This window comes from Thermobia domestica, chromosome 5 (assembly GCF_964235325.1).
Source record: "Thermobia domestica chromosome 5, izTheDome1.hap1.1, whole genome shotgun sequence".
Taxonomy (NCBI): Eukaryota; Metazoa; Arthropoda; class Insecta; order Zygentoma; family Lepismatidae; genus Thermobia; species Thermobia domestica.
Window position 1 is genome coordinate 62,401,455 of NC_137458.1, and position 144,179 is coordinate 62,545,633.

The 144,179-nt window shown below is 36.0% G+C and overlaps 1 protein-coding gene across 1 annotated transcript; it reads right to left on the reverse strand.

The window, feature by feature from the left end:
- Window positions 1-7,780: 7,780 nt before the first annotated feature.
- On the reverse strand, window positions 7,781-74,479 carry LOC145684654 (uncharacterized). Its single transcript, XM_081757045.1, has 10 exons — window positions 74,341-74,479; window positions 60,712-60,751; window positions 54,822-54,917; window positions 51,397-51,516; window positions 44,834-44,896; window positions 38,834-38,896; window positions 34,355-34,396; window positions 27,271-27,342; window positions 21,831-21,961; window positions 7,781-7,997 (listed from the first exon to the last, which is right to left on the reverse strand). Exons 2-9 carry the CDS (start codon window positions 60,733-60,735, stop codon window positions 21,863-21,865), a joined length of 579 nt encoding a protein of 192 aa, XP_081613171.1. The 5' UTR covers window positions 60,736-60,751; window positions 74,341-74,479; the 3' UTR covers window positions 7,781-7,997; window positions 21,831-21,862.
- Between the last annotated feature and the right edge of the window lie 69,700 nt (window positions 74,480-144,179).

Here is a 144,179-nt window from a genome sequence, read left to right on the forward strand (position 1 = left end):
GGGCTTTGGGAACCTTTATTAAGATTTTATTTAATAAAATCTTTAGTACAGCTGTTCTAACTTGGCGGTTAAATGAAAGGGACAAAAACTGAAAATAAACTATTGCAAAATAATTGGAATACTGGTATACTTAGAAAGAAAAAAAAGGAAATCCGAATAAAATTCACGAACATAAGCTCATAAATAGAAAAAATAGAATCAATTACCCTTCACACATTATATGCGAGAGCACTACCATTGAATCATCATATTTCATATTCATATTTATAATAATGTACAAATGTAATACGTTATTATTGCTCTGCTGATATTATCTTAAAATTTCATTTATTCCCCACTGATGTGGCGGAATATTGTGCTAAGTTTTGAATATTTTGTCTCTCCACAGCCGGAAAAGCTTTCAAGTTTTCTCGTCAGATGTCACAAGTGCTTGTGTATTACACAAACTTGGATCGAGTGTCTTTCCGCTGCTGCCCTCTCTTATCGACAATTCGAAGTTTTTGAAACTTGGAAAAATACTCTTTAGTAGAGATACCTGGAAATTACAAATACTGATAATAATAATACTTTAATTATAGTGCAAAGAACAAAAATCCACTAAACACAGTACTTGGTCGAAATCAGAAATGAGTAGAGGGGAAAAAATTGGCTTACTTGTTACAGATTTGAATCAATCATAATCTTCAACTTAACCGCTTCTTTTCATCATGTAAATATATGGAAATATAATTATCATAAAATTATTTGTTAATTTCCTAAGATTTTCTTTCAAGTATAGTTTCTTACCAATCTATTAATAACACAGCTAGTATGCGTACTAACTATGTCACTTCTTGTCCCCATATTAGACATTTTCCAACAAAATAACTTTTGAACTATATAATTGTTCGTCAGTATATTTTTTTCGAAGGTTTTTTTAGATAGTTGATAATATAGTACGCGTTTGGGATTTAGTTAGTAAAGTTTGAAAAAATATTGCCAATTGTCTGTAATTGTAAGCAGTAAAATCATATCTGTTTTCTCATTTTATTAATCTCTTCTGCATTTCCCTAGTATTTGAGAATGAACTTCAGTTACAGAGTCCCATACCGGGCATGCATGTTAATAGAAAACCTACAAGATCTAATCGAAAAGTACAGTGATTTTAGTTGTAGTGCCGTCTATCGATTTTGTTTGCATTTCAACTAGTAATTCCGGTAACTTAAACCTTTGGTACAGTCAGTGTTAAGTTTGAACGAGTTGTGACATGTTAGTTGGCTTCCAGAGGCAGAGGAGTGAGGACGTATTAAGAGTGTCTGTCGCGCGCTAACATAAAGTTTTGTTTGACGCTGCAAAAATACCGAAGAAGCTTACTAAATGTTATAAGTCAGTGTACGGTGATGAAGGAGTGTCATTGAGGACTGTTTACAAGTGGTGTGAGCGATTCAAAAGAGGCAAGAAATCAATTGAAAACGAACAACGATCGAAATGTCCTATGACGTCAAAAACCGATGGAAACATGCAAAAAGTGGCACAAATGATTTGTTGAAACAGGCGAATGTCTATTCGAGAGCTTTCTGAAAACTAAACATCTCGTATGGGCCCGTGGAAACATTTTAACCGCCAATTAAATAGGCAAATGGCTTCCTTCTTCGCCATGAAAACCCGCCGTACCAACCCTTGCTTTTGATCGAAAAAAAAAATTGTGTCGCTGTGCTTTCTAGATATAGCACCATGCAACGTCTGATCTTTTTTTTAAAAAAAAATAAACTGTGCGTAAAGGAAAAAAAAAACGTTTTGACAAAATTCCTGACATTGAGAAGGCCACAAGAGAGCAGCTGAATACCCTTCCAAAAGAAGCCTTCCAGAAATGGTTATAGTCATGGATTTAAAGTTGGGATAAGTTCATTGTTAGCTAAAGACAGTACTTTGAAGAAGATTAAATCAAATTCCATGTAAGCTTATTACTCTGCTTCTAATAAAATTATTCACCATATTGATCACATTCACTGTATTGATTGCCTATTTGATCACACCTCGTAAAAGCTTCGTGACAACACTAGTTACTACGTTTTCATCAAACAAGAGCTTTTACTCAAACACTATTATTACTACTACTACTATAAAGATAACCAAGAAAGTTCTGTGGCTTTTTTCACCCATCACCTTCGAACATCGATATGTCACCTAAGATGTAATTGAAAGATCAAAAATAGTTCCTATTAGCATGGACGACCTTATGTCAAGGTTCTGGAAGGCCATGGGTTCCACCGAGGTAGAACTTGCTGGGCCGAGAAGCGAAGAAGGTATCAAGTGCATTTTGCAACTTTAATACTGCAGTGGTCGCGCGTTCTACTATTGTAGAACAGGTGTTTTATTTTTAGAATCCTGAGCAATTGGCAACACGCTCGACCTTAAGCGGTTATGTATCTTTCTCCGAAAACCTTCTGTACATTCGAGTCAATTTTCAGCGCTCGTTCTTACACCTGCTCAGATTTGTTCCATGATTTTATAAGTGTTCTACTATTGTAAATCGTGCGACTATTGGCGTACAAGTTTGTTTCGTATTAGTGATTTATTTCGTTTTACATTTTCACGTTATTTTTGTCGAATACGTGTCTGTAATATATGAAATGTCAATGTATGACAGAGAACAAGTGCGTCTTTAGTTAGTAGAGGCAGAAAGTGACTGTGAAAGTACATTTGGGATTGAAGACATGTAGGAGTTCGAGGAAGATTTTGATGAGGAAAAAGTTGAGTGCAGTGATACCGAAGATGTACGGGCAATATACCGGAAGAAGAAGAAGAAAATGTTCCAGTACAAGCCAGTATTGAAGTCATGGATCTTGCTGCACCACCTTCTCTCGATACTCGTGCGTTTTATATCTGTAGAGAGAAGAACGTAGAACCTTTTCGCTGATATGTAGATCACATAATGCCAAAAAACCCACGAACTCGCAATTTCAATACAGGGGCGTCATTTAGGGGGCAGGGAGGGGCATTTGCCCCCTCCACTGCGTTTGAGATGTAAATAGATTCTATCAATAGAATAGTAGTAAATCAGTGAAAAACACGAAATTTTACTTACATCCAGGGATCTTGCCCCCCCCCCCCCCAAAGTAAAATCTGAAATGACGCTCCTATTTCAATATAATACCAGCTTTTCATAGGTTTGGCCCACAAGGCATCTTTTTAATGCCTAATTGATAATGAATTGAGGAAAAAATGTAGCTGGTGTTAATGCTCTTAATCTATTTAGAGCAAATAAGAATAATGAGAATGTCAGACGAAAGAATTTCCCCCAGGATCTAGGTTTTGATCTAGGTTTATAAAACCAACAATAAGCCAACGTTTAGCCGTGGAATCCTTGCCAAACGAGCTTCGACGTAGAGGAAGACTTCTGGTTGGCTTCAATGAAGGTGTTCCATTACCACAAGACGGAGATTCTGGGTTTGGAAAATGTGTCCTTTGTTGCCATTCTCGCAACAAGTCAACAAGTAAGCTCTTTCGGAAAATGTCAGAGATTTGTGTGCCCAGACCAACGAAAAGCGTGTGTGACGATTGCTTGGAGTAGGCAGTCATTCAAAAAGAGTACATCAAATCATTCTACCTGTACGACGTATAATATAAAAAATTTATGCTGTTATATGAACACTTATACCGAAACACTTGCTCGATTTTCAGTTCAACCTTGTCATATATTAGATACGATATACCAAATGTTTATTTCTGTCAATGTTCTTGTATTAATCAAACAAAATGATTTTAAAATATTTTAAAACGTGTATAATACTATAACTAACATACCCAAGATCGAATATCGCTAAAAATCATATCGCTATAGAAAAATACTGATGTTCTACAATAATAGAACGCGCGACCACTCACGTAAAGGTGGAGGGCGCGATCAACGCAGTGTTAATAGGGATTTGAACTTGCGTCCTCTAAGGTGATTATCCAAGAAATGGAGCAGGTGATAATCGGACAGTGTAATGTACGGGGAGTATCCCGGATGCAATACTGTTTCCCATCCAAAGCGTAGAATGGTATCCCGTGTCATTCTAGCCACGTGGGGCTTAGCATTGTCCTGTAACAAGCGGACGCCTTTGCAACTCAGAAGTGCTGGCTCCAGAGTTTTGATTTTTTTCTGGAAGGCCATGGATTCCACCGCGGTAGAACTTGATGGGCCAAGAAGCGAAGAAGGTATCAAGTGCATTTTGCAACTTTAATAGGGATTTGAACTTGCGTCCTCTAAGGTGATTATCCAAGGAATGGAGCAGGGGATAATCGGACAGTGTAATGTACGGGGAGTATCCCGGATGCAATAGTGTTTCCCATCCAAAGCGTAGAATGGTATCCCGTGTCATTCTAGCCACGTGGGGCTTAGCATTGTCCTGTAACAAGCGGAGCCCTTTGCAACTCAGAAGTGCTGGCTCCAGAGTTTTGATTTTTTTCTGGAAGGCCATGGATTCCACCGCGATAGAACTTAATGGGCCAAGAAGCGAAGAAGGTATCAAGTGCATTTTGCAACTCAACTTGATATGTCACTCAGAAGTGCTGGCTCACCTGATGACATTACAAGTTGCATTGATGCTCTGACCAGTTGGTATCAGTTCCCGATACACGATGCCGCGAGCAGTCCACCAAACACATAGGAAGACCTTCTTCTGGTATAGTGTTGGTTTCGGCTGTGTTGGAACCGGTTCATGGGATGCTAACCAATGATGATAGCGCCGCGGAGCTCCGTACAAAACCCACTTCTTATCACATGTCAACACTGTGTCCAGAAACAGCTCCTTCGTCAGACTAGACAGCATGAAACACAGCTGTCCGCTCGCTTTGCCTTCGGGCCCGGAGTCAAATAATGTGGGACACATAGACCCAACTTGTAGTGCTTCCCAAGTTGATGGAAGTGCTGCCGAATGGTTTCTCCACTCAAACTGAATTGTAGCTCCAGTTCCTCCTGAACTGGATCCAAACTGAATTGTGGTACATGTATGGCCACTGTTCGCCTCAATTGCTGCCTCAAGATCTTCATTTTTTTTACACGTGATTGTCTTCCGGCACGTGGTGTGTCTTCGAGTATTTCGTCACAGTCCTTAAACGTGTTAAACCACCGCTGCACTTTTCTCGTAGTCACGACACCCTCACCAAAGGCCTGGCATATCTTCCGCCCTGCTGCAGCGGCGTTTGACCCCAGGTTGAACTCGTATATCATACACGCCCTTATGACGCTCTGTGGAGGTCCCATGTTCACTCTGTCCTTACGCAAGTTCACGGTGTAACTGAACTTCCACAACCAGGTAGTATGTTGGATATACCCACACCAACAACTGACCTTCGCCTTATCTCCAATCGCATTCAACTCACAGTGTGACCGCCAATTGAATGCAGACCTCCACAAAAGAGACAGAAGTTTCTTGGTTACCTTCATACTACTACTACTACTACTAGCAGTAATAATAATAATAATAATAATAATAATAATAATAATAATAATAATAATAATAATAATAATAATAATAATACATTTTTGTTTAGTGTCCTTTTCAGCACCGAGGCTGTGTGAGACATGGACCTATATCTTATCTTGAGATTCAAAACTCATGAGAGCTCCCTCGTGGCTATGGTTAATATATACATATCTTTGGCGGGGGGAGACGTGATTCGATTCCCGGCCAGAGCTCATGTGGTTTTTCTCCCACGTTACGTTGTGGATCCATTTCTCATTTAGCCTCTGTGCTGAAAATAAACGCTAAAACTCTAGCTCATCCATCCATCCAAACCACATGACCTCCCACCGGGAATTGAACAGGGGTTTATCGTAAGTACATTAACTATATTGCCAGGGTCTCTAATAATAATAATAATGCAGGGAAACTGAACAAATTTAAATATACTATCTGTTCAATCATCTCAATTACTTATGATGGATTTTTCCGTATCTGAACTGCAAAGTGTAACTTAAAGGTGATGATGAGTGACCATCAGTGCGTGATTGAATTACTACAGGGCAACATTTCATTTCGTCTATATTTTCAGAAATGGTAATACTCGTACAGTTAACTCTGATGGCTAGGGTTCTCACCTTTCTAAATGTTTGGTAATTTCAATTAGCTGTGGGGGAAGGAGTATCAAACACTATTCTTTTTCCATAATAATGCTATAAAAGCTTTTCTAGTGGGGAATGAATCACTTTTATCTAACCGATAAAGGAAAGTTAGACAGATTATGTAGGACCTATATCATAGTTGAATCTCAGAAGCCTTATGCTTGCTGAGTACTACAGGCAATGGCGCCCATGTTGTGGTTTCCAAAGGGGGGGGGGGGGCAAGTATAAGCGACGTTTCAAAAATAGTTTCAAATTTTCCTGTAAATAATGCAAAAAAATCTATTGGATTGTCGATATTCTGAAGTACAATTTCCTCTAGGGGGCGAGGGCCCCACCTTGCCCCCCTGATGAGCAACCTTGACTACAGGATAAAATCATGATTTATCCTATTTTAAAATAATTAAATTGAAATAAACAGTTTTTACCCTTTGAACACGGAGGGCGAAATCTTTTGGATGGTGTTCAGCACGGGTGCGTTTTTACAAGTATTTTGGTGCTAACGAGGCAATACATATATTTATTGATAAAAAACACAGTTTTTAAGTACCGGTTTTACAATTTTACCTATACTATTGATACATTTAAGCATTTTTGAACAGTTTTTGAGGAGAAAATTGTGTTTGTAAAGTGTGCTCCGCGTGTCCAAAAAGCTTTAATTCTTAAACCTCGGCATACATTTCGAAAACAAAGTTATGTCACATTCTGCGAACACATTTGGAACATACTTTGAGAAACTGTATCTAAAAGGGGGTGAATATAGTCATCTGGGGTGTTCAGAGAGAGTCGGTGATATGTGAAGTGACCTACTGTGTCCAAAAGTCGTTTCCAAATATAGTGAACATTTTTTGACTAACCCTTAGGAAACCGGGATACGCTTATTACATTTTTATTTTTACTAACAGTAATGGAAATTATGATAATACTTTAAATTTCTATGTAGTACTTAAATATTAAGTAGCATTGAGTATTGTTGCTATAGTTCACAATCTGCCTCAAACTTGAGTTTAATTCATTATTGAAGATTTCAAGCTAAAAGTAAAATGTGTTTTATAAAGTCTAGCGATATTCTAGCCGTTGTTGTACTTTTAACAACCATTTTTCTTTAAAATTTGATTTCAAAGTATCATATCTTTCAGCAGCGACACTATACAAGATGTAGACCTATTCTTAACATGAGATTCGAACTACATGGCCTGCCTCCAGGACTCGAACTCGGGACTCCCTCATCAATGACGCGTACGTTATGCAGATAGCAACGAGAGAACTAATAACTAAACAAATATTTCGTACGATGTGTAATTTTAAACTTACAAGAATCAATGAAATGAAAAAAGAAATCTGTAAGTTTTACATCAATAGTTGTGCCCGCTAGGCTATAGGAGACCATGATGATGAGAATGAATGTAATGGTGGAATGCAGACAGTGGTAGAGACGGGAGAAGCCTAAGAAAACCTATGTTCACGATGTTTGTTCACCACAAAGCTCACTTGGTGCGAGCTGGAATCGAATCAAGGACTACATGCACCAGAGGTGAATGCTCTGCAAGAATCAAGTATAAAAACTCAAACAGTCTAAGCTGTATTTAGTGATCTACATTGATATTAATTACTCTTGCACCATTCAAGAGTAGCTATAGCATTAGTTTACATATTTAAGGAAGTTATAATATAACAAACAAACAAACAACATTGCACAGACAATTCATTTATTAATGGATGCACATATACACAATTAGACAATACAAAAACATAAGTAGTGAATTAGTGGGCGTAATAAATTACGTAAAGTACAATTGTATTATTAGTTTCCTAACGACGTATTTAATAATAATGATAATAAAAATAAAATTGTTTTTTGTTGACAATTCTTCTTTTCCAATCCCTAAGCTCATGGAGTTCTCTCAAACTGAAATATAAAAAGTGTACATTAATTAATTAATTTGAGATTATGGTATACTCAATTTGTAATCTATATACCTAGGTATAAATAAAAGGAGTTCTGACTGGCTGATTTATCAACGCCTACACTAAACTGCTTTGAAGCTAGAAACTTGGAATTTAGACGGGGGATAGCATTTCTGACGCAAGGTAGGATTTTTGGAAACTCGACGTGAAAAAGGGAGTACGTGAGTTTCAGTTATTATAATAAGATGTTCTATATTTCTAAATCCTTTAAGGTTAGAAATATAAAATGTGGTTTTCAAACTTTTCAGTTAAAGTGATTAAAAACGCTGGTATTTCAGCGTTTCTAGATATATGTCCTATAAGAGAAGAAAAGAAAGGAAAGGAAAAGCTGGCAGGCTTTGCAATTTTTATAATACAATACCCATATCTCGGAATTCCTTAAGAAGACATGAAATACCTAATTAAATTTATAATTTAAATTAATTAAAAATGTACTTCAGCAGTTTTGTATATTTGTGTACGTGTATTTCAAACGGGGGTAGAATGATTAGCATGTGTACGATTTACTGAAAATATGGCGCTTGTAGCAGAATTTGAAGAGAAAATCAACAAGATGTTAGAAACTTGAGGAAGGGTTGTGAAGAATATGAGATGAAGATAAATGTTAGAAAGACAAAAGTCATGGTGATTAAAACGAAGGGGTAGTTGTCAAATATAGAAGTAGAAGGGGAGAAAGTAGAACAGGTGACTAGTTTTCAATATCTGGGTAGTATTATTAGTGATGATATGAAGTGTGAATGTGAAATAAAAGCAAGGATAAGAATTGCGAAGAAAGTCTTTAGGAGGAAGAAAATTCAATTTTGCGGCACCTTGAACAAAGAATTGAGAAAAAGATTCATAAAATGCTTTGTATAGAGTATTGTGCTGTATGGGTCACAAATATGAACATTACAAAAAATGATGATAAAAGATTTCGAAATGTGGTTGTGGAGAAGAATGGAGATAATTAGCTGGGTTGAGAGGGAAACGAATGAGAGGGCGTTAAAAATGGTGATGGAGAAAAGAACATTTTTAGCTATTATTGACAAGAGGAATAGGAACTATCATGTGAACTGTACGGTATGGTGGCAGGAAGGATAGAGAGAAGCGAAGGAGACTACAATTAACGGACGATACCAAAATAGAAAAATCATAGGGGCCGCGGTGGCTCAGTAGTAGAGCGTTCACCTCTAGTGCATGGGGTCCCGGGTTCAATCCCAGCTCCCGCCAAATGAACTTTATGGTAGACAAACACCGTGTGCGTGGGTTTCCTCGGGGTTCTTCCGTTTCCTCCCACTTTCTTCATTTCATTCATTTCATTCATTCCTCACCGTCTCCTTTAGGCTAGCCGGCATAAGCGTGGGATGTAAAACTCAAGGATTTCATTTCAGAAAAATCATGTGTGAAGATGAAGTTAGTGGAAGACCGTGGGGCATAGATCATTCTCAGCTGCAGCAAGTGACTTGTCAGTAATGTCTGAATACCTATGATGATGATGATGATGATGATGTCCTTGATGGGGAAAAAAAGAGATGAAAACAGAAAGGGTAGGGCTTGCAAGTTTTATAACATGTTGATATCTGCTTATTCTTTTATAGTCAGGAGGCAGAATCTGGAAAAGTCTCCAAAATAAGAAATTGGATCATTCCGAGAGAGTAAAAGCAACCGGTGGTCTTAAACCATCAAGTCCACTATCCTGATCATTTCTACACCGCCGGTCGCTTGATACGAGCGGAAGTTCCCCCCGGACACCCCTCCCCCCTCTACTGAAGCTAAACAATGAGCATTTCTAATAAAAGGCCATATCTTCAAAACAAATCAAGATATTATTAAATTCTTTTTCCGGTTTTATCTGTAAAGTTTGCTTTACGATTTTGTCTATTCATACTTTGCATAGACCCAACGATTTTTTTCGAAAATTTAACATGAACATTAAAAACTGACATATTTTCATCTTAATATTTTCTTTTTTGCTCTGTATCTCTCCAAAGAGTTGAGATATGGAAAGAATATCCCTAATCAAAATTTGTAGGGTATTAAATTATCTTTCCAACGGTACCAATATTGTTAGATTTACTTCCAGAATTAGCCCTACAGCGAGGTAAGTTTGAAGGCAAGTACGCTTTGAGTCGAATGCTGATTCTCCGAATGGCACCACTGAATTTCAGCTCACGTCAGTGAATGAAGATTTTGTTTCCGAGATAAAAAGTGATTCTTTTCCAATATTTGGAGAACAATTCTCATCCTTCTCCCTTTCGCTCTCCTGCACTGTTATGATCATTTCTAGATCTCCGGTCACTTGATACGACCGTGCGTTAAGGATCACACAATTTTGAGATAAGTAAAGATGTCTTTTATAGTGTTAAAATCCATTTACAGTTGATATTCAGGATAATTTCGATTTTTCAACTCTATTTGTGTGCAGCATTTCCACCGGTCGTTGAAAATAATTCCTTACTTCTTTAACTAAAATATTTATCTTACCATAATGAAAAAGCAGGAATATATATATAATGTAAGAACACATGTAAAGATGTCTTAAGTGAGATGGGCAAACACCACTTGCAGGTGATATGTATTACAGGGTAATTGATAACATCGTTGTACAGCGAGCCACGGAAATTCTTGGGGCATAAAATGCGTGAGATAGGCAACCCAACTGACGCTTGCTCCAAGATTAATTACGCCTGGTAGTAGCTAGCACAGCAGCGTGAAAGTTGCCCCCAACTGTTAAAAGCACAAATTGTAAAGAGTGTTTCCGTGTAGAAGTGGAGCGAAACGCTGGCTAACGAAATGACAAAAGGGAGTCTTTGGATACTTGTACTCACAGTACTTTTTGTTTGTATGATACACACGTAGAACTATACACAGCCACTTGAAAAAAATACACAGATATTAGCAGCGCTGATGAAAAGATAACAGTCGGGGGACTCAGTTAATCTTATAATTAACTCAAATGAGGATTATGTAAATAAGTTTACTTAGCTCAAATAACTATACATATCCGCGTATCAAATAATATACGGACAGATTATTAGGTATGTATCGTAGGTTATTTTTGTAACTAACTCAAAGCTTTGCGCTGAGTTTTAAAACTATTAACAGTAGCCCTACCTTCAAATCACTTAAAAGTATGGATGGATCATTTGGGGGAAAGAACTCAACCCTCAATGAACATTTTGGGGGTTTAACAGTGCGTGAGATCCTAAGTTTCGGCGCTACTGATGCATATGTAATACTATTTCGAAAAAACAAATTGTTTATTTCACTTTTCGTTAAATAATTTCTGAAAATGGTAACTATTGTTGAATTATTTGGAAATGTTAAAAATGCAAAATTCGATAACACTTAAATGAGTTGGAGAACTTATCCGTACTAAAGTAGTCCTATTTCCTGTTAGCTTGCAAATATAACTGAGGGTTCATGATTTGTATAATAATTATGAAATTTTACACATTAAGACACAAAGAGAAAAGGAGAGAATATAGCTTCAATAAACAACAACTTATAAATGCATGAAATTAACAGATAATATCAAATATAGAACCATTGAGAAAATTAACTCTGTAGCTCGTTTTCTACATTCATTTTCCTTCCTTTATTATCAGGATTACATCATCATTGAGTTTCTCCACTGCAGATTATCTTTCATTTAGCAGCATCCAACTGGAGCTCAGCCTTGTAAATGAAATATTTTAAAAAGTGTAAACAGCGAAGACGAGAATGGAACACGGATTGTCGGATTACGGTACTACATCGCTAACCACCCATCTAAAGCGTTACTTCTTCCAGCTCGCCTAAATAAAGAGCCTTTTCTGTTCGCTCAAAACAGTAGTTTCTTAATCGTCAGATTGATTGGCAAAACACAGCAATATGTAATTGAGGACTCGGAGAGCATTATATCACTGTATTCACTAAATTATCAATATTACAGATTTTTAAAAAACAAACTACAAAACTTCTTTATTTTGAATCAAATACGGCATGTGTATTATACTCGTAAAAAAACTGATGACAAATCAATTGCTCCGTAGTAATCGTGGTTAAGTGGTCAAGGCGCTCGACCAGTAATATGAAGGTAGTCGAATCGAATCGGATCCACGAATGACCAGTACTTTTTTCGTGGCGGTTGATCGGCGATGACACACGTTTTATTTTCTTCTGACATTTGAATACTCAGATGTTTCAATACTTGAATTATCAAATCTTCAGGAATAATAATAGTAATAATAATAATAATAATTATTATTATTATTATCTCATAGAAGGTTAAAAGTTAGGAGCTTATTATAGCTCATGGCATAACATACAACCAAAAATTTAACATTTGACAAGAACGTTTGGGTTTTGTTTAGTGTTGCTCACGAGAAGAGGAATTTCTAAAACCGTTTCTGAAACAAAACAAACAAAATTCAGACGAGAGTTAACATTTTACATTCAAGACGGGACAAGGCTAACTCAAATTATTGTCTCGCTTTGGAGATGGAAATCGAGACGAGACAGAAAGTATCGTAAACATTTATCGATTTATCTCGATTCTCGAAATAGTGCATGACCATTCTTTAAGTAACAATTGTTTTGTAGACTGAATCTCATATATGCTATTTTGTTACTTTGTATTTTGGAGCTCATTGAATTTATTATGGTCTGTGTAGGCATTTTGTAGCAAAGCTTTTATAATTACTTCTGCATATCCTAAAATTTATTTTATTATATGCCTTAATGTTCAGTGATATTCAGTTATTTTTATTACAGTTATTTTCCTCAAAACTTACAGTAGAATACTTTCTACATGAATCTATAGTAGAACGCTTTCGTTTAAAATTTTCGTAGTTGCAGAGGTGTGTCCTGGAGATCCAGACACCCTCCCGAAATCCCGACTTATCTGTAAGTTTTGCCTAATTTTAAGGCAACTTTAAAAATTTAAATACCATTATTATTATTATTATTATTATTATTATTATTATTATTATTATTATTATTATTATTATTATTATTATTATTATAACTGAAAATTTAAGACCTTAATATTATGTCCTATTGCAATGTAAATAAGCATACTGAAGTTGATAGGAAAAGAAAAAGAAAGGATAAGAGATAGTTTCGAGGGTTTAGCGTCCGCAAGGAAACGAGGGGGGTGAAAGAAGGTGTCAGCTCTTGGACAATATTAATATCGAAACTTCGGATACCTAGACAGAAATTAAGTAGGATTTGTCTTCACCACGATACACAGTAGCATGCTTTCTTTCGATAAGAGACTTTGGATTATGTATTCGTTATATTGATATTTTAACAAAATATATATACCAATATAAAAAAGAATAGTTCTTATTTACAAATTTTGGTTGAACGGATATATGGAACGTGTTGGAAATGGCAAACGAAAATATTATTATTTCTAGCAGTAGGAGTAATAGTGGAAGACGTTTGGAATAATTGCTCGGAAACAATATCGTTTCAAACACATTTATGACTCATACTAGGCCCTAAGCATGACCCTTAGGTGTTGTATTCATGAATTGTTTGCTAACACGTTACGTTTTCACGAATCAAGGTTCTAGACAGACATGTGACGTCATTTTGCTAGTATTTCTCCTGTGAAGAAAGCCGTCTCCACTCTAACTTTTAAGAACGAAAGAAATTGAATATTTTTCACTTTAATACACATCAGGATGAATATTGGAGTTGATAAAAACAGCTTACCTCAACGGGAATCGAACCCGGGACCCCTGAATTACGAAACGAATGCTCACACCTCGACGCTAAGCCTGCTCTGTTAAGTAAAAGTCAAAAAACACTCGTTTATGAAGGAAATTGTACACGTTTACGATAACGACGAAACACACTGATTTCTGTCATGATAAAATACTATAGTCGAGAGAGTTCAAATTTAAATTAAAAAACAAAAATAGACATAAAATGCCTCAGACCACTTTGTTTTCTGATTCACCCAAAGTATCTCCGTAACGTGTCTTTATTATACGTACTATTAGTAATACTAGTTTTACAGTTATTTCCAGTAACTTTGAACGACAGGGACACAAACACAGATACATCGAGGACATATACAATTTCAAAGGATCTCCCACCGGGAATTCAACACGGGATCGCGAGCACTGAACTATCTGAGGCAGTGATGGCGTGGGTCAATGAAAACTTGACCCACCATCCACCATGACACACTATGACGCCTCAACAACCGTGACCCACTCTGACACACAAACCACCATGACCCATTCGGAGCCACCATCCAACATGACTCACTGGGACGCACCACCTACCGACCCGCTCCACCCCACCACCTACCAAAACACATCGTTAATAACGCTGACACATGATACACAGCCTCTTCTCTATTGACTAAAGAGTTTATACTTGTAATAAAACCAGATTGTGAAATTCTAACTTATCGGAGTTTGAATTTTTACGGTCACTCGCTCAAGCACCGGTCTGTTACAATAACGGTGGATCTGACCTTTACGATATAAAATGGTAAAGTATTCGTCATGGGCCAAATTTCGATGATTTTCAATTAAATTATCATGGTATAATTATTTCCTTGTTGAATACCGATACTTTTTAGTGGAAAAGCGCATGAAATTTGGAAGTCCCAAATCAAGGTGAGTAGACCAACATACAGTCCAAACTTAAAATTTTCGTGTAATTAAGCGTACATTACAAATCTTATGTATATTTTTCTCACAAATTTATTGCTTGATTGCCCTGTACCCTAACCGCTCCATATAATAAACCTAAGCTTCAGCAATTATTATAGTAGAAAGCGCATAGTTTCTGTTTCTCAACTTGTTTGTGAAATTGTTTCTCAACTAATATCGATCGTTTTCGGTTATTTTTACAAACCAACCCACTACCAATTTTGCATAAATAGAAAGTACCGCCCACCCTCATAAAGAAGAATTTTAAACAATGCTATGAGACGTTGTGGTTATTTTCAACAAGGAGTTAATATACTGAATTTCAGCTCCGTAAGTTTAACGGCTTGTAAAATACTGAATGTTTTTTCGCAAAAATTCGGATCCCACCACCCCCTTAAGATATTATTATAATGAAAGTGGTATGATAACATCCATGTTTGGATTAAGGCCTAACTATATACCAAACATAATTTTATTTGACTTTGCAATTTGCCCGTGATAATCAGGCCTATATAGTTACATCCATTTTTATATAATAATTTATATATTATAGTGATTCAAAAATGTATTGTTTCCAGTAGGAGATCCTCTAAAAACTCACCCTCTGTGTCTTGAAAGCCAATTAGTAGTATAAGGCCTACTGCTATTATTGCAATTACAAATATCAATGTCCAAAAATGCCTGAAGTTCTTTTTTCACTTAGAGATACTCATCTCAGGTAAGTAAACAGAAGCAAATGAAAAAGGAAGGGTAATGGAGGCCTTGAAAGTAAAATGTAGACAAATTCACCAGTGTTCAGAAGCATATTTTTAAAGGACTCTCGACCCTATCAATAGAAGCTAAATACGCGGTTCTAATTAGTTGAAGTATCCGTTTCTCGCCATCTACCTTAAATATAGTAGAAATGAACCACCTACTATTGTCGGTCTTCGTGGCCGAGACTGCTAGCACAACTGGTTAGTAATTATAATTACTTTTGGCGTGGGTTCAAACCCGGCTCAGAGGAACATTTTTAATTCTTATATTTTATTTTTTATTACGTTTCCATAACACTTTTTCCATTAAAATATGATAAATAATACTCAGAAAAGTGATTTACTTACGTTACGCGTGCAGTCTTGCTACACGAATCCATAGTATAGGTAGTAGTAGTAGTAACAACGGATCGGAAGACCCGCAGGGCTCATTGTGTTTTAGCTTGACTGCCATGATATTAATTTAACTTCCACTGCTTCTTCAATTTTCTTCTTTAATTCCAACAAAGTGACAATTTTCTTCAATTACTATAAAACACAATACATACACCAGAAGGTATGGACTATCGCAAACTGCAACCAATCAGAAACGTGTATTAAGTTCCTATGGCTAGGGTGGAGGGTAAAGAGAATATACTGTTCAGAAGATACTGTCTGCAATGCAGTAAGTAGAGTGGGTCGGTATATCAGAGTGAGTCGGTGGGTCGCAGTGGCTCATGGTGGGTGGTGGGTCGGAGTTCGTCACATGCTGTTGACACGTTATCCACTGATCCACTCAGAAAACTCGACCCACTGACCCACGACCCGCTTCAACTCTGATATGAGGGTGGAGTACTTGGTTCGTTCCCAAGGCAAGTAAGCTTGAAGTGGACAACATCGTGCTCGTCGGTTTTCTCGGGACACTCAGATTTCCTTCCATAATTCACTTGCTTTAATTATGGTCTCCCTTAACCTAACAGGCATAATAGTGGGACATTAAACGCAAAGATCACGAAATATCAAAAGTCCTAATAACAGTATGTCAGAAGTGTCTAAAAGACATGATGAGTTGCAACGAAAGTTTGTGTAGGGGCAATACGCAAAAAGGAAACGAATATTTCTTTTCTTTCATTTTCTGCGGTAAAACTGTTTTAAAGTGCAAAAAACACCACCCAAAATTTTGAAAGTTAACGCCCTAAAGGAAAGAAGAAGTGGACTGAAGTCAATGTAATTGTGCACAGATATTGTATACGTAAAATGATGGAATATGTGTTTCATATTTTCCTAAAAAAAGAGTTGGGTGGGGCACAGTCCCTTCCAAACCTTTGATTACGAATTATCAAAAATGCTAATAAATATACGTCAGAATTGCCTAAAGGATATCTAGATTTGCAACGAAATTTTGTTTAATGACAAATGCAAATAGTAAGCAAACATGTGTTTTAGTTTGTGTGGACAGGCAGATTTGGGACAGAAAGAAGTAAATATTATCGTAGAAGTGCAGGAAGGAGTAGATCGAAGCGAATGAAATTGTACGTAGATATTGTATATGTAAAATAAGGCAATTCCTGTTTCCCAATTGTCCCTATCCGATTTGCTTCAAATTTGGCACATCAAAAGTAAACAGAAAATAAATCGACACGTGTTTTGTTTATATGGCAATTGCTCGTTTGTCTGTCTTTTTGTACCACGCTAGAGTGGGCAATGTTTAGTCTTTGAACTTGAACTTTTGAGGATAGAAAGAGGACACACTGGAAATTCACTGTATTGATTCTAACTTTTAGGTCATCTATCTATTGGTAACATTTCGCTATTTTAATACTAGCAGTTCCCTACCTATGGCGTATTTTATAGTATTTCAGAAGGCGCCTTTGTCTCTTACAATGTTTTTGCACATAAACAGAAACACGTTTCGATTTCTGTTTACTCTTAGTGTGCCAAAGTTGAAGCAAATCAGATGGGGACAATTGAGAAACACGAATTGCCTTATTTTACATATACAACATCTACACACAATTTCAATGGCTTCTATCCACTCCTTCCCGTACTTCGTTTCTTTTTGCATTATTGTCCCTACACAAAGTTTCGTTGCAACTTTTCATGACCTTTAGGGACTTCTGACATGCCGTTATTAGCAATTATGATATTTCGTGATGAAAGGCTTTCCGGAATCCGTGCCCACCCAACATTTTTTCCAGGAAAATATGAAAGACATATTCCCTCATTTCGGGTCTAGAATATCTGTGTACAATTTCGTTCGCTTCGGTCCACGTTTTGATTTTCGTCCACGTCCACGTTACTTAGGAAGTATGATTTTTTTTTTAAAATATACATTCCAATGCTTTCTTCCTAAGTAACTTACTGTAAATAACTCAGTGGTATTTCCTAAGTAACTTAAGATCTGGTAATATGCATGATGAGAATATAGCACGTGCAGAAGAATTTGTGGTGATTCCCTACACCGAGTCACAAAAAATTCTTGTTCAATGCTGTCTGTGCTGATGTGATCGGTCACAGAAATCCAGATCAACTTCCACCAACGAAGGATGCTCTAATGCTCCATATCAAACGAGCACACCTTCAAACAATACATTTGGCGACACGCGAGCGACTCGAATATTGACTTCCTTCAACCCGAACATTTTGGTTGGCAAATTACGAATGGAAAATTGGTGCCCACTCAGGAAAATAGTCCACTCAGGAATCTATGCCTACAAGTTGACCAGAATTAAAGTCTCGTACATATAAACATATGTGCTACTCAAACAATTTCAAGTGTGTGTGAGCTTCAGTAGCAGTACAGCATGAAAACCTGTAGCTGTAATGGGACAAGTGTTATAACTCACTTACAAATACTTATGTACCAGAAAATGAATCATATAATGCGGATTCAAAAGACTAAATAAATATGTAATTTTGCAAATATTTTGCGTAGATTTGATATGATAATGTAGAATATTATTATAGTTCTGCTTGTTTACAATAATTAATAAGTATTTAATCAAGTTCGATATAATATTCTCATAAATTACATGCAAATATAGTCATTGAGGTTTCTGCAAAAACATTTTTCAAGTGATCATTGAAAGAATACAGGCCCATTTGTGATTTTAGAAATACTTTTCAGGTGTACAACGATGTTATCAATCACTCTGTAGTATATATCACCTGTAAGTTGTGTTTGCTCATCTCATCTTTACATATGTTCTTACATTATATATTTTTTCTGCCTTTTCATTATGGTAAGATAAATATTTCAGTTAAAGAAATAAGGAATTATTTTCAACGATCGGTAGAAATGCTGCACACAAATACAGTTGAAAAATCGAAATTATCCTGAATATCAACTGTAAATGGATTTTAACACTATAAAAAACATATTTACTTATCTCAAAATTGTGTGATCCTTAACGCACGGTCGTATCAAGTGACCAGAGATCTAGAAATGATCATGACAGTGCAGGAGATCTCAAGGGAGAAGAATGAGAATTGTTCTTCAAATATGGGAAAAGAATCAGTTTCTATCTCGGAAACAAAACCTTCATTCACTGACGTGAGCTGAAATTCAGTGATGCCATTCGGAGCATCAGCATTCGAATCAAAGTGCATTTGCCTTCTAACTTACCTCTCTGTAGGCCTACTTCAGGAAGTAAACCTAACAATATTGGTACCGTTGGAAAGATAATTTAATGCTCTAGAAATTTTGATCAGGGATGTTCTTGCCATATCTCAACTCATTGGAGCGATACAGAGCAAAAACGAAAATATAAAGGTCAAAATATGTCAGTTTTTAATGTTCGTGTTAAACTTTCCAAAAAAAATCATTGGGTCTATCCAAAGTATGAATAGAGAAAATGGTAAAGCAAACTTGACAGATAAAACCGGAAAAAGAAATTCATTAATATCTTGATTCATTTTGGAGATGTAGCCTTTTATTAGAAATGCTCATTTTTTAGCTTCAGTAGAGGGGGTTGGGGATGTACGGGGAGAACTTCCGCTCGTATCAAGCGACGGGCGGTCTAGAAATGATCCGGGTAGTGGATTTGATGACTTAGGACCACCGGTTCCTTTTACTTTCTCGGGTTGAACGAAACCTAATAAACACGTGTTTTGACTATTAACTATTAGATAGAGACATGTAATTTGGTATTTGAACTTTCGATTAAAGTAAATATAAATACGTTTTTCAGCGGTTTTAGGTGACTTAGAATAAAAAAAGCATGGGATTTTTCACTAAGTGCCTATACGAGATTTCGAATTTCATATAGGCCTTCGAGTTGAGAAGAATTATATAGGACAAGTCAAAATGATGGACCCGATTTTAGAATGTATTATGTAAAATATAACTAATATATGTTATTATGAGACTTGTGTTAAGAAAGATGAACTATCAAAGTTTGCTTCTAACATATCACAAGTGTTCTTCTCGCGCAACACAGCATACATGAAGCCAGCCAAACCTTTTGTAGTATGCATGGTGTGGTCAATATCTGCAATTCATTTCATGTTCAGGGTCGCGGTGGCTCAGTGGTAGAGCGTTCACCTCTGGTGCTTGGGGTCTCGGGTTCGATCCCAGCCCCCGCCAAGTGAACTTTGTGGTGGACAAACACCGTGTGCGTGGGTTTTCTCGGGGTTCTCCCGTTTCCTCCCACTTTCTTCATTCCACCATTTCATTCATTACTCATCATCACCGTCTTTAGTCTAACCGGCATAATCGTGGGACGTAAAGCTCAAGGATTTCATGTTCACTGTTCATTTTTAGGATAGAAAGTGGAAACACTGCGTGGAAACAAAACTTTGAAAGTAAACCCTTCGAAGCACATCTCTCACAACAAACATAGATTTATTACATTTCACAGAGTAAATTTCTGAAATCGGGTGAATCATTTTGACTTACCCTGTATACAGATAGGTATAAATTAACCAATGAAATTACTCAAGAACAATTGAAGCGATTAGAGGTGGTAGGTAACAAATTGTACATTTCGGGAAAAATTGATTTTTTCACACCTACGTCTGTTAATACACCCTTGATCGTTTCCAAATCACTGGGACAAGGACTCACTAAATGATGCGTTATGTAGCATGACTAACATATAACACGTGCATGAACCGACAGGATTCAACGTTTCGAAAAATGTAAAATAATACCTTTATCCTCTAAGTGCTTCAATCCAGTTTTTCGAGTGGTGGCTATATTCTGATGATTGATAAATTCATTTAAAGTTAAGAAGCATACGTCATGAAGCATTCTTAAATTGCTTTCTATGATTGTGCAAATATCAAAATGACAGTTTGTACAATTAACATAAGAAATACTTTCTCCATATATGAACTCTATTATGTTTACTAGCGCTTCAGTTCAACACCTGCATCAATCTCGCAGAGGAATAATTGACAGTCTCGGTTATGACACGATTCGCTCGCGATCAAAAGTGCATACTGCTGAAATCGTGCCGAATTTGACGACGAAGCTTATTTGACCGTCCTGACAATCACTCTGTCATTCGGACACTACAGAATTATGAATCATCCTGCAACTGTTTTTAGGAAGCGTGACTGGCGCACATGGTGCGTCGTGGAGCTGTTCATTACATTTTACTATACTTCCATCCATTCCACATCCGGCTAATGTGGGGTCAATCTGATGTATTCTTCTTGGTGTTGCTCATGTTATGTCCAGCAATACATAGACCCCATCCGCGCTCTTCATTTATGAAACTTTTCTGTTTTAGAAAAATCGAGATCGTCCTTCTTTATTCTTCATAATTAATAGGTGACACGGTGTCTCAGTGGTAGAGCACTTCCCTCTGGTGTATGAGGTCCCTGGTTCGATCCCGGTCAAGTAAATTTGTATTGGACAACATCGTGTTCGTCGGTTTTCTCGGGTTTCCCACTACATTCTCATTCTAAATAATTCTTCCATCACCATTCACTTGCCTAAATCATCGTCTCCCTTAGCCTAAAGAGTATAATTGTGGAAAATTAAACTAAAAGATTTCATTTTTCATACATAACAACTTACATTAAGCACATCTATAACTTTCAAACAGGGTTAATGTAATTTCAAATTTAGAAGATTCGAATAATTTTGCACATTTAGAGGTATGTGTGACATTTTACTAGATGGTGATGGAAATTAGCTCTTGATATTAAATATGACAATGTCACGAACGATGTGTCTAACTATAATAATAATAATAATAATAATAATAATAATAATAATAATAATAATAATAATAATAATAATAATAATAAACACTCATTTTTTACACTTCAATTAATGATAAGCTGAAAAGTTATTAACGCTAAGCTTTGTTTTATATACATAGTACAAATAGACATCTACGAAACTCTTGTAATTACATTGAAGGTATTTTCTGACAGTATAAATAAAGAAGTTACCTTGAATAATTTATACAGGAAATAAAATCAATCTATTTGGCAATTACTTCATTATTATTATCTCTTGTTCCTTCGTCTCCCTGTCCCTCTTCTGCTAGTATCTCCTCAATGTGCTGTAAATTGCCAAAATACTGGAAAATAAAAGTAATTTCATTAATTAATTGGACAAATTAATTTACAAAACGGAAAATTAAGACACACGTTTTCTCTAACCCAACTAAATGTTTAGTCTTTTACAGTGGTGCTTTCCAGCCGGTTTGCTAGAACCGGTTGTTAAAATATTTAGAGTTAGCAGAACCGTTTGTTATACCGAGGCATAATAGTAAATTTTGCCCTGTTATACCCAGGAACAGTAAATTTTAGTTCAACTATATTTGTCTTTAGAAATATTACAGCTACAGGATTAAACAAATTATCTCTCAGAACAAGGTATGAGCTTTTATTATTTCTTAACCTTAAATGCTCAGATATCAAGAATGAGAACTGACTCACATTAAACGAATTGTCTCTCAGAACAAGGTATGAGCTTTTATTATTTCTTAATCTTAAATGCTCAGATATCAAGAATGAGAACTGACTCACATTAAACGAATTGTCTCTCAGAACAAGGAATGAGCTTTTATTATTTCTTAACCTTAAATGCTCAGATATCAAGAATGAGAACTGACTCACATGCGTGTAGGGGTGACGGTTATCTATATGTGAAACGCATACATACCATTATCAGCAATTGTCGATCCATTGATTACGTGTTGTTTGCCACGGTATTGTTCTCTCTGGCTTATCTTATATCACAATCGTGAAGATTTATATAAAATCGACTCATAAACTAAGGGTTGCCAGATGACCATATTATAACAATGAAATCTATTATATTTATAAACAGAATACATACAATACAAACTGTCCCAAGCACGTTATTGGGTTACTCCGCTATCGGCAGTTAACGCCACAGTTAAATTTATTCAAGGTGAGTTCAAGCACTCGAGATAATAATTTGTTTACTTCTCCACATCCATTTTCAAAATTGATATAGCGTACAATTTGTTTGTGTTCGACTTTGTAGCCAACATTAAACCTAGCCACATCATCAGGACCATCCATAAGGGCGGTAGCAATTCCGACAAATGGGATGGGGACACGAACCTTCCAAAGGGGGCGATATATATATATATATATATATATATATATATATATATATATATATATATATATATATATATATATATATATATATATATATATATATATATATATATATATATATATATAATATTTCATAACCTTTCTAGAGCCGAAATTAAACAAAATTAGATTTAAAGATATGTATTTAGCCATCTTTTAAATAAATTTTGTGAGAGGAGGGAAATTTAGTCTATTGGTAATACAAAAATTTAGTGACTTTTCTGTTGTTACTTGGCTAGTTTCAAGCCCATACAAAGAGCTCCCTAGTAGCTAAGCGGTTAGCGTACGCGCGTTTGGCGTGGGAAATTCGGGTTCGATTCTCAGCGAGAGCTCATGTAGTTCGGGTTCCACGATGCTGAACGGGACTCTGAAACTGAAAATCAAGTCAATCCCACAGAGATTATTAAAATACAAGGGTCGACTATCCCTCCATAGCCTTTCTGAAACAAAATGGAATGTGCGCGAATTGGAGTGGGTTTGAGTAAAGCATCCTATTCTGCAGCAGATTATGAGGCCTGGGAGTACAGCTTAAGATGGTTTCCGATTCACGTGAGTTTCCACCGGTAGTCGAACCCGGGTCTCTCGCACCAAAGGCGCGTACATTATTCACATAGTCACAAGGTAGCCCTGTGTACGATTTGAGACAATAAAACCTATGACAGAAGTAAACGGACAGATTACGTTTCTCCAAGTTGGAACTTTAATTCTCTCGGACGTTTGAGGTAAAATTTAGACCATGTAAATGTAAGAAGTTGAATCTCGCAATCGAAAGATAACTCATTTAATACTGAACCACTCCCAGAAGAAACCAAAAAAGAACAATTTAAAATATTTGCTTTTTGATGTAATTGTACACCAGATCGTATCTCAGGTGGATTCTCGGTGTTCAGAAATAAAATATTTGCTTAACTTTTCAAGCAATTCTCAGAGTAAACACTTTGGACGACAGTGACGCAATCAATAAATTAATTACAATTTATTCTGATGACTTTATCCCTCGGGACGCCACAATGTCCCGTATTTACATTGGGTACAAAAAACTTTTCAATCGCTGAAATTTTCTAATTTATATTATTTGCTAAGCTATGTGATTATATTGGAACATGTCTAATTACTAAGCAACATTATTACGACGTTTGCGATGTTGGATGTTATGGCTGCACTGTTTCCCCTCCCAGGTCTCCCCACTACAAGACTTTCACTCCGCAGATGACAGTGCAAGGGACTGAAAGCCTTATGAACAAATGTAACCTATTTTTGCTCTTGAGCTCTTTCGCGGTTAAACTATTAGCGTACGCGCCTTTGGCGTGGGAGACCCGGATTGTATTCCCGGCGGGAGCTCATGTGGTTCAGATTCCACGTTAGTCAGTAGGTCCACGTCTCATATAGCCTCGCTGCTGAAAGGGACGTTAAACTCAAAATCAACTCAACTCAAATTATTTTGCTCTCTGTTTTGCGCGGTGGAAGATTGAGGCGCTGTCATCAATACAGTGCAATGTTTCCCTGATTTGACTAGACAATAATTAACAATAATCCTTTAAGTGAAGCATACCTATAGTTTATCCATAACCAGCTTAGTACCTGCCATCACGGAATTAAGCAAATTGAAAGGAAATGCAAAAACAAGCGTTATAAATGTCAATGATGTATTGCAAGGCATGCTTAAAGCTATGTCTAAAAGAAAAGAGGGACAGTTTTTATCATTTAATGTAGAATCCGTTCTTAAAAGGAATTAAATTACGCAACAAGACAAAATTAACTTCAAAAATGAAGTTAATGAATTTTATGAAACTTGCATTGAATATCTAAGGAAATGGAGTGTATTGTTCTCTACTTTTTCAATATCAAATGGATGCTATTGAACATTCTCAGTTGAAGATAGTGTTGCTTACTTCAAAGATAAAAGTATTGAAATAAATGATTCTTTGCTTTTCGATTAAGTGGCTTCATTGAAGGATTTTGTTAGTAATAATATAAAGGACTGGAAAAAAGGAAGATAAAAAAACACTCCAGTACCATAAGAAGTGGGTTTGTTTTTTCAAACCCATACTAGCACTCTGAATTTTTAAAGATATTCCAATATGTGTTTGCGATCCGTGCTCATAATTGCAATACTGAAAGAATATTTTTGCTGATGAACATTCAATGGACAGATGAAAGAAACAGGATAGTAGTGGATTCTGCAATTCTTCAAGTACAGTTTCAAAATGGACTCTTGTAACTTTTATAGCATTGTAAACTTATTAGAAAAGAAGGAAGTTTTAAAGATGACTAGGACAACAGCTAGGTATTCTCATGAATCTAGCTCATAAAATGAACTCATATTTTGCATTACATTATTCTCATGAACATACCTCATGTTCTTCATTTTAATAATTGATAAATGTTCCATGTATTTTTAGTAGTGTTTTCAAATATTACATTATTTTATATTTTCATTTTTTGTTAGCTGCTGATAGTTAGTTATTATTTAATTAATTCCACAAACTTTTCAACAGGTTTTAAAACGAAAAAGTGTAAATTTGCCCCATTTTTGTGACAGATACAAAGAGAAAGAGAGAACAGATAAGCTAAAAAATATATTTATGGGAGCAATCCATCCAAAAATAAAAGGTGTCCCATTTTTTCTAGTTGACAATTTGGTCACCCTATCCTACGCACTTTAAAAAAAAAATATCTTTTCATAATTCGTCAGAGCACCGCCTCGTCTTTCAGTTGATTAAAGAAGGAAGTGTTGTGCAAACCATTTAACATTTTCCTACTTAAATCTGTACAATTCTTTATAGTTGAAAAGATAAGGGTCCCTTCTAAGTCTTTACGTCTTCTTTCGGGAATCACCATAAACTCGGATATTTCGCTTTTAACATATTTTGCTGAGTAAGCTGAGCAAGATACTGAGGAACCTCAAAAAATCTTAGGTACTTGCTCCAAAAAATGAGCATTTGCTCGGCTTTATTTGTACCAAATGTAGAGCAGTTGCTCACCAGCCAAGTACAACGAGCATTTGCTCACAAGTACCTTGAGTAGAATCATTTTTATTTATACAAAACAGCATTTTCTCCGAATTTGTGAGTTTTAAGCACTTGCTCACTTTTATTTATATGGCCCATTGTCTGCAGCTTCCGAAGTCCGTTAAATCGAGGTCCGTAAAATCGGCGGATAGAGGATATTTGGCAATAGTTTTGATATAGGCGTAAATTAGACAAAATTGCTTTCTGTCTATGAGAATAAATCATTAGTATTCTCTACAAGACAAGAAATGTATCGTCTCGTCTCGAAAGCAAGATGTACAATTTTAAATTTGAGACGTGAAAAATTTGACAAGTCTCGTGGAGAACATTAGATCATTCAAGTCTTAGTTCTCAAACAATATTTTAGTGTTACCTAATGCACGGTATAAAACAATAAATTGATGAAGTGATAGTGCGAACACAATGAAGAGTAAATTATCTATGTTTCTAAAGATGCGTAAGTCATTATCAATGTACATCAGTAATAAATAGAGGGAACGGTGGCTCCAGGGACGGATCCAGGGGGGGGGGCGATCGGGGCGATCTCCCTCCCCCCGAAGAAGAAACTTCCTTATTTTATATATATAAATAAAACCCATACCAAAGTTTGGAGCTCTTAAAAGTAGCAGCATGACAACCCACCGCCCCTCCCAGAAGTCGGTCCTGGATCCGCCCCTGAGTGGCTCACAGATAGAGCGTTTACCACTGGTGCGTGGGGTTTCTGATTCGATCCCCAGCCAAGTAAGTTTGTGGTGTACAACACCGTGTTCGTGGGTTTCCTCAGGATACTCTAATTTCCTCGCACCTTCTCACTCCACCAATTTTTCCATTGTTATTCACTTGCTTTAATCATCATCTCTCTTGGCTTAAAAGGGCGTAATTGTGGGATGTTAAACTGAAATATTTCATTTCATTTTTCCAATAGTAAATATGACGTAAGTGTTATGTCACACCCTTCTTGGACCTCTTGTGACTCGGAAGGATCTTGATAACTTCTAGATTAAATTAAGAAAGAAATCATGGCATAAATTTTGTATATACATAAACTTACAGAATGAGACGAGACGATTAAAGCTTTCCGGGAATCGAGACGAGAAATAATTCGTCGTGAATCTTAAAATACGAGAACTGTACGAAAAGATTTACTATCTCGAGGCCAATACTAGAAATCATACAGAATTTATATATTTAAAAGTTCTTGACAAATAAAGAAAAATAATAATTTAATTATTCCTGTAACTTACTTCACTGAAAGTTTTCTCCATAATACGAGTTTTCTCCTCAAGAAGAATCAAGAACAATTTGTAATTTATAATCTGAAATTTAAAAACAAATGATTTAGTATAAATAAAGTGTAAATTTATACATAACTGAAACAAAACATATACGTTAATTTGCATCCCCTAATCTCTAATACTAAAACTGATAATGTCTTTTTCTATAATCCCCGAATGAGGTAAAAAGGCTTCTAACTTACCTGGATTACTTTAACCATACTACTTTCTTTAAACTTTTTTGGTTTTACTGTTATGATAAATCTTCGAGAAAGAATGACTATATTTTCCGTATAGATAAAGAACTAATCTCCTCATCTCATAACATGATAGTCTGATTAATAATATTTTAATATCAACAATACTATGTGAAAGGCTAATAGATCATTCTTCTGCTGAATATTTTTTTTTTTTTTTAATGGCTGGTGCTTTGTTTAAATCCATCAATGTGGTCGTCGAATGACTCACATAAAATTTAAGCATTTAAAAAAAAGGCTATTTAAAAATCATAGTGTGCGTAAAGTATGCGGATTTTTTTATGGCTACCAATCAATATCATAGCCAGTTGTTGAATTAGATACAATCTCTAGTAGACAGCAGTAATGCTAACCTGAAACGTTATAACATTCCATCTCGTGAATTATCCAGAAATTCCCATTTTGCTATTGAATTTCCCACAATGTACAAAATATTTTTTTTTCAAATTTTTGAATATATGGAGAATGAAATTAGCGTATATCAGTCATTTTCTTCAATATACAAGTGAATTATCCAAAACTCCCGATTCTCTACCTTTATCAAACACCTTATGAACACATTTTTAAAATTTACAATTGAAATTGCTGATGAAAATAAGTACACTTTGTTATAAGTTCAGTACTTCCAACATACATTTGTGTTATGATCTTTCACTGAACGTAATAAAACTAGATGAACTTCATTCTTCAGTCATATTGTATGGATCGTTTCGGAAGTTGGATTTTTTTCGTTCTGTCTTCTTCCATTAATTCTGTTCTTTCTTTCATTTCCTTTTTCTTTAAATACCAAACTACAATTAATTGTATTTTATAGTAACAAAATTTGACAATTAGCCTTATTTTCACGTTTATTGAAGAACCTCTGTCTATTCGCGCCGTCCGTAGATAATTTTGTTGGCGTCAGTGGAATAACTATATGAAAAATCCGATAAATTTGCTATTTTTTTTACTAAAATACTTTTTATCCCATTTCAAGAAATATTTGTCGAAAAATCCCACAATATGGGATTTTCCCCATGGGTTGGCATCACTGGTGCACAGTGAAAAGTATCACGAACTAGAGGTTTCAATTTCGTCCGGTAAATATGAACCACTAAATGATATTCGCTGTCATCTATCGGCAAGATTTGAAACTTCTACTACCTTCGCAAAAAAGCAAAATTCAAAAATTAACTTGTGTTCAAGAGTTATCGTGTGCACTAACTGACAAGCATAAGTCGCCGTTATACGTTAAGTCATTTATAAATTGACTCCATTAACAAACTGGACAGAGATAACCACTCTAGCTATCTATTACAGAAAACAAAATCCAAAAATTTTGTTTTGTTCAAGAGTTATCATGTACACTAACGGACAAACATAAATCACGGTTGCTTATGAAGATAGGGAAGATAGGGGAATAATGATTCCAGGTGTAAGATGGCCACCTCGGTATATAACGGTGTTCCTCTGGTGACAGAGAGCTGGTACTGCTGCACAAGTCATAGTTAGTGTGGCGCGAAGTGTTGAGAAGGGAGACGTCGCAACCTGCAATTGCGTGTGAAATGAGCGGAGAAAACAATTTTCATGGTACGTCGATATAAGGTATGTAGTGAATATTCTACCTGTTGCTGAAAAATTAATTACGTGAATAAAACGTGTTACACACATAGATAGTGAGTAAGATTTGGTCATCAAACAATCATGCATGATTTCCTTGTGGAAGAGGCGGATAGCAAATAAAAGGGCTTTTGAAAATTATATCTGGGATTGGGGCAAAATGGTTCCTTAAAATTGTTCAGGGGACCAAAAAACCCCGTGACAAATTGAGCAGAGTACCATATTACCCCTTGAATAGTACGAGTTTACGTCATCTTGAAAATACAGAAAAGAACAATGAAGTGAGCGATATGAAATCGAGTAATCCACCTCACAAACGAGTGAAGCGTACGAAGCTGTGGCGAAAATAGAATCAAGTAGTGACGAAGATGGCAATGACGTGATATGTATATTGTATTGTGACACATCACGCAATCAAAGGGTGATGAGGGGGGGGGGGAATTCGTTGTGATCGTTGTTTAGGATAGGCACACGACGAGTGTGCCGGAACAGGTGCGGAGGATGAAGTATGTCTGTGACTTTGTGGTTGACATAGTGCTTCATTGATGATAGACAGTATTATCCGAAAGAACTGCTGTACACATTTCTGTAGACCATTTAATTGTAAAACTAAAGTTTCACGCAGTTTTGAGACTAGTTCTCTAACACGTCAGTGTGTTACGAGACAAGGATCAGTGTGTTAAGAGATAGCCTACTGTGTGTATCGATAGTTGGGCAGTCCGTGCTATTGTGGCGACGTACGTCACTCCTCTTGAGATTGCTACATGAACAACAAGATGTCGTGGCATTCGGTAACTTGTGCATGAGACTTGAAAAACATACGGTTTTGACATTTTCCTGTGTTGAGCTCGTTTAAGGTATTCTGATTTTGTTTCGTCTTCCATTGATATTCTTCCAATCTGAAAACGCGCGTGCCACTCAAGCTTGTCGTTCATATAGGAATTGCAAAAGGGGTAACGCATACAGTCACAATAGCACGGAATGTACAACTATCGATACACGCGGTATCTATCTCTTAACACATTGGCGTTATGAAGGTCAGTGCTGCTGTGACCAAGCGTGTGTCCTCTTTCTGCCATCTGTTGGCATGTTAGAACGTAGTCTCGAAATTTTTTGATAGCTCCTCTATTCCACTTTGTAATTTCTCTTTCATTTAGTTTTATTTTCGTTTTCATAGTTTTCTGCTCGTTATTTTATATAAGGTCAACAAATTGTTTCATTAACATTTTCAATGAATAGGGAAACTAACATTTCCTTATCGAAACAGAACATAATTTTGGTTAATATGTATATGCTCCAAGAATGGGGCCATTTTAAGCAGGGGGTGGAGTGAAACTGTCATTCACAATAGGCTTATTTATAACTTGTTTGGTAAAACTTTCACGCCTTACACCTATTAACATTTGTAGGAGAAAGAATAAAGAATATTGCAAAATCATCGACTTTCCATGCATAGGAACGCTACTAATTCAATTTTAACCTTAAGGTGCCCATCATGCCCGCACCTCCCCTACTAACGGATTGACTCCATTCACGATCTCAGCCGAGACAATTGCTCTAGCTATCTATTGTAGAAATAACTCAAAAGTGTCTTCCGTTTAAGAATCATTGTGAGGAGTAAAGGACGGAGGGACGTACTGAAATTACAAAATTTAAAGTCATACTTGCGTGATCCTTACAAATATTAAAGTTTCGCTTGCGTGATCGTACGGTTACTATATTCGTACGTTCGGCAAAGAGTTATCTTTTGTTAAGGAATATTGTATACCAATACTCCTTATATGTGCACTGTGAGCCCACCTGTCTGGGGAACAAAACATCTTAAGAACTACGTGATGGATCACCATCAAGTTTTTCCAGAATGTAGAGGTTGAAAAACAAATAATCGAGTTTGATTATGGTTTTCGTAGATACATTAGAATGAAGATCTAAAGTTTTAACTGAAAATCCAATCGGAAAACGACTATTAGGAAGACCTAGACGCAAATGAGAGGGCAATATTAAGATGGATCTCGCAAAAAAAAGAAAGAAAAAGAAAAAAGAAAATAGGAATACAAAGTTGAAATTGGTTCCAATTCGCTAAGAACAGAAGTCAATGGAGAGCTTTTGTGAACGGGCACTGAACCTTAGGGTTCTATAAGTCATGCAGTTAGTTATGAGAGTAGAGACGGAATATATCCTTGGAACGCTTAAATAATCTCAGCAAACCACTTCTCACTACCTGTTACTGTTTTTCACCCTATAACAATCAATGAAAAAGCTTGAAATGATTGATATATGCTACTTAGGATTTGAACAGATGGTTAAGACAGAAGATGGTATCTATGAATAAGTTGCTAAATCGATTTTTGAAAACTCTTCTCGTTATTGGTAACTTCCTCTACCCCCCATACCTTGGAATTTCGAAATAAAACTTATGTCAATCGTTTGTACTACGTTTGCACCGGAATGTACGGCAAAAAATTTCGTTTGTACCACTTTCGGTACAAAGTGGTTGCTGCCGTTTCCACAGCTCTCCTTGGAATTTCGAAATAAAACGTATGTGCATCGTTGGTAGTACGTTTGTACTGGAATGCATCGCAAAAAAAATTGTTTGTACCACTTCCGGTAAATATGAGTTTTCATGTGGTGGTCTGTGGAAACGGCAGGACCCCTCCTTGGAATTTCTTTAAAATGATTCGACAATCCCCCGCTTTAAAACATTTATATCTTTCTACCGGAAGTTTTCCCAAACGATTTTTTTTTTTTTTTTTTGGCGATACATTTCAGTACAAAGGTACTACAAACGATTGGCATACGTTTTATTTCGAAATTTCAATGTGTGGGTGGGTTGGGGGAAAGAATGCCGATTTCACATACCACCATTTTAAATCTCTTATATCTTTGTAGCGGAAGTGGTACAAACTGAAATTTTGCGGTACATTCCGGTACGAACGTAGTACAAGCGATTGACATACATTTTATTTCGAAATCCCAAAGTGGTTGCCGGCAAAACGTACCTTCTCGTTATATCTTATGCTTTTTCATTCTTTGTAGATGAATATTGGAACCGAAAGGTGTGTGAATTTCTATCACTTCCTGTTTTAGTAAAGAGTGAAGAATGGAGACGAAATCCATTTCCTGAGCGCTTAATCGATTCTACGAAATCATTTATCACTGCCTCTATTAACGTTTTTGCTCTATCGTAATTAAACGTTATAACTGAAAATGGTAATTTCTGTTACTTTCTGTTTGAGTACCTTCATCAACAAGCTCTATTCCAAACTTTCTATCTTCTATTTTCTGGTATAAAAACTGATTGGAATCCATCAAGTAGATCATTGAGATTTTTGTATCCCGGACGGGACGAACACGCAACAAGATAGAACAATTATATATACATAATGGAGTTTTGGTTAAACCAAATTCCTCAATAAATATACAACAATGACAATCTAGTAGCATTTAAGTAATATTCATATTCTTACCTGTGAACATTTGTTCTATATCAATCATGTGTCCTCCTTCTTGTTTTATATGTCTAAGATAGGCTAATTAGGCCTGAATATTTGAAAGTAACTATGAAATCTGTATTTTGTTAAAAAAAAATCGAACCAGAACCGACAGCCCTACCTTGCAAAATGAGTTTGGTTTACAAAGTTAAAGAAAATATTTTCATCCATATTACAAGGTAACCAAAAAAACTCTTGTTGTTCTAGAGCAGTTATAAATAAAAACAATACAGTGTACGGTACGTACCTTGAGGTTTCGAAGTAATATTCATCAGCATCCAACATCTTTTGTCAACGTTCCTCCAGTTGTATATACAATACCCTGATGATAAAACTTGGGGGTTGTGGATGCAAAGAAGTCCGTGAGTGTGTTCCTCAGGTCTTCCTTATTTGTGAAGGATCTCCCACGGAGGTGGTTGTCGAGAAAATAAAACAGATGATAAGCTAATGGCGCAAGGTCCGATAAATATGGTGCATGACAGTGTCTCCCAGCCAAATTGCTGAAGGGTATCCCGGGTTCTGTTTGTTACATGTGACTTGGCATTGTCGTGCAGGAACAGCACATCTTAATGCCAGCTCCTTCCGCCGCAATGCACGGTGCACCCGTGGCAGCTGTTATGAGTATATGTCTGCAGTGATGGTCTGACCACGTGGAAGGAGTTCATAATTCACCATTTGCAGATAATTCAATCATACAGAGAGGATAACCTTTCGTGGGTGAAGAAGTGGTCTTGAGGTGTGAGAAACAGGATCAAGTAGTGACAACCAATGTCTGGTACGCATGGGAATGTCATAGAGGACGCACTTTTCGTCACCAATGAATAAACGATCAGAGATGAGTGTGTTCAGGTACAGCGTGAGTAAGGACAAACAGGCTGTCTCTCTTGTCCCTTGTTGGCTGCCAACAATGGATGCAGTACCCACTTGCTTAACTTGTATGACTTCCCTATTCCATGCATATGCAGCCTGATTCTTTGAGCGGAAACATGGGACCTTCCTGCAAGTTCATCACACGTTAGACCATTGTACTCTTCGATAGCTGCTTTCAGGGCCTTGTCGTCCAATACATTTGGTCGTCCACTACGAGGTTCATCCAAAGAGCTCACATCTCCCGAACGTAATTTCTTGAACCAATGCCTGGCGTTGCGTTTATTCAAGGCCTTCTCCTCAAATGCCTGGCACATGCAACGACGTGATGAGGCAACCAACAGGGCCACTTTAAGGTCATACAACAAACACATGCGAAAAAGCTACTTCTATACCTCTTTTTCTCTTCGACAATGGATGAGCTATGAATGCTCTATGTGCGAAACGTACCGCTATTACTGAAGGCCGATGGTCAAACTGACTACTGATCGATTGGCAGGCACGTGCGTCATTTCGGTTTCTCTCTGTGAGCTCATGGTTAATGGGACGTCAAAAATGACAAAAACATTTTTTGGTTACATTGTATAATGATCAATTACACTTTTCGTGTTATGGATGAAGGTTTTTCTTAGAAAGGAAATAAATTATACACTTTTAGTTTCGAGCTTGATGAAACTTACTCGCGGACCGTCATTTCGACACTGAAATAAAATGTCCACAAATTAGTGAACACGGTGTTGAAAACTATTACTTCTAACAAGCGCCAAATAAGTGGCGTTAGTTCAAAAATATGTACATAAATAAATATATTACACTTTGGAAGCGACCGAGATTACTTACTTTTTTCTTCAAAGACATCACATCACTATTACGTATTTTTGCCTGAAAAAATTAAAAGCCTAGAATTAGAATGTACGTATTTAGATTCATTAGTAGTATATACTTGAATTAACAATATTTCGTGAGAATATTAGTAGGTATATCTTAAAAACTATTAAGCTGATATAGATTTCTCAATGTTTTTTGAACAAATTTCCTCTGGAACAGACACATTTCGTTATTTACTGGATTTGTGACATTTCTTTCAGCATTGAAAACCATAGTCCATTAGACGTGGAATCTATAGTTCAAATTGGTTTTGAACCGTATTACACTTTCGACAGGAATCAAACACACTTTGTATCAACGAAAATGGGAACACTTTCGGTATACATATGTAACGATTATCAATATAATGATAATGTAGTGTTTTACCCCAACATGTATCAAGTTGCAACCCTAGGTTCGATGTCATTTACAGATATTACATTGATTTTTAAACATTTCTTTGAGAATACTAGACATAACATACTTAAAATTTTTACTTCATGGTCTTTAAAAATATATACTTCATGGTCATATTTTAAAAATAATTTTTAAAGCTTTCTTACTACAAATATACAATGTAATTTGTTATTTATCTATTTATTTATTTATTTGTCAGTCTTATATCTGAGATGTTAATCCATCGAGAATAATAACTTTATTACAAAAGTTATTCTTCAATTTGCTAGGAAAAACTAATTTGAACAATACTTAAGATAGGAGTGGATTTTTATTCTTGATAAATTTAGGTCCTTGTGATCTTTGTTAAGCCCGCATTTGTTTCGATTATTGTCATTTCACATCATTCCTTACTCTCATTCAAGTTTTGTTTATAGGCTTTAAGATGTAGTTTCAGTTTACCATGGTCTGTCCGTAAAATAATTAGAATAAATCCAGGAATATACGTTTATAGCAAATGAAAGTACAGATTACTAAAACTCTTCAAAATGGATTCCTTGTGCATCGACACACCGTTCCCAGTGCCTGTTCAATTCGCCCTCCTCTTCTTGGAAAGTGCCGATAGGAATCTCGTCCAGGGACCTCGTCACGGTCTTTTCGACGTTATCCAGCGTTCTAAAATGGTTGCCTTTCAAGTCCGGCGAGGTCAAATTGGGGCTGTAGGGCAGCTGCGACTGCGTTTCCACCTTGTGCTTGTCCATGTACTCATCACGAGGAAGGCAATGTGGAACGGTGCGTTCTCGTGGTACAGCCTCCAGTTGGCAAAGATCTTTCTTACGTGTTGCACTCTTTCCCGCAGCCTTTTGAGAACTTCTACATAAACCTTACTGTTCACCGTTTGTCCCTGGAAATTCTTTGTGTATAACACCTGACCCTGGGTATCGCCTTCACTCGGAGTTGCTCATCCTTGCTTTTTCCTGGTGCTGGGCGCTCTTCATGCGGCACTCTGTACTTTGTCTTTTTTACTCGGGGTTGTAGTCAAAGACCCACGACCCCTCACCAGTAACCACCTATCTAAAAAAATTAGGGTAGCTTTCACAGCGGTCCAACAGTTCACGCGATATTGTCACGTGAGCTGCCTTCTGATGTTCCGAATGCACTTTGGCGACTATCTTGACACACATCTTTCCCATGGCTAAACCTTCTGTAAGAATGCGATGCACTGTGGGTTTCGGAATATTGTTCTCTTCTAGTTACAGTTTGACACTCAGGTGTCGATCGGAATTGATTTTGTCTCTCACGTGTTGCAACATTATCGTCGCACTGTATCATTGACGGACGTCCAGAGCTTTCCACCGTAGTGAACCTCCTCTCTGTCCATCCGAAACATCATTTGTCAGAAAAAAACATTCCTTTGTATATACATTGCTTCATCTCCGTAACCATCTTTGAACATGATCATGGTCTTCGAACCCATTTTTCCGTGCGTAACTCAAAATTTGGTCACACATCGTTGCTCCATTGAACGTGACATCGTAAAGTTTTGATATGAAGTTGCACAGGGATTCAATCTAGAAGCAATCTTCACACTGTAACGGCGTGCAGGCAACTGACGTGATTCGCATTGCTTTCTCCATCACCTTTCCCGCCATAAATCGACCCAGTCAGCTGTCCACGTTGGCGGCCGGGAACACATCATTCTACTTATTTTTGGGACAGATCATGTACGTACCAGAAAAATCGATGCAAATAGGTTTCCAAATGAAGAAATAAAAGATACGACTTCATAAAATGAATAAATATACATATTAAACTCGCTTTCCAGGTCGATTAAATTTATTTCTCGTTTATTTTTATATCTTCTTATTCTTTTTCTAGAAATTTTCTTGGCACCGATTTTTACGGCCACCAGAAGGAAACAACCATAGAGTTAATGTATTGTTGTAACAAATCTTTGAATTCACTGTTTAATTTGAATAGATTTGAGGGATAAATCGACCAATTCTTCTCTTCTTTCTTTTTCTTTATTGAATTAATTACTGTTACTTACACCCTACATGCAGTACATGTATAAGTAAAGCGTGGGTAAAGAAGTTTTTGGGTAAAGAAAATACAAGCAACAATAAATACAACTAGCAAACCCGCACGTCCTGCGCAAGTGCAGGACACTATTGTTGACTAAATAATTGAATTTTTATGTATTAATCTTCCCTCCAACTTCCCTCCCTTAGGTTCTACCGTCAAAGTGAAAATATTTTTAAAAGACTTTCCACGCTCGAACGTCAACTATGTTTAAAATTTGATTGAGATTGGTCGTTTGGTTAAAGAATTATTACGTTGTATTTATTTTTTTAAATAATTCCCCTCCTTCACTAAGTTCTACCGTCAAAGTGAATAGCTAAAAACACTCCCAGGCCAGAACTGCATCTACGTCAAAAATTTGATCGAGATTGGTCGGGTGGTTCAAGAGATTACAAGTCACAAACCTAGTCACTTTCAATTTGGATATGAAGCTTTTTGGTCACAGACGCTATTAATATATAGAGCTCCCATTTAAGAGAGTATTTTGTACATATACAGTAGATGAGTAAAAGCAAGATCTTCCAGTAAAATAAACACATGCATTGTCAAAATTTTAAACGACACAAAAAATCGTTTAAAAAATCTCGTAAACTACATAAGTTTCAAGTATATCATTTTGTTCATTTCATTGTCATCCACACCCGTATCCACGGGGGGTCTAGACGGGTCGCCCCCGAGGACTCTGCTTTGACAGGTATTCAAATAATACAGAGTGAAGATGAGCGGTAGTACAAACTAGAAATAGTATTTCTTGCTTTTTAAAGCGGTATCGCATCGTAGGTTGGCACACAAAATCAAAGGTATGCAAACGAAAAAATTGGATCGCAACATGCACTCCATAGACTTTCCTGCATAAGAAAAGGATTCTGTGTTGATATCACACTCACATGTTTGTGGTAATTCTCCGCTCGAAAATATTATGTTTCTTTTTAGGTTTCTCTTTGGTTCTCACTAACACATACCAACTCACTATGATTTAAATACTCTATTACTTGGTACTAGCTGTACGCAAAATTGACGACAAAGAAATAATGTGCACTTCGACAATGGTCTTTTGAAATGCAAAACCTTAGGTTAGTTTCTGGAAATTAGATAACTAGCGAAAAATAGGCAACTTTAGCAGCATCGTCCTTTTCTGTCCTCTGTTGTTTGAAGCTCTGGCAAGTAATTCATAAATGATACACTCGTTCATAACTATGTGGGCCGCGGTGGCTTAGTGGTAGAGCGTTCAGATCTGGTGTATGGGGTCATTGGTTCGATCCCAACTCGCACCAAATGAGCTTTGTAGTAGACAAACACCATGTACGTGGGTTTTTCTCGGAGTTATCTCGTTTCTTCCCACCTCCTTCATTCCACATTTCACTCATTTTTCATCATCGTCTCCTTCAGCCAAGCCAGCAAACCATGGAACGCAAAACTTAAGGATTTCATTTCACTTCACTTCGTACATAATTATTTCATAGTGTTGATCCAGAAATATTTTGCTACTACCCCTTGTTTTCCATTGCGATAGTGAAAGGAAAGTTTTATTTGATTTACAACTTTTAGAAAATGAAAAATTGAACTTGATCCTCGTCTCATTTGAAGACAATAGGAATTAGAAAATTAACATTTGTGCGAATTAAGTTATTGTGCTTTTTGCCATAAAAATGAAGGCACTTCATGAGCTACGCAATGCTACCTCTCCATTTCTTGACAATATTGCGGATTAAGCAAACGAAACTCCATATGTATGTTTAGAGCTCAAAAAATACGCCAGTAGTTCCTAATAATAATGTTAATAGTTCTTATTGGAACAAATTTTTCATTTACTTATGTACTGTGTATATAAAAAGAATATTGTTACATAGCAGATTCTATTTATTGTCGTTTGCCTTCTCTTATGGTGGCACAATAGGTACAATTAACAGTGGCCACGTACTTCAGACACATTCATATAATACTTGTAAATAACAACAATTAAAATTAAAATACCTTTTCAATGAAGAGCCCCATTTCATTTTTCAGCTTTTCAAGCTCTTCTGAGTCAAGAAGATGCTGAAATAGTAAAAACAAATACATTATAGGAGTACTCGTACACACAGTCATACCCACATACAATATTTTCAGGTGTGCTCATTATGTACTGATCATATGCATAATACATCTATTTTCTAAAGTCAATACCTACAATTGAAGAGTTAGCTCCAAAAAGGCATATACAGATCAAAAAAGTCTTTTTCCGCAACTTTTACGATAGTACAGTTTTATGACTTATTATTGCCGTGTGTTTTAAAGTTGGACAAGTTAAAGAAACTTTTGCCACACAACACATATGGTATAAGAAATATTTTACTCACTTTTCATTTTCGTTGCTAATCTTATTGTTCAAATTTTTCCGAACAATGGAATCTTCTTGAAATGTGGTGCGCTTTTCTTTAATAGTGACTTTATTATATGTCAATTTTGCACTTCATTATTTTCTTTCTGTATTATCAGGATGGATACTGGAGTTTTTGTATTATCAGGATGGGCAGAGCATAGACCACGCTGGCTGTACATTTCCTCCCACATATTGGAAAGGCAATTTGTTCAAACAAATGTTACTACCAGATTCAAATATTCGAACATTTCACAGTCTTTTTAAATTCGACATATGGCGAATCTTTTTAAATATCCTCCATGGAAAGGACATGCACCTATATGATCCCTTATTAGGGCTAACTCCTCAATTGAATGAAACACATGCTTCTCAGACAAGTAAATGTTTTAATGTATTACCTAACCAACAACTTACTTTTGCTACGCTCTGAGTGGGGTACAGCTCCTGTAAAATGATTCTACAGTACATAGTGTTAACATTTTGCTACATATACAAGGAGTGCTTCCAAGCTGTAAAACACGATTCCAAAATCTGAAATCTAGATTTAATAGACCACTTCAATGTCTGATTTTTTCCAGAGTGAAAGCTGATAATGATCAAAAATAACTAACTTACGTCATAGTAAATGTTTGAGAATGGTAAAATTCCTGACTGTCGTAAAATTTTCAGATCTAATCATGTAAGCAACTAATAATAAAGTATAGTAATGTATCAATATTATCTAGGTGATTCAAAAGATTTATTACTAAATGTTATAAATATATCAGTGATGCCAAGTTCGTGATGCCAAACACATGACAAACTAACTTGGTTACTGTCTACCTTTTTCTTGTATACTAGTAACCTTTCTTTTTCTTGCGTGTATTTGATTTGGAATTCAAAACTCTCTCTTAGCCTGGCATGTGGGAGCATCAATTAACTTTTAGAGCATTTGTTGTTGGGCAATGAGCTGTTAAAAAATGTTGGTAAGTAACAATTACTAAAAAGCAAGAAGTTGCAAATACATACGTATATTAATATATACAAAAAAACTTGAAACAAAACAAAATGTAAACATTAACAATAACTAAACTAACACATAAATAGGATAATAAAATAATAAGTGCATTTAGATAAATAAGAGTAAAGAGGTGCAGTGAAAGCATCAAGGCATGTTGTAATGGACGACATTCATGCTCATGATAATGAATGCAGTGCACATCACATCACAAGACAATGAAATAAGTTAGTGAGACGGATGCTGGTTAGTTTTCTGTCTTGGGACGGCTCAAGACTGATGAAAAACGTTGGGAAGCCCTTATTAGTGTTGTGGGAGACAGTGCTATGATGGTAAAAGATTAGGAATATCATGATGAATGAGCTGTCGTCGGAAAAATCTTGCATGACGATGATCGTCTTGACGTTTTCGAGAATAAATGGAAATGAGGACGCTGAGTGAAGTATAACAGTATCGGAAATTTGGTCTTCCTCCAAGTCTATGAACATGGTCTCGAGAAACATATCTTTATATGAATGAAGACAGTTAACTAATATTTTTGCCGTAAGAGAGCAATGTGTTGGACAAGCGGAGGAAAATCAATCTTATTATAAAGATCATCATTGGGGTATGGTAGTCTTATGCGAAATGCAAGTCTGATAGCATGACGTTCGAGAATTTCTAATCTATTGTAAAACTTCTGCGGAGCAGAGCACCACGCTATATGACCGAAAGTGGGGACACTGCGCATAAAGGCTTTGTAAGTATTCAGTAACAATTTAGAGTTTAAACTCCAGTTTTGACCCACAAGTCGTTGTAAAAGCTGTAATCGATTCTTTGCTTTCCCATCAAGTTTCTGGAGTTGGGCTGTCCACCACAATTTATTATCAAAAACAATACCTAAATAGGTAACAGTTTTAGTCGGCTGTAGAAGATGATCACCGCACGTATCCGTAGCAAATTTGGATTACGATGAACCTTACTTTGTCGGTTAGGCGGTAAAATTGCTAGCGTCTGTGTGTTTATCTTCGTTAACAGTGAGTCTCAATTTATCACACCATTGAAGAAATGTTGTAATTGTAGCCTGTAAGTGGACATTTATTTTCTGGATTACCAAGTATGAGAAAAATGGTATCATTCGCATATTGGAACAAATATGTATTAGGTGCTGGAGATGGTAAATCCGATGCATAGAGGATGTAAAGAAGTGGTGATAAGCTTGAACCCTGTTGTACGCGGTTGAGTGGGAATATCGGATGTGATAATGTACCATTGATGTTCACATGTGCAAAACGATTCAGTATAAACGAGTATATAACTCGAAGGTAAGTAAGAGGAATTCCGAGTTTCAATAGTTTATAAAATAAGCCGTAATGCCAAATGCGGTCAAACGCCTTATCGAGGTCCATGAGTACGAGGCAAGACGGTAATGCTTTGTTATAATGATAATGTTATAATGATCGAAATCCTGTTTGATGAGAAGGTAGAAGGTTATGCTCGCTAAGGTATGGATGGAGACGACGTACCAGGATTTTTTTCAAATAGTTTATCCAAAGTAGAAGTTAATTGTATGGGTCAATATGAAGTCACGAAGTGAGGTGGTTTGTTAGGTTTTAAGAACATACAGGCCTTAGATACCTTCCAGTCCTGCGAATAATAGGCAGTGCATAAACGTATGTATTGTTGCTAAGAAGAGAAAAACTGCAGTGAGCATTCTTTAAGAATTCTGTAAGACATACTATCGAAACCAGGAGCAGTATTGCGTTTGTGTTTGAGGGCTCCGCGTATTTCATCAGGAGTAATCGCCTGAGTCAAAGGACTGGTGTTATCTAACTCAAGCAATATCGAAGGCTGAAGTAAGTTGCTAATTGCCGGTTCAGATATTCGTGGACTTAAGCGATGTATGGAAACAGGCGGTGTAAAGACTGCTTGCAAATGAGATGTAAAAGCGTCAGTTTTTGCCTGATCTGTTTGCAAAGATGATCGTCCTGTACAAGAGTGTATGTGGTACTAACTTTCTGCTCAGTTAATAGGTTAAATTTTTCCAGTACCTTGTATGATGTGTTTCAGTGTTCAGCTTGTTGCATGTTTTACTCCAGCTAAGCCGTTTATGGGCAACAATGTAGCTGTGAACTGTGCGTTGCTAACGACGCATCTGAGCCAAATATTCTGGATTTAGTGTCTTTTCATATTCACGGATTTTCGTACAAGTGAAAGATATTCAGATGGCAACATTTTTTACCATGGTAGGTAGAGATATTTTTATTAACACTTTCAACAAGAGCAGTAGTAAAGCTCTGAACGGCATTGTTGAGATCAGTGTCAACTGATCCATTGCTATACTGATATCAGTCCGATACTGTTCCCAGTTAGCTTTATCGTACAAGAATAGAGTTCTTTCGAATGATGGAGGCGAAGGTTGGCGTACATGGTTGATTTAACTTTTATGGGTAGATAATCACTATCAATCCAAAAGAGATACAGTGTCTTTAGCAACTAATGTAGGTGTACTAATAAGAATATCAGGGGTAGTTAGGCTACTGGGCCTGGTATGCCTGGATAGGTTATATATATGGCCATGTAAACCGAGAGATGTATAATCAAAGAACTGAGGTTTATCTCTGTCGGAGCGGCTGTGGATATTGACATCCGCCAAGATTAGAAGATTGTGATACTGGGAAAACAAATAACGAAAGAATCCTAGCGGATTTATATACCCGGAAAGGACATAGATCGTAGCAACAGTTAGCGCCAAGTTTGAAAAATAGATCATCGTCACTAAGTGCTCGGACAATGGAACATTTATTGGTACAGAGTGACATGTATAAGAAAATTCATTGTGGATTGGAATTGCTACACTGCCTTGTGCTCTGGCGTTGGTATCTGGGTAATCATGCTGTACAAACTGATACCTAGGAAAATGTACGGTATATGCTGGTTTAAGCGTTGTCTCGTTTAAAGCGAATATATCGACTGTTTCTTCTAAAAGTAGTTGTTCAAATAGTATTTTATGTTGAGATAACTTTCAAATATTCATAAAAAGGATGGCAAGACCCATACTGAGACAGAAAAGGTTCGGTTTAAACTGCAGTATCACGTGGTGTAATATGAAAGTGAACAAATGGACCAGAATATGTGGCATACAGATTAACTTGAAATATAACAGAGGCCGCCGCAATAACGTTGTCAAGAATGAGCTGACCTTGAAATGGAAAAATATTTTGGAAAATAAGAGTGATATATCTCAGGACGTTTTCCACGGTGATGGGTGGAGCAATAGATTGCAAGAATGGTACTGAAACATCCGTCGTACGAAGCGGAACTGTCATTTCTGGTTGATTTGGATCATGTGCCAGCTTAGACTTGCATTTGTAACTGTAAGTAGGGTGCGAAGTACTGGAACATGTGGAACAATGTGGTTGCTTTCCCGTATTAGAGCACTCCTTGGTTCCATGTTGTCCTGCACAATACCCACATTTGGGAACATTTTGACATTTTGACGTAACGTGCGCATTGTAAGTTTGACACTTCTCGCATCTAACTGGGAGAGATGCGGTAGTACGGGGTGCCTCAACCCGGTGTCGTTGTTTGAAGATGTAATCTCCGTCTTGCAACAAGGTATCAATAGAAGTTTGGGACGTGGTTAAGACACGAACCATGAATGTAGCACCAGTGTTATTTTTAATGCGAATACATTTCGTTACGTCAATGCCTTCTGCCTTTAGTTCCTCGAGAACTTCATCGTCCGTTATTTCCGGTAAACACCTCGAATAACAACAGACATCATTGGTGTGCGAGGTGGTGGTGGATTCTGCTTTACCTTATCAATCAGATTCGAAAGCTTGGCATTTTTACAAAATATTTCATAACTGGCTTTGTTACGGAGTGTTATGCCGAATTTCTCGTCATCTGACTTTATGATAACACCATTCTTGGTGAAAACAATTTGGTATCATCATCAAGGTATTTCATGATCTGATTAAAAATGTGACGACTATTGCTGTATTTGGCGTCATAATTGGTCAATAGTAATGAATAAATCTTCGGACGGGTCGGTGGTGCAACATAGATAGGAGATGTTACCGAAGTAGACGGTGTAGGCTCTGGCGGATTTGTAGTGAACTGTATTTCTTCCGTACGTTCAGGTGGTTTCTGTATATAAGTAGGTGAACGGGATCGAGAGCGTTTATCTACAGATTCAGCACTACTTTCAGACAACGGTCGACCGCGCCGATTCTTACGAGGATCCCTTCCTGTATCTTCCGAGGGATTGCAGGTGGGGGCACAACTATCCCAGGTAACTGATGCATGATCCAAATGGATCAAAGCAATGAAAACAAGATATTCAGAAGTGGGTAGTATACAGGCGAAGAGCACCCCGTTCGGATAGGTGTTACTAAAGACAAAGGAGTTGGTCAGAGTATGACTGCAAACAATGACCTTCAAAATCTAAGATAAAACCCTCCATAAGATGAGGACCTTCTGTCAATCTCCTAAGTAGAGTATCTGTACTGATCTCCCAAGTGTGTGTGCAATACTTGATCACTGCATAGTACAGTAACTAACTACAAGAGGAGTTAGGTTCGAAGGAAGATGCTGAAAGTAAATATAGTACTGCAGTATTTTAATTGCTTACCATATATATTCTTGCTATGAGAGCTTCCACTTTTTCTCGTTTTCTTCTTTGCAATCTTCGACTCTACAACGAGAGAATAGTTTATTTCGAATGTTCGATAAATAATAAAACTCAAAATAAGTTGTTTCGACGCATCTAAAATATTCTCCATTGCAATCAAGCTTACTATCACATTTCCTCTGATTATGTTTTTAATTAACGAAAGACTGTTAACCAGGGGTGCCCACAAGGGGGGGCTATGACGCAAACTGCGTCATTGAAATATTTGGGGGGGTTAAAAATCTATATAAATATGTTTGAGAGGGTGTAAAAATTAACCGAAAAGATTTTTTCATGGAAGAACACCTACGGATAGGCAATTGAGGGGGGGTGCGTCATGGACATGAGGGGGGGTGGGCACCACTGTGTTAACAAATCATGTATACCTACTTTGCTGCAGCTGGGAAGTTAACTATATATCTGTATTCAATATCTAACTCAAACCACATATGAACGGGTTAAAGTTACAGTGATGTAAGCCAGTTTTCAAAAAGAAAAACTTAGAAACCAGTTCTAAACGAATCAATTTGTTAACTGAAAACGTAAGTTAGTGCTTTATTCAACTGTAAACAGATGGCAGTGGAGGTTCTGATGATAAACAGCTAATGTATTAACGAATTTATTAGGTACAATACAATTTGCGTTAGTTTCTGGGAAACAAAATAAAGGTGTCTTACACCACTGCAAACTTTACCCCGTCCATATAATCCGGCAGTCACAAACAATTAGCTGTATATTTGAATAATCATCATAATTATTCTATCATTGGCAAATCTCTTGTAGCAACTGAGAGGTTTCCGTGCACCACGCTATTCAGTTGACCTCTTCGTCTTAACGTGGGAATTTTCTGTTCTAATACTCTCTCCAGCCTCTTTCGCCCTCCTCATTTCTTTTCAGTACCTTCTAGTACGCCCGGCATTATGCATTTCCTTTTCATCCAATATCCGAAATAGTTTCTCTTCCTCTTTTCTTAAATTACATCTACCTAGATAAAATTGTTCTTTTTTCTCTCACTATTTTTAACACGTTCTCATTCGTTTTCTGTTCCACCTTGTCCACACATTCACATTTTGAAAGCCTTTGTCCTTTTTTTGTTTCTGCCCATAGAGTACTATAATACTCCAAACAGAACAACAACCTTTTTCTTAATCTTTGTTTATTCGAGGACGCACAAAATAGTTTTCTTACATGGACACTTCTACCATTTTTCAATAAAAGTAACTTTACATATAGAACAGCGGTATCATTAATCTGTAAAATGCCTTCCTATCAGTTGACTTGCTAACTTTTGATCTTTGGTAGAAGCAGAATTTGTTTTTATGGTTGCATTCTTATTCCAATGCGGCTTAGAATTTCATCAAGCCTCTTTCAATTGGATAGTTGAGGAAACCTGAGAGTAAAGGCAGACAAAGTCCGCTGCTAACTTCACTACCATGATAAAAACTTTTACTCCACGTGCCGTTATTATTCCATAGTCCGACCCCCCTTTTTTTTAACATCTTATTTTAAAACGGTGTCTCATAAAGAACACAACATTTGAAATGGTCCTGTCTGTTTTAGTAAGTTGGCAACACTTAACGTTACACGATTTTCATTTGTTGTCTTCGTGGTTAGTATTCGTGAAGCGCCGAATAACGTATGATCGCTGTCTGTTTTCTTTAAGGATAGGAATTGAGCGATTCACGACGAAACAGTGTGTTGTCACAATGATCGACATATTTGTCCCTCCTGAAGCGCGCCATTCTCATCCGTACAGAAAACAGATGATGATTATGTGTTGTTCGGCGGTCCATGATTACTAACCACGAAGACAACAGATACAAATTATGTAACGTTCACTGCTGCCAACTTACTAGAATAGAAATGGTGAGTATTTCAAAAGTTGCGTTATTTATGGAACACCCTTTACGCTGGTTGGGCATACGAGAATGCAACATTGGGAGATCCGTACGTCCGTAACTGTATCAGACAACTTTCGAACAAAAACAAATATACGAATTATGCCTTTTCTTCCAATAGATAGCTAATGCTACTATTTCACCCAAATTCGTAAACCCGTCTAACATTTCAGCAGTAACAGTGATGTTAACGGTGGTTATCCACATCGCATTCTCTACTATTGAAATAAAGGTGTATAATTGTAGATTGATTGAAGTTACACATCTCGCCGTTAGATGGCCGCATATTCTGCTACAGTTCAGGACTAAATTGAAACAAAATGGTTTCCTCCCACTCTTACTGTCTTAACAAACAGAGCTTATTAATTATTTGTTAACTGAGAATTCATAAAACTCTAGTTTAGCGTCTTGCTAGATAGGGACTTCGCCCCTGAAACCCACGAATTTGCTCGGTTTACGTATTCGCTCAGCTCTCATACGGTTCAGTTTTGCTTCCGTTCTTCACACGCCGATAATACGTTTATGGCATTAAACTTTGAGAAAAATTTTAATTCCCTTTTCTCCCTTAGAATACGCATTTCAATCCAAGTAAAATGGTAAGAATCCTTATTGGCCCAAGAGTTAATTGTGTTTAAAAATCTCATTTGAAATTGTGTTTAAAAATCTAATTTGAAATCTCACCCTTCCTTTAGCCTCAAGATAAGACTGACAACTTCGAAAACCCTCCTTTTTTGTATAATTCAGAAAAGATAGGAATTGCACTTCTTCCCTCTTTAAAAGGGGAATTTTGGAAACGCTGTGGCATATTCCCACTAGTTTTAAATACTAAGTTCCATATCCCTAACATGTCTATAATATTAAAGGATTTCTTGGAGTTGCCATCTTTTTACAACAATTGCACCCATCACCTTTTTTGTTACCGTCTTTTCCTTCCCTTATGATGAAAACAAAAAAAAAACTATTAAACTTGTCTTTAGTTATTTCAAGTGTAGTGCTCTCAGCGGGTCAGGTCGGGTCGGGTTCAAGACCGACCCGACCCGTCCCGTGACCCGAATTGACTGACATGACCCGACCCGACCAGTGATCCGACCCGATTGACCCGACCCGGCAACCCGACCCGATCCGACCCGTTTGAGAGCAGTACGTCACGACACTGGGTGAACGCCAAAATGCACTCCCATTGGCAATTAAACCCGGACCACGTGTATCGAAGTCTTACACGTTAACCACTAGCTAGATCAATCGGAGGATTTGTATATGCATCTTAGGGAATACCGGTATTTGGCACTTTTGAGGTTTGGTTATTTCTTTTTATAACTGATAACAATATCCGACGTGGAAGAAATTTATTTTTTTTCTTGCTTTAGTTCTATGTGATGAAATTTTTCTTCAAGGTCAGTGTTCTCACCAACGTTCGGAAGCCAGGGGGTCTTCTCGGAATGCAGTAGCAAGAGTCTCCTGGCGGGGACAAAAGGAAATCGTTTAACTACAATGATAAGGGTTGAGGAAACGGGAGAACAACTGTGATTTTTTCCAACCCTTCAACTTTCATTCCAAAATAGGTTCTTATGATTCCGGAACCCGCGCTACTTTGATTTTTCTTTCTCGATCATTAAAACGTATTTTACAGTATATATAGTTGCACGTAAGAATATACATAATATGCATTTTTTAATTTAAAATTTAAAAATACAGTATGATAATTAATTATAAAGTACTAATTTAATTTCATCACTTTCAGCCCACCAAATGAAATTCAAACAATTCGCACCCTGGGTCTTGGTCATCAATACTGTGTCTTATTCTTTGTCTTGCACAGTCAAGTCTTGGTCCTGCATTTCGTAGTCTTGGTGGTCTTTCATGCTATACAAGAGCCAAGAATGCTCGCCTCATCGATACAAATGAAGACCAAGTGTGATTTTGATTATGGTCTTTCATACTATACGTAAAGCAAGAAAATACGCTCATCGCTACTTGGTGATCACCAAAACAAGACCAACAGCAAGATTACTATGCACTTCGCCTTGCATATCCAATCTTTATCTTGTTCTTGTATAGATGTTCTTGAGCTTGGTGAAATGAAATGAAATATTCAGTTTAAGGTACCTCGATTCTGCACCGAGGCTAAGGGAGATGGTAACCAGCAGAAATGAATGAAACAGTGGAATGAAGAAAGTGGGAGGAAACAGAAGAAACCCGAGAAAACCCACTAAACGTTTCTCCACTACAAAGCCCACTTAGCACAAGCTGGGATCGAACCATGGACACCACGCACCAGAGATGAATTCTCTACCACTGAGCCACCGCGGCCCCTCTTGGGCTTGGTCTTCCATATCCAATCTTTCCTAAACTCAATTGACCAAAGTGAACTGACCCGACTGACCCGACCCGAAACCCGACCCGAGCTGACCCGATCCGTTTGAGAGCACTATTCAAGTAAAAAGTATAAATATCAAACTTTATATCCCTAATCTTAAGGTATTTCCAGATGACCATCTTGTTTTGACAATTGCAACCTCTTACCTTGGACACGTTTATTAACTATTTTATCCCCCGATTTCTTTTTTTTTTCTTCGCCTTTTTCCTTCCCTCTTAGAGGAAATATTAGAAAACGCTGTAGGCATGTCTTTAATTATTTAAAATCAAAAGTCTTCGTACCAAATTTCATGTCTCTAAGTTTAACAGATTTTGAAAAAATGCATTCCTACTCTTTTTTTCTACCCGGCTTTTTCCTTCCCTTCTATGGGAAATATCAAAAAAGCACTGAAACATGAATTTGATTTAAACTACTTGTTGAGCAAAACAATAGGTTTGTTGCAAAAATTACTATGAGTTAGATTCAGATTCATAGTGTCTGATGAAGCCAAATGGATAGTTAGCGAGACTGTTACACGATAATAATTTTTACACTACACATATTATTTTGCTCAACGAGTAGTTTAATTAAAATTTACATATACTAAAAGTAAAACTTGAACAATGGAAAACACAGAAACATGCTTCTTATTATTATAAATGAAAAATTTACATATCACGTTTTATGTCTCTAACCTCAACGAATTTCGAAATATGCAATCCAATGATCCAAATATAACAATTGTAACCTCACCATTTCTTATTCTCGCCATTTTTCTTCCCGCTTGTTTCCTTAGCTTCTAGGGGATTTTTTAAATGGTAAAAAGCAGTATCTAGTTATTTTAAATCAGAAGTCCAAATACCGAATTTCATATCTCTAACGTTAAGAGATTCCAAGATATGGACATGTTATTAGAATAATTGTAATTCGTACGCCCTCATTCTTTCCTTCTAGGTCAAATATTAAACACTGAAATACGTATCTAATTATTTTAAATGAGAAGTTTATATACCAAACTTCATGTCTCTAAACTTCAGAGATTCCGAGATATGGTCATTACCACCCCTTTTTCTCCGCCTTCTGCGTCAAATTTCGAAAAATTCTTCCTTAGTTGGACTTTACATCACAAATTCTATATCCTGTTCAAATTTAAGTTTCTGACTTTTGTGGTTTCACCTGAGTGTTGATCAATCTGTCAGTCAGGACTTCCTTTTTAATATACAGAAAAAAAAAGAAAAAAAGTAATGTTCGTTCCCACTAACTTCTAGATCGCTACACCGCATTTTGATATTTTGGCACACTAGTGAACTCTGGTCTAACTTAGGCTTTAGGCACGGGGGATCAAAAGGTAACTAGTGACTTATAAAAATATGTTTGATTGCTAACACTTTCTAAACCGATTCTCGGATTATGTTAATTTTTGGTAAAAGAGCCGACCCTGGCCAAACTCAGGTTTGTAGAAAATTTTTGACAAGGAGTGGGAGAAAGGATAAGGGTGACATGTAAAAATAATCGTTAACAACTGATATTAGTGTCTAATTCATACTTTTTGGGGAAGCTGAGACGAATAGTGACTCCTGAAGGCGTTGAAATCCACATTGATTCCCCAAGAATATCCTAAGAAGGGGAAAAGTTCAAATGCTTTCCATAAACGTATCTTTTCCGTGCGAAGAACGGACATTTCAACTACTTATACATTAATTTTATCTTAAAACTGCACAAGAAATAATCCTTTCACATGAATATTTTACATTTCTCATAAAACTACACTAGAACTAATCCTTTTACATGAATACTTTAAATTTCTCATAAAACTACACTAGAACTAATCCTTTTACATTAATACTTTAAATTTCTCATAAAACTACACTAGAACTAATCCTTTTACATGAATACTTTAAATTTCTCATAAAACTGCACTAGAACTAATCCTTTTATATGAATACTTTCTAAGATTTTTTTAAACATCCCACGTTTATACATCGAGGCTAAAAGAGATGGTGATAATGACAATGAACAAAGTTGTATAATGACAAAAGAAAACAGAGGAACCCCAAGAAAACCCATGTACACATGTTTCTCAACAGAAAATTCACTCGGTGCGAGCTGGAATTGAACCAGGAAGGTCACTTAATAGAAGTGAGCGATTTACCATTGAGGCACAGCGGCCCTCACTAAATTGTTTTGCGCAAACTAAAATGGTATTCCAAAAAACCTCTCCTTTCCTCTACTAATTTTTCATAGGTTTGATTTAAAGAGACTATTCTTACCTTGAAATATGTGGAGAAAAGACTGAACGTAACCAGGGACACTACAAAAACTTCAAATCCTTTGCAGTTGGCGTTATACCATTGAGACCACTCTTGCAGATACGAGGACAATTTCTGTTTCTGGTTAGAAAACGACAAATAATAAGAAGAATGAGCAGATTTTCGTATTTCAAATGTCCAGATTTTTAATTCACTGAAATTGTGTATTTAACAAACAAGTAGCTGTGTCAAGAGTACACCACGTGAAGGATTTTGGTTTGTATGACATGATAGTTTCACAATTACTATTGAAACCGGAAGTGCTTGCAGACTTCTATCAATTCTGGTTTCTGTAGAGAGAGAATATATTCTTAAAACGCTTAATTAATTGCAGGAAACCGGAAACAGGAAATACTTGTTATATGACTTCTGGTTTAAATAACGAGTTAAGATTGAATATGGTGCATATTTGTTGGACGCTAAATTGATTCTAGGAAACCGTTTCTCGCTATATCTTTTATCGTTTTCTGCTCTATATTGAACCTTGCAAACCGGAAGTTGTAATGGATTTCTATCACTTCCGGTTTGAATATCAAAATTATCAACGAATTTGATTAATAACTTTTGACCTTTTAACCTGGCAACAGTGTATGTTGGTCCATCAAGTACTTCCTAAGATTTTAAATTTTGTCTCCCGAACAAACTGACATACGCGGATAGATTGATAACTGAAATATATAAACTAATTTTCTTAAACTAATGTCCTTAAAAGGTAGCAATTAAGTTCCTTTTTTTTATTTGTCCTAATTGAATAGTCAGTTTTAAGAAGGAAATAAAGACTAAAAAGTGCCAAAATGATTATTTGCGCTCTCTACATCATTACTACATGTCTAATCTTTGCTCTACACATGAGTGATACGTAATACATTGTAATATCGGTAGAGTAAAGTTACACGGGTTTTCCCTTACTATTGTTATTATAAAAAACGTTATACAGTTTGCAGTTTATATAAAAGATTACAAATTCTCTAATCTCTAATCTCTACAATTCTCTAAACACTTCTTTCTTCTATAATTGGACCTCCTGGCTGTTAAGTATGACCCGCCTGTTGGAGCTGGGTCTAAAAGAACTTCTTACCCGTTGCAGCTCAGAGATAAGGTTAGAGGAGTCTCTCCATCCCAATGCAGCCTGGAGAGATAGGTACGATATGACCAATTAACGGCTGATGTCTTCTGACTCGAATTGTAAGTTTATAAAGCCAGTCTTTGGAAGCGGAGCCTCTGGAGGGGTTGAAGGGGCCTCGTATCTCTTCGTGTTCCATCTGTAACGGCACTCGCCAGCTACTTGCTAGTGCTTCTGCCGAAGCACGTGGTTTTGTTACTAATATGAGGCTGGCTTGTTGCAATAGCTCTTAAGTTCCAGTGCAAACTTTAAGGCCATTAAATGGAAAATATATCACTTATTCAATTCCCTTCGATTTCTTAACATTTTGATTTTTGGACTTATTCTCTTTGTAAACCTGACGATTTAATTTAATATTTTTCTTAAGACGACTTCAATAATGAAATACAATAGTTAAAACATACGTTAGGTTATAAGAAGCCAAATTCCAAATTGTTATCTATAATAGTAAACGCTTACTTTGAAACTTTTTTTTTTTTTTTTTTTTACGAAAGTGTACATTTATTTTTAATATACTAGAATTTCGTTTAGAAAAATTATTTGTTGCGCACTATCATTTGGTCCTTTGTACACTATATGTAAATTAAAATTGCGCTTAATTAATGGCTCCAATTGTTTTTCGTTTAGCATTTTTCTACTTTATGCACCAGCCAACATGCTTTTATATAAATAGTATTAATGTTCAAATCTAAGTATAGCTATGGTTATTCTCCTAATAATGAACTGCAAGTCCCGTTCGTGTTCAAAATGTTATTAATGTCTATTTTGAATTACTTACATTTATAGAATACAGTTTATGTTGCAGTTAAGTCGTTGATAGTTTTAAATTACCAAATTCCCTGCGCGTTAGTAACATGTATTAGCCTCAGGCATTCAAGTAATGGTACAAGCAGTAACATCATTACTGAGACATTTATCGATTATTACGGGATTAATTTTTACTTCATCTTTGATATCTCTCTGCTCTTATCAACGAATTTTCTATCACAAGAAAACCAAAACAATTACAAGTAACCAATCTTGCAGAAATAAATACAATTATCTTTAACAAATTTTGAGAGTTTTTCGCATGTCGATTACGACGGCCATTTTCCTAACTTTCTTTCAGGCTGATTCACACATATGGTGCCGTACCCATGTTGTTCTCCTGCCATACTCCGCCTGTGCCACAGCCATCACACATATCATGCCGTACTTCTGCTGCTTTCTACACCATTTATCAAAGTAGACTGTAAGGAGGAAGACGCTGGTAAACTTCGTGTCACTTCGTGTGCTCCAAAGAAAGACGAAAGATCGAGGCCGGGTTTTCTTCAAGGCGCCCTGTAAGGGCACGGCATGCAAACGGCACAGGCATGACTCGTCATGTGTGAATTAAGAAAAAAAAAAGACAGCCCCACGAATTTTCAGTGTCAAAGTCTTCAACGAAACTTTGTGTTCCACATGGCACAATCGGGACACGGCATAGAAACGACACACTATTTGTGAATTAACCAGAAGAAAACTATGCAAGATAAAGAAACGCAAATTAGTCAAATCTCTTCATTGGAGATCGCATATCCTCCAAGCCAAAAGACAGACTCTGTCGTTCAATCATTGCACATTCCCTATACCAAAAGACAAGGCTCTGCTGTTCAATCATTGTGGATTAGGAAAGTGAAATCTTATTCAGTACAACCGATTTTGTTCAAAAAATAGCAAGTGGTCATAATGACTTGAGTGGTGAGTGTATATACCCAGTGAGTAAATAAGATATTTTTAACCAGGAGGAAAACTTTCTCCGGCTGTAATGTCATTGTATACACAAAATTCCTTGAACACTACCGGTTCCAGTTCCAGTTCGATGTTGTTATTGCATAAATAATGGTAAAGAACAATCCCATAATAATGCCCTTGGTTATTTTGCTACGTTATAAGGATCAAAGCGCCAAAAACGAAATAAATAAATATGTACACACCAATATTTAAGATTTTTGAGTTGTAGTCATATTAAAGCCTAAATATCTTTTTTCACACACACAAAAAAAATTCCCTGCATTCTTTCTTCAATATTTTTTTAAAGACCCAGAGTTTAAATTTTAACATCCGAGAGAAGTGATAGTTTCTTCCAGCTAATGGACCAGCTTCATCAGCAAATTAATTTCTGACTCAATAAATCCACCATAAACTATACAGGTGACATTTATTCCGAACTACATAAATTGGACACGTACTTTTTTTTATTACTTTCAACAAACATAATTTAAAGTATGATGCTGTTACTTACCAATTCATACAAACATATTCCCCAAACGCAAAATGAAGGCTTTGGTTTCTCTTTTAGGCCGACAGATATGCATATCCAACTGAAGAGAGAGGTGATCTGGAATTTAAACATATTAAATACGTAAAAGGAATGATATCTTACCTTCGACATTGTAATAGTTTTCTATTACATAGTTTAGATAAGTTAATACTTACATAAAAGTTTACAGGTTGAAATCTGAAACTGAAGTAGGGTAACTGTCCCAATAATTGACAGTATAAGAACAGTGTTTGACAAAATGCAAGTGTCTTCACCCTTTAAATGAGCCTGGCTTACTGATCTCTCGTAGAGATACGAAGGCATCCTTCCTTCATCTATATAGACCATCATAAAAATAATAGACTAATAATTATTATTTTTTACAATATGTATACGAAAAGTTGATCATTGTACCAGTAATTGACACCAAGATTTGTGAGATTCACCAGTAATTGACACCTTGTGACCCAGTAATTGACATCTCCTAATATCTTATTCTAATGAACCATATAATTTTCTACCAACTTATCAAGCTGACTTATAAGTTTCCACCTGGATAAACATGTTTATTTCTTTCGCTAATATAGCTATTATAGTACTATTTTGCACTGTCCATCGATTTTCTGTTTTCTTTGGAGAACTACTACTTAGAGGCAAATATTAACAGTGGTGTGGGATTAACAACACTGCAAAGGAAGAAAAGGTGGCAGCATTTGCTTGTACCTAGTCCCGCAGTCTTGTAGCGTCAGAAAAAAGACGACAGTGTCAATTACTGGTACTCTGTCAATTATTGGGACAGTTACCATAGTACAAATGCTGATAAGTTTTTATATAGTGCACCTTACGGTTGATTGATTGGTTGATTTTGAGCCTAAAGTCCCTTTTTAGGAGCGAGGCTATATGAGACAGGACCTACTTATTACCGTGGCATCCGAACCACATGAGCTCACGCCGAGAATTGAACCCGGGTCTCCCACGCCACTTGAAAATTTCATTATTGAGGCGGTAGTGTATCTGGGGCAGTGATGCCCAAATTAGGAATTTTTGCTTTCCGGTATCCGGAAAGTAAAATTGGAAAAATTCCGTAATTCGGAAAAAATCTGGATTTCGGAAAAATTCCGATTCGGAGGAAATGTGATGTCGGAAAAATTCCAGAATTTGGGAAAATCTGGGATTTAAATATCCGATTTCAGAAAAAATCCGGATTTTTCCAAATTCCGGTATTTTTCCGAAATCTGGAAAGTGAAATTTCCAATTTCGGAAAATAAATTTTCCGGAGTTCGGATTGCGGAAAATTTTTCATTCCTAGTATGTGTGTATGTGGGGGGTGGGGGTCTGCTGGCAAAGTGGTAGTGTTGTCCAAACTCTACTCTGAGAAATCTACTTTACTACTCTGTCCGATACACACACCAGTTGAACCAGCATAGTTAATCAGTGCTGTTCGACGCTCAATCGTGAATTCCATACTTTGATAATGCTGTCATACTGCTATTCATTCGAGGTAACCTGATAGACAATCAAAACAAAACTCTACTTCTGTCCACTTCTTTTGCCATTGCAGAAGAGGAAAATGAGTCGCTAACACTGCCAGAAACATTTTAAAAATACAGTATCGTGTAAAATTTGAAATTTTACTCCAATTTGGTTGCATTTGATGTTAAGAATGCATTGCTGTTCCTTTCAAACACTATGAAACACTGCTACTAACAATTATCATTTTTAATATTTTTAAAAGAAGTATTGATTATTATCTATATGAACAAAAGGTTTGATTTTGTTTTTTTTTTTAAATTGAATTTCTAGAAATGAGAACACATTCGTTATAAAGTTAATGTCCATGATTTCCTCATTTACGAGTCGGGAATTGTGAATCAAACTATCTCTATTCAAATTGCACCTTTTCTTCTTTACCTTTTTTCTTTTTAATGTAAGAATATCTGTTCATAACTGGGCCAGACGAGACAATTGTTCTTTTTCCTATCAAGTTGCAATGTTGTTTTAGTGCTCCGATATACAGCCTGTTTCAAAACAACATCGACAACGTTTGGGAGGTAATTCCTGACACCAAGATAAGATAAAAAGTATAGACCAACCTGGGTGCACTAATGGTTCCTTTCGGAGTTATAGGCTGCCGAAAACATGTAAAAAAATAAATATAAATGTTCATAGCTCCAATACTATGGGACCTACCATAGTCGGATCAAGACTTCACTTAGGAACTAGTATGTGCCCTATCCAAAAATCCATGCTTCAGAATCCTACGGTATTTCTGCAGCAACTTTTATAGAGGTAGTTGGTGAGTACTTCAAGTTATATGCCCGTAGCCAAACTCTCTCTGCATAAGTTGCTGCATGAGTACCTTAGGATTCTGAAACATGGATTTTTACATAGTGCACATATTAGTTCCTAAGTGAAGTCTTGACCCAACTACGGGAGGTCCCATAGCTTTAGAGCTATAGACCTTTAAAATTCAATTTTTTTATGTTTTCGGCAGTCTATAACTCCGAAAGGAAGCATTTGTGCACCCAGGTTGGTTTATTCTTTTTGTCTTATCTTGATGTTAGGAATCGCCTCCCAAACGTTGTCGGTGTGGTTTTGAAACACCCTGTATTTCCCACACAAATTGAATTTGCTCTTGGAATATGGAATTAATGTATGAGTACAGTAGTACCCATTCAATTCCCATTGCTGTGATCACTTGCAGTTTCACCATGATTTTACACCGACTACCAAGAAACCGACTATAGTTCATTTTAATTTACTGTTATACTAAAATATGTGTTTTTTATATCACAAGTAAATATTCTCACCTAATAATCGGGGGTCTAGACATGGTTTATGTATTCGTAAACTACTAACTGAGGTTAGTAAAAATACGAAATCTAAGCAACAGAAATCAAATGGTATAGGAGTAAGAAGAATCTAAGTCTAACATATTAATTTATAAAAATTTTACTTACATATCAGTCCCGAACTTCTACAAACGTTTCTTGCTGGTCGAGTAGATACCGTGTGTGCCTTTCATGCATGTGGTTTCAGGTTCGATTCACGATGGGGAACAACAAAAAATTAATTTCACATTTTCACTTTTTTTTAAAAAAAAAATCGTCCGTCCCCTTTAGCTTCAACGTTATAACTATCGGGTGTTTGACTAAAAGATTTCATTTCTCTCGAACTTTTACTATATAAAATGTTTATGTACAGAGTTTATATAACATTTATATACATAGTGAATCTAAAAGATGTACACAAACTCCGGGAGGTGATCCGTGACATCAAAAGAAGACAAAAAAATGTCCTCTTGTATATTGTTGAACTCCGCGTAGTGTAAGAATGGCATTGGTGCCAATTTGAAATCGAAAATCGAATCGTGACAATTGAAACGGAACAGAAAGATGTGCACATTACTTCGGGAGATGATTCGTGACATCAAAAAGAGGCAAAACGTTCTGTTGCATATTGTCGAATTACGCGTCGTATACGAGTGACAGTTGTGTCAACTTGGAAACGAAACGATGTTTTGTCACGATTGGAGTTCATATTTTGTCTTCTTTTGATGTCACGAATCATTTCCCGGAGTTTGTGCACATCTTTGAGGTTCACCCTATATATTCTTTCGAATAATGTTAGCTTTATATCCTTCACACTCTTATATCCTTTGATGTCTGCCCGTTAGATTTTGTATTTTTACTAACTTCGGTTAGTACTTGACGACCATATACACCATGTATAGCCCCCGATTATTGCGTGAGAACGTTTACTTTTTAGTAATACTGATAATTGTAATGAAATGTTAAAAAACATGTAGAACTATGATGCAAATCATAATTAATTCTTTAGATATATTTACATACATTCTATATTTCCTTGTTCTGTGTTAAGGTGGAAAATGGGACGCCAAAATTCACGTTCATCACACCATGTGCTTGAGCGTAAAGGGGAGAAATTTTGTTTATATCTCCTATCAGCTTATCAGGTATAAATCATATGCATCATGCCTAAGTCATATCCAAAACGGACTCTAGCGAAGCAGACACAATCGGAGTTCGTGAATTAAGGCATAGATAGCGTTTCAGAATCAATCAGTGCAGCGTCCTATGGTCACTCGGTCCCGTGTGTTGCACTCAACCATCCACAATGCCGCGTACAGAAAATTACGTCACACGGCGTTAATACGCTCTTAAAACTGACCATGTCATGCAACGGAAAAGTAATTGCAAAAAGCTGTATGAGTTCTATCTGCTGGGAGGACGATGCATGTTTTTAGTCATATATAGCGATGATTACATATTATTGTCTATCGAAACATTCGAGCAGTTAGTTACAGAAATGTCGATCCAAAAGGACGAAACGATTTCTTTCGTCAGCACTGGCGCAAATTCCGGGGGGGATGGGTGACGGGAACATGTCCCCTCCAATCTTGAAACTGGGTGGACTGTCCCCCCCCCAATAATCCGATTTGAAATGTAATTTTTGGGAAAAAATGTGATGATTTGTGTCCGATTGCCACAAAGGAAAGTGAGATAAAATTGATGTTCCCCCAGAATAAGCCTCAAATCTGTTAGCCTCCCAGTGTTGAAGATAACTCTGCTCCCTGATCCTCCACAGGATTGTTTTTCAACTTTACAAATATTTTGAGCCTTGCTTAACAAAAATAAATAAATAAAAAAATTTTAAAAAATTTTAAAAATGGAAACGGTATTACTTGTCCTCCCCAATGTTGAATACAGATTTGCGCCGCTGTCCGACAGCGCACCGAAAGTTATCCACTCGGTCTCATGGCTAAATTTTGTTGAAAGGGGGAGTTTAAGCGTACGTATCACAAATTATGAGAACGATCGAATAATGCTGTGAATTATCAGGAACTTGTTTTGACGAGAATCCCAAAACATCAAAACAAATGTGTGGGAAACAACAAAATCCCCGCACTGTACAGAACGGTCATCAACTGGGTAGAACTGCATGAAGACAAGAAATACGAAATCATCACTGGAATTTTACAAACGGAAGCAAGCAATAATCACTGCTAGGGTCTACTAGCTAAATGGACTACTCTGTTTTTGACTCCTGAAGCGCTGCGTGTTTCTTTCGTAGGGTTGCATACTTTCCGGCCTTTATAAAGCGCCCCACAAGAGGACGAATAAAATACCCCTTGAACACTTGCAAAGAAGGTTTATCCAGTAGATTGTGCGCTGTCGAACAATTATCAAGAATTAAATCATTGACATGTATAGTTTATTGTGATACAAGTTGTTCAAGTACCACATGTAATCTTCTTAACCACTTTTGAGTAACTTCCTACAAAATGTAATAACTATCTGTTGTATGGTGATTGACAGTATATCTGTCATTGTAACACACACTATAGTTCGATTTTTATAGCGAGCGAACAAACGACAATTGCCCGTTGGCTATACTCACATTAACAAAGCTCGTCACAAACTGTCTTCACACATGATTAGCACCTACTTGCCTGCACACAATCGGTGAAGTGTTACCAGTTCGCGAACTTTCGGAACACCCCTTAAATAAGAATTAATAAATTATTTTTTTCGGCCAATAAAAATAAATTATTTCATTCACAGAACCCATTTATTAAAGAAAGCAGAATTTCAGTCAAAGTTACACAGCTGTGTTTTTCTTCTGCTGTGAGGCACCGGTAATATTTCGAGGTCATTATTCTTGAGGTACTACAATTTTACTTAGAAAAGAACTGAGTAATTATGAGTTCATGACAAAGATTTCACAGGACTACTATGAAACTTATGTGTAATGTGAAACTTTTGTGACTACCTATATTATATAAAAAGAGCTTATGCTTGACAGAAAAAATATTACCTACAAGTTTTAAAACTACATATGTAATGCTTACCGTATTCCATAAATAAATTAACATTTTGATTAAACAGCACCTGAAAAACGAAAGAAGACGTGTATCAGTAATTAAGAAATTTGCTATATTTAACTTTTTTTTTTTTTTACGTGGATTACATAATCCTGCAAAACAATTATGACTAGTGGATAGCCTCAGAAACGTCATCGAATATGTGTTTCAATATGCGTGTATGTATCTATGTATGTATAAGTGAGTTTCATTTCACAGTGTGAAACTACGGTGGACTTAAAAGCTATGCGAATTTAATATTGAAACAGATCTATACAGTGGCTAATCTACCTCGGGGACGGAGGGCGTAGGCCCCCTAGTTTTTTTGAGTAACAAAAATAATTGAAACTATTATTTATTCATTTTGAAAGTTTATAGAAAACCCATGATATATCTATCATTGTCTGGGTTCTTGTTGGACCCCCAGGTTTTACCTTTTAGATCCGCCTCTGGGATCTTTATCTTCTGACTGCAATAGATGTATAGTGAGAGATGAAATCTGTTAGGTAGCAAATTTCTAGCACTTCCGGTATTAGTAGAGCGGTACGGGAGAAGATGGGATCTTTTGTTAAGACGCTGAACTTGTTGCAAAAATAAAGAAGAGGAAAACCGTTTGTCGATATCTGATGCCATGTTTGTTCTATAACGTTAACTGCTAAAACCAGAAAAGGATGATTTCTCCCACTTCTGGTTTAAATAGGGAGTTAACTGAGAACTTGAAGCCTATTCCTTGGACGTTGAATCAGTTCCATAAAATCTCTCCTTAGTATCTATTTACCTCCCTATTTTTGCTCAATGGAGGTCAATACTGATACCAGACGTGGAAGTAAAATTTTTTATCACTTCCGGTTTTAGTAGACTAGTACGAGTAGAATGGTATATTTTCCAGAGACGCAAAATTAATTCTAAAAAATCGCTTAACGCTACGTGTTAAAGTGTTTGGTCTGTGGGGATCAACGTTAAAACTGGATATAGTTGATTCCTACCGTTTCCGGCTTGAACAGACGACTAATAGAGGAGATGAACCCTATTCTTGGAACTCTAAATAGATTCCAAAATATCGCTTCTCGTTATCTCTTGACGTTTCTGCTTTTCTGGAAATCAATATTAGAAACCGGAAGCACTGATAAATTTCAATCAATTCCGGTTTTAGTAAACTTTCGGGCAGAAAGAGTATATTTTCTTGAGACGCTAAATTAATTCCAAAGGAACCTATTGCCTCTATCTGTTACTATTTTTCTTGCATGGTGATCAACATTGAAACCGGAAGCTTTACAGTGCTGATTTTAATACAGAAATACCGTTGTAGATGATATATATTTTGAGAGGCTGAATCGATTCCGGAAACCGATTCTTGATATCTCTTACTGCTTTTGGTCTTTGTAAATCAATATTGAAACCGGAAGTACTGACAAATTTCAACCACTTCAGGGTTTTGGGTATTGTTACTGGTGAATCGATTCTCAAAAGTGCTTGCCGTTATATATTACCATTTTTATTCTACGTTGATGAAATGGGAAGTGGTTGATTACCATCACTTCCAGTTTGAACAGAGGGTTAACAAAGAAGATGGAAGCTATTATTAGGACTCTGAATCGATTCTAAGAAACTCTTCTCAATATGTGTTTTTCTAAGAAGATTAACATTAAACTAGAAGTTTGTAGTAAAATTTTTAACAACTTTCGTTTTGGTAGAATATTAAGGTATTAGAGGAGAGTTATGGCTTTTAGAGACGCTGAATTGATTCCACAAAACCACTTGTCTGTATCTGTAAGATTTCTGACATTTCTGTATAGCAATGTTTGGATCTAATAAGAGTTCATAATACTTCTCCCAACCTAATTTCTTTCGAAAAAAAAAAAACTACCGTTTATAAAAGTATTGGTAACAATCTCATATCCAGCGTGATTTCTTAGAGGAAACAGTAAGAATTACTGTGAGGAAGAGACAGCCATATGAGGCGCCTAGTACCAAAAGCCACCAAACTAGTTAAAATATGAGACTTCGTACGCGTGTAGAGGAAGCTTCACTTTACGTTTTGTGAGATTACTCGAAACTAAGCGAAATAGATGTGACGGATTTTGATACTAGGCGCCTCATAGAGAAGAAATACAAAGCTGTTTCTTTAAGGTAACTTCGGTAAACAATGCAACGTATTCCTATGGTACTCAGGTGGTTTTATTTCAAGAACCATAAAATTTACGCACGGGAGACAGTGAACTCTTCCCTATAATGTAGTGGAGAAACAGAAGTATTACATACAACAAGAACAACAACACTGTACCAAAAATTGAGTGAATACGAGAAGAAGACGTTATAACCAGACATGTCGGGAAATAACATCGCTATACGTTCTTAATCACAGAGAAAAGGTGTTAATGTCTTAACTAAGTACATTTTCTAATGGAAATTAAACAGTATGATATCTGGTTCGATATTACACAATATTGGGAACACACGACTGAGACTACAACTCGTATCAGAATTTCAAACATTGGAACATAACTGTGTGTCACGTTCAGCACTATTTGTTAGAGTTAGATAACACTGCATAATTGATATCAGACAATGTGCACAAACCACAATAAAGAATGGTTCCTGATTTACAACTTTCGCGAAACCACGATTTACATTCAATACGCTGAATTCAAATGTTATGGTTTCTGAGATGACAGTAATATCTCCAACAGTTCCCGCAAAGCAATTTTCTTCTCCTTTCGTGATTTGCGCTTCTCCGTGCGTGAAAAAGTGGAAGGGCTAGTTGTTGCATACATGGCATATTTTACCCATTCTTGTTTGACATTGGGGGACAACCACCGATAAATCTACTCCTAGATAGGTGTCAGCAGCAGTTTTGGATAGAGTTGTGTAAAAGCCCCAATGCTGGGTGGCAAAAATTGTGAATAAGGACGGAGGCGTCCATTAAGCCCCACGCTTGGGAGTTAAAAATTGTAAATAGAGGGGGTGAGCCTCAGGCTTTATACCGCTTAAGCAAGTAAGCGTTTTTTTTTATTACTGCCATTTTAGTTTGTGGGTTAGCGAGAGTATACACATTTTTGTTAGTTTTAGAGAGGATTAACCAGGGTTTAGAGTACATTAGTAATATTTTTTTTGAAATTTCGGCTAAAGCATTAGATTTTGGAAATACATGTGCTAGCACTAGCTGTTTTATATTATATTGTACTAAAGTATGATGAGCATCGAAGTATTTTTTTTTGGCTGCTGTATTTTTTTTTAAGTTTTTGTGTGCTACTTTCACGAAGTAATTTTTATTTATTGGCCGTTTAACTTTGGGTATTTTATATATTTTGGCAACGTTAGCAGTGGACGAAACTTTTAGATGCAGCTCATAAGCTGAAAACCCTGTACTAAGATGTTTAGCACTATTTAAGCATTTTTTTATTTTACTTAAATGTTTTGGCCAATAATGTTGATTGTTATGGCAATACTTTTTTAACATCCTGGTTGTACTTTTTATTACTGTCTCTGCAGGTTTCGCTTGAGGGTAATAGGCAGTAGACATGTAATGTTTCAGTCCTAAGGCCTGAATTTTTTTTTTTACTGGTTACTATAGAATTGAGAACCGTGGTTTGTTAATAGAATTTTAGCTTGTGGACACAGTTTGAGAAACTGTTTTAACTTCTGTAAGGCTGTGTGTGTGGTTGCGCGACGACATGCGAAAAGACCAATTAATTTGGAGAAAATGTTAACAAATATAAGGATGTATTGGACACCACCAATACCTCGCACTAGTGGTTTACAGAAATCTGCGGCGATGAACACCCCAGGCTTTTTAGGAATAATAGAGTTTAGTGGCCCACACATGTAGGTGTGTGGGGCAGTAGCCTTTTGACAAATGACACATGATCCGCAGTATTTCCTTATTTGCTCTTTTATTTTTGGCCAAGTGTATGTTTTGACGAGCTGTGGTATCAGCTTTGAAGCGGATAGATGCCCACTTTTATTGTGGTGGTACTGCAGAAGTGGTCGAACCAAAACTTTTGGTATACAAATTTTTACACCATTTTTATTTTTTTTACATAATTTTTCACTAAACAATATATATTTGTGATGCTGACTTTTTATTTTTTTTGACGTTTTGGCACTCTGTGTTGCCTTTTTCAGAGGACCGTAAAAGGCATCTGACGATTGCAGTTTTGGCAACACTGCAATTAACTTCCGAAGTTCACACGGAACTTCCTCTAACAAGGACATTAATGTCTCGCGTAACACAGGCTTATTGTTAAAATTTGTCACGTTATTAGACTGTGCTGGGTAGCGTGAATGATAATTTGCTTTATTGTTTTTTGATTGAACAAATTTGAATGAAAAATTTAAATTCGCGAGCCCTAAGGCCCAACGTGTGATACGTTGATTTGTTAATTGACAATGTAAAATGAACTTCAATGATAAGTGATTGCTGTGAACTCTAAATTTTCTTTTTATCAAATAATATTTGAATTTAGCGACACCCTCTACTAAGCTCAAAAGTTCCTTCTCAGTAATTGAGTACGCCCTCTGCGCACTATTGAATACTTTTGAAGACATTCCAATGATCCTATTTTCACCATTGTCGTCTATTTGATATAGGATATTATTACAACTCCTATCACTGGCATCCACTTCTAAAATGAATTTTTTATTAGGAAGTGGTTTTTTTAAAACGATTTTTTCTTGAAAAATTTCTTTTATTTTTACCAAGGCATTATCATGCACTTTTTCCCATTTAAATTTTGTATTCTTCTTCAGAAGATCAAAAAGTGGAATTAGTACCTCAGAATAACGATTACTGAAGGGACGATAATGTTGGAGGAAACCTATTAACTGTTTAATTTTTTTTACCGTCTTTGGAGGTTTAAAATTTACTATTTTTTTTATTTTTTTCCTGTCTTTTTTGATTCCTTTAGCAGACAACTTGAAACCTAAAAGTTTGACATGTGTGCGTGCAAAAACACATTTTTTTAATCTGAGCGTTATTTTGCCAGTTTTCAGCCTAGTGAAAACTTGGTTTAGATGGTTTAAATGCTGTGTAAAATTGTATGAGCCTACCGCTAGGTCATCGACGTATGTTTGACAAAAGCTTTTTACATTATCTCCTAGTACTAAATCAAGTGCCCTTATACAGGAAGACAGAGACGTCTTTGTTTTAAATGGTAGTTTGACGAAGCAATATGAAATGCCTTCGTGCACAAATCCTAGATACTTTTGAAATTTTTCTTATACACGTACTTGAAAGAAAAAATTGACTGCATTGAAAACAGAAAAAATATTTTTGTTGCTCAACTCTTGTAAAACATCAATGGCGGGGATTGGTTGGTCTGTTTTTGCCAAAGTGACCCGCGAAAGAGGGCGCCCGTTGATACAAAGGCGTAACTTCCCATTCTTCTTTGGTACTACTACTAGTGAATTGCTATAAGGCGTGGCAGCCTTTTTTACTATTTTCCATGCTAGAAAACGATTAATTTTATTCCTGACCTGATTTTGATAACAATGTGCAAACGGGAACATTTTCGAATGAATTGGTTTTGTGTCAGTTAGATGTATTTCATGTTTATAACCTTTAATGCAACCGGGTCTCTCATTAAACAGCTGTTTATGTCTTATGAGGAGGGAGGTGAGTTTTGCTCTTTGAGAATCAGTGAGATTAGTGTAGCCATTTACGTGCTCTTTTATATCACGCTTACTTGCGCGCGTTTGAAAATTTTTCCACTTTTTTGGTGAAAATACGGTTCTGGCCAATTCTGTGGGCGTCGGGTATCCTCTAACCTGCGACTTTACGGGTGGGTTGCTTTTAATTAGCCTATTCTTCCCTATTTCCGTCCCCATTTTATGATTGCCAACTTGTCTACTTCTTACAAGTGAATAACCGTTACTTGGATCTCCGCCTTCGAGATCATTAAAACTAAAAATCTCCTTAATATTTTTTAGCACTAGATTTTCATTTGATATTTCGACGTCTTTGAAACTTACATTTACTTCTACTGGTTTTTTCAAACTGAACACCCCTCTCCCATAGTCTAACACAGCGTCAGTCTCAGCAAAGAACTGAGAACCAAGAATCAACTTTCTATTTAACCCTTGCACTACTAATGACACAGTTTTAAACTCTTTTCCATTGATTGTTACTTGTAATAAAATTTGACCAAGAATCTTAGCCACACTACTTTCGAATGCAGATGTTACTTTCATATTATTTGTTTTAAGGAATGCAGGTTTGGGGTTACTATTTTGTATTGTTTGCCACAATTCACTACTGATTGCGTTGATATTTGAACCTGAGTCCAACAAACCAAGTACCGGCTGAGCGAACACGATAACTTTAATTTTAGGTAAAGTTATCTCATTATTTTTAACAACTAGGTCATTACTAGTGTTTAATAAATTATTAAAAATAGCATTTGCCTGATTATATTCTGTTTGATTTAACAGTATTATGTTACCATTTCTTAATTTTAATTTTAATTTTTCACTATTTGTATCAAAATTTACTAAATTTTCCTTAAAATGATTTTTCTCAATAATTTCCTGGCACTGATTACAATTCTCACTAGCATTTGTATTTACTTCCTTGACCAATGTCTCATTTTCATCTATATCACTACTCGAAATTTTCAGCACACATTTAGTTACATTATTCGACCTCATTGGGGTGTAATCGCTATCCTGAGATTCCACGCTAATGGGATTCCAAATGTGTGCCGAATGTCCTCAGTTACGAGAAACATTCAGGACACGCCCATTGTTGTTGGACTGTACTTGTTTCGAAGTACTTGCCCGAGTCTCGTCTCGTGTATTGTACACTTCAAGAACTTGTATTTGTTCGTCTCTACTATTTCTCATTTGATGGTTAGGCCTATTTTTATTTCCTCTGTTGCTACCTCTTGTACCTCGGTACGAACTAGTTCCATTCCCCCTGAACCGATTCTGTTGGGATTTATTACGAGGATTACTACTAGGCTCTCTATTTTCATTAGATCGTTTTAGCCTGCCCCTACTATTTTTAGTATACGGCCCCTGCTGTGCCCTGTTACGTCTTGTGTTACGTTTGAAGTTCCCCCCTGCTGATTGATTGTTTTTTGTCACTTTAATCATATTTATGTTTCTACGTTGCTGGTGATTACCGTTTTCCCTGTGCGTTAACTGTACTTCATTCACTAACGCGAGAAGCTCTGAGATGCTTTGTGGTTTAGCACTAATTAAACACCTACAGATTCACTGAGGAAGCTGTCTTGGTAGTAATTTTAAAAGATTTTGTTCGGACAAGGGAGGGTCCAAAATAGCATTTTTCTGCAGCTGAGTGAGAAGGTACTCACTCGGCTGTCTGAAAATTCTAGGGTTATAATGACTCATTAGCAGGGTTGCACGCAAGGACGCTAAACGATCGGAGCTTAAGTAGTTTTTTTTAAATTCCTTTATAAAACTAGTATAGTTGGTGATTTTGTGTTGCATTACTTTGTACCATTGTAGACTGATTTCTCTTAACGAGCGGGTTAAGAAGCTCAGTTTATGTTTTGGCGCTACTCCAGTTAGCTTGAAATAATTATCTAAATTTATTAGATAATTATGGGTAGCTGATTTGTTCTTATTTTCATTGTATGTTGGTAGTTTTAGGTTTCTGTGCAAAAACGAGTTCATTGCAGTGGCAAGTTGGGCAGCTTTGCCACTACTTTGAACTGTGTGAACGCTTCCGTGTCCTCCCACACGCGATGTTGATGGCACAGGTTCCCTACTATTACTCGACAACAGTACAGGCGGGGCTATCAAATAGCTCGTGCTGGGACCACTGTTGACAACTACTCTTTCCTCTGTTTGTTGTGTCTCGTTCTCGCTAGAACGAGACGACAACCCGTCTCGTGCAGTTAGTAGTGTTTCTATTTCTAGTCGTGAACTTTGTTTTACTTTTTGTATCTCACGAGACATTTCATCTCGGAGATCCTTGATTTTGTTTCCCAGCTGTGCTGTGGATTTAGATCTCAGTGCAAATTCACTTTGCACTGTCTGAAGTTCAGCTCTAATTTTGGCCTGACTGCCTACAATGTTATCTATACTTCGATCGACTCTCTCCATTTGCAAGTGCATGTTTTTTATTGCCTGATTTATGTTCGTTTGTTTGGTAGAGAGGTCGCCTATCTTATTACCGAGGTTTTTCGATCGATTTTCGACATTGTTGATTTGAACTGTCAGTGAACTTTGAGCATCTTTCACTGACTGTTCAACTTTTCGGATTTTACTACTACAGGATGCAATTGAGACTTTATTAGACTGTACCCTGTTGCTAACTTGTTTTAATGAAGCCTGTATCCTTTGACTTGTACACACGAGCTGTGTCTGCAGCTCCAAGTTGGAGGTGTCAAGTCTCCTATTTACTGACGCAATTGATTCGTTCAATTGCTCAAATTTTCTATTATTTTTTGCTACAAATGAATCTATTTTCCCTACTAGAGACTTTTTAAGTTTTTTGCTATTTGATTGTATACTAGCACTTGACTGCTCAATTTTAGCCGTAATAGTATCTAGAAATCCACTTAGTAGCCTCGATAAGTTAGAAGTCGTTACGAATTGAGCTCCGGACTGCCCACTTTCGGTCTTTATGACTTGACTTCCGGTAGGTACTACTTTACTTTCCCTGTGTGTTGCCTTAGCTGTGTTTTCCTGGACAGGTTGGCCACACTGTCCTTCAGCTGGGTCACTGTTTTTTCTCTCTGTGACGTCACCGTAACGTACGTGACTGTCACCGGTTCCTGAACCTACTATATTTTCAGTGGTTCTTTCAACGCTTGTTTCACTGCGCATATTATCTATGTTATTTTTAATCTCTATGCTATTGACGGTAACATGATTACTAATTATATTTTTATTCAGCTTAATACGCTGAGCGTACACGTTAGATTTAAATTCCTCTTCCATCTTACGCGTCTGAGCTCTCGTTACCGGCATTTAATTAAAAACAAAACAAACTCTAAGTTGCCTAATGGTTATTATACACAAAATCTTTCCCCCCTAATTTTATGCAAATACGCATGACACAAAATTTTTACTCATAATACACACTTTTTAAGAACAAATATAACACACTGTAACAAGGTTTTTGGATACTATGGGGACTATGTTTCAAACTATCACGCGGCATAAGAGATAATAAATAAAAAAATGAAAAGTTACTGCTCTACCCTTGTACTTCTGTTGGTGTATCAAGGTAGGTACCCTTTTTTGGCTTACGCTACTAGCGTATGCTTAGCCCCACGCTGGGCGCCAAAAATTGTAAAAGCCCCAATGCTGGGTGGCAAAAATTGTGAATAAGGACGGAGGCGTCCATCAAGCCCCACGCTTGGGAGTTAAAAATTGTAAATAGAGGGGGTGAGCCTCAGGCTTGGGTGCCAAAAGTAATATGACCTTTTAAGCACAGGTGTGCTGACATTTGCATATGATATGAAGTGTTTAGCATGTAAATTTGTTTGAGGCTTTGTAGAGAGAAGAGGAAGGCGTACCAGTGATGGTGAGGTGTTTTTTTTTTTACATTTGACAGCAGTCTTACGTTACACCTGAGAAGACTGTCTGTCCTCGTGGGTTTTATGAACTATGAACTGTTTGGTTGCGGTAGAGACTGAGTTAAAAAAAAAAAAATGTTGAGACTTTTAAAAAAAAAAACAAAAATTTAATTTTGATAGAATAATCAAAATTGCCCCTATGTAGATTTATGCTATTTTTAAAATTAAACAGAAAATTTTAATTTTGAGATCTACATAGGTTTTATAGTTTATGTTTTTTTACCCTGATTGTACGCTCTCGAAGCGACTTATGGGCTATAGAAATAGTAGCGACTCATGTAACATTGAGCTTGAGTTTAATGATTACTAACAGAATACATTAATAAGGAGTATTATTAGCAGTAAGTTAAATGAAGTTGCCGAACGAAGTTTACCTGAAAAGAACAGAAGTTATAAAACATTTTAGATATTTTTGTATTTACCAGGCAGCAATTAAATCTTTAGGATTTATACGGGAATTGTAGTATGCAACAGACGTATAAGTAAATTTTTATAACTATTTAATAGATTCTTGGCGGAATTGAATTTGAAATATTTACACTCGATTTTACAAACAACACTTGTGCACGAAAAAAAAAAATGATATTCATTTTAGTGGCTAATATGTATTACTTATACCAATAGTTTTAGTTTACGCGTGATTTAGTTTGTAGTTGTTACAGATACGTTTTGCCTGAGTCCAGTTTTTACTGTTGTCTGGATCCTCCCATTTGCACGCATTTTTTTGTATATGCGTGACGTAATTTTATTTTACATATTACGGTTTTTGATGAGCAGTTTTGAAGATTACGTTGTTTTTGTTGATTTTTGTATTGATATTTTTTTGTTATTAGTTGAGAGTTACTGTTATTATTATTACAGTAAAGGTGACATAGGCTCGTTACGCCTTACTGTATTTGGTGTTCTGTGGTGCAAAAAGTTTTATTATTTAACTTTAACAGGTTAAAAAAAAAATTGTTTGTGGTGCACTAATTTGCGATGCACAGGTTAAAAAAAAAAATAAATGTTTTGGCTGATGACATATTTTTTAACATATTTGTGTATTAAACACAAAACAACCTGGTTGGAAGTTTGCTCATTGTAAATGTGAGCCACACGGTGAGTTTACCAACATTTGTTACTAATTTTTTTATAATACGTACATGTTTTTTGATAATAGTTGGTCTTGGTGTACAACGAAACACCTTTAACTATATATACGTATATGTAACTATAGCAAGTTACTTAAAAAAAAAAAAGAAAAAAACACTTTCGATGGGGTCATATAGAGAAGATACTTCCCCTTTTTGCTATCTAAGCACTATATGATACATGTCATAGTAGTTGCTATTACACTAGCAAAGACATGATAAACTAATGTTACTAAATGAAATGTTTTATTCACTAAGAACTCAAACGAAGTAAAGTCTCACTTAGCGACGTGAAGTGTCTCCTGACGGTAATCGAAGTGTGTCGTGACCTCTGCTGCGATCCTAGTTATTAGGCTTGCTGGAACTTGAAAAACCTAGACTCACCTTCAGTCTACCGGTTTTTTTATGGTCAACGTTCTCTCTCTCTTTTGGTGACAACCGAAATTTCTAAATAGGTTACCACTGTTATGCCCTAATATTACATTTATATACAATTTTTGGTGAGTTTTACATACTTTACACGATTTTTTGATTTTTTTTGAATATTTTGATATATAACACAACACATGTTATGTACCGGAAGACTATTTAAACAATTAGAAAAATAAAACATATTAGAAAAAATACATGTTCCCCCTTCCATCAAGAATTCACGTGACAGGTAGTGATATCTATACACAAACACAGTTTGCAGCGGGGTGTAATCTCAATACAAACTTTTACTGAATTTTACTCATTCCTGCTTATTGAACAAATATGCTGCAAAATTAAACCTTAGATTAATAATATTATACAATTTACTATATACCTACATTATAATACATGACTGTCATTACCTTAGGGGTGGTTAATTAATATATATGTCTTTTGGATACATTGGTGGGCAGAAAACCCCTTCCATTTTTGCAGACGAACATCGCTCAACGAGTTTAAACAACTGCCTGTAAATAGTATTGTTAAAACGTACTGAAAGAGTACGTGATACTGTTGGACATGTGACCTACCGTGTTAAATAATCATAATTTATAAACGGGTGCATCTAAGAACCTTTTAAATTTGAATAAACTTAAATTTTTGAAAACCAAATTACAATTTTAAAAACATATTACTCCGCGTTGAAGCTGGCGATAGCTTTGTTTTTACCGGCCTAGAGCCGTAGCGGGCAGGGCGGGTAAGGTGACAAAATACGTTATTAGGAGAGTTTATTGCACCTTATTGTTTTTAAAAAACAACACTGCTGTGTGACTCGTATACAATAGCCATGTACACGACTGAACGGCGCTATATTGGAGAGTAGCCAACCCATTTTTTATTTACTAGTCCTTGACATATAGTTGTAGTCCAGCATACAATTATTTTTGAATAGTCTAAAATTTAGTCTGGAAACTCATAGTAAGCTGGAAACAGTTGTACCATTTTAGTTGCTGTTTGTGTGTGTTTCGCTGGAGGCTATGAGTTTGCTGAACTTTAGTTTGAAAATTTTGAAATGCTCTTCCAGAAAAAAAAAAAAACTTTGTACTTGAAGTTTTTACATTTCTTTCCATGAAAATGATATGAATTCTTTACGAAGCATTTACATTTTGTTGGCTTTTAACATCTAATTATGCATGATTAAATATTTAAATGAATTGATATAAAGTATATGTGGTTACATATTTACATATAATTTCCATTTTGATATGCAAAGATTTTGATATGACATTTGCATATCAAAATTTAAATAACGTACGCACTAGGTTTTTACAGTTGGACAATGTTCAGGGAAATGGGTTGTGTGTCTGCAGGTGTTGCTGCGGGTTGTGTCTGCTTCGAAATATCCCTTGGAACAAAGGCAACGAGATCATTGCGTAGGTGCTACTTGGTGGAGGACCATCATCAAATTCTTTCTTTCCTTATTGCTCTTCTATAAAATCATTGTGGGAATCCAATTTAAGCCCGATGCATTGGCACACAACTATACTCACAGTTTTGCCTTTTCTCTTCTGTGTGGTATTATATTCGTTTCCTGCTTTGCTATGAGACTTTTTTGGTTATTGTTGTACTTTAATTGCAATATAGTTTCAGCTGCATTGAAATAAGGTCTGGGTTGTCACATAAGTTCTGAGTATCAAGTATATTCTCTAGTAGAATATAAGTCATTCACAGCTGTCTTGTTGAATCGCATCAGTCTTTTATAGCTTATTGTTTCTGCCTTTTTGAAGACGATATTCAGGTGTCTTATTATAATTGCATAAGCTGAGTCTTTTTCAGCTCTAGAATTGCCAAATGCATTACATTGGTTATGGAGTCCTCTTGACATACTCTACACGTAGACATGCATGTTAACGTGTGAGCGGAAGCACATAAGACCCTGCTGAGAATCAAACTTAGGGTATCCCCCAATGAAATCGAGAACTAACCATTTTGTCATGAATGTGCTCTAGATACAAGCTTGAAAATAGTATTGACCACATCAGGAGAGACTAAAATCAAGGTAATTTGATCACAAGACCTAAAAGATTATATCCGCTTCGCCCTGTTAGTTTACAGCCCTTAATTCTATACAAAAGAACTAATTGTTATTTTTATTGACTTGAGAACTGAATTATCACTGGTTTGCTCCAAATTTACCACTATATATTATAAGAAAATAAAGTAGAATTAACACTCCAAAATGAAACAAAGCTGTGCTTAAACAAGTAATAGTGGAAATTGAAGTACGGAAGCGCTTAATGTATTCAAGGGAACAGAGACAAAATACTTTTCTTTTGCACGTGTTCAATCGTGCAGTATTATGTAGTCATGCTTAATGAAAATACATTTATATGTATTGGTGTACATAATGAGTATGGGTGTCCATACATTTTTTTCTTCTACAGGAAACAGAGAAGTCCAACCTATAAATTCTATAAATGTTTGATATCAAGATTCTATAAGAAAAAATAAATGTAATCACTCACCACAACCTGGACCAATTGCACTTAAATAATCTTGTTACACTGTGAAGGAACTGCAACTAAAATTAATACTAATTTTTTGTAACTATTATTATTTTTTGTTTTATTCGATCCCCTATTATAGAATAATACTTTCAAAACTTTAACAAATTATTCTATTGCTTAGGAACAGCAAGAATGAGATTTGTTTATGAAATACCTTCTACATTTATCTTTTTATTTTATTTTATTTTATTTATTTGAGGAAAATGTCCCAAAAATTGTGTATTTCGTTGAAGATGATAATAAACGAAATAGTGGAATGAAGAAAGTACGAAAACGTAATATATACAGGTTCATACTTATATGATTGTGCGCCCCTGTGCTCTAAATAAGTTGCTGCCCCCCACACAAACTTATGTCTCAAACAAGGGAACAAGCCGTAATTTTGCAAACATACCAGCTCTTGTTGAGTAGCAGTTTAGGTATTACAAGTTACGTACAAAAATTACAACGTAATTTTAAATGGCCAAACTCTCTCAGTGATGATTATGATGTGGTGTTCTACCCGAAGATTAGCTGTTTGACTCGAAGGTCCCTATGGTTGTTTTCCATTACCTTCCATGGGATGATGATGACGTGCTAAGGACGGTACCTACAGCTTAACTTGGGACTCGAACCACTTGTGTCCATCGGGAATCGAACCCGGGACCCTTTGATTACAAGGCTACGAGCTTAATCACTCATCCATTGGAGACACATTCTCTCAATAGTGGCATGTAATTTATTCATGTAGATTTTAATTTATATTCCGGGGAAAATGCGTTCTACTAGTTCTTAATCAAACGTTATGTCATTTTTATATTTCAAATTTCACTTGAATTATGATTAAATTTCTTAAATATTTACTTTTACCACTATAATGGTAAAATATGAAATTAAAAAAGATACTAGGCAGTGCTTTTGACATTATTTATTTTGAACTTATCACATAATTAAAGATCATAGTGACTTTAATAAACAGTACTTTATAAAACTTTATATGCAAAAAAAAAAAAAAAAAAAAAAAAAATAGTTTACGTAATGAGTATGGATTCTTTCATTATGTTTTTAAGCTACTGGAATGAATAAGAAACTCTTTTCAAAATATTTGTATGCATTTTCTTTTCCCATATTCTAGCTTAATTGAATAATTAAAAAACTTACCAAAGTATTTGCAAAAAAAAAGTTTATCCTCTTCTATGCGTTTTCTCATGTTGCTAGATGAATCGAATAATAATAATAATAATAATAATAATAATAATAATAATAATAATAATAATAATAATAATAATAATAATAATAATAATAATAATAAACTCTTCCCAAAATATTTGCAAAGAAACCATTTTCTCCTGTGTATGCGTTTCTTTACTCATATGTTTTAGGTTATCTGCATAATAAAAAAAACTTCACATAAAAAGCTTTTAAAATAATCGAAAACGACCAATATTAGAGTTGAATTCATAGTTTTTGAGGTCCCTAAAATGAAAAGTGATAGTTTTAATCCAATTCAACTTCAAGGTCATACTCCACCCTCCAGGGAGGATGTGAGATGTTAAAAGTAATCAAAAACGAAAGATATTAAAGTTGAATTCATAGTTTTCGAGGTCGCCGAGTTTAACGGTATCAGTTTTAATTATGTTCAACTTCATCCTCATCCTTTAGGGTGGAAGTCAGATAGGATGACATTTTAAAAGTAATCAGATAAGCTAGTTAATTAGTAACTAATGTAATTAGAGCGAATTAAACACATTAACATATTTTCTCGCTCGTCCGTGGGACTGCGGGTTGCTAGTTTTAAATATTTATTTATTGTGAATCTTAAAATAAAATTCCAAAATTTTGTCGCCCCCTAAATTCTGTCGCCCTGTGCTTGAGCACAGAATAGCACTTACCTAAATACGGGCCTGAGTATATATTACACCATATAAAGAGCCGGATCCAGGATTTCTTGAAGAGGGTGCACCAATAACTACCACTACATTTGATTTAAACTGTAAGTTTTTAAATGTCTTTAGGCATCTGTGGTGTGAATGAGGAATAGTACTTTGTTCAGTAAATCCTTTTCTTTCAACCTTCAGAAAATCGGCTTAAACTATTGCTTTTGCAAAACTAAGCTTTCTTTTAAGCTTCAAACGCACGCATGACAGCAGAAAGTTTCGGAAAATGTTGCTTTTTCATTGCTAGGTTTTCATTTTAGAAAGGGGTGCATGTGCTCCGGTGCACTCTCCCTAAATCCGGCCCTGATAATATATATAGGGTGAATCATTTATTTTGATAATTCCTTGTAACCTTAAACAACAAGGAATTATCAAAACGCTGAAATTTTGTAACATGCAAATAAAGGCAGGTGACATTGTTTGACATAAGCAGTAATACCACAAGATTAACAGCTTTGTCAATTCAACATAAAGTTGTAGTTTTCGAATGACATTACGTCATGCTATTACATATTTCAAATTTGCACATAAAACAAAACTTTGCAATACCACATTTACCACTCAGTGGACGCTGCAATATCACAAATATTGAAAAACAACCACATTTTGGAGGATTCTGCAACAGTTCGCTCGAGTGAACATCACGATATGTGAAATTTCCTAACTTTCGAGTAAATTGAAGAAAAATGAAAATGAAAATGAAATGAAATCTTTCAGGTTAACGTCCTACGATTATGCCCTTTAGGTTAAGGGAGACGGATGTTTAAGGCAAATAAATGATAATGGAATAATTGGTGAAATGGGAAGTAGAAGAAAACGTAAGTATCCTGAAAAAAAAAATGAAATGCCGGTTAGGCTAAAGGAGACGGTGATTATGAGAAATGAATGAAATGGTGGAATGAAGAAAGTGGGAGGAAACGGGAGAACCCCGAGAAAACCCACGAGCACGGTATTTGTCCACCACAAAGTCCACACGGCGCGAGCTGGGATCGAACCAGGGACCCCAAGCACCGGAGCTGAACGCTCTACCGCTGAGCCACCGCGCCCTCAAGTATCCTGAAAAAGCCCACGGACATGATCTTGTCCACTACAAAACTTATTGGGACCGAAGAGCGAACCAGGGACCTCACACATAACAGATAAGCGCTTTAGCACTGAGCCACCGTAACTCCGTAAACTGGAGAAAAGATTGACCATTTTCATGCACTTCAACGCAATGACACATACAGGGCGTCTCAAAAGTCCCCTGGCAAAAAGGAACTCTGTTATTATCAGAGCTACAACAAAATGTAAGAGGGGAAACTGTCCCTAAATATGATGTTTTCAGTCTAAGGTGAAGGAATTTTCTTTTAAATCGGATGAGCCCCACTCTTTATGCTCCCAATATTAAATGAAAATGCAACTTACCATTTACCGGAACTCACAACATAAGTGAACCAAGTTACTCTCTTTTACGCTAGCATATAATTGGCCAGCCCCCATTTCAAACAGTAATTTCAAATACTCATGTTGTAGATACAGGTAAATGGCAAGGTTGGATTTTATTTAACATTGGGTGCATACAGTCCAAACGGCTAGTCGAATTTAAAAATTTCCTTGACTTTAGATTGAAAATATCATATTTGCAGACAGGTTTTCCTCTTACATTTTGTTGTAACTCTGATAATAACACAGTTACCCTGTCAGGGGACTTTTGAGACATACTGTATCACACACTTCCGAAATTAAACTACGTAAATACTCTTTACATATACTGGCCCATTCCACCTAACAACTCAATTTCACTGGAAGTGTGGCTTACCATTATGTTTGGTCGAACCGTAATTGCATCGCTGTTTGCTACACAATATCATAGAAATGGGATGCAAAATTAGATCTCAAAACGTGATGCATTTATGATTATTGTTTATTACTGAAGTAAGCTAGTTTTGGGACAAGAAACAATACATTATTGTGGTTCTTTAACAACAGAACAGGTGGCCACGGTGGCTCAGTGATAGAGCGTCCACCTCATGTACAGGGGTCCTCGGTTCGAGCTCGCGCCAAGTGAAGTGTATGGTGGACAAACACCGTGTGCGTGGGTTTTCTAGGGGTCTCCCCGTTTCGTCCCACTTTCTTCATTTCATCACTTCATTCATTTCTCATCATCACTGTCTCCTTTAGCCTAGCCGGTATAATCATGGAACGTAAAACGTAAAGATTTCGTTTCATTTTTGACAACAGAATAATTTTCTTTCTATAACATAGTTACAGTTCAGCGATAAAACTCCCATCGGAAACCTCAATTTCCTAGGTGAGTTTTTAAGGTTCTCAATAACAGAAAATCCACTATGCGACACTCTTACGCTTCTTTCACATTGAGGCGGCGATTTGCCGTTTCCGCACGCAGCAGTTTGCTTCGTGAGAAGTATACCCTTTCATATTACGGGCGTTTTTCCGCGAATGAAAAATATGCGAGCAGTTTTGCTGTGCAACTGAAGAAACAAAACCTTGTGACTCTTAACGTGTTGTAGTGGTTGCAATGGACAGGCGCAAAAAGTATCTTCTACTCGCCTTGTTAAGACAGACAGGAAGCAAACAAACAACAAAGAACAAAAAAGACACATATGGGTTCACACTTCTTTAGAGAAGTGGTATTTTGAAGGAGATTTTTCTATACTGTTTTCACAATTGATAGACTTGAGCAAAATAACGGCCAGGTTCTGGATATTTAAAATACCATCCCGATATTCATCTGTTGTGACCGAGAAAATAGGATAAAGTCCTTTCAGGATAGTCAGTAGTTGAGAACTATCCCAGAATCCCAAGTCAACACAACCACTAGCCCAAGGCTGGTCTGTAGGTATTATTATTATTATTATTATTATTATTATTATTATTATTATTATTATTATTATTATTATTATTATTATTATTATTATTATTATTATTATTTCGGGTTTAATCGTTTGTTTTAAGCGTTCCGACTATTGGCTCAAGTCTATTTTAAAAACTGTTGTAGTCCCTGAATTCAAGGAATTACACCCATAGAAGTGTTAAGATAGTTATAATATATAAAAAATACGGTATACTTATTACAGATCACATCATGAATTCTCTCTTGCTTTGCGAAAGTACATGGTATTACTACTAAAGACCGGATTACGAAATTTTATGTAACATATATATATATATATATATATATATATATATATATATATATATATATATATATATATATATATATAGCGAAACAGTACATAAATATAGAGCAAAAGACTGTAAAATACATAATATTGTTAATATATTTGATAGTATATATATTTCAATTTTGAGGCACCAGAAATTTATAGAATTACAAGCTCATTTGTCCAGCGCTACCCGCATATTTATCTCAATCTGCTATTACATAGAAAAAATAATTTGTATTGATTTGGACTCTTTTTAATCAACGACCTATGGATTCGACACTTCGGTAGTATCGGTCGTTTTCGATATTTTTACATGTCACCTTTTCTCATATATTGTGTGTAACAAGTTTGGTTAAAAGCACTCCAGGTGTCCTAGGCTAAAAACGTAAAACACACACACATCCATATTATCGCAACCACTCTCTACTTTTTCCTGGTAACACTTGCTACCTCCCCCAAGACCCAAGCGGCAGATCGCCGCCTATATGTAAAGAGCTCAATTGCTTGCAATGTCTCGCTTGGCTATACGCGGCAATCTGCCGCGCCGCTTTCTAGCAGGTAGGGGCGGCTGTTTTCCTCGCCGCGTAAATTTGCGTCGACCGCCGCGCATATATGAAAAGCTCCATTGCTTGCAATGTCTTTCTACCCTGCGCGGCAATTCGCCGCCAAATGAAAAAGGGCTGTTGAATCATACATTTGCCAATTGGCCACAGGATTGACGCTAAAAATATCCTGCTCTCTGTCATTATAAAGTATCTGGAAATAAAACGTTCCAATTGGCTTTCTAAATGCAACACCTTAGCTTACTGTTAGGAGACTAGAGTACTAGGACAAATACAAAACTTCAGCAGTATCCCTTTTTCTGTTCTTTTATTTTTTCGCAGTTATTTTAAACTCTGGTAAGGATGTCATAAATGATATATCCATATGGACGAATTCAAAACTCTCTACCGCTTTAAACAACTATGGAATGACGAAGTTAAGCACCTTAAAGAAACCGACGTTACTTTCTTTCTTCTTTGCTTTCCATAGTTCTACTGATGTGTGATACGCAAAAAAAAATATATATATATATATATATATTTACTACCTTATGTCCACGTAAAACAGTAAAATAAATAAATAAATAATAGAAAGTAATAATTCTTACACTGCTGAAATTGGTATGCTAATTTAAATTCATTTAACGATTCGCTACACAAAAATCAAATTATATACATATTGAAAACAACAGAAAAAATCTAAAATACACATTTGAAAATGTGCAGCATTTACTTCCTATGGGTGCAACAGATTTAGTAAGTGAACAGAGCGGAATGTGTGAGCACGCACCGAAGTTCGGTAATTAAGTTACGCATTTCGGGAATGGAGGTGTCGAGTGACAAGACAAAAGTTCTCTGCCGCAAAAATACAGGGGAGTGTCGTGCAGTGGTACAAGAATCAAGAGATGAGTGTTCACTGCCATATCGAGTCATGGCGAAGTTGTTCTTCAAACAGGGCAGACTGTCATGTGCACTTTTTGCAGAAATCCCTCCAGATTGATGCGGCAAGTATCGGAACTTGTCTATTTATATACGGTACTTTTGTTCAGCGATGTTGCACCTACTTCGCACAAATTTCAGCATATGTAAGTCCTTCTTGAGAATGCATGGCACTCTTTATGCTGAAATTCCTGTTTCCTGGGCTAAATTAACCATTGCCCAATGACTGTCCTCATTTAAGCACTTTTCAATTGCAATAACTCGTACATCTTTATTCTTGGACATAGGACGTTCGCTGCGAGGCAAATTGGCAATGGATTATTAGTTTAGCGTTTAGGAACGAGGCTACATGAGACGTGGACCTACAGCTTAATGTGGAATCCGAACAACATAAGCTCTCACCGGGAATAGAACCCGGGTCTCCCACTCCAAAGACGGTATGCTAACCGCTTAGCCACGAAGGAGCTCCACTTTCACTTAACGACTTAAATCAAGTGTGTGTTCACGCCCACCACTCTTCATACATACTCAATTAAATGACAACTTTTGAAAGCACATTATTCATACGTTTAAATGTATAACTTAGAGATTTTAGTGTCAACTTCAGTTTACTGACTTATGAATCAGCCCTCGTATATATATAAAATTTAGACTTTGCTAATGCAAAAGAACATATAAGTAATTATAAAAAAATAAGGAAGTCTAAATATGTGGAGTGAAATCACTGTGAATGCAATCTTGGAATGACTTGAGGACGTAAGAAACATCAAGTTTTAACTCTATACGCTGAGATTTATACAGTGTCAACATTTTAGCTATTCTTTTTAGAGAGAGAAAGAAATGTTTTTGTGCTCCCGCTGGCCCAGAAGGGTTTTACAGGAAGTAAAGGGAGGAAAGTAAAGAGGAGAGAAGTGTCCAAAAATTCTTCAGAAGAAAGTGTTCAAAAGGAGAAGCGTGAACAAGAAAAAAAGTTTTGCAAGTGCTTACTCATTTCCATATCTGAAGGGGTAAAAAGGCCTTTGAAGTTTTTACTGTCTGTAGCTTCGGAAACTACAACCACACACATATGTAGACATATACATATGAACATTCATGTTGGTACATGGTATATATATATATATATATATATATATATATATATATATATATATATATATATATATATATATATGAGTGTGAAGAAAGAGGATGAAGATGACGTAGAAGAAACAAGAGTCATTCGTAAGTCAGAAGACGTAACTTTGACACAAGTTGGAAGCCACAAAAGTTACGGGGAAAGCTTTTTCGTCATACGGCAGAAAATGAAATCTGTCACCTTACGAAAGGATAGAAAAAAGGAAAAGAAAGAAGAAGCACCTAGTCGGTGTCAGAGGACGAATTCAGCCCCCGGATTAAAGTAGACACGTAGTAGTACGTAACTTCCAAAGTATTTGAAGCTCTGATGTAAAGATGAGGGTGGAATGGTCAAAGTTAAAAAGAAAAGGTAAGAAAAATCCTTACAGCATACATTCCAAGTGAAATTCCTTTCAAACTTATTTTTTCTTCTTCTATTTCTCCATCATTTTTCGTTTTGGGTCTCTGTATAGACTGAGAACTAAAGAATTTAGTAAACGAAATAAAATAAGTCCATGATTTTTTTTTTTTTATGTTTCACGATTATACTCCGAGGCTAAGAGAAAACGTTGATGATGATTTATAATGAACAAAATGATGGAATAATGGAAGTGGTAGGAAATAGGAAAATCCACGAACACAGCAAACCGCAATTTAGAACATACAGTGAGTAACCCGACTCTGCAAAACATCATCCTTCACTGATTTTTATCTAATCTTTATCATGTGAGGGGAAGTGAAAAAGTAAAGGGACTTTCGAGAAAAAGTTTGTTTATTCTAATAATAGACAACTAAAACATACACTATTTTTCTACACAATCTTCCTGTACTTTAACGCACTTTTCCCAACGTTTCCCAAGTTTTTTGATTCCGTCGAAACAGTGGCGAAGCTAAGGGAGGGCCAAGGGGGGCCAGGCCTGTTGTTCTGTATGGCTGCGAAACATGGTCACTTACTCTGAAGGAAGAACATAGACTGAAAGTATTTGAGAACAAGATCCTGAGACGAATATTCGGACCCAAGCGGAACGGGAATGGTGAATGGCGGAAACTCCATAACGAGGAACTACATAATTTATATGGTTTACCCAACATTGTTAGGGTCGTCAAGTCTAGGAGGCTTAGGTGGGCGGGTCATGTAGCTAGAATGGAAGAAAGTAGAAACGCTTTCAAAGTCTTAACTGGAAGACCAATCGGAAAACGACCATTAGGAAGACCTAGGCGCAGATGGGAGGACAATGTTAAGATGGATCTCGCAGAGATAGGAATACAAAGTAGGAACTGGATCAAATTAGCTAATGATAGAAGTCAGTGGGGAGCATTTGTGAAAGCGGCATTGAACCTCCGGGTTCCATAGACCATAGAGTTAGTTAGTTTAGTTAGTTAGTATGTGTGTGTATATATATTTCTCTGCTTCTACGTTCCACCTAAATCAATCAGCCACACATATTTTAACGCCGTGATTAAGTAACTACTTACATTACAATGGAAATCAATTGTATAAATGTGCCCTAGTTGTTTGAGGTAGTAAATTCTTATATTTTCACTGTTTTGAAAACAGTAAAATCATGAACAACAAAGATGGAAACATTCAAACATTCATCTTGAAAACACCCACCCACCCACCCACCCACACCCACACACACACACACACACACACACACACACACACACATATATATATATATATATATATATATATATATATATATATATATATATATATATATAGATATAGATATAGATATATATATATATATATAGATATATATATATATATATATCATTTATGTGAATCAAGTTTTTCATTCATTGGAGATGGCCCCCTCAAAATTTTCTTTGGCCTTTCGTTAGCCCCTCCTGAAAAATATTCTAGCTACGCTACTGCGTCGAAAAAAAGAAGTTTTACTGTGTCACCTGTAACCAATTTTGTACCGCATCAATGACTAGCTGATGGTTGACGCTTAAATTTCTTAGCTTCTGGTGATAATAGGTGTTTCCAAACCATGCTCGCAGCCTTACTTTCTGGTTCGTGATGAAGTCCTTAGTCGTTGACGTCGATGGCCTGCCCGATCTTTCCTCGTCACATAAACAAGTTCCTCCCTGTTTGAATCGCTCTATCCATTCGTAGATCTTGCTTCGTGTTAAACAGCTGTCATTATATTGCGCGTGCATTTGACGAATAATTTCCACAGGTTTAACACCTTCAGCAAACAAAAAAGCGAATCACTGCCTCATTTCCTCCTTGGTGCAGGTCGACAATAGAACTGCCATGTTTAACAGTCGGCTGCACTCCAAAGACTAACGCAGAAATAAGAGGGACTTGTTGCATAGAAGTGTTGCAGACGATACTAATTCAGCGCTGGACACTAGCAGTGTTACCAAACCCTAGTGTGAGGAATTGCAAAAGTCCGTTTACTTTTTGACTTATCCTCGTAAATTCGTACACATACCGCATTCACTTAATATTTAACCTGAAATTAAGTTTAAGAGTTTTTTTATGCTTTTCCCCCTCGTTTTATTCTATATGACATTACAGTGACTTTTTTTGAATTTTATTGGTCAACTTTGATGGTTCATAACTCCAAACCAAAAAAGTATGCATTGCATAGTAAAATATTTCATATGTGTGCTAGAAGTCAGATTTATCTCGATAACAAGTTTGGTAGAGATCGAATGAGCTCAGTAGAAAGTTCACACTACACGGAAACTAGATTTCTTCAACTTCCATGCGAAGTGACAAAACTGGAACAAGACGAAACGGTTCAGTGGGCATTGGCCACCCTCTGACACCGACAAACAGACTCTTCCATTCAATCGTCGTGAGGTACGGAATTTTAAAACTTATCGAGGGGAACCGAAGCGCTCTCCTAGTGTAATTCCATTTCAACTAGACTTGATTTTAAACCTTCAGAAAAATCTTCAGGCAGATCAAAATTACAATCTTCAGTTTTTGCGAACCGCATGATTCACGTGTTCAGCAAGGTCGTCTGAAGCCATAGTTTTCCACTCTTGGATGCCAACGTTCCTTGACATCAGTAAGTTTTCCTTGTTTTTTAATTCCCTACAGCAATCGTGCACGCAATCATCACTTAAAAAGTTTCCTTCTTTAAACTCTCTTGGGGGGGGGGGGAGGGGTCGTGCACTGAAAAAGTTCCCTTTTTTAAACTCTCTGCAGTAGTCGTGTACACTGCAGAGAGTTTCAGCCATCAGTTAAAAATTTTCTTTTTTTAAACTCTTTGCAGTAGTAGTGTACAGAACCATCACTTAAAAAGTTCCCTTTTTTAAACTTTCTGCAGCAGACGTGCACAAAACTATCACCTAAAAATTTTCCTTCTTTTAACTCTCTACAGAGTCGAGCACACAATCATTACTTAAAAAGTTTCTATTATGTCCGTCCACCTGGAGCAATCTAATTACATCATATAGTTTATACTCGAGTGGCGCATGATTGCAATTGATGTGTTTTCAAACTCCCTCCCCCACAATGACTGAACGCAAGAATCTGTCTAAGGGAAGGAAAGGGCTGAGTGACGTTCAATGAACAAGTTTCTCTTCTCTTCGTTTTGTCAATTCACGAAGTATTTTTTTCCTGTGGTGGATTGATGGAAATTAAAAACAAACTATCTCTCGTATATTACTATCCTTATGATTTTTCTTTTAAAAATGAAAACTCAAATTAAGAACGAAAAGCTGCACAAAACTTTAAACTTTGTATACATATACTTAAAAAAAACAAAATCTGATATGGCAATAAATTAATTGTATACTTGAGCTCTAATAAAGACACCAACAAGTCAATAGAAGACTAAATTTATGAGAAACCTAAGCTCTGAAAAATCATGTCAAAAAGTAAAATGTAAATAAATTTATCAAAAATATTAACTCTCTCTCTCTCTCTATTTTTTTTTTTTTTTTTTTTTTTTTTTACAAATTTGGACATATTAATTAAAACGAGAACAAAAATTCTTCAACATATTAAACTGTGAATAAGTTCGACAGAATGTAAGATCGGAATAAATTTATTAAAGACAGTATATTGTAAATTATTGAATGTTTGGATTCGATGCCCTTACTAAGTTATGAAAAAAAATGATTACCCCTTATTCTGTTGAAACGTAGTTATTCGGAAATTTCACATTTCATCAAAATATGGAATTTAAAAGAAAAAAAACAGCATACTTTGCTTATATCACTTTTTAAAGCAAATAAGTTATGTTTGTAGTGTATGTTTGTTATGGTTATGTATAAAGATTCAGCTTTAGACTTTTAGATTTGATGGGAGTGATAAACAACATCTTTGCAATACAGAATCTTTAATAACTACAAGAAAGACTACAATGAGCTTAAATAAAAAATTATTATTATTATTATAAAGAAAAGAAGAATTTAAGATATTTGCAACATAATATAAGTACAGCTGTTTGTTTATTAGTCGTTGATATCTCTATGAACAGCAACCCTAATTGTTTTCGAGCATTTTTGAAATATTCACCGAAGAGTTTCGCTTCACCATACTTTTTGGAAGCCTTAACACATTTCAATATATCTCCATCATACTGTAATTGGCACTTTTCCCTATGATATTAGTTTAAATTACTCATAAAGTAAATAATGTATTGTTTACTTTCTTTGGAATTTTTAACATTTCATTCGAACTAATATGCCTTGAACGTTCTAAAGCTGAATTATGAATTTCGGTACAACTGCCAGATATATACTAACACTTTTAACAACTTATCCAGATAATATAAATTTAATTAAAACACTTGGAGTTGGAAACTAGTGAGAAGTCTGAGTTGGCAACTGTCAGGCGGCGACCGGAACGCGAGAATATTGATGGTGGTGTGTTAGAACTAACTCCGTGCTGAGGAGCACTAGAAGTTCTGTATGCAGTGAACTGAGCAGATGGTGGTAGTTTAAAATAAAGAACCTATCTGGATTTTAAAGGATACAAATTGTTGGTTTGTGTTACAATCGTAACGAAAGTGTCAAAATTGTATTGGGTATGTCACGAGGAACAGCATGCAAATTAATGACGGAATACAAACTCATGAGACGAACAGCACAAAATCACATTTACGAAGAGAATCAGTTCTCGGGAGAATCTGAATTGTGACAGGTTAAGCCGAGTATTTAAATAGGTTGTTACCAAGAACAGTCGTAAGACTGCGAAACGAGTGACAGAAACTCAAGCAGCACCTCCCATAGACTGCATCGAAAATTTTGGTCCACCGCGAGTTACTTGACGTGGAGATTCAGGATCGAATTGCACGGGAGAAACAACTCTTTAGCACGACACCAGTGGTACCGTAGACATACAGCATGAACCACTCATAGCTGAAACCATGTGATGTAGTCAGGTGAGTCATCGTACATCTTATTTAAAACCACGGGCGGTGTTTATGTGTGGCAGACGCTCAATTATGCGTATTATCCACAGTGTTTCTGGCTAACCGCTAAACATAGTGACGCTTTGTTACCCTGTTTGCCGCAAAATCCTGGTTTCCAGTGGGCCCTGTGATGACGCTTACCAATCTCGTTACTCCCCGTAATTATGTCGTCAGCTTAGGGGACTGTTTATATCGTACTGTGAAGATATCATACGCTTTCCGGGCAATGACGATAATTTCTACAATGATAATATGCCTATACACACAGCTGAAATTGTTGCGGAGCGGTTTGAAAAACATCGGGATGAAGTTAAACACCCCGGTTCGTAATTGAACATCGGCTGCCCGCTTTGTAGACAAGAATCCTCGGCAGATTTTCATCTCCATTGTCTCTCACGAAACTGAATGATGGGCTGCAAACAGAATGGTGTAATATACTATTTCACGCCATTCACCACCTCTATGACTCCATTCCACGTCGCATCAGCGCCACATTAATCTGGTAATAGGTTATACTTTTCTAAATATGCTTCTATTGAATTTATCAATATATGTACAACTCAATAACTTTGAATGAATACCTTTTGTAAGTCCTAAGATTGATGTAGAAATTTATATACAGCTTGGTATTCTATATTCTAGATTTTGAGTTCTTTATACAAATTTAAGACATAATAAAGATAGCTATAGCATTTCCTAAGAAAACAACATGAGAAACACATTTTGTTTAAAGCATAATGACAGTCATTTTCAACTGGACACTCCTTGACGTTACAGATTTTTGCTTCTATTCTCGGTAAAAACAGAGATAGCAAGAAACATCAATCAAACTTGGCATTGAAAAGTGAGATGGCGAAAGGCAAACTTGAATATCGATCACGTAATCAACAGTTTTGCAGATACGCATAGACATGTACGGAAGATCAGGGTTCAATTTCCAGTGATAGTTTTTGTGGTTCGAATTCCATGCTAAGCTGTAGATTCACATTTCATATGGTATCGGTACTGAAAATGATGCAAAACTCCAATCCAATCTAAGCCACCAACCAATAAATTCTTGGGGTCCACAGCTATCAGTATATACATAACCAACAATTGTTTAATTTCCATTCCTCTCCCGCGATCACTCCCCATTTTGCTGCAGTGCCTATCTCTGCTATTTCTCTAATTGAAAAAAATCTCTCATACGTCACACATTCGCCAGTTTGATTTCACTACCTTTATCTTCTTTCCTTATGGATGTATGTGAATTTCAAGACATTTTGAAATCATTCTTCGTTTGATATTTCAATGGCGTGGGACATTCTAATAGATATTGCTCGGATATCATATGGATGTGGAACTGTCATGGGAACAACATTTATTTCTTATGCATTGACAATAAACCGTTTACAATAAGTGTAACCTTCGGCAATAGATGTATCTTTATTTCTTCGGCCATCATAGTACGTATATTGACAGTAATGTTTTTAGGCAACTTAACTCTGCTTTCTTTTCTTTCTTTTTTTTTTCGGTAGAGCTTTTACAAGACCATGTTATGCACTTTAACGAAAGGAAGAAAGAAAAAGAAACATAGCAACAAAAGTAAGAAAAAAAGACAGAATAAGCAACGAGTTTGCATCATTCTCTTGAAATGCTCTAAGCACTTACGATGTTAAGAGAACAGTTTGCAATTCTGATTGAGTCAAAAGAAAATAAAAGAAACAGAAGACAAAACTTTGACTTAAGACGTATTTGTGTCGTGATGTCTCCGTTGTTCGTCTTTTGTGACGTTTTTCTCCTTCTTATTCTTCCCACTCGTTTTCTTTGACTTAAGAGTCAATTCTTTGGAGAATCTTTAATGTGACGCCCAAGATTTTGTTTCTTCTTCTCCATACTTTTTCTTTAAAAAAAAAAAAAAAAGAAAAGGAAGTTTTAAGCAACTGGAACAAAAATTACGTAGAATTGTTTTCTATAAAATTGTTACTATTTTTCGTCTTTGGGAGTTTGTATATAATTACAGAAGTGGCGGATTTGAAGTATGTCACATTGGTAAAACTTATTATTTTTCGCTTCAAACTATTTGGGAAGAAAACTAACTGCTTATCGCCTTAATTCTCGTATACAATAAGTAGCAAATGACGTGCGCATGTTATTAGGAGTAATATTTGTATTTCTTTCTTTCTGTAATACCTAACGCTCTCGTCACTGATACGAGCGGTCCCGGATTCGATTCGCGGTAGGGATACTCAATCAAAAAATTATAAAGGTTTTTTAGACCAGTCATCCTGACTGAGCTTTTCCTGGGTTTTCCTCATTCACAAGAGCCAAATGCCAAGATGGTATCTAACATACAAGTCTCAGACCACTTCCTCCCTTCCCCAATGCTTTGTTCCTTTCTTTTTTCGGATAGTGTGATCGCCGAGGGACGTCATCCCTTATACGTAACGGGCTAATATGACCATAGATGCCACAAGCTCAAAAATCTAATTCCTAATTCTAATCGTTTCTTTTTTCTAAGTATTTCATATAGAGTTCGTCTGAATTATAAAATCTCGAACGAAATTCCAACACCTCACATGACATCTTAATGAAGTACCCTCAACACTTTTTCTTCCCTTCCAGCTCAAGTATCAACAAAGGCTGAAACATGTGTTTAGTTATTGGGAATGAAAAGTCGAAATTAAAAAAAAAAAATACCTAATAAATTTAGAAATATGGGCAAGTTAGGGAACCCCTACTACCATTTTTTATTCCCTTCTACATTACATATTTAAAAAAAAGATGAAACATATGCCCAAACACATGTCCACTATTATACATAAAAAGACCAAATACCAGATTTCACATTTGTAGCTTTAAGAAATACCAAGATAAGAACATATTGTTATAATAACTGCAACTCTACATCATCCCTTCCATTTCAAATTTTCAAACGTTTTTTTTTCTTTCTTTCTATGTATATTAAGAAAACAAATGGTGAAACACGTTTTTAATAGTTTAAAATGGAAAGCTCAAATACCAAATTTCATGTCTGTAACCTTAATGGATTTCAATATATGAGCATCTTATTATATATATATCCCATCTTTATTTCTCTTTTGCACGTCGAATACCTGAAAGTTCTTCCTCAGTAGTACTTCACGTCACAAATTCTGTACTCTGTCTAAATATCAAGTTTCTGGCTTATGTATTTTGGCCTATACGTTGGTTAGTCTGTAAATCGGTCAACAGTTCTTCTTATATAGGTCTACAGGGTGTTTCAAAATAGCACCGACAACATTTGGGAGGTGATTTCTGACACCAAGAAAAGACAAAAAGTATAGATCAACCTGGGTGCATAAATGCTTCATTTCGAAGTTATAGGCTGGCGAAAACATGAAAAAATGAACTTTAAAGACCTACCATAGTCGGGATCAAAACTTTATTCAGGAACTAGTACCGTATGTCTCCTATGCAAATATCCATGTTTCAGTATCCTGATGTACTTGCGCAATAATTTTGATAGAGGTACTTGGTGAGTACTTCAAATTATATGCCCGTAGCCAAGCTGCCTCTATAAAAATTGGTGTGTGTGTACCTTAGAATTCCGAAACATGGATATTTGGATAGGGCATATATTACTTCTTAAGTGAAGTCTTGAACCGACTAGGGTAGGTCCCATAGTTTTAGAGCTATGGACCTTTAAAGTTCATTTTTTCATGTTTCCGGCACGTTTATAAGAAGGCACTTTTTTAAAAATAATATTTTCTTATTTCAAATGTTGCTTTACTATAGTATTTATTTGCTCATATCTAATTACCTAAAATTTCCTACAGATGACAGTACTACGATTAGATATTTTGTTGATCAAATTGTTTCCTAGTTTTTTTGAAGAAAAAAATAATAAATACAAACTTGGAATTTCTCTATGAAACACAGCATGAAACGGTAATAATTTTACAATTTCAAGGAAAACTTTGTTCAGTTTTATAGTCGATAGTGTCATTTTGACGCTAGTGATATGAGTACTGACGACTATTAGCAATCAGGTGACAATTTGTTGACTTAAATCCAAGTGATCCAGAACAAGAAAATACGCGATTTATCATATTAGGGTCTTTATTTTTTCTACGCAATTCTGTAACCAAACAATATTACTAAAAGTACTTACTGCTTCAAATAAATCAGTTTTCTACCTTGAACTCATTTGATTTCATGGTAAATTACAAATTAGTTAATTTAGACGATTTAAAAAAATCATCTCAATAATGAGCGTTTAAATATATCAGCGGTTCGGCGGAAGACTATGGTATGTCATATTTCCTAATTTTTGAGTAAACTGAAAAGAAAGTTCAGTATCTCCATGGAATGCAATGCAATGACATATACCAAACAACCTTTCCCTGCCATCTGCAGATAAATTTTAGAAATTAAAGTACCCACATTCTATTCTGTGATCTGATCCCAATCCATTCCACCTAGTAACTACATTTTACCGGAAATAGCGCTTATCATTGTCTTTCCCCAAGATGCTCATACATGAGAATATTTACAATCGAGCTGTTTCATTAATTCGGTTCGAATATAATTTAAAGCACAGACTTTGTGGTAATAAAGGGCATGCAATTACTTGCTTAAAGGTAGTATAATAGTACGACGTGTTCAGTAGTGTATGCAAATATGCTGTTAATCACCATTTGTATATGCAATACCCAAATAAAGGCAATATATGTGTATTGTGCAGGTGACTTTGAATGTATAGGTTCAAGGTTAAACTGCGAGAGATTTGGTTGTCAACTTCACAGAATTGCCCCTCGCGTGGGTCACGACGTATTGTAGTCCATTTGTGGTGAATCTAATGGGAAGCAGAAGGTTCTCAATAGGGATGGCCTTTCTCGAAAAATCTTTTTTTCGATTTTCGGAAATTTCATTTTTCGTTTTTTGCTTTTTCGAAAAAAATTTCGTTTTTCGTTTTTTGAAAAAAATCGTTTTTCGTTTTTTCGAAAAAATTTCTTTTTTCGTTTTTCATTTTTCGTTTTCGAGAAAGTATTTTTCGAAAAAATGTAGCCATCCCTAGTTCTCAAAGCAGACTAGTACACTCACGAAGTGTTACCACGACCCACTTGGAAAACCTGGACCAAATTTTCATACGAGGCGTCTTATCTGAGATAACATCCACCGTTAGTGCAATCAGAGTATCCCGTAGCATCCCGTTTGAAAGCATAAGCACTAAACAGTTGACTGATAGAAGCAAATCTACGACCCTGCATGTATCTCGCATGATTACTTCTGACATTTAATCATCGGTGAGAGCTTCCTCCTAGTATCAGTAAAGATTGAAGTGTCCAGGCGAATGGAGGACGGTTGGATTTCAGCGATAATAGTGATGAGTGACTTCAGTATAGGGATCCTTCACGTGCAAGAAAGCAATAAGCCTTGCTTGTGTTTTATACAGGACAAACACCTGGAAATCTGATAGGAAAGACTTTAAACTACACATCGCGATCGCCTCCGATCTTCATGTAGAAAAAACAATATGATTAAATAATTCCTTCATTTGTGGCTCCGGAGATACCTCAATACTTTGCTAGGTCCTATATTCTAGGATCATAAGATAACCCAACGTCCGCTATCCTATTTACTAGGGAGGCGCGGGCAATGGTGATCACCACGGCCGAAACTTGTGGTGGCAGGGGGCACCTGCCCCCAGGAGAGCTCCCCGCCGTTCGAGGAGGGCCCATTTTAAGGCAAAATTTTCTTACTCCATATACGATACGAACATGAAATTATAAATGAAGCATCAAACAGGTTCATTACATTACATAAACAAAACAACACACAAAAGGTAAATAAAACAAAAATGACTCGTGGGCCCATTTAAGTTAAAAATGTGTCTACTATTAGGTGCCCTAGAAATAACATTCATTCGTATGGCATTGAGACTTGTCTACATTGTCCCCCTTAATTAATTTGTCATGTATGTAAGGGTTCCAGGGGTTTAACCAACGGCCTCGTAGACTTTGTGGAAGGGCCTACAGGCTCCGGGGGCCAATAAATAATAAGACAAGGATGGAAAGAGGGGCCCAAGAATTAGAAAAGCACCTTTTCAAGGGGACCAAATACGTGTATTAATACTTGCCTCCCCTCGAGAAAAAATCTAAGTTACGGCGCTGGTGATCACATAAGAAAAAGTGATTGTCTCTCTCTGATATAGACCTACTAGCAGCGTTCACCCCGCTTCGCTGCGGTCACCCCGGAACGCAATAAACGTTGTTACTTAGATAATTTTTACTTTTTCGCTTTCAAGTGATATGATAAAAACCATAGAAGATTGCATTAAATGTTAACATTATATCGCCTGTCATTTATGTTAACCCGCCCCGCTTCGCTGAGGTCACCCCGGAACGCAATAAACTTTGTTACTTAGATAATTTTTACTTTTTCGCTTTCAAGTGATTGCAGTAAATGTTAACATTATATCGCCTGTCATTTATGTTAACCCGCCGAGTGACACGGTCATGCGGGTTGCATATAAATACGTTTATTTTTACCTATGATGAACTAACAAAGGATTTGTACGTTATGGACACTTGAATGGTCAATTATCTCAAGACACTGGTAATTAAAAATTAAAGTGATATGATAAAAACCATCTAGGGTCCAAATCCTAATAACCCCCCAAAAATAAAAGAAATTGGTTCAGCCGTATTAGCGTGATGAGGGAACAAAGGATTTGTACGTTCTCTTTTATATATATAGATGCAAAATTTTTGAGCTAAAGATGTTAACATACTCATTAATCTATCTGTTTTAAGTACACAAAACGCTGCAAGATACAGTCTATAGTCTTATATATATATGCAAACCGAACACACTGCTTTGATTGGCATTCCCAATACCTTTTGGAAATGGCGAACACGATAAACTTGCTTATTAACACATAACATTTTGATATTGTCTTAATATTTTGATATTTTCATAGAATATTGATATTTTTAACTTCTATCCTTGTTTGCCTTTAGTTTTAATGGAACTATTTATGATTACGAAAACAAAAGTCACATATGTATACATTTGCAGAATCCTAACCACTACACTTTGCGTGAACCCACATTGCACATGTGGTACCATTGTACCACAACTTATTGTCTCGTTCAAAATTCGAACTGAGTAAGGGTGGGGTTTACACGAAAACTTTTGGCGTTGAAAATAAGCTACCCAATAAAGCGAACATAGCGACTAAACCCGACGAGAGATTTTTTGGGACTTTCTCTGAGTTACTGAATAGAGTATCATGATCATTTTAGAAAAGATTTTGGATTGCTTATTTTGTTTCTTCTCCCTACAATGTTATAATCAAAACCCAAAAACTCAATTTTTCACTTTTGTTCTGAGAAATTTTGTAGAATTTCCCTTTTTCTCCTCTTTCTGGTTAATGTAAATTTCCTCCACTTTTGCACAATAAGAGCAACTAATTAAACGTCCATTCAATGAGGCATAGTTTATATCTCTGCTGTGTTTACAACCTGTATTATAGTCAGTTAAAGTGAATGCTATGGTTTCCACGAGAACTTTTGGCGTTGGAAATAGACTATCCAACATGGCGGCCATAGTGACCAAACCCAACGCGGAATTCTTTTGGATTTTTTCTGAGTTACCGAATAGAGTATCGTGAACATTTTAGAAAAGGTTTCGGTTTGTGTTTCTGAATGTCCGGGTTCAAACCTAATTGCACTGTACTAATATACTCTTTGGAATTGCGGAAGAGCTTTTTGTAACAATACATTAATTGCTCATTTCCTTAATTCTATAATAATCTTGCTTGAATTATTTTTTGTACGGAAGTTAATATATGAAACTGCTCCTTGATACCTTGATACACACACACACACACACACACACACATATATATATATATATATATATATATATATATATATATATATATATATATATATATATATATATATATATAAAATCCGAACTAATTGGAACCACAGGTAGTTCGGATTTTCGAAAATGACCGAGAAAATGCTATTTAAGCTTAGATATACTGTACGGTATGCTCTTTTATCGATACAGTGGTTATACAGTACACACAGTAATTACAATACCGTACGCAAGACTATTTCCTTTTATGTTTCTAAAGAACGTGCTCGTACACTAAATTACGCTGTTCTTGTAACTCACACTTAAATCTTAACTTGAATAGGCCTAAGGGAAAATAAAAATAAAAGTATGTATGACAAACAATAACATAGGAATGAGCTTTTGTAAAAATACTGACACTACACACAATGCCGACGGACAACCCTATTGTTTGTTATCGCTAGCGCTAAGACAAAATGTAAAAATCCTCTAGGGACCGCGTTCGGATTTTTGACGTTTCGGATTATCGACGTCCTACTGTATATATATATATATATATATATATATATATATATATATATAGATAGATAGATAGATAGATATATAGATATATAGATAGATAGATAGATAGATAGATAGATAGATAGATAGATAGATATGTAAACATCTGTTTAGTGGTCATTTTGTGATGCTGTCAGAAATTCGTAATCACTTCAACTTTTCTTATGATATATAGACTATTCTAGTCAAATCGGTTTGCGTTTACTAAGGAAAGAGAGAGTTTTGTTCAGACAATGCATACAATTGAAGCCATAAAAACTTGTTGCTTCATTCACTTCCACGTAAGAGAGATTCTCAAGTTATATATTGATGGCTCGTTTCTTAGCAACTAATTCTCCATAATTGCTGTTAATTAACTTCACCATTTCTGAGCCGATATCTACAAGGTGTTTGATGAGTTTTGGATGTCTGTTGTTGTTCTTCGGTAAAGACATGAATAATAGAAGTTTGTTGTAGCGCCTTGGGTTTGTTATTAAAAGAAATTAATCACTGTAATAGTGCTTGTAAACACTTAACTGGCATTACTAAACTCTCATTGGCATTTCTTTCGTGAAGCAAATATCGTTCGTAAATGAACACATGAAAATTCCTATGTACGGATTCGACTTATTTAAAGTTAGAATTTTACTTCTTTCGTGTAAGGCTGGTGATTAATATTTTAGAAATGTATTCCTACAATAAGTATGCCATCTCCCTCGATTTACACTTAAACTTAATGTTGTAATGACCAATTAGTAGTTATAGTTAAGTGCTTCTACACTTGTTGTTTTGGAATTATCATCACTCGTCTTCCAAACCGATCTCTTTTTATTTATTCATTAGTGAATGCCTGCCACATCTTACTGTGTTAATATGTGTCGTTCCTCCTTCTGCCTCTTTCATACAAAATTAATCTGAACTTGAAGTACCATACGAAATTCAAACGTCTCGTATGAACTTCTTCCTTCAATCATTTTCTTCCCTTCTAGATCACGTATCAAAAAAACGTTCAAACACGTGTTTAATTATGCTAAATGAAACGTCCATATATCACAATTCATAAATTTAACCTAATGGGATTCTGAGATATGATCATCTTATAATAATTGAAACCCCGTTTCACTTCTCCTACTTCAAATTTCTAACCCCTCTTTGTCCCCTCCTAGGTAAAATATATTGTAAGGATCCACAGAATATATTGTAAGAGCGTCCTGTACAAAAGTCTTAAAGTCCTGAAATTCAGTGTAATGTACTGAAACCGCACCTATGCACAACGAAATATTTTTCGGTAGAGTCAGATAAATCGGTATGGGATAAGCCCTTCACCAATTTATTATAAAATAAGTATCTATAAATATTACAAAGTTTCTTTTTAGTACAAGAAGTGTTTCCAAATTTAGTATATCTTTAACACACAGTAGTGGCTTCGGAATTTTGTATGAAACCATCTTTGCTCATTGTAGTCTCTGGGGTGTTGTTAAAGCAGTCTTCTTTGTCCACAGCAACCTCGAGAGACGGTTAATACAAGGTAGGGTTCAAAAGTAATTAGCCTTCGTTCAAAAAGACCAGATTTGTTGAGCTGATCGGTACAACTCACTAATAGTCTTCAAAATAGGCATCTCCTGCATCAATGCACTTCTGTAGGCGGCTTTTCTATGACTCAAAGACTTCCCCGAAGACCTGTTCCGGGATGACTGCAAGGGCTGCCTTGACATTTGTTTTGATGTCCTCGATGGAATCGAAACGTTTTCCTTTCAGCGCTGATTTTAAGCGCGGAAACAAGAAGAAGTCAGGAGGCGACAAGTCCGGACTGTAGGGAGGCTGGAGTACCACAGGAACGTTGACTCCGACCAGGTAGTCGGTGACGATGAAGGCGGTGTGGCTGGGGGGCGTTATCGTGGTGAAGCTTCCAGCTGTCCTTGATGCCCCTGCGCTTGCACGCGACGCTTCTTTTCAGCCTTTTCAGGACTTCCTGTTAGTGAGCAGCGTTCACGGTCTGTCCGGGCGGGACAAACTCGTAGTGGACGATCCCCGTCACTCCGAAAAAGGCGATGAGCATGGTCTTCGTCTTCGATTTGCTCATCCGCGCTTTCTTGGGACGGGGTGAATTTGAGGTGTGCCACTTAGCGCTTTGTGGTTTTGTTTCTGGGTCGTACTGAAAAGTCCAAGTTTCGTCGCCGGTTATCACTTTTTCGAGAAAGGCGGGATTACCTACGCACAATTGCAGCAGTTCTTCACATCGGATCACTCGGTTCCGTTTCTGTTCTTCAGTCAAAATTCTTGGCACAAGTTTCGCGCAGACTTTTCACATGTACAAGTCCTCGGTAACAACGCGTTGCACCGTTGTCTCCGATAAGTTCATGGCTTCTGCTACTTGGTAGAGACTCAAACGCCGGTCCGTGTTCAAAAACTCACTCACTCGCTGCACATTCACGTCAGTACGGGCCGACGACGGGCGTCCAGACCGGGGTTCGTCAGTCACCTCTTCCCGGCCCTCACGAAAAGTCTTGTGCCACTTGACAATAGGACAGGCACTTAGTCCCAAATGCCTGTTTAAGCATGGCGATCGTTTCGGAAGGAGACTTGCCCAACCGGAAGCAAAATTTGATCGCGTAGCGTTGCTCTAACAAACTTTCTATATCGCCGTGTCACGCACCACCGTGTAGAGGCTACTGTTAAGGTCGATGCTACCGCTCCGAAAGTTGGGAGCCTACTGACACACGTTGCGCTGTGAAGCCAACACGTTTTCCAATTTCAAGACCGATTTATGCAGCGAGAAAACAGAAATCGATCGTGAAAATCAGATCTGTGACATGAATTCAGTATCGTAGGATTAGGTTCAACCTGCTTGATTCCTTTATTGCAACCGTAAGAAGTAAAAATCTATTACTCCCGAATCCAATAATAATTCCCAGAGAACAAAAATAATAATACAGAGTAGAAGCTGGTAATACGGTTCTTTGATATGAGTGCAAGATTCTAAGAATATTGAACTCAGCTCTTATTCTTTTATTGAAACCTGAAGTAGTAAAAACTAGTGTAAATTCAAATTTCAAGATTTATTATTATTATTATTATTATTATTATTACTATTATTATTATTATTATTATTATTATTATTATTATTATTATTATTATTATTATTATTATTATTATTATTATTATTATTATTAAGTATTCTGCCTTTTAGCAGGTCTTGGGACTAATGAGTTTCTTCTTCAGTTTCAGGTTTGGGCCTGTAAATGTTCCTTCCACGTTTCTTGATCTTCAGATTTCTCTTTTAACTCCCAATGTTCTCTTCTATTTTCCAAATCATCAATCAGTTTTTTTTTTTTTTTTTTTTTTTTTTTTGCTATTCGTCTCTTTCCTTCTACGTCGGAACGAAGAAGACACTTACTTTGCAAGATGTGACCAATTCAATTTACCTTCCTACGAAGGATGTTGGCTACAAACGTCCTCTTCTCTCCTATCCGTTTCATAACATCATCATTTGTTACGCTCCCTCTCCATTTTTATTTTCTCCATCTTCCTCCAGCACAACATTTCAAAACTCCCTAAATATTTCTTTTTTTTTTTTTAACTTCCTTAATGTTCAAGTCTGTGAACCACACAGTCCAATGCTCCTTTTACAGTATAGTACTCGACCAACTTCCTTCTTAGTCCAATATTAAGCCTGCTAGTTAAGAGTGATCTTTTCTTGTTAAATGCTTCTTTGGCTATGGCAATTCTTGACCTGACCTTTGGTACAGTAAGCGTCTCTCGTCAAAATACTTCCCAGATACTTGAGATAATTGATCTTTCCAAGTTCTCTTTGTTCTACTTTAATACATAAGGGCGCGTATCCACGGGGTATTCTCATTACTTTCGATTTTTCCATGTTGATTTCACTTCATATAGTTTCCCAGTGTCAACTATTTTGTCAATCAGCTTCTGTAGTCCTTCTTCGGTTCTAGCTATAATAACTGCATCATCTGCATACCTCATCTTGTTAATGATCTACCTTCCAATCTTGAAATCACCAATTTCCATTAACGCTTCCTTCATTAAACATTCAGGGGCCGCGGTGGCTCTGTGGTAGAGCGTTCACCTCTGGTGCTTGGGGTTCCTGGTTCGATCGCAGTTCGCGCTAAGAGAACTTTGTGGTGGACAAACACTGTGTACGTAGGCTTTCTCGGCGTTCTCCCGCTTCCTCCCACTTTCTTCATTCCACCATTTCACTCACTTCTCATCATCACCGTCTTCTTTAGCCTAACCGGCATAACCGTGGGACGTAAAAATCAAAAATTTCATTTCGTTTCATTAAACATTCATTGTAAATGTTGAATAATTAATAGATAATAATAATTGCAAAGAAATAACAAGGTATTCTTTTCGATACGGGTTCAGTGTCCGGAAAACACCTTATGTTGTATTCGGAAGTTACAGAATTATTACTTCCGGTTTGAGTACTGAATTCGAATAGTTTCTAAATCTATCGTAGTTTCGCGATATGAAACGAAACTCACTTATTTAATTCCCAAGCTATATGATGTGTAGCTCTACTCGTAGGATTCGTATCACACGTGTTTTTTCCGGGGTTCAAATTCGGATTTCTCACATCGAAAAGGGGAAAATGCTAACTCTTAAGCAACAAAATGAACACAAAATCACATTCAGATTACAATTTTAGATGACTTTTAAAGATTTAACAAAACTCTCTTCGACCAAGTTTGAGATCATCAAGAACTTTAATATATTTTTTTTTTTTTCATAAAGGAAAAATCTTCTTGCTTGTCAGTTGCACGCAGAGAGGAAGATATATCTAAAAGAAAACAAAGCTGTATTTCTCTTGATTAATACATTCAGCCAGGCACTAGACGCAAGAGGCAATGCGTCAAAGGGGCTTTGGAGAGGACCACATTACCATTCTGCACGCGTCCGTCACGTCGCATTACGCGATATTTCGTGCCTGCTCTGATATTTGCAATATCTTAAGGGAGGCCTGCAGTGAATAATGTGTAGGGAGCGATAACGGCGTCCAAAAGTATTCGTTTAGAGGGTGTTATAGTGGAGAAGCGACACTGAAATATATCTGTTGCGAATCCATAAATTTTAAGAGAGAAAACCGCACAGCTTTTGAAGGGACTTGCTTTTGGCTCCCATGTAACTAACCACTACATATGAGTCCAGAAAAGCGTTATAGTTGTGTAGGGTCATAAATAGAATACTATGCTGGAAGTTATTGCAGTGACTTAGTGAACAGTAGGCTGCACATATATACAGATGGTGGCCGAAGAGAATTTCTTTATGAGAAGAGGGGGGCTAAAAGTGGTAATAAGACTGCTGTTTCGTGTGACATATATTGTACTGAAACTTCTCGCATGGAGGACGTGAGAAGATACATAAACAGAACCCGCTTCTATGCAGAAATATAGAAAACTTCCTTCAATATTTTAACATAAAATTTCTTTTTTTATTGTAATGGATGTTTGAGACGGGTTGAATAACTGTTTGATTTTCTGATTTCGAATCGTTATTTTATATCTAGTCAATCGGTTATTATGAGTAGAAGAACGGCCCTTAATTCAATGTACCAGTGTAGAGTGAAAATCTTAAAGATAATTAGGGAACATGTGCGTTGTCAAGTCCATAGGATGCAAAATATCGCTTTGCGTTACACTACACTTTGCTCATTTTATGTTACGTTCTTTATTTTACTATCCAGTAGTTCAAATGTATATTTATTTCGTTATATTTATATTTTTCCTTGTTACTTTATTTATTGCTTCCTTTTGTTTTGTATGTTCATTTAATGGTCCAACATATCCCATATTTATACCTTATTTATAACAGAAGTTCCTACAGAATGCCCTACCTACCATTGTTGAATATGTTTTCAGTGCAGTAAATGCAAGATTAGGTAGGCTGTTACGTCATCTCGCCCCATAGCGTATTCTACATAGTCTTGGGATGCTAGGCTGTTACGTCTTGTTATTAGGACGCTGTTACGAGCGTCCAAGATTTCAGTTCAGAAAATAAATGCCGTCAACTTTAATTACGTCATAGGAGCTTGTTGGTTTATTGTTTTGAGGTTTAACCCTTAAGTAGGTGCATCATATTTAGTAACGTAAGCGAGCATGGAGAGTATAAGATACTCCCATTAAATATTTTGTATTACTTAATTATAAATGACACTTTTGATAACATCTATTTCTATTATATTATTATTATTATTATTATTATTATTATTATTATTATTATTATTATTATTATTATTATTATTATTATTATTATTTGTAATAAAAGTAATAGCAGTAGCAGTAGGTATACAGTCCCATATTGATCGGCTCATGGCATTTTATATCGTTTACTTATTACTAGCAGCGTTCACCCCGCTTCGCTGCGGTCACCCCGGAACGCAATAAACTTTGTTACTTAGATAATTTTTACTTTTTCGCTTTCAAATTGCAGTAAATGTTAACATTATAGCGCCTGTCATTTATGTTAACCCGCCGAGTGACACGGTCATGCGGGTTGCATATAAATACGTTTATTTTTATACATATGATGAACTAACAAAGTGATTTGTACGTTATGGACACTTGAATGGTCAATTATCTCAAGACACTGGTAATTAAAAATTAAAGTGATATGATAAAAACCATCTAGGGTCCAAATCCTAATAACCCCCCAAAAATGAAAGAAATTGGTTCAGCCGTATTAGCGTGATGAGCTAACAAAGGATTTGTGCGTTCTCTTTTATATAATAGATTATCCATGCAGGTATTGACTTAATTTCCTTATTATTTCTTTCCAATATAATTTCACTTATACGTTAATTCATTATTTACGTAAAGTAAAATGACGTATTTAAACAACACAGGGTTGTATACCTACTTTTGAGCCACTCTATATTGTAAAAAGTCGAACTCAAATGTAATATTGTATTTTCATTTTCATTATATACCTCTTATAAAACTGTTTCAATAATCAAAATAGAGTTTTATGAAATAAGTAGCTACCATTTTTAATAAGAGTAAAAACATAGATTTACATTTAGTAACATAAAAAAATAGTACAAGTAAATATATACAATCAAGACGAGCAGTTGTACTTGATTAGTCCTTGAAACTATAGTACGTACGCAGAAAGTCTCTCACTTTTCCAGGAAAGTGTCGCTAACAGTTTCAATGTAAGACAAACATATTTCTTCAGCATATACTGTAAAGTGTTTTCCCTTTCGCCGTGTGTTCGCCTTATCTTTGTCTTGGTCAACTCTCTCAGCCAATCTAGTCCCCATATAAGCATCCAGCTTCAGTCATAATATAGAATATCATGAAGAAGTCTTTACAAAGTAAATACAAGTTTGTTCCATTTCATACGATACTTCTTTACAGAAATTCTGATGCTAACACAAAGCAAAATAACAGTGCATAAATGAGTAGATCACAAAGATTAACGCTATTAAATCTTATTATGACAGCCAAAATTTACACTGCAAACTGAAAAAGAAACAAAACCTATTAAAAAAATAAATGCAAGTAGGTTTCTGGGAGGTATATCATATTTCCAGCTTCTTTAGGAACTTTCACAGTCTAACTCAGCATCCCGAACAATGACGTATTTGATCTTAGTAGAATATTTATTTTATTTTAGGAAGGTACTGAATGTCACAACTGTGTATACGACCGCATATTGAAGAAAATCACAGAGTCTTCGCGTAGGGTAGTTCCTAACGCTCTCGTCTTTTATGCTAGCGGTCCCGGGTTCTATTCCCGCTGGTTACACTCGGTCGAAAAAGTGCAAAAGCTTTTTCAGCTAATCAGCCTGAGTAAGGTTTTCCTCATCCACACCAGGAAAATGCCGGGATGGTACCTAACGTATAGGTCCCAGGTCGCTTCCTTCCTTCCCTTTCCTCGGATAGTGTGATTGCCGTGGCACGTTATCCCTCATACGTGAAGGGAAAACAAGGAAATAGATGCCGAAATCCCAGAAATCTAATACCTAAATCCTGAAGAATATCACGAAAAAAAAAACATGCTTGAAATATACCGTACCCAGAGGTGCCTACTTACGGGACTCCCGTGGACTTACAACTTAACCTGGAATTCGGACCACATGAGCTCACACACGGAATCGAACTTGATATCATCACAGGAGGACTTAAACCCAAACAAGTGTGGTCAAGTGAAGGACTTTACAAGTAACCAAACAATAGCCAAGTAACGAAGTTTTGAAAGTGAGAACAATAACAAACATGAAATTACTCATATAGAGCCTAGGCGCTATTTCTTACGGCATGGTACGGCATTTTTCGCCCTGTCCAGCACAAGTGACTAGGATACGTACCCTACTTGCCATGATCTAGATACACTTCTCCTTTTTGTTCTCTTGAGAGACTGATGCATTTGTAAGAAATTTCACATAAATGAATATTTCTAGCAATCTGTCGTATATTTGACGCTATTTGTGGAAAAGGAAACTAGTTCATAAATCTGTCGTCTGCACAAATATATCAGTATCTCTAATTTCCCGGCTCTTTTCTGACTCATTTCTGACATCCTAGAGCATTACTCGGAAGCTTGGAGACATATATCATCCTCTTTTTTTTATCTACACGGTGGTATCTTCTCACGTCATTTTAAACTTTTTCTCACAAAAATAAATAAATAAATATTGCAATAATATTTCGCTATCTCACCTTCATCGCTATTACGCGTAATAGTGTTGGTGGTCGGGCAAAAGTAGATTTTTTTTTTCAGTTTTACGCCCAACACTTATTCCATTTAGGTCATGAATGTAAATGATTATTACAGAAATTGATGGAATGAGAATGTGGAGGAACACTTCGAGAAGGTCAACAGATACAATACTGTCTAACGTCTAAACTCACATTTCTTGGGATCGATCAAGGTTTTTCTCGCATCAGAAGTTGAGGAATCTAACCAAGAAAATCAGCAGCAAAGGCAGTGAGAATAACAAGGTGTTAACTATGGGACACGTTCACAACATTATTGTAGCAGACTGATTAATGTAAAAACCTCATGGAGCTTTGTACCGGGAAATTTAGTTTGGTTTAGTGTTACACAGTTAACACTTCACTTTTATTTCACTAGGGGCTTGAGAAAAGAGTATTCTGTTAGTAAAATTGGACGATAAGACATATTCAACACAATTATTTCATACTAGTGTCAATTACCTGCTTCGCTGAGTTAAACTAAGAAAAATTAGTAATATGTTTCGATATAGTCAGTCATTTTTTACTATTACTGAAACCCTCTCTGATAAACGATGTTTCTTATCTTTCATTCTTCAATCAGAACATATACATTTTCGGGATTTCCAAGTCAAGACATTCCTATATAAAATTGACCGTTTGAGAAGCAAGGAGCTCTCCCCTTCTCCCACTCCCCAAGTCACGGGGCTGAATTTGGATTTAAACGACATAGAAGTACCACTGTTCATCTCACCGAACCCGAAAACTATGGATTTGACGCTAATATTGGTCATTTTCGATCATTTTAACATATCTCCCCTGTCCCCTCCCCCCGTAGGTTACACCGCCAAAGTGAAATGATAAAAATTATTCCAAGCCCGAACTTCATCTATGTTGAAAATTTGATCGAGATCAGTCTCGTGGTTGAAGAGTTAAGTTCAAATATATCCCATCCCTTCCCCTCATTTGTACTATCCCAGGATCGAACAATGTTGAATATTTGATCGAGATTGGTCACACGGTTCAAGAGGTACGAGGTCACGAGGTAACTTTCATTTTTGGATCAAAAGACCCAATATATTTCAATCAAAAATTTTCTTGTACGCCTTATATCTGGAGAAGTACATATAATATAGCCAAACCCAAACTATCACTTAACTCAGTATGATGTGCTCATTCCTTTTTTAAAAAAGTACGAAAGCTCGATTTAGGAGCTGTTGAAAAATTTTGTGTCCTCTGATCCTAGAACTAATCGCCAAGATCGCAATCTTTCCAAACATTTTTTGATCATTTCTAAATTCTTGTTATATGTATAGATTATGGATGAAGTTGCTTGTATAAGTTGAGGTACCACTTATTAAAAATAAGATAATTTGTTAGGCGAAATTGGTAAACCAATTCGCTAACGACTAAGTACGTTTGTTTGAATTTCTACTTCAATATAATTTAAAACTGTTATTAATTAGATTTTTTCGCTATACACATAGAAGACACCATCGACGCAACTTAAGAGAGAAAGAAAAGCAACCTAAAAGTCAGTTTAACGGACTCCAGTGTGATAAGTCTCAAATATTGTACAACTTACTGCATCATGCAATACGTTCATGACCAATGAACAAAACTAGTCGAAATTTTATATAAAAAACTGGCCTTTTGTCTTTACTATCAATTATCTATTCATCATCATAGATTATGATGGCAGTAGAAAATAAGAATGGGAATCTAGTCAGCTAGAGAAGTGAAGTCTTAGGAAGATAGAAAGAATAATAAGTTGAAGACTTATATGAGAATAGGAATAGACCATGTGTCCTAGATTTTGAAGTAGAAAATGCAGTAGGTGAGGATGATAAAGAGTTTAGTATTATTCGGGATGAGTTTGAAAAAGGTGTATCCGAGATTAGGAATGGAAAGGCAACCGAAATGGATAATATTTCAATCGAATTCATTAAGAATATGGGAAACAAAAGCAAGAAAGAGTTATTTCGAGTGTGCAATGAAATGCACGAAAAGGCAGAGTGGCCAAAAGACTTCTTGAATATGATCATGATACCGATGACTAAGAAATCGAACCCAAAGAAATGTAAGGATTACAAAACTCTTGGTCTCATATCTCATGCAACAACAAAAAATTGCTTCCAATTCTGAACAGAAGGTTGTGTGGAAGAAAAAATGAAAAAAAAAGTTGAAGAGGAACAGAAAACAGTTGAGGATCAGAATGGAGAGAATTACTTACATCGCGCAGGAAAAGAATGAGCGGCTGTTAGAAATGGTAGGGGACAAAAGAACAATGTTAGATATTATTAAGAAGAGGAAGAGAAACTGGTTGGGACATTGGATAAGAAGGAACTGTATCATGAAGGACGTGCTAGAGGCTATGGAGGCAGGTAAAAGAGGGAGAGGGCGAAGGGAACTACAGTTAGTGGACGATATCAAAATAAAAATCGTACGTGCAGACGAAGAGGTTAGTGGAAGACCGTGGAGTATGAAAACTTATCAGTTGTAGCAAGTGACTTGCAAAAAATTGTAGAAATGAAATGAAATCTTTAAGTTTTACGTCCTACGGTTATGTCGGTTAGGCTAAAGGAGACGGTGATGATGAGAAATGAATGAGATGGTGAACAAAAAATGGTAGAATGTCTATGATGATGGTGATGGTGATCTATTAAGAAGTAAATATAATGATTTTCGTATAGGGTTTTGTTCCTTAAGTTTTACGTTCCGAGTTTGTTTTCCCGACAGACAAATATAAAATAAGTTGTCATTGAAAATGCAATCAGAGATCGCGTGCTGTGCACATGTTAATACTAACAATGTTAAATGATCTGGTACTTCAGCTCTTATAAAGGTGAGATACTGTGGTGAGAAACGGCCAATATGATAGTGTGAGGTTTGATCGTCTTATGATGATCTGTGTAGTCAACAATTAACTATATCGTATTGAAGCCCCGGTTGTGGTACGCAGTTTACATCAGTATCCTCTCTTGTCCTTGGTAACCTTTGAGTTGTATAAGGACGTAGAAAACAAAAACTCAAAATGAGAACTTCACAAATTAGTTTCTTTAACAAAGAAATTCAAGTAATTAAAAAAAAACTTTTTACATTAGAGATAATGTAAAAAAGCCATAAAAACTACAGAGAAAGTGAAAATTTAAAATTATTGACATTAGAAACAAACTTTCTCCTTGTTTCATATTTTCTTTCACAGTCTTTCGGGTATACAGCTATGATTTTTTCCCTCGCTCCTTGTATAGTTTTCCATTTTTCTTGCTTCTATGAAAAATGTTTCGCTTCTTCTAATGCTAATGCAAACGTGGAGAGGAGTTGTTTTGGAAGTGGCCTCCCTGCTGAGTCCAAGAGAGCGAGTTTATGCAAAGAGTATGTCGAGCGTCAGTATTTTTCCCTTCCTTTTGCTCATTCAATGGAAGCACTCAGGAGGTGCATTATGGCAGAAATGTCCCAAGTATCACCAGAGCCTTTACAGGAAATTCTTGTATATTCGCTCACTCAACTCTCACTCATTCCCGCACAAACACAAACACTCCCACGCTCAGTAAGAGATGAACACTTATAGAAGGGAGAAAGGGATGGTGATGCTGAGTTTTTTAAAAAAGAAAACAAGCTGTCAGCAACATTTGTCACCGCTGGTCCATTACCCTGCTTTTGCGAAATTCAGAAACATTTATCCAAGGCCAGTTTCGAATTTTATGTCAGTGTTCTTCTATTCGGTCTCCTCTTACTGGTTTCTCATAAGTAAACTTATTATGGTTCTTTTTTATGTACTGACCATATTTTCATTCGTTAAATTTGAATAAAAGATCTCTTGTTCAATTTCCCCAAGAGTTTCTCTATTCGTGTAAGTGTTTTTATATAGATAAACTTGCCCCTTCAAAGATTTCCAACTGACCGATATGTAACATAGCAGCACGTTTTTATGATCAGAGAAAAGGCATAGAGAAACACAATGAGCATAGAAGTGAGAGGAGATGAGGTAGTAAGAGATTGAAATAAGCATGCATAGATAGTGTGCGAGTGTTCATGGATCTGCGAGTAGCGTGTCTACAAAATCATGAATATTCTCAGTTGCCTGCCACCTCTATTTCAAAACCATGCTTTCCTACTTATTCCTTGTTCTCAGAGGATCCCATTGGAAAATACTGCTTTAAACGGTTATGATGAACATAAACATTTTTACTAATAATTAAAGTTATTTCTTCCAATTCGTAACAAATGTTTGAATGTAGATATTAAAAGTTCAACGAACACTTTTTTTAAAGGGGGTAACAGTTTAGTATTTGGTTATTTAGTAATTTTTACAGAAATAAACTTATCGGCCAATGCATTATAACCATCTATCTAATATCTGATATGCCCACCTTAGATTCGAAGGACAGCAGCAATACTGTTTCGCCTGGAAACATTAAGGCCTTCGCAAGTAAGTACAGATATGGCCCGCCACATCCGCACACACAAGTCACTTAATTGTTGTAAATTCATTGGAAAGTGTGATGAGTTTAGATCAGACGTTCAATAATATCTCAAAAGTGTTCAATTGGGGTAAGATTAGGTAGGTCTGGGGGCTATTGCAGCAATTAGAATTCACCACTGTGATTCTCGAAGCACTGCAGCACAACGTTAGTTTTCTGAGAAGGAGCATTGTCGTGCTGAGAGATGCCATTAACAGCTGGAAATATGACCTACATGAATGAATATACAAGATTAAATATTACCTGCCGACAAGAATAGTTATTGATGGTGTTCTTCATACGCACTACCGAGCTTATGGATGGCCATGTGAAGGTTCACAGAATCGCAATGATGCCACTATCAGCCTGTCGTTGTCCTCCTGTGCACTTCCGAGCATCTGTTCCCTTTAAGACGACGGATTTTGAGTTTATAAATGTGACGAAGGCAGTGTCGTGATTTATCAAACAACGCAATGTTATGCCATTGCTCGTTGGCATAATGATGATGCGCAAATGCCTATTCCAGTCATAATCCAGACAAGATGCAGTTAACATTGCTACACGTATGGGATATTGGCTGTGTACTCAGACATATTTTTACTTATTCTGTTGTTAATTGTGAACATTTCGCATCTTTTCCTGATTACCAACCTCGACAGCCAACGACGTCCGACATGTTTCTAAGGTGTGATCGCCCCAATTCTTGTGGTTTTGTGTTGGTTTCGTCAGTCCCTTCTGATCATTAGAAGATAATAACCATGGCAACTGTTGAACACCCAATAAATTGCACTATTTCCGAGATGCTCGTTGCCATCTGTCTGCTGTCTTAAGCTGGCCACAATCAAAATATGATAAAAATCGCCTACTTTCCCCATTCTAGCTACAAGCATTACACTGATCGAGTGAAATTCCTGTCACCGTGTGGCTAGCGGTTCCACTGTGTTCCGTGCATTTTTACGTCAGTCTAACAACTTCATTCAAAAAGTATTTTGTCATAGTGTTTTGGCTGGTGAGTGTATGCTTGAATTATTTTTGTTTTATTAATGAAATGATTGTTACAGTAAATATAATGTTGTATTACGTTGTATTGAATAATAAATACTAAATAATTACTGAATCTAGTATTAGTATTAGACACCTTCTAAAATATTATATGAATAAGCTTTTCAGCACGTTTGTCTGTCCTTCTATTTGTCTGGCGAAGGGGAGCATAGCACAGCAAATAAAGGTCAGTGGGAGTGAGAAATAGTTTTTGACGTATATTCAATGCTCCTTTATCTCTACCACTTCCGGCTTCAGTACTGGATACGTACATGAAAAGAACAAAATTCAATCTTTGTTTAACGTCCTATAATCATGACTTTTAGGCTAATGAGATTGGAAGATTACCGGAAGGTAATGATTATGAAAAAAATAATTGGTCTCTTCATTAACTTTATTCTATTGTCTTGCATCCAATCAAAGAGGGACACAGAAAATTCGAGGATAGTTAAAAAAACACGCTTTTCCTTGAGACTCGAACCGCGATGGATTGCACCTTGCCATCCGAAACTGCTTATCTATTGCTACCGACAACCACTGTTCCATCATCCCATATATTTCTTAATTTTTAAACGCTGTAAACCCTTTTGCCGCTTCAAGCATAAAACATCAGGGTGTAACACAAAGCAAATTTATTATCCAACAATCAGATGTGCCATTCACTACAGTTTGAAACATCTGGAAATGATAGAAGAATTATTTAAAAATAATATATCTTCTCAGAAGAAGAATTGATTCTCGCCTCATGAAATATGAGATATGTGAAGCCGAATGAGTCATTTTACTCCTAGATACGGCAATACGAGTATATTAAGTGCACATGATACCTTTGATGTCAATTTTATGACGAATTTCCAAGGATGTTATAAAATAGAGGATCTACCTATATGTATCTTCATCGTATTAAATTAATAAAACCGAAAAACAACCTAGCATCGGCAAGTCTGATTGGCTACTCTCGTTTTCGCCATCGTCTGATTGGCTACTTTCGTTTCCGCCATGATTGTTGGCTCAAAACATTGCGATTTTATTGGACGGAGTGGGCATTGTAGGGGTGGTGAGAATGTGACGTATGGCTTCAAGATTTTGTTATAACCTCTTCTGAATATTAATTATGTAAATTTAATTATGTAAATTTAATTGTTAAGGGCAAATCCTCTATTTTATAAGATCCTTGCGAATTTCCAATAACATATTGTGTGCTGAACTGGTTTGTGGTGATGAGAATCTAAAATAAACACTTAAATGATGGTTTCAAACTCTCGATATAGCACTTCTTTCCAAACTTGAATTACATGTAAGCGGAAAGAAATGTTATGAAAGAAAGATAATCATACGTTCAACTGGTGTTTGGTATCAAACCGGAAGGAAACTGCAAGAACAATTTAGTCGAAGAGGTATAAAACCTGCTGGACAAGCCACGTAAGGACCTACCCGTACCTATCAGTGGTGCAGACTGAAAACTTTCTTTCCACCGTGAATATTAAGGTATCATAGTGGATATTTCTTGTATTACAGATGATCAGAATGTAGTAAGGTAGAGAATATTGGATTTCTTATCAACGGAAAAAATAAAAGATTCATAATATCCATAGTGAAGTAGCTAAACTTCTTGCCAGTCTATCTTAGAAATACAAATTACAGGTAGTTTAAAGATTTGCTTCCACAGTAAGCCATTGAGAAGAGAATGTCAAGAATTATCTGAACGAATTAGAGGGTTTAATAACAGAAATAACAATTAGAGGCCAGAATGGAAATAGAGGAGCCAAACCAAAATTCAAAAAATAACTTTGGATATGGCAAACGAGACCAACATGAAATGCACGTGCAGAACTCGTTGAAACCGAGGAGATGTTATTTATGAATTCAGATAAAAACTAAAGTAGTTCATACACATGCTTCCACAATATGGTATTCAGAAGAGAAAGTAAAGAATTATATGAAGAAATTAAAGGATTTAATAGCAGAGAGAGCAATTACCATAGGCTAGAGTCGGACTACAAGAGCCAAGCAAAAATTCAGAAAATAACTTCGGATACGGCAAACGAGACCAACATGAAACACACTTGTAGAATTCATTGAAATCGTGGGAGATGTTATTTATCAATTCAGATATAAACTACAAGTGGTTTATACATATGCTCCTACGGTAAGCCATCTAGAAGAGAAGGCAAAGACATATGTAGAAATTAGAGGGTTTAATAACAGAGAGGGTAATTATGTAAATATTACCATAGGCAAGAGTCGATCTACAAGAACCAAGCCAAAATTAAAAAGATAACTTTAGATGCGGCAAGCGAGACTACTATGAAAAGTACTTATATAATTTCTTGAAACCGAGGAGATGCTATTTATGAATTAAGCTTCGAGAAAAAAGCTACACAGAAAATGGGTATAGGCAGAACAAAGGAAATCGGCCATACCATATCAAACAGAAGGCATGTAATAGAAGACTGCAATGTTCTGAACAGGTTTAAGGCAGACAGTGGCTGCCGAATGAACAGAAAGCTCAAACTGGGAATAAAATAACTTATTTGACGACAGAAATGCGAGGAGAGATTCTTCAAGAGTAGTATTTCAACTGGAACTGAGAAATTGATTTGTTATGCTCGAAAAGGGAACACATATTACGGAAACCAACAAGAATATATCAGAAATTCTGATGGACATAGCTACGAAATTAAGGAGTACTACAACGAAGAAGAAAATAAAGGGAATACTGGAAAACTCGCCACCTGCTGAAGAAAAAACGGAGAAATGAAGATTAACAGTGACAACTCGATATCTGGAACAGAATATGTGGAACTTTGTAAGACGAATACAGATTAGGAAAATTCAGCTATAGCCTCGTAATGGAAACAACTGAAAACTGCATTTATCTTAAGAAGCAAAGCTTAAAGAGTGGACGAAAGCAGACCATAGCCCTAACAAAAGAAGATGGCAACAACTAACAATAAAAAAAAAATGCGAAATAGATTGAACAGTTCTATATCTTTATATTCAAGCGATAAATGATAATAAACAGAAAGAGAATGAAAATAAAGATGTAAGTGAAAAAGTGGCATTCCTTATAATGGAAGAGAAGATTGAAGGAACATGAAACGAGGGGAAGCACCATAAGAAGATAGAATTACATTAACATATTAAAGAGGGATACTGAAGAAGTGGAAAATGTCTTTACGGAATATTATAAACGTCTACGAAATGATATCGAATTCCCGAAATGTGAAAATCTGACACAATCATATTACTGCATAAGAAAGGACGAAAGAAAGAAAATGCTAAAGTTGGCTGTGGATAAGAGTTTTAAAGACCTTTATGTACCAGCGAAATGATAATGGTTCATTACACATATTAGATATACTATTTTTTACTGCTCAGGTAAAGGTAAAATGAGAATCGAGCACGTTTACACTTTCAAATGTAGTTCAAACCACTACCGATTTTTTTTCTGAGTCCCATAAAGGAGTAGCTCTAATGAAAATCGAATTCCATACAATTTGAAATTACTTGTTGATTGTACACTATTCCAAATTTAAAGAAAATCGATCAGTTAGAAAGTACGTTATTTTCTATTTAAAATAATACACAGGAATTCTAATATTTTTATCCGATATTTTGGAAAGTTTAAAAGTAAGAGAAATAAAAATGAGAAACAATATTGGTGAACACTTTTCAGATATTTCTTTAAGCTTCACTCTGCAAATATACATAAATGCAGTGGATAAAGAAAGAAAGAAAAAAAGAATGGAAAGAAAAAAGTGGTTCAACCGTTTTTTTTTTTTCTGGTCATCTACCTGTTAGCTTATTGGGATATCACAAGAATAGAAAATATTACTTTTGGTTTATATTAATGGAGAAGGCAACGGAGAAAATTTGAGAAATATGTCATTTCAACTTATTTTCAGTGAATTGCAGTTTCTTAAGCTAACCGTTATAGCTTAATATGTACTTTGATGATAAAACGTGAAGATAGTTACTTTAGCCGAAAGGCTCTTTTCGATTTCCCCCCTTATGCTAGACGCGAAAAGATACAGAACGTTAGACTTAGGAAGTGGGGGGGGGGAGAGAACAGGCTCAATAGTTCATGTTTATTGTAATTTTTCCCCTTTTCATGGAAACGGCCGAAGAGAGGGGGGGTTTTCAGCAGAGTAAAAAGAAAGAGTAAAGAAATGTTCGAAAAACCAGTTTCCGGAAGCTTCCTTAAGCCGGCTTAGAAGCGAGGATGCTGTTTGCATAATTCAGAGGCTCCTCATTGGGCAGACTTTGATTTGTTGGTTCAGTTCCAACCCTTCGTGGATTTATGCAACGAGGTCACGACGAAAGGGTCGGTTTCACAAAGGACGGGATGGGGAGGTGGAGCGGGGCAGGAAAAACAACCCTTATTCTTACGAGATAATATGCGAAAAAGTAGTACACAACTTTAAAAATATATATTTTTAAGAACACATGCAAGTTTTTCTTTTTTAATTTTAGCAACATTTTAAATTACATACTCAATCTCTAGATGAGAAAGAGTTACACAATTAATACCTATAATTACTTTAATCAATTGATTGTTGTTTAAGATATGTTTCCTTAACTGAAGCTGTGTGGGACGATACCAACTGCTTAAAGTGGGATGCTAACAGTTATTACCCGGGATTGCACCCAAGGTAAACATTTCCCACCTGGAACAAAAATGAAATGAAAAATTTCAGCTTAACGTCCCACGACTATACCCTTTAGGTTAAGAGAGACGGATGGTAAAGGCGAGTGAACGATAGTGTGCGAATTAGTGGAATGAGAAAGTCGTAGGAAACGGGAGTACCCCGGACAAATCCCACAGACACAATGTTGTCCACCACAAACTTACTTGAGCTGGAATCGAACCAGGGACCCCAAGCACCAGATATAAGCGCTGTACCACTGAGCCAGTGCCCCCCGGAACCGAAATCAGAACCTGCAAACTAAAATAATGCGCGTTAGCTACTTATCCAAAGAGAAACAGATAATTAATTTGCTTTTAACTATGCTTGATTATTATTACTTTTTTCCTTACATCAAGGTCTCTTCCTCACGCAAGAAAACCCTGGGTGCGTGAAATATGTGGATGTTTAAGTAGATCTTGTTTTAAATTTTATTCTAGTATTTGGTAAATAAGAATACCATACTGTTTTATTGTAACATGGGATTAATCTTGAATTGACGATAACTTCAAATACAAGAATTGGCCTTGGTGAAAAGACTACCAATCCCGCAGAGAGTGATCAAATTGGAAAAAGATTACCACCAGTATTACGCTCGTATGCACATACTTGTGTGTATAAGCAATTTTTAGTAATCTCTTCTATCTATACTAGTAGTAAAGGAACTATACATACGTAAAGAACCACACTAATATTCTGTATTTTAAAACAACGTATGTGCCTGTAATGAGATATTTAGGGGCCACGGTGGCTGAATGGTAGAACGTTCACCTCGGGTGCAAGGGGTCCCGGGTTCAATTCTAGCTCTCGCCAAGTGCACTTTGTGGTGGAAAAACACTGCGTGCTTGTGTTTCCTCGGGGTTCTCCCGTTTCATCCCACTTTCTTCGTTCCACCATTTCACTCATTTCTCATAATCACCGTCTCCTTTAGCCTAGCCGGCTTAAACGTGGGACGTAAAGCTCAAAGATTTCATTTCATTTCATTTAATGAGACTTTTTCATAGAAAGGAGTCGTTCATAACCACCAAATTTTGAATACAAATAGATCTAATGATGTACGAATCCTTTTTCTTTTATTTTCGATTCGAGAGAAGATTGGAAGGGTCACTCTTTTTGGAGGTTGCAAAAGTTAATTAGTAGGCTGAATTTGAGTTTAGCGCCCCTTTCAGAAGTCAGGCAGGCACGTAGCCAAGGGGGGGGTCCGGGGGTCCGGACCCCCCCCCCCCCCTTCGAGACTCGAAATGAAAAAAAATTAAGGAAGGATAAAATGAAATGAAATGAGAAAAAGAAGAATCGGCGTTAAAAATTTAAAAAAAACTACAGAAAGCTTTTGGTTACTCTTTCTTACTTGTAATACATGGTGGCGAGGTGAGTGGGATATCCTGGAAGAGTCAGGGAATTTGAAATTTCCGGAAGTTACGCAATTCTTAGAATTTATGCTACTAGTCAGGGAGATTTCAAGCTTCTGAAAACATAATGCCGGTTGTGTAACAGCGTGGACATTTTTTATCATAATTTTTCGTTATCGCATCCTTGCAGTATCAAACATGTTATTTCAAAAACAATTTTCTACTACTCCTTTAACCTATTATTTGGAACAGACAGAATTTGAAGGAATAATAAAAAGAAAAATTTATGTGAAAAGAAAGATCGGTTAACGTTTGATTCAACAGAGAAAGGAACCCAGATATTGTAAAATATTTTACAAGACATTATTGAGTTTGTACACTCATGTCCAAAATTAATGTCGCATGTCTATAAATATATTGTTATAGGAGTAAAATTTGATAACGAATTCACCCGGTATTTCTTATAATGTTAGTATGTGTATAATCGGCAAAGACATGTAGGTGGCAAATTTGGACAAAAGAGCGGTAAATAAGAATAAAATAAAAATAAAACTTTCTTGTGCATTTAGCAACATTTCGTTTTACTCACTCTAATTTTCGTATTTATAATTCTTTTCCTATGAAATTTACCACAAATAGGGTCTATACAATTCCCGATTATACACATGGTATCGTATTAAAAGTACCCTGCAAAATCATTATCAAATTATATTCTTACAAGAAGTCAGTCATAGACATGCGACAATCATTTTGGACATGAGTGTACTTTTTATAATAGTGAATGTGTACTTTTTATAATAGTTGAGGTCGTAATGAAAGGAAAATTGTTATATTTGAATGAAATATTGTAAAATTATTTTCAATACGCTTTTTTTTTTTTTTAAATACTCAAGATTTCTTCGTAGTTTGTTATTAAAATACCAACAATTCCTTCAAACCAACATATGTTGATAGTAAAGTAGTTTAGATTGATTGGGCCTTCAGTGTTTCATGTCACGTCTCATCCCCCTCTCCCCGATACGAAATCATGGCTAAACGAACCAGTATATGTTCCAGTAAAATAGTTTAGAATGATGAAGCCCCTGGTGTGAAGGCCACAGTATTTTATGTCACGGACCCCCCCCCCCTTCACGAAATCCTGGCTACGTGCCTGAGTCAGGCAATATGAGATGTGGAGATACAGCTTAACGTAGGGGTCGAACCATATGAGTACCCACCAGAAGTCGAACTTGGATCTTCTTGGAGGTTCAAAAAGTATAGACTATCTCAGAAGCCCTTCAAGTTAGACAACCCATCAGAGCCATAGCTACAGCGGGCGAGTGGACTGTTGCCCCGAGCGCTGATAGCAAGAGGAAGCCGAACGAGCAAGGAGAAAGAAAAAGTGTTGGAAAAGAATATAGTCAAACTATAATTGGATTTTAAATACAAACATTTAACACATTCTTCAGCTCCATTGACCAATATTGAAAAATTCGAAAAGAAGGCTCCTTTTGAATTTCCGTTACAATCCACAAAATATTTTTACCGTAAAATAATTGAAATTAAAATGCTATTTGTGTGGTCATATACAGAATAAAATTTCAAAAGTTGGAAATTAATGTTGTCACCCATATCGATCATTTTAAAAGCTCATAGTTTCTAAAGTGTTGTAATTTCATTTCTTATCGATAGTATGAAACGTTGTAAATAGTTGTAAATTTCCATATCTGTTCTCAAAGTAGATTTGTATAACAGACAAAGATAGTTTTGTCAAGTTTAACGAAAAGCTCAAAATAAGCCTCTTGAAAACAGTTCTTGTTTGTAAAAGAATACATAATCATCGCTTTTGGCTGTTGTAATGGTCTGCCCAAGAAGTTTAGTAAAAATTCAGCATAGCACAACAGTACAAAAGTCCTTTTTCTTATATGTATACATCAACCTTTTTTATCATAATAAATTCATCTTTTTTCATTTATTTGTCTCTAGCACGAATTGTAATAAAATAGGAGACATTACGAGTACACACGATTGGTCAGTAAGGCGCACTTTATTGTGCTATCAGATCTGGGTTTATTTTAAAATTTTACTACCAGTATACTTACTGACATCTTAGTTATCCACTGGTATACTATACTGGTTCGCATCGGCCCAATTTGGTAAGTTCCCACAAATAAAGTAATATATGAATACCATATTTTAAAAAATGAAAATTCATACTACACTGAAGAAGTGCATATTAGTTTAGCATCCTTTTCAACAGCAAGGCTATTTAAAACCTGGCACTACAGCTTAACGTGGGATCCAAATCACACTAGTTTCTGTCAGGAATCGAAAGAGTTTGTTCCACGCCAATGGCTCGTACGCTAACTATAAAGCCACGATGAAACTCCTAATAATTCCTTAACAATTAGAGCCTTCAGAATACTCATGCAAATACGGTATATATCAATATAATAATAATTCGGAAAATTTCCGAAACAATATCCAGTTTTTGATAATTTCTTGCGCTATTGGTCAGTCACAGGGTAATGATAGGTAAAGTATAACCATTCAGAAGAAATATGCTTTTCCAGTGGTGAAACAACTATTCATAACGATCAATAAGAACACAATCTGAAACATAGATACAACAAATTTGTGAACTTTCTCTCTTTGTAACATACTGAAATCTCGGACATAGGCTATTTTGTTATGATAGGAAACAGATTTTCAAAGTAACATATTTTCCTTATACAAAAATAAATGACTCTAGATTCTTAAAGAAACATATACCATATTTCCAAGAAACACAGAAGAATGGAAAACAAAAACAGCAAGTATTGTCGTAGCAAGATTGATGGCTATTTTGTTTTTCTTTCTTTCTATTTTTTAATATAATCGCAAAAATGAAAATACCGGATAAATATTTCAGTCAAAACTTCATCCTAATCCTTTAACTCTTGTTCTATTGTTTTTCTTTCTCTCCTTTTTCTTTCTTTCGTCCTAGTCCTTTTTTCTATTTTTCGCTTTGGTGTTTGGTTGGTTGGAGAATATGGGGTTGGGGCATGACAGTGATATATGACGTCACACTTTGTAGTCATGGTGGCGGATTCCTTATTCACAATTTTCCAGAAGAAGCCTTACTGGCCGTGTGATTTATGTGTTCAGACGGTAAGGTACCTACACAACTCCCCCGCCCCTCAATCCGTTTAGTTTTCGACTGAAAATGAAATCAGAACTCAGGGTGAAGTAAAATAAAAAAAAGGTAACAATTGAATAGCGTCCAGCGAACTGGTGAATAACATATAACCTTCTGTTTGTTAACCAAAAAAATGAAAGAAACGTATTGAAGTTGAGTATGTGCCATTTTAATTATACCTAGATGATTGCGCTACTGACTGATGGATGTTTTTATATGTATTCATTTATTATAACTGTCTGAATCTTACATGGTTTCGCGAGTGGTCATATCCTATAAGCAGCTGGATTTTAAACTGATTTCATAGGGTTTCCAAAGAAAATCTGGCCCAGTGACCCATTCGTAGTTGGCGCAACACTCAAAGACATTGCAATATTATACAGTAACTACACTAATCCTTAAATTACGTCACTAACGTGTTCCATAAACGTTTACTCAATTTGAATTTTACGTAAGTCGAACACTGATACTTCATACAGCAACATTTTTACATATAAACGAGTATATTGTTATTTTTATTTATTTATTTACTACATCTAACCAATACATGGTATTTGGAGGGTCCAGTTCACATGTATCATACATAGTATTTACGTGAGATTATAAAACAAACATAATATGATTTACATAAGTGATCATATATATGGATAAAATATTTTACATTGTTATACACATATTTCTAGATATTCTTTGACACTATAAAATTCTTCCTCTATATATTAGATACGTTTTTAAGTTTTGTTTAAATTTATTTTTCTCCATTTATGTGATTGAGCAAAGCATTGGACATTTTATTTGTCATATGTCTGGGGTCCTGTTGTACCAGTGATAATCTAGTAAAATAAAACTTTTCGTTTAGATCTCTGGTATATAATGATATTTCGCTTCATCTTCATTTTGCGTTAGATTGAAAACGGATGCTTCATATACAGTGTTTCTTTCAGAAACTATGTTCCGGGGGCGTACACTTCGTATTTCGGAGGACACTGCTGGTACTATTCCATTTTTTATTATATTATAGGGGTATTACATTGGTCTATTTCGGGGCGGGGGGCACTCTCAGAGCTCCGGGAGCAGTGCCCCTCCTATGGAAGAAACACTGTTCAAATACATAAATAGATGGAACTGTTAATATCTTTAACCTTTTAAAATACGATTTGCAGCTTGTAGTGTATTGTAAGTTTTCAATGGTACGAATGACCTGTTTTTGTTTTAATAGATATAGATTTACTTTCAGTTGCGTTACCCCAGAATAGGATGCCATATTTTATAATAAGGTACATGGTCCCATAGTAGATTTGTACTAAGCCTTTTAGAATTGAAGGGTCTTTTAGCACTCTTAGAGTATATAGTCTCGGATTTAGTTTATGTATAGTTGCTTCAATATGAGTACTCCATCTGAAGTGCTCACCTATTATAATACCTAAAAATTTTGTTTCGTTGACTAGTTGTATGGATGGGTCGTTTAGATTTATTGTGGATTTATTGATATTTTATAATATTTCAAAAATATAGGCTAAAAGTATAAAAAATTTTTAATATAAATATGCTATTTTTATAATATTTCATACAATAAAGTATATTGTGTATGTTGTTGCATCGTGCAATAGATGTCAAAGTCTAAGCATGTTCAAACGTGTTGGTAGTTCTAATTTTCGAGATTAATTAAATAACGTTGAACTGACCTAAGTTATGTATTACGTAAGTTAGGGAACACATACACAGATCTACCAACTCTCTCGCATTTCGAAGTTCACTCCCGCTCTCCCGCAACGAAGTAGCAAACTCCCGCATAGTCGAAATGGGGAAAGGGGAAAGTAACCGCTTAACATACTTTTTCTTTTAAAAAAATACCGTAAAATTTCACCTAATTTATTTTTCGGCTGAAATAAAGTATACATTGATCTACAATAATAGTGAGTACCTGTTCCCCATCCATAGGCACCTGTTCTCCATTATTAGATAATTTTATGTTGGTCACTCACAGTAGAAACTAATGGATCGAATTTAGGGCCGAACTGTGTTTACATGTGTGCGTGTGTGTGTGAGAGAGAGAGAGAAAGAAAGAAAGAGAGTGAGTGAGAGACAGTCTATCCGTCCTCCGACGTCTGCTACTATTATAGTTTATAATTCGAGGAAGTCTTCCGCCTAAAATTCCTCCCAGGTTGGCAGGTCTGCATACAATTTACGGTAGCCTTTTCCAAGAGGTATGTCACGAAAATTTTAAACCAAAAATTAAATTTTACATCATCCATAAGGCTAAATTTTATGATATTTTGTTTTTATCATGAAACCTTTAATATCACATAGGCTAAAACGTAGCGAGCCTTTCGTGCACGAGTTGGCGTTAACGTCTTAAATCTCAAGATATGTGAGACGGAGCGTATCGAGCTTAACGTCATTTGACAGTTAAAATTAGGAGATGCGCGAAAGTTTCGGAATTCTTATATTCAGACCTAAGGTTTTGCCGCTGTTAAGATCAGTGAACTTTCATCAAAACTGCTGCATTTTACAATTTTAGTTCGATAAAGGCGCAAATACTGTGCACTCTCGTGAAGAAATTTGTGATATTTCTGGCAAGATACGTTATCAGAAGCAACAGCCAAACGATGGTTTAGTCACTTTTATTCTAAAAATTTCGATGTTTAAGATGCGACCGATGTCCAAGATGCGTAGTGGGCGACCGATCACAGAAAAAAAAATGAACGACATTCTGGAAATATCGTGTAAAACCGATATGTAAGCATTCACGTCATCACTATGACCTTAACATGTATCACAAAGCAGTGCTAAACCGTTTAGAGAAAACTGGTTACAAGGAGAAGTTGATGTTTTGGTGCCACATGATCTAACTCAAAAATATTTGCTCGATCGAATTTCTATCTGCGAATCTCCACTGAAACTTAATGAACTCGAGTTATTTTTAGAACGATTGATCACAAGTGATGCAAAGTGAATATTTTACTACAACAATGTACTAAAAGAACCATGTTCGAAGTGAAAAAAAGTAGCCCACACGAACACCTAGGAAGGTTATGCTGTGCATTTTGTGAGTTTATGCTGAAATACTGTATTTGTTTCGTGTTTACACCTCATTTTTAGTCTTTTTCCGGTTATCCGCGAATTTCGCTCTCCGCGGTGCCCTTGCTACCCAATCTCGCGGATTATCATGGGTTTACTGTAATTACATGTTTGAGAGGCGACTACATTGATTTCTCTTTTTCTGTTACTAAGATCAAATAAAGAACTATGGCCGAATAATATCCCAGTCATTAAAGTTTTCCATTAAAGAGGTTGTGAATCGTCTCAATGCAAAAGACGTTCCTCTACCTCCCCCAAATTCGTCTATTAAATTGAATAACATCCCAAGTGTTATTCTCTTCAGTTGAAATTACGAGTATCTTGTATTAAAAATAAGATTTTAATTTGGACTTAGAGTGTAATATAACTCAAGTGGATAGCCCTTGGAGCATAGATCCCGATATAAAAATAAACTAAAACTACGGGGGGAAAAGCGGACTTTAAATGGCTTGCAACGTTTTTTTTTTTTTTTTTTTTTTTTTTAACTTAGGTCCTTAATTGTGAAGTACCTGGTATAACCAAACTTAAGTGCAATCCAGAATTAAGTATTCCAGACTTTAGATCATTGCAAAACTGCCAGTAAATTACGGCCCTAAATAGTAAGATTTGAACACCGACTTTGCGGATTTTGTGTAAACTTATACAAATACGAAGTATTTAAAATCAATTTTCTCAGATCATGAATTTTGCAGTTCGGCATCTAGAAAGCACTGTCGGCATGTAAGAAATAATCGATTACGTAGTTCTGGAATTTTGTTTCATAATTAAGATTCTACAAACGTATGCCAATTCTGTTACTAAACAGTATCATCATCATCATCGGTATTCTGCCACTATTGGCAGGTCACTTATCTCAACTGAAAAGCTTCCATGCTCCACGGTCTTCCGCTAATCCTTTCGTCCTCACTATGATTTTTCTGTTTTGATATTATCCATTAATTGTAGCCTCCTTCATCCCCTCCCTTTTTTCATTCCACCATACCCTGTAGCACGTTCGTCATGATACAGTTCCTTCTTAGCCAATGCCCCAACTAGTTTCTCTTTCTCTTCTCAATAAGATCTAAAATTATTCTTCTCCCCCACCATTTCTAACACTTCATTCGTTTTCCCTTCGACCCAACAAATTGTCTCCATTTTTCTCCACACCAACATTTCGAAACCTTCCAGTCGTTTTTCACCGTTCTTACGTAATGTCCATGTTTCTGCCCCATACAGCACAATACTCCATACAAATCATGTTATGAGTCTTTTTCTCAACTCTTTTTCCAAGGATCAACGAAACAAACTTTTCTTCCTTCTAAATTAAACAGTATGAAAATCAAAATTATCTTGCCGATAATCCGAGAATATAACCCAATCCAAACAGTGTTATATTAACTAACTAACATAGAGCTCATAAGTCATAAAAGCTACGTATGATACTGGTAACAGACAGTCGAAATAATCCTTCAACGCTCTTGAAGATATAGAATGAGGGCTAAGAATGCGCCGTAGGAAAGCTTATAATACGTGGTGGCAGTTTCATTAAGTATTACCAATTTTGTTTCGGCTCCATGTAGTAGTAATTGCGTGACCTGACCTAACTCTTAATAATTTAATTTTGAGGCCACATGGACCATAGTGAATGAATCAGGGATGCTTTGGCCCGGGATTGCGTCACCTATTGAAATTTTGCTTATGCTTATTCAGGGGCCATGCACGTTGGTGTAAATGAGTCAGAGGTACCTTGGCCCTGCTATGACGTCATAGAATTGAGAGTATTGGATCAGAGGTCATGATGATTCTTTAAAATTACTAAAAATATGGTCTTGATGATTCATTACGTTATGAAATAGTACAGGTTTACGAATGCTTTCGTTCCCTTTTATAGCATAAAATTTGGAGTTTGTTATATCTTTGATGAGATGGACTAACACGGGTGCAAATGAAATCTTTAGTTTTACGTCCCACGCTTATGCAGTTTAGGCTAAAGGAGACGGTGACGATAAGAAATGAATGAAAGTGTGGGAGAAAATTGGAGCATAATGTTGTCCACCACAAAACTATTTCGTGGAGTTTGAACCAGGGACCACATACAGCAGAAGTGAACGCTGTACCATTGAGCCACCGCACCTCTACCGGTATGAATAAATTAGAGGTAGTTGGTTCGAGCTAATATGTTCGCTTGACGTCACTGAACTGGGATTTTTAGCTTGGAGCTTATGATGGCTTGTTTCGTTCCCTTTCATGGGTATAAAATTACCAAAACAAGGTTTGATCTCTTTCTTGATGACCTATTACATTATGAATTAGTAGACCCCAGTAATAGTATAAATTAGTATTAGTATTAATATGAAACTCGAAAACTTTGGAGTTCCTTTGTGGCTAACCGGTTAGCGTATGCGCCTTTAACGTGGGAGACCAGAGTTCGATTCCCGGAAGGAGCTCATGCGGTTCGGATTTCGCGTTAATTAGTAGGTTCTATTTTTGCTGCTGAACTTTGGGAGGAATACTTGATTTTTGGTTGTTATCCCTTTGATGAGATGAACTAACACTGGTGCAAATGAAATCTTTAGTTTTACGTCCCACGATTAGGCTAAAGGAGACGGTGACGATAAGAAATGAATAAAAGTATGGGAGAAAATTGGAGCATAATGTTGCCCACCACAAAATTACTTTGAACCAGGGACCTCATACAGCAGAGGTGAACGCTCTACCACTGAGCCACCACGTCCCTTATTGGTGCGAATGAAGTAGAGGTATTTGGTTTGAGCTAATGTGTTTGTTTGACGTCGGGCTGACCCTATTTCACTTTTGGGACTCCACATGGACCATAGTGAATGAGTTAGAGATGCTTTGGTTTGGGATTGCATTACCTATTGTAATTTTGCTTATGTTTACTCAGGGGGCAGGGATCACTCAGGACACATAAGATCACATTGATTTACATCAGGAGTTGGGGGGAGGGGAGTATCGGACCTCGTTCCCTTTGATGATTATCGATTTTGGAGCCTTATTACGTTATATGGAGGCGTATTTAAAATTATTTCCTTAAATTTGATAAGTACTTTGTGATCCACTTTGTTCCGTTTCAGGGGTGAACATGGATACCTTGCAATCGTACCGAGTTCGATTCTTGGTGCTAGTTTAGGAAATGTTGAATTTAACGTCCCCAGCGAAAACGATGGTGATGAGAAATGATAGGACGAAACAGGAGAAAACATGTTCCCTTTTAGAGGTACAAAATTGCCAAAATATAAACGTAAGCAATACGTTGTACCACGTGTTTGGTCTTTTGGCCCAATTTATCCTCTTGGATGAGGCCCTATTACCTTATATAGTTATATGGACGTATACAGGGGTTCATTACCTTTCATAAGATATGGGTATATTTGTGTACCCCTTTAAAATTTGGGTGGAGTACTTTGGCCCACCCCCTTCAAGTTTGGAAATTGCCCAATTTAAACATTTGGTATAATAGTATAGGACCCTAATATATATTATTATATCCCTTTTAGGGGCACAAAATTACCAAATTTTACTACAACCACGTATTTGGTATTTTGGCTCATTTTATCACCTTGGATGAGGTCCTATTACCTTATATAGTTATATGGACGTATACAGATGTCCATTTCCTATTATAAGACATAGGTACATTTGTGCACCCCTTTAAAAATTTGGGAGGAGTACCATGGCCAATCTTTTAAATTTTGGAAATTTTCCAGTTTAAGCATTTACTACTGGACTCTAGTATGTATCATGATAAATTTGGGTGGTTCACTTCGTTCCCTTTTAGGGTACAAAATTGCCAAAATATAAACATAAGCAATATGTTGTACCACGTGTTTGGTTTTTTGATCCAATTTATCCTCTTGGATGAGGACCTATTACCTTATATGGTTATATGATCATGTATAGGGGTTTATTTCCTATCATAAGACATAGGTACATTTGTGCACCCCTTGAAATTTTTTGGGAATGGTACCTTGGCCCACCCCTTAAGTTTTAGAAATTGCCCAATTTAAACATTTGGTATAATAGTACTGGACCCTAATATATATTACTATAAATTTGGGTGGTCCACCTCGTTCCCTTTTAGGGGTCATTTTGTTCCGCTTTAGAAATGAACATGGATACCGTACATGTGTTGCAATCGTCCCGAGTTCGATTCTTGGTGCTAGTTTCAGGAAATGTTGAATTTAACGTCTCCGCAAAACGATGATGATGAGAAGTGATAGGACGAAAACATGAGAAAAACATGAACTTACTTGATTGAGGATTGAAGCAGGGACCTCACACAGTGACAAACGCGGATGGGATGATGTGATTTTGGACCTAATTAGTAACTCTCGTTTCCGTTCATGGATTAAATAAAAAGATGACTCTTTGCTTAAATCTGATTAGTTCATTGTTCGAGCGATTTTTAAACGCTCAGCGTTTGTTGATCAGTAAGCACTTCATTGATGGAAACAATGTTGCCAGATTTTGAAACAATTTCATGGCTGGCCAACGGGTTCATTACATAAACGAACTCAATCGTTCTCAAGACAATATAAATCTTAAACCGTAAACTATGTTACATTACTAAAAGTTATGTCTTACGGCTCGCGAAACGAGTGATCACTTTCAATCTCTGTTAAGATTTTCGAAAAGTTTGAGTTTGATAATTGTAGTTCGAAAATATTTTTAATTCGAAACTTGAGTTTCAAATTTTGATTTTAAAACTTTCTGAGTTCGAAAATATTTTTAATTCGAAACTTGAGTTTCAAATTTTGATTTTAAAACTTTCTGAGTTCGAAAATTTTTAGTGAGAACTTTGAGTTCGAATTTTTTTAGTTCAAAATTTTAGATCGAAAACTTTTTAGTTTGAAATTTTGATTTGCAAGTTTTAAGTTTGAAACTTTCTGAGTTCGAAAAAAAATTGTTTGAAAATTTGGTTCGAAAAGTTTTTAAGTTTTCAAATTCGGTTCGAGTTCGAAAATTTTAAGTTTAAAAAATTTCGTTCCAGAAAGTTTGATTTTATTTTCTAGTTTTAAAAATTTTAGATTTTCAAAATTTGTTTCAAATTTTCATTTGAAATCTTTTAGTTTGAAAATTTTTGTTTGACAATTTTTTGTTTAATTTTTTTTATTTAAAATTTTTTAGTTCGAAAAATTTTTTTTGAAAAGTTTAAATTTTTTTTAGTTTGAAAATTTTTAGTTTTCAAAATTTTTAGTTTTGAAAATTCTTGCACTCAGCGGAACCGATTCGAAAAAGAATCGGAGCAGTTTAGATTTTCAAAATCTGGCAACATTGTTTCCATCAATGAAGTGCTTACTGATCAACAAACGCTGAGCGTTTAAAAATCGCTCGAACAATGAACTAATCAGATTTAAGCAAAGAGTCATCTTTTTATTTAATCCATGAACGGAAACGAGAGTTACTAATTAGGTCCAAAATCACATCATCCCATCCGCGTTTGTCACTAATGTGTGAGGTCCCTGCTTCAATCCTCAATCAAGTAAGTTCATGTTTTTCTCATGTTTTCGTCCAATCACTTCTCATCATCATCGTTTTGCGGAGACGTTAAATTCAACATTTCCTGAAACTAGCACCAAGAATCGAACTCGGGACGATTGCAACACATGTACGGTATCCATGTTCATTTCTAAAGCGGAACAAAATGACCCCTAAAAGGGAACGAGGTGGACCACCCAAATTTATAGTAATATATATTAGGATCCAGTACTATTATACCAAATGTTTAAATTGGGCAATTTCTAAAACTTAAGGGGTGGGCCAAGGTACCATTCCCAAAAAATTTCAAGGGGTGCACAAATGTACCTATGTCTTATGATAGGAAATAAACCCCTATACATGACCATATAACCATATAAGATAATAGGTCCTCATCCAAGAGGATAAATTGGATCAAAAAACAAAACACGTGGTACAATCCGCGGCAAAAAACCTGCAACATGAGGAGTAAGTTTATTGTGAAACTACGCCTAACAGCACAGGGAATGAATATAACTTCTAAGTGGAACGAATCATGCCAGGATAAACCTCGGCCTCCTCCCGTGCATACTTATTTTGGAGCAATAGACTTCGTCATTTCACAATAAACTTATATGCTCATGTTGCAGGTTTTTTGCCGCGGATTGTACAACATATTGCTTATGTTTATATTTTGGCAATTTTGTACCCTAAAAGGGAACGAAGTGAACCACCCAAATTTATCATGATACATACTAGAGTCCAGTAGTAAATGCTTAAACTGGAAAATTTCCAAAATTTAAAAGATTGGCCATGGTACTCCTCCCAAATTTTTAAAGGGGTGCACAAATGTACCTATGTCTTATAATAGGAAATGGACATCTGTATACGTCCGTATAACTATATAAGGTAATAGGACCTCATCCAAGGTGATAAAATGAGCCAAAATACCAAATACGTGGTTGTAGTAAAATTTGGTAATTTTGTGCCCCTAAAAGGGATATAATAATATATATATTAGGGTCCTATACTATTATACCAAATGTTTAAATTGGGCAATTTCCAAACTTGAAGGGGGTGGGCCAAAGTACTCCACCCAAATTTTAAAGGGGTACACAAATATACCCATATCTTATGAAAGGTAATGAACCCCTGTATACGTCCATATAACTATATAAGGTAATAGGGCCTCATCCAAGAGGATAAATTGGGCCAAAAGACCAAACACGTGGTACAACGTATTGCTTACGTTTATATTTTGGCAATTTTGTACCTCTAAAAGGGAACATGTTTTCTCCTGTTTCGTCCTATCATTTCTCATCACCATCGTTTTCGCTGGGGATGTTAAATTCAACATTTCCTAAACTAGCACCAAGAATCGAACTCGGTACGATTGCAAGGTATCCATGTTCACCCCTGAAACGGAACAAAGTGGATCACAAAGTACTTATCAAATTTAAGGAAATAATTTTAAATATGCCTCCATATAACGTAATAAGGCTCCAAAATCGATAATCATCAAAGGGAACGAGGTCCGATACTCCTCTCCCCCCCAACTCCTGATGTAAATCAATGTGATCATACTTTTATTCATTTCTTATCGTCACCGTCTCCTTTAGCCTAATCGTGGGACGTAAAACTAAAGATTTCATTTGCACCAGTGTTAGTTCATCTCATCAAAGGGATAACAACCAAAAATCAAGTATTCCTCCCAAAGTTCAGCAGCAAAAATAGAACCTACTAATTAACGTGAAATCCGAACCGCATGAGCTCCTTCCGGGAATCGAACTCTGGTCTCCCACGTTAAAGGCGCATACGCTAACCGGTTAGCCACAAAGGAACTCCAAAGTTTTCGAGTTTCATATTAATACTAATACTAATTTATACTATTACTGGGGTCTACTAATTCATAATGTAATAGGTCATCAAGAAAGAGATCAAACCTTGTTTTGGTAATTTTATACCCATGAAAGGGAACGAAACAAGCCATCATAAGCTCCAAGCTAAAAATCCCAGTTCAGTGACGTCAAACGAACATATTAGCTCGAACCAACTACCTCTAATTCATTCATACCGGTAGAGGTGCGGTGGCTCAATGGTACAGCGTTCACTTCTGCTGTATGTGGTCCCTGGTTCAAACTCCACGAAATAGTTTTGTGGTGGACAACATTATGCTCCAATTTTCTCCCACACTTTCATTCATTTCTTATCGTCACCGTCTCCTTTAGCCTAAACTGCAAAAACGTGGGACGTAAACTAAAGATTTCATTTGCACCCGTGTTAGTCCATCTCATCAAAGATATAACAAACTCCAAATTTTATGCTATAAAAGGGAACGAAAGCATTCGTAAACCTGTACTATTTCATAACGTAATGAATCATCAAGACCATATTTTTAGTAATTTTAAAGAATCATCATGACCTCTGATCCAATACTCCCAATTCTATGACGTCATAGCAGGGCCAAGGTACCTCTGACTCATTTACACCAACGTGCATGGCCCCTGAATAAGCATAAGCAAAATTTCAATAGGTGACGCAATCCCGGGCCAAAGCATCCCTGATTCATTCACTATGGTCCATGTGGCCCCAAAATTGGATTATTAAGAGTTAGGTCAGGTCACGCAATTACTACTCATGTCAGCCGCAACTATTGATCTGTAACCGAAATGTCGGATTGATATGCAAATGGAATCAATCAGCTTCAGAAATAGTTGGCTCTTTAAAAGAAAAATAGTCTATAGTGGGAATAAAAGAAGAAACCTACAGGTACGTATTGAACAGGTTTTAGGAATGGACAGGAGATATTGTAGAATGACCAACACATCGGGATATTTTCTGTAGAAAAATATAAAATGGTGCCACAACTGAAATGTGATCAAAGAATGGCAATTTTCGGAGTTCGAATATAAAGTTGATTACTTTCATAGATCAAGCTATGAAATTCTATCTATTCATTTGTGGATGATATGCATGAGTTTGGTTTTTATACCAAAACACTTGATCAGGGATCAAATGAAATGGACATAACGGTCGATTGGAATATATTTCAAATAGTACACATGGCGTGACAATTTTATACCAAGATCATTATTGTTGAGGAGTCATGGATGTTCACCTGTGATCCGTTGAAGAAGTACCCAGAATAACAGACAATTCATCTTACCCTGGAAAGAAGTACCTAGTCCAATTCATGAAGAATTGTTTCTGGTTTCCAGATCTTGCCCGGACTACGTTATCCCCTGTTTGCACTCTGAAAATAGAACCTAAATTAACTCGTGTTTCGTAATCATGCATCGACAGTGAGTGAGATGAGTGAGATAGTGAGATGAGAAAGACTTCTAAAGAAGTCCTTTCTCATTTTGGCTTATAATGTTAGGATTGATAGATCTAGTGTGTGTGTCTTTGTCTCTAAAGTTTTTACTTTGATTAGGTAAGTGTTGTTCAAGGTAGTACCGATAACATTTTGACCACTCCTAGTCAATTACAATACACTATGTAGGCAGTCTCAATATGATATGCTCATAATACTGTATCTTCTCATCTATTTTTCTTAGAGCAAACATACTGTAAAATGGGACTGATTCAAATATTTTAAACTAAAAACCAAACTTTTTGTCTCTCCAAAACTATATAGCCATATGATACTGGTAATATATGGTGAACTAAACTACTTGAAACTACATTTATACCTAAGCTGGAGTGGCCTATTACTTCTTGAAATAATTAATTCCCTCCAACTGATTCAACATCACAAATTATGTTAAAGCAGTGATTATATGTGCATTCTTTATTTAATACCTGATTTCTCAATACTGTAAAAAGAAAAAAATGAATATTTCCTATCAGAAACACATAAATTCATTTATGTTTAGATAAAAATTGGCTGAGTTTTTATTTGTCGAAATTTTGCGTCCCTTTCTAACACTTATATTATATTAGAGTTCAGTAGAGTTGATTTTGAGTTTAACGTCTCTTTCAACAGCGAGGTATATGAGACGGGACCTACTGATTAATGTCGAATCCGAACCACATGAGCTCTCGCCGAGAATTTCACCCGGGACTCCCACGCCCAAGACGCGTACACTAACCGCTTAGCCACGAAGGAGCTCTGATACTGTATTAGAGTTGGACCTCCAGTTTAATATGGAATTCGTAGCACCGCATTCAATGCTCTGGCATCGGGAATCAAACCTGGATACAAGTCCACTTAAAGTGAACGGGCTATCTACCTAACCAGAACTGATGCTATGTGTCCAAAGAAAAGAACTTAAGAGTCTTCATCCCGGCGAAATTAAAATACTGCTAATTTTACAGCAGATAATCGAAATGGGGAACAAGAGCGCCCTAGACAATATTATTTTACGTGAGAAACCGTTATCACGACTCACTTATCTGCTTTCGATTTCGAGTCATTTTGAAAATCTGTATTTATTTTCGCGTTTCTAAACAGCTGAAAACGGAAAGCCACTAGGTGACTTGTGATAACGGTACCTCACGCAAAATAATATTGTCTAGGGCGCTCTTGTTCCATATTTTAATTATCTTTTATCTATTTGGAGATATCACATAATTACTGTAAAATTAGCGGTATTTTAATTTCGTCGGGAATAGAGTGTTCTTAACCGTAATGTTGAATACAATAAATCCATTTATAAAGTTGACCATCCTACATTTTTCTACTGAGTCATTGACTTTGCCTAGCTATATTAACTGATGGAATTAGTACTTAGCTTCGGGTAAATAAGCAAGAGTAACCCGTGATCTTGCAAGTCTAGTTCAGACTGACAGTCACCTATCCTGCCACCTTGGTATTGGTTTAATTAGGTGTGAACAGTTATGTTATATATCCAGGCCCGCAACCAGCCACATAGGATTGGAGGGGCCATGAATATGTTAGGGGGGCAAGTCATTAAAATTTCTCTTACAAATATCTAAATTATGATTTTTGTATTAATAATAGTATTTTGTATTGAGGTCTGGAGGGGCCACGGAAAGTTTAGGGGGGCCAGGCCCCCTGGCCTCCTTCTGGTTGCGGGCCTGTATATATCTAAAAATGTATTAAGTGAATCTATTGGGTTTCTTCTCTTTAAGTCCAAGAATGCATCTGAAAAAAAAGGAGCGTTCCTCTATTTTTTCTTTAACTAATATTTTCTCTTTCCTAGACACAACAGTACAGTTGGAGTGTTCCTTTTTTCATTTTCTCCGTTTAATTTTATCTCCGTTGAGAAAGCAGCACCAAAAAGATCTAAGAGCATTTCAAAAACAACCAAGCGGCCGCATGTGGGAGGCATTTCATCTCGAGAGGCTCGGAAGCCATGTTTTGCTCGTTTGGTGGGCCAGCTATATTGCAAAGGGAGGGAGCACAGCTGGTCTTTAATATCGCTAGTCGTGGTGATTTAAGAGTCGCCTAGAAGGCTGCCGCTTAAGGGACATTACATACAGAAAGCGACTAATGGAGACATCTCAATATTTGAGGCGCTTCACGAATGCCATCTGTCGGGATTAATGTCTGGCAACAGGTGCTATATCAAAGCGTACGTACGTACCACACCTATCTTAGCATGTGCACATATATGAAGTGGAATGCACATTTTTACATAAGTGACTGCATAATTCATTTTCTAAAATGAGTTTACATACTACTATTATATTAGGTAACTAAAGGAGAAAAGTCTTACCTGGTTAGAAATCATTGTTGCACTATCGATTGATAATCTCGAAAGTTCATGGACACAAAGAAAGAAGATTGTGTTTAGATCCTTAGCCATACAATGGCAAGTAGTGATCATCTACCTTTCAAATAACTTCTATATTTTATCTTTTCACTTTTTACTTTTTTCTCTAAAAAAGTTTCCCGCTATATTTCCCATGCGTGTATTTGGTAATCAGTAGTTATTCTGAAATGGAATAAAAGGAATTTTCTTAAAAGTTGGCAGGATTTATAGGATTTTTCATTTATCTATTCCATTGACTTCAACAAACTTGTCTAAGGGCCGCGGTGGCTCAGCGGTAGGGCGTTCGCCTCTGGTGCATGGGGTCCCGGGTTCAATCGCGGCTCCCACCAAGTGAACTTTGTGGTTTACAAGCATCGTGTGCGTGGATTGTCTCGGGGTTCTCCCGTTTCCTCCCACTTACTTCATTTCATTCATTTCTCATCATCATCGCCTCCTTTAGCCTAGCCGGCATAACCATGAAATTTTGTTTCCAAGTAAGTCAGACACTCGGAGCAGAAGTCATAGTGGTAAGCGCTCACCTCTGGTGTGAGAGGTTCCGAGTTCGATGCCAAAACACGCGACCCTGAACATTGTGTCTGCGGGTGTTTTCCAGATTTTGCTGGTCATTTCAACAATGATTTTTGTAATAATGTGACGATCCGTTTGTACATGTCGCTACAGAAATAATTGTTATGTTGTAAATATATTCTAGAACCTCATCTTTATATTAAAGCAGAACAAGTTTTGTCTCTAAATTACTCATTTTAGGCAGAAAATGAAATTGTCTTCATAATTTAAAATTCCAAAGAATATTTATATACGTAATGTCCATAATCAGTTTTATAACCGCGGCAATATTTCAATTTAAATCCTGATGAAGGGTGATAATATTGTAATTTTGTATATAAATGTATATGCGTTTCAAATGTAATGTATATACTAATACTGCATATGTACTAATTACATTGTCTGATTTTTTAGAGGGAGAAAATGAAAATTTAGAAACTTTTAAGGGGAAAAAAGGTATGTGATATTCAGAATATACACATAACAAACATATATATATATAGTTTTACACAGTAAAGTAAAATATTTTAAAGTAGAAACTGGGACAGTTTCATTAAATTAATAGAAATAAATGAAACGCTAGAAGATATATTATATTCTCACTGGAGCCTATGTCGTTTGGATTCCATGTTAAGTTGCAGGTTCTCGTCTGATATAGCCTCAGCACTGAAATGGAAATTATACCTGAACAAAACAAAGTATATTACACGATTTTTTATTGCTTTTAAATTGTATTTTATTGAAGATTTTGCATCTTTTAATAGTCTCACATACTTTTGTAGTTCATAAAATCCTTGCAGAACATATCGAAATTTAGTCTATAACCACTTGGAGTTCTGTTATTATTAGTTCACACTAACCTTTGTTGCTGACATCAATACTACTTTATTAGTTCATACTAGCTTTTATTCCTGACATCAGAATAGCATGATTGATCAAAACTGCGATATGCTCAAGATGGTGCTGATAAATGAAGAGTAAGATGCTAAAAACCAAATTGTAGAGCGCCAGTCAGGTCCGAGAAATGAATGAAACCTGTTAGATTTTCCATCTGATTACTAAGTTGCACTGTTGGGTTGCGTTGTTGACGGTATGTGAAAAAACAGTTCCTCTAATATTTTTTTTCATATTAACTTATTAAAAAATAAACATTTTAAAAGTGTCAGGACTATCATTTTTTTGTATTTAATAATTAAAGAAGCTGAAAGAAATTTCTTATGGGAAAAATAAAAAAAATGTACATCATAAAAGATGCAAAAAAGCGTATAACTTATAGGAAAACTAAGATTTGGCAATCCTAATGCTAATTGAGAGCCAAATTTTACTAATTTGTATTTTAACCTGCTGAAATAGTTCGTTCATTACAATATACTCAATAGAAAATTTTAAAATTATAAGAAGAAAAGGCAGATTAATTACTTTTCTAATTGTGAGATGAAACTAAATTGTTAAAATTTAAGAAGTCTTCAATTTTTGTGTCAATCCGAGATATAAATAATGATTTAGGATACGAATTATTCAGAACTATTTCGAAGTTAAATACATTATAATTTTATTAAGTTATTGATTACACATTTGTTGTTGGTCATTATTAATAAAATATTCTTAGTGGGTAGCAGGTCCCTGCTCATTCTGCACCAAGTCTGTCTATACTGCACCAAATCTTTCTTATTAGTGTACACAAATAAATACTGTAATTCTTCTCCAAATTTTAGAGAAATGTTTCTTTATGTACGTACGACGTGTGTTGGGAAAGTAAGTATTTAGACTGATTTTCTGATAACGATGAATTTTATTAATTTAAAAAATAGAGATTATCTCTTTCAAAATACTACTTTTGGGTAACTACATTGCGATAGAGGTATTGATTCCATTTTCCCTAGCAGTGCTGGAAGCCTTAAGCTCGTTGATTATTCTCTTCTGGATATTATCAAAATTTCCGAAATGGCTCCTTTTCAAGTTGTTTCTGACCAAGAGAAATAGAGAGAAGTCACAGATACTGATATCCAGCGAATGGGGCCTGTGGAACCACAGGAACATCTCTTTCTGAAGACTGTCGTGTGACATGGTACGTTATCGTGGTGTATCATCCAATAATTTGCAACGCTTATCGCACACGTGCCATACTTTTCCTGAGTCTTTCAGAAACTTTCTGATAAAAAGTTTGATTGGTAGTTTGTCCTAATGATATTAATTTCTTGTGGACGGTTCCCTCACTGTCATAACAAAAAAAAAAAAAAAAAAAAAAAAGGAAAGAAAGAAAGAAAGAACGAAAGAAAGAAAGAGAAAGAAAAAGAGTATCAATTTGATTTCGAATTTGCTAATTTTCGTTTGGATTTGTTGTCGACTTTCTAGAAAAGGACTTGTGTGCCATCTGAACACTTGTATCCTGGATAGATAATATTCTCAAGAAGCCTTTTGTAACATTTCATAAGTCACAGTAGTGGATTCGCCAAGGTTCACACGTTGTTCAAACTTTTGCCGGGCCATTTTCTCTACGCACCTCACTAAAACAGCTTCGCTTCACACGCTTTCAACAATCGGGTACCAACTGGGGAAGTTATAACATGTACTGAATCAACGGTAAAGATTAACTTAACTGCCATGTGAAGGTGGAGGCAGCAGCATTGTCGATTCATGCGCAGAGTTGCTAGTCTCATTACTTTCTAAGCACTCCTCACATGAATACATCTATACGAGAATTTGCAGTTTTTCGGGAAATTTACTAATACACTCATACATATTTGTATACACAAAAGATTATGTTGATTTGCTATCGAGGCTGTCGTAATTGAGTATAATCTTTAATGAATAATAGACTTCTACTATGTTTTGAAGTGGACGGTTGATATGAAATAGTACATTGTCAGAGAGATGTACTAAGTTTCTCTTCGTATGAGCATATTCGTTTGAAGCTGTGCGGAAGTTATTACGTATTTATGAGCTCCTATAAAGCTGATCGATCAAGCTTTGTTTACAAACTGAAACCTCACGTGTGCAATTGTGTATAATTTTAATTAGATTGAAAAGCCAAACAAGTTAAAACAAATAAACCAAAATGTTCTTGCTATTCATTCTCTTCACAATTAGAGGATTAAAGCTAATGCATAGACTTCTTGTGGGATGAAGCGTGCCTAAAAATCTTTTCTCATATGTGTACATCCTGCGTAATAAAAATAATAATATCGTTAAGTTCGCGTCCCATGTTCCGAGCTCTTAATTAAATTCGAGCATCGATCGGAATACAACTCGATGTTATGTAATGCTAGCAGCCACTAGAGAATCCAGAAGAAACGTTTAAAGGGAGAGGGTTTCCTCCTGGACAACTAATGTAGGCTTTGAAATATAGCGTTGAATCAGAATAAAGTAGTACAATATTTTATATACAGCCCTATGAAAAGGTAACTATTAGCCTTAGGAGGGGTTGTCCCCACCGCTCTCTTTGTGGATCCACCAGTGCAGACAACCCGATCTATGGTGAAGGACGGAGGCAGGGAAAATAATTCATTTAAAAAATCATTCCTTTCTTTTAGTGTAAAAGGCGTAATCGAGAGACATTAAAATACTGATTTTCCTCCTCAATTTCTCTTCTTGGATGTGATTTAGCGACCAGCTTTTACATCCATACTATACAACAAACAAAATTATGTTTTTACAAATTTCTATTTCCAATTTCTTACACATAAATCTAGAATAAATGATCTGTAAGGAGTAGTGACACACAATTTTCAGCACTAGCATCCTTTTCATTTCCTTCTTGAATTAGACTCTCTTAGTTACCATCATGATTAAGGATTTAAATTATTCCGCTTGTTCACATAACTAAACTAAAACTACTATTACTATTACTACTACTACTAATAATAATCTTTATTTCAGTGCTGCTAAAATCTTGCTAGCAAAACTAGAGCACATTGTCTGTTATCAGACTATTACCTTCGATATAAAATCTGCAATAATAATAATAATAATAAATAGGAAAGCTGTAAAAAGACAAAAACTAATATATTGTAAACCATAATGTAGATAAAAATGAGGTCAAAAATTATCAGGTCAGATTGCAGAAATGATTCCTTGTCAACACTGTTACGATTATCAAGTTCTCATCTAATTAAAACAAAGAAATTATAAGAACAACATTTTTTAAATTAGATTTTACTGGTAGCTAAATGTTGCTGAAGTGTTTGTTTAAAAACAAATCAGTAAAAATTCACTCGCTCTTAATACCCTTAGTCTAAATTTATATATTATCTGAAAAGCATCTGTCGATCGTTTTTAAATTTCCCATTTCCAGTATAGAGGAACTAAAAAATGTGCTATTCTTTATGCTATGAGTTGGTGCACAAAATGTTCATCACTTTGCTAAAATGTTCAAGGAATGTGGTACACAAAAGGTGTTCTGAGGTAAAGTGACCAACCATCGTATCTGGTGTATTGTGATATGTTTTACGTGTCCCTCAATTCAGCTATTTAACTGGAATCGTTATATTGTTGCTGGAATTTCACTGATATGTATAATAAATTCTAAGTATTTTGAATCTTGATGATTTAAGTTTTATACGTACATACATGTAAAGAGTCAATTCAGTAAATTACTATTTTACATGTGTAGTATTAACAAACGTAAACAAATGGACAGGCTGTGTTGCAAACTGTATTCTCGAAAGTATAGGAAGTGTATAATACACTCAATCGGATCACATCGTATTGATTGCATTTGAGGACAGATTTTCACCACATTTCACCACTTCCGATTAATTTAAAAAAAAATCACAAAATGGGAACTTATAGTAAATTTTCAAAATCAGTAGCCCGACAGGAGTTTAATCGGAAAATTCAACGTAGAGTTTGTAACAATATACGTCACAGAACTTGTGCTTATTTAACAGAAGAAGATATAAAGATTCTTAGTTCAAGCGGTCAAATCTGGAGCTGTACCAATTGTGAGACAGTACGACAACGTAGTACGGGTGCTGAGAAACTTATCGACTCATCTCCACAGTGACGTTCCACACACAGTGACGTTCCACACGAGCATATTTATTTTGTACAAAATGGGCAGTTACAATAAGCATGCATTGAACAATTAAAAACAATTAAACATTTTCATATTATATATGCCGTTTTCATCTTGAAAGAGAATTTTTTGAAAAATATTGTAGGCGCAAAATTATATTTTACTTCAAAGTATGACCCTGTCTGACTTCAAATAGTTGGCTACAACCAACTGATAAAACTCTCTTAAAATCACTGAAAGAATATACGTACATTACAAATTCGTGTCGAAGTATTTAAATCCGTGATCACAATGGTCAACCTTTAATTAAACTTGGGTTTTGCCACATTTTATCCAAACGTGCTGAAAATCAGCAAATGTGACAAAGGTAGTCAACGGGTTCCGTGATCTGCCTTTCCGATCCTAATGCAATAACAAATGATGCTTACATTGGAATTAAACATATGAGCAAAAACTATATTTTACTTTTATCATACAAGCATTATTCTACAGCTTAAATTTGTTCAGTATTTAGTACCATTTCATCCATTATTATATTTTGCTCTTAGTTTCTCCTGGATAATTTTAGTATCAATGAGTGGTACCTACTCATTTTATTCATAATGCCTGCACATGTAAAATATGAGCAATTGCAGTAAAGTTAGTATTTTTAATTTTCCTGATAACCATTCAAATATTTTTGAAAGCAAACTCTATGAGAGTAAAGACAAGGTATCAGTCTATATTGTGTAATATTTGTTGTCAAATTATATATTAATATCTATGAGAAATTTTAATATTTTTCTATTATTGCCCACATTACCTTAAATTACCCCGGCATAAGATTATCGTTCACTAATATCATTAGAATTTGTTCAATTTTTACATAATCTTCGAGACGTAGCAACCTTAATCAGAGACTTATGCTATAGACGTTACCTGTAGTAGGTGAAATGAATAGAATTTCAACTCAAAAGTTATAATTTCACCAATGAAAATAAAAATTAGTTGATTAAGTGCTTCGAGAAAATTCAAAATGTAATGTATTGGGACGACAAAAGCAAAAGCGAAGCAGAGATGTATAAAAAAAATCTGCTTGGATACGAAGAATAGTTGTTTATCTTGAGCTTCTTTCAAATGTGTTCTTGCACATCTGACTTTAATATACTTCAGAACATTTTGTAATAAAAAATACAAATGCTGAAGTAGTGAAAGAGCTTTGAAGTCGTTTGCTACATTCGGATTTCTGAGGTTCGAGCAAATACTGAAAAATATTCCAGTATCATGTGAAATTTACTTGCGACAAAAAAAAAAAAAAAAGCTTTACAGTAGTAATATCATCTATAACGGAACATGATACTAAAAATCGTGTAACTAAATAATTACACAAATAACAGATATGTTTGAATGGAATGAAATACTACACTCAAGTACACTTTACAACAGGGACGTGTAGTGCGTATTACCGCTGTTACCGGCGGTAACGGTAAAAATATTACAATTTTTCGTTGTTTTCATATATCTTCAAATTTCATTATCGACATGGGAAGATGTTTACATTTTCCTTTTTCTTTTCTTTCTTTCTTTCTTTTTAAAGTTTGGATGGCCTATGCTTCATTTACACTGTGAACGAATGCAACATGCCAACACCAAATAGGAGCATACTGTTGTTGATACCGCAGGATTTCAGAGGTAACGCGAACCCCGATAGCGGTCATTCACTCCAGAAGCACTTTTCAGTGTGCCAGCGAGAAGCATCCTGTGGACTTGTATTTGGACTTTCGGAATGGCCCTTATGTTACCGTTCGGCTGAGTGGAACAGGAAAAAATAGGAACGTTCCCTGTCAAAACAAGGAGAATCTAGAATATCATCAACACGTATATTCTACTCACCGCCTGCTTAGGAGTCTATTCGCTCTCCCCTCGCTGCAGAGGATCGAGCGGGCGGTAATTCTACTATACTGTTTCGTTTGCTTCCCCATTCTAAGGATAGAAACTTGGCTGCAATTTCGGTATTCATAAGGTTATTTCATTGTCTTAACAGCATACAATTTCGGACAAATATAAGTAGCAGGTTTTTCATGTACCTATATTTACAACAACTTTTGTATGTTAATATTAAATACGTTATCCTTAAATTTGAATAATAGAGCAACAGTGAACAAGAAGAATATATTTCATAGGATATTCTAACAAAAATTTAATATAGGTTTACTTTGATTCGAAATAAAGTTTCTCATTGAATGTTAAATTGAGCTTATGGGCATTATTTTTTTTTTTAATTGAGATTTTATTTCTGTTTAAACAGTATATAAATTTAGATGGTTGTCTCATGCCTGAAGGAGCAAAGATATTGTCAGTCCCTGAAGTGTCATTAAATATACAGAAATGCCTATTGATGAAACACATTGTGCTATATGGGAACTGTTTCAAGAGCAAGGGGGAATAGTAATGATAATTAGAGCAAAGCAGAGGTGTTGTCCGCGCTCCTTCCAATTCGGGTAATTATTATTATTTAGGATTTATGCTAATTAAATTGAAAATATTTTGTTTTTAATTTAGTATAGAAAACTTTCGATGCAACAAATTTCCAACTCTAGCCGCTAACCTACTAGTTGAATTTGGACTTCGATGCAGTTTGATGTGTTGAAAAAGAACTATGCAATCGTCTTCATCGTGCCGCAGTTTGACTGTCTAATTTTCAATGCGGAAAACTTGTTGCTCAAACATACGATGAAACTCCAGTCAGGGGCGGATCCAGGGGGGGGGGCGATCGGGGCAATCGCCCTCCCAGAAGAGGAAACTTTCTTATTTTATATATATATAACTCATCCCAAAGTTTGGAGCCCTTAAAAGTAGCAGTATGACAACCCACCGCCCCCCCCCAGAAATCGGTCCTGGATCCGCCCCTGACTCCAGTTATGGTTGGTGAGGTAGGGAACTGCAGCCTCTTGTTAATTATATTTTCATTCTTATGCCCATAGACTTAATTTAGTTTTAGAAAAGCCTGTTGATTATACAAAAGTTCATAGGCGTAAATAGCACCCCCGCAACCCTCGCGGCGGGGGGCGCACGAGCTCCAGGGGCGCAAAATATATAGAAACTAGGGCGCATAACTAAAGCTTGCGGGGCACTGAAGCTTCAAGTTACGCTACTGGAAAAGGGTATTTTTTTTTTTTTTTTTTTTTTTTAATTGTGTTGGGACTTGCTTCTTCTTACTCGAAGTCTTCAAAAAGAACAAATGCTCTAGAATATGTAGTCAACAAAAGTATCCCAATAGTCTCAAACACAAGGTATGGAACTATATGAGTAGGGTAAATGATGTGCTGTATAGCTTTAAAGATGAACTGTTAGGAGGCTTTAAATCCATGATGGATAAAACCGACGAATAGGGTTCTCAAACCAGAGTTTGTGTAGCAAAATTCTATCAAACCTTTCAAAATTTTGACTTCAATTTTTTACTTGAACTGTTTTCTGTTAAAACATCAAGATAAGAAATCTTGTTCAATATCTTACAAAAGAAAGTTCATGATGTAGGTTACTGTAGAAAGAAAATAAATGACTTTGAAGAATACCTAAGATCATTGAGAGATAGTTTCAATTATATTTAGTAAAAAATGAAAGAACATGAAGAGCCACATTGTTCTAAAAGGTCAAGAGTAAATGAAGTGGAATTTGACCACTTTGCGCTGAAAGAAAAAGCGAGTACTAGATTTTCTGATATTGAGAAACAAGAGTTACTTGTAGTATCAGCAACCGGTAACAATCGTCAAATCGTCACGCCACGTCACTGCTTTACAAACATCGTGTGTCAGAGTTATTTTGGATTTTATCCGTTTCCTTCCACTTTCTCCATCCTACCATTTTCATTCCTTATCATCATCACCACCCCTCTTAGCTTCAGATCATAAAACTGTGATTTAAGCTAAAAGGAAAAATAAAATGCTACCCCTTTTTTCAATAGCGAATTCTCAGAAATGTTGAAAGGAAAAATCCAGCTCGAAATATTTACAAATTTTATATAAATTAAAGTTACACAGAATCATTAGAAGGTCCCTTATAATGCGTTAACAGTTTTGAAAACAGCATTGAAACTGGAATAAAATTTTCTCAAAGATCAGCAAAACCTACAATAAAATAACTTCTGCAGCCACATAAGAACGAAATAAATAGAAATATAAAATTCAGGTGATATTTCCGTTTATACTGACACAAACTATATTTCCTTTTAAGATACCGATTAGCAGCACTTCGACAATATCAGATATGTGGAAACAAACTGCAAACTGAAAGTTACTTTTGAAAAACACTCCTTATAATCGAAATTAATAACAGGGAATAAACTACGAGCAACTTGTTTTTCTACCATCTCAAATATAACCACTGTACATGCTGTGAGGACATTAACTTTAAATGAAATAAATGAAAAGTGTATCTAATGTTAATGTTCTCAAACTGGAAAGGAAAAATAACCGTAACACTACTGTCGAAATATTTTTCCAAAAGCAAATACTCGTTTCGAAATTTCCCTCCATGAAATTTCCCCGATTTTTTAATATTCCACAATTTTAGACAAAACGAGGATTAGGCCAAACGAGAATCCTTATTTCGTCCAAAATGGTGGACAAAAATCTTATCATTTATGTGTCATAAAAATGTCAGATAATTGGTTAGGCGAAACGAGGATTAGGGCAAGCCATGCAAGATCAGCGGATGAAGTTATGCTTCGTATGATTATTTTCGGAAAGATATGTGGAGCTATCTATTATCACAACGATAGGGTCTGTTCAATAAATCGAAAGGTGATAAAGATAGCACAAGAAATTCCAATACAACGATATGCTAATCGTAGTTCCCACCTCGCTTGAAGAGTTGTCACATCCGCCAATATTTCCGAATCCTACTTTAAAACTTTACCTAGGTATGGTATCCACGACTACCAAATAAGGATGTTCTATCAACTGTAAAATATGTAGGTCATGCACTATATACAAGGTTTTTCCGGAAAGTAGTAGAACTGAACTTTTTAAAAATATATATTCCAATTTTGACACATTAACTTAATAGTTTTCAAAATATGCCCTTTCTGCATCACAGCCTTTCCAGCGACTCTGCCAATCACCGAAGGTTCCTTGGAACGCACAAA

Excerpts from the sequence above, each read along its gene's own strand:
- LOC145684654 (XM_081757045.1), bottom strand. The coding sequence starts at position 60,735 with ATGTTAATTTATTTATGGAATACG. Across the intron at positions 34,397-38,833 it reads TGGGGCTCTTCATTGAAAAG|GCAAAAATACGTAATAGTGA; the intron begins GTATTTTAATTT and ends TAATTTTTTCAG. Across the intron at positions 27,343-34,354 it reads TGATGTCTTTGAAGAAAAAA|ATTATAAATTACAAATTGTT; the intron begins GTAAGTAATCTC and ends TTTAAATTTCAG.